The sequence below is a fragment of the Erinaceus europaeus genome, chromosome 16 (assembly GCF_950295315.1).
Source record: "Erinaceus europaeus chromosome 16, mEriEur2.1, whole genome shotgun sequence".
Lineage (NCBI taxonomy): Eukaryota > Metazoa > Chordata > Mammalia > Eulipotyphla > Erinaceidae > Erinaceus > Erinaceus europaeus.
Window position 1 is genome coordinate 8180052 of NC_080177.1, and position 127063 is coordinate 8307114.

The window sequence follows — 127063 nt, forward strand, 5'->3', positions numbered from 1 at the left end:
CAGGGAATAGAAACACCGGCTATCAGTTTACCTTCAAGACAGCTGGTGATGTCAGGTGCCAAAGCAGCAAAGAGAAGCAAAGAAGCAATGAAGAAATAGCAAAGTGTATGAGACAGGGTCCAGGGTGAGAAACGTTTGGATGAGATCCCAGCTTCGGTACTTGACCAGCTGGGCAGCCTCTCTGAGTGTTAGCGTCCATTCTGGGACAATGTCCTTGTGCACATGGAATGAGACAAGGGTGCCGGAAAGGGCTTAGCTCTCTCCAGGTGTGCAGTAAATGTTCCTGCATCTCCTGTACCATATACACACACACATACACACACACACACACACACACACACACACACACCAGGTAAATAAATCAATGTGCAATTCCCCTGGAGTCAAATAACCACATAGAAGGTCCAACTTTGAAATATGGGGTGATCTCATTCACAGACAGAAGTTGAGAAATAAAAACGAAAGGGGAAACACAGAGCAGACCTCAGACTGGCTTTGGTGTATAGCACCAAAGTAAAGGACTCTGGGAAACGAGGAGGGGGCTGCTTTCAGGTCCTGGTGCATCATGATAGAGGAAGACCTGGGCTGAGGGTGAGAGTGTTTTGCAGAAAAGTAAGAAATTTTACACATGTACCAACGACTGTATTTACTGTTGACTATAAACCATTAATCCCCCCCAATATTTTTTTAAATTTTTTATTAGTGATTTAGTAATGATTAACAATATTTGTAAGGTAGCAGGCGTACAATTCCACACAGTTCCCACCACCAGAGTTCTGTGTCCCAGCCCTCCATTGTCCCAGCCCTCTATTCTTTATCCCTCTGGGAATCTGGATCAAAGATCTTTATGGGGTGCAGAAAGTGGAAGGTCTGGCTTCTCTAAATGCTTCTCTGTTGGACATGGGCATTAGCAGGTTAAAAACTTTTTTTGTTGTTTGTTATTTTAAAAAGGAGAAGATCCTATTTTGCTTTTCTTTGTGACCCAGAGCTAAAGCCCTGGCATGAATTTATTATCCTGTCTCTTGTTTTTATCTTTTCACTACTTATATGCTCACAACATCACTCGACACCCTGTCTTTGTCATCCAAAATGAAAAAGAGAAACTAGCGATAAGGAAAAAAGTTGGAAGCGAATGTGGTAACCCCAAGTATCTTTGTAAATTGACAAACCAACCGCTGACACACACACACACACACACACACACACACAGACACACACACACACACACACACACCAATCCTCTAGTCTTTTAAAAATTCAGTTCCAAAGAAGAAAAGTGGTAACCCCAAGTATCTTTATAAATTTACAAACCACACACACACACACACCAATTTTCTAGTCTTTTAAAAAATCAGTTCCAAAGAAGGGTGTTTGGAAAAATCAAGACAGGTTTGAACCAAGCAGGCTAAGACCTTGCATAACTGTGTGCCTGGTTTTGTCTCTCACCTTGACAGCAGCGGGAAGTAATGTGGCAGTTGTGTGCCATCAAGATCACAGAAGCTATCCAGTACGTGGTGGAGTTTGCCAAACGCATTGATGGATTTATGGAACTGTGTCAAAACGATCAGATTGTGCTTCTCAAAGCAGGTAGGTGCTTTTTGCAAGTTAAGTGGGAGATCTCTTCCTAACCCGCTTCCACATGCTTATTAAGGAAATGCTGGCTAAGGAAGTGTCGTCGGGAACAGTTTTTTCTCCAATGATAACAGCTCAGGTTTCTTCGTGTTTAAGTTTTCTGAGCCATCAGCAAGGAACATTCCCTCGATCTTGCTTTTCCTCTGGTTAAAAGAGATGACTTTGAAGGATATGTACATTTTTTCAGTTTTGCCATCATTTGTGGTGTTTTTTTATTATTACTTATTTTATCAGAGCACTGATCAGCTCTGGCTTATAGTGGTGTCGGGGGACTGAACCTGGGACTTTGGAGCCTCAGGCATGAGAGTCTCTTTGCATAAATACTACACTATCTAACCCCACTCATGTTTTATTTTCTATACCCCAGCTTCTCAGAAGGTTACAGAAAGTTGTTAGGGAGGGAGGATAAAAAAGACTATTTGCAAAACTCAGAAATATAGCCTTTTTTAAAATGAATATGAGTGTTTTCCCAGCAGATCTGAGGCTCTGAATTACCACCAGAATATCAAATAAGTCATCTGCTAACTCTTTTTTCTTTTTTTTTAATATTTATTTTATTTATTTATTCCCTTTTGTTGCCCTTGTTGTTTTATTGTTGTAGTTATTATTGTTGTTGTCGTTGTTGGATAGGACAGAGAGAAATGGAGAGAGGAGGGGAAGACAGAAAGGGGGAGAGAAAGACAGACACCTGCAGACCTGCTTCACCGCCTGTGAAGCGACTCCCCTGCAGGTGGGGAGCCGGGGTTCGAACCGGGATCCTTATGCCGGTCCTTGTGCTTTGCGCCACCTACGCTTAACCCGCTGTGCTACAGCCCGACTCCCTTCTTTTTTTTTTTTTAATTGACACCAAGGTTACCAATGGGACTTGGTGATGGCCCTATGAATCCACTGTTCCTGGTGGATTTAAAAATTAAATAATTTTAGTTTTTTAATTTTTTTTTAATTTGACAGGACAGAAATTGAGAGGAAAGGGGAGTGAGACAAAAAGACACATGCTTCACTGCAGGTGGGGCCGGGGGCTTGAACCCGGACCCTTGTGCATGGTAACACGTGCACTTAACTGGGAACACCACTGCCTGCCACTCCCCCCCCCCCCAAATCGTCAATAGTACAGACCTCAGCTTTACCCGTCTTTTATTATGCTAGTGTACCTGACCTTTCTGAATACAGACTCTTGTGATAGAAGGCTCAGGGGCCCAGCTCCCATCAGGGAACTCTGCATTTTCATGTTGGAAAGGGACTCCCCAAGAAGGAGTAATCCAAACCATTTCCTGTCTTTGGTTAGGTTCTCTGGAAGTGGTGTTTATCAGAATGTGCCGTGCCTTTGATTCTCAGAACAACACCGTGTACTTTGATGGGAAATATGCTAGCCCTGATGTCTTCAAATCCTTAGGTAAGGAGCCCTGTGCTTTCATCTGGCTTTCAAACAGGGGTGTAGCAAGAGAGGGGAACATAGTGAAGGGTGTTGTTGAAACTAGTTGGAACTGGTTATTTTGGAGACAGAAAGTAAGAAACCGTCACACTCTCATGTACTGTACTGAAGAAAATTCACATAGCTTAGATGCTCTGTGTGTGTGTATCACATGGAAAGCTGGTCATTGAAGAGTTTTATATCCTATATCCTTCCAGATCTTAAGAACCAGATTAGTAGGATTTATGTTCCTCATGTCAAGCAGAGAATGTGATTAGATACAAAAGTCAGAGTTAGAAGTCTGCCCTTCTCTGTTCCTTCAGTAGCAGCCATTAATGAGGCTTAAGCGTAGACATCAAAGAAAGAAAACACAGGAAGATGAGACTGTGACATGTACTTTTTTATATATAATTTTTATTTATAAAAAGGAAATACTGACAAAAACCATAGCATAAGAGGACTACAACTCCACACAATTCCCACCACCAGAACTCCGTATCCCATCCCCTCCCCTGATAGCTTTCCTATTCTTTAACCCTCTGGGAGTATGGACCCAAAGTCATTGTGGGATGCAGAAGGTGGAAGGTCTGGCTTCTGTAATTGCTTCCCCGCTGAACATGGGCGTTGACAGGTCAGTCCATACTCCCAGCCTGTCTCTCTCTTTCCCTAGTGGGGTGGGGTTCTGGGGAAGCGGGGCTCCAGGACACATTGGTGGGGTTGTCTGTCCAGGGAAGTCTGGTTGGCGTCATGTTAGCCTCTGGAACCTGATGGCTGAATAGTTAACATATAAGACCAATCAAATTGTTGACCAATCATGAACCTAAAGGCTGGAACAGTTCATATGAAGAGTTGGAGATAGTTAGTAGTCCTGGTTTAGTTATATTGCAAAGAGTGTGGCATGTACTTTTAAAATACATTATTTTGGATGTCTGTAAGTAACGTGGAATACACTCTTTGTGAAGAATGGGGCAACCACCATGATAAGTTAAGTGCTTTTTAAAACACTTAAATGATAGAAGGTTTTGATATTTGAGTATATCCCTTTGGCACTTGAAGGATACACTTAGCATGCAGAGATTAGACACCAACCGAAGAAACATAATCTTGGGTATGGTGTATCATTTAATGAAAGTTTTAATTCTGCATCATTTACAATTTTGCCACTGAGAGTGTCATTGGTTAGTTATTGTTTCTCTCCAAGTCTGTTTTCTTGCCTTTGGTGTGGAAATAATAATAATAATAATAACAACATACCTCCCTCATAGAGTTATTGTGATATAGTAGGGAACTCAAAGAACTCTTGTTCAGCAATGCCTAACAAAGGAAGCAGGAGCTGTAAATCCTTGTTATTCTAAATTATGCTGATGGTAAAGTAAGCTGAACAGATTGTTTGTTTAATATTTCAAACTCCTACTCTTTACAAGTGTCATTACTGTCCCCAAAGATTTTCAGGTACTAGATCCTTCTCTGCACCTGCTAATACACTTTCCTCCTACAAAAAATAACCAAAAGCCTACACTGTCTTTGTTTTAATCTTTGGCAGGTTGTGAAGACTTTATTAGCTTTGTATTCGAATTTGGAAAAAGTTTATGTTCTATGCACCTAACTGAAGATGAGATTGCATTGTTTTCTGCATTTGTACTAATGTCAGCAGGTAAGATGATCAAATCAAAACACACAGGTTTTAAAACTGTGCAGATGAAGGATTCCATGGGAGAGTTATCAAAAGAGGCTTACCAGAGAGAAATTGAGAGGGAGACAGACAGACAAACACCTGTAGCTCTGCTTCACCACTCATAAAGCTTTCCTCTGGAGGTGGGGACCAAGGGCTTGAACCCAGGTCCTTCCACCCTGTAGTGTATGTGCTTAATCAGATCCACAGCCGCCTGGCCCCAAGTTGAAGGTTTTCAGCTAGCAACCTTCTCACACTCACTTAAGAAGTCCGCATCTGTTCTGCTGAAGTCCTAATTAAGGAGAATCAAACAAAATCTCATTGACCATTGGCTTCCTGATCTCAAGAGAAATATTCTACTAGAGTCACCCTCCTTGAAAATTGTCTCCGAAAGACTGCTTTTAAGACGTCCTGCTTCTCCTTAAGATCAATTTAAATGTTATCCACAGGTTTACCTAATTTAGATCACCTTTTCAACTCATACTTCTTCCTAGGAATCACAGCTTTTGCAAATTGACTACCTTCTATTTGGAATTCTGGCATGTATAGACTTCATCCTCAATGGCCAGCCCTTAAGTCCTGTAGAATTCTGTTGTTGATTATAGTTGCCTTGAATTGACAAGGATGGTTTTGTATGTGCCGGAAAGGCTAGAGGGGCTGAAATGTAGTTGTGAGAAAGGCTTGATGGGTCATGGTGATTTCATTTGTGCTCATATGAATATGATATAAGGTCTGAATGACTTTTTTTAAATTATGTATTTATTTATTTATTGTTGAACAGAGTCAGGGAAATTGAAAGGGGAGGGGGAGATAGAGAGGGAAATAGAGAGAGAGAGGGAGAGAGAGAGAGAGAGATCTACAGCCCTGCTTCACCACTTGTGAAGCTTTCCCCTACAAGTGAGGACCAGGGACCAGGGACTTGAACCCAGGTCCTTCTGCACTATAATGTGTGCGCTCAACCAAGTGTGCCAGCACGTGGCCTCGACTTTTTTTTCTTTTTAGAGTTGTTTATTTTTTTAATGAGAGAGGGAGAAACCAGAGCAACTACTCTGACCATGTGCACCACTGGGAATGTGACCCAAGGTCTCATGTCTGCAAAATAATCTGCTTTCCCCATTGATCCCATCTCCCCAGTCTCCAGAATGGTCGTTCCTCTGGTGGAAGATGAACCTCTGCCCTGTCTTGAAGGACCTGTCCAAACATAGAGGCTTCACTCTGCCTGATAAACTATCGTTAGTCTGCTCTCTTTTTTTCCAGCTTTATTTTATTTGATAGAACAGTGAGAAATATAGAGGGAAGAGTAAAATAGAGAGGGAAAGAGAAACAGAAAGACACCCGCAGACCTGCTTCACTTGTAAAGCTTTCCCCCTGCACTTAGGAAACATGGTCTTGAACCTAGGTCCTCATGCACTGTAATGTGTGTGCTCAACCAGGTGTGTCACCACCTAGCCCCCTTTGTTAGCCTGTTCTCTGCCCCTATGAGAGCAGATTTTGTGGGGGGGGGGGGGTAAATGAAGGGGTGCTAGCACTCCCCAAATCTGCATGAGGGTGTATTGATTAATCTGTATCTAAAAGGCAAGAGAAATTGGGGTGTTCACAAACCAGCTTAGGGTGGGGACAGTCAAGACTAAGGAGTCTTGTTTCCCTGTTTTAGACCGTTCATGGCTACAGGAAAAAGTAAAGATTGAAAAACTGCAACAGAAAATCCAGCTGGCTCTACAGCATGTTCTACAGAAGAATCACCGAGAAGACGGAATTCTAACAAAGGTGAGAGCCAGAGGGTTCCAGCTGACATTCTCTGAAGGCTCATCTGAGCCGGCTGCTCTTATACAGCCTCTGGCCTGTGCCCACAAAACAGGAGACGGCAGGCTACTGAAAAGAAAGAAAGAAAGAAAGAAAGGAAGGAAGGAAGGAAGGAAGGAAGGAAGGAAGGAAGGAAGGAAGAAAGAAAGAAAGAAAGAAAGAAAGAAAGAAAGAAAGAAAGAAAGAAAGAAAGAAAGAAAGAAAGAGGGGGTCGAGCAGTGGCGCAGTGGGTTAAGCGCAGGTGGCGCAAAGCGCAGGGACCGGCGTAAGGATCCCGGTTCGAGCCCCCGGCTCCCCACCTGCAGGGGAGTCACTTCACAGGCGGTGAAGCAGGTCTGCAGGTGTCTTTCTCTCCCCTTCTCTGTCTTCCCCTCCTCTCTCCATTTCTCTCTGTCCTATCCAACAACAAATTGCGTCAACAAGGGCAATAATAATAACCACAACGAAGCTACAACGAGGGCAACAAAAGGGGGAAAAAAATGGCCTCCAGGAGCGGTGGATTCATGGTGCAGGCACCGAGCCCAGCAATAACCCTGGAGGAGGAAAAAAAAAAGAAAGAAAGGAAGAAAGGAAGGGAGAGAGAGAGAGAAAGAAAGAAAGAATATCATTGCAAAAAAAAAACAAAAAACACTGGTGGGCCAGCATTCTGGCATTACATTCTCTGTGACATTGATTGTAGTGTGTCCTCCACTACTGTAAAGTGTCCTGTGTATATACGAAAGAAATACAAGTTTAGCATTAATACATTCTAAAAAATCATCCCTATTTTATTCACATTTTAGCATAAAGCAGACATTATGTTCCACATAGCTATAAATTAGGGCAACGATCTGTGAATTAAGGGAGAGGAAGTTATGAGGAGCAAAAACAGTTAGCTAGTAACTGACTGTCCTAGTTTTTAGTAACTGACTGTCCTAGTTTTTCTTGGTTTTTTGTTTGTTTGTTTGTTTGTTTTTTACATCCAGGGGCTCGGTACGTGCTCCTGGCAGCCATCTTTATTCCTTGTTGTTGTTGTTGGATAGCACAGAGAGACATTGAGAGAGGAGGGGGAAGACAGACAGGAGTAGAGAAAGACGGACACCTGCAGAACTGCTTCATCACTTGTGAAGCGACTCCTCTGCAGGTGGGGAGCCAGGGGGGCTCGAATCCAGTGCCTACCCCCCAATAACTGTCTGTTCTAATGCTGGTTCTTTTCTCACTAAATTCATGAATAACCAACAGGAAATGGCTTCTGCATTTTCTTCCTCGCTTGCTCATTATGACCCTGTATTCAAAGCACAAGGGTTTTTTTCTTTTTTTTTTTTTGCTAATTATTATCTTTCACAATAAAAATATGAGGATGTCAATTTATAATATGCTTCTAGCCTTTCAATCCTAATGCCAGAGCAGAGAAATGCATTGTGTTCTCTCTCTCTCTCTCTCTCTCTCTCTCTCTCTCTTCCTCTCTCTTCTTCTCTCTCTCTGTCATGAAAGCAAATAAATAAAATTTTTTTTGGAGAAAAAGAGAGACACCTCAGCACTATACTGCAAACCATAGTAGCTCCTCCTTTGGTGCTGTCCATGGTGCAGTCTTGTGGTGCTGGGACTCAAACCCGGAGCCTCACTCCATAAGGTGCACATTCAGCCAGCTCAGCTATCTCCCTGTTATATTTTCAATTTAGGATGAGTTTACCTTGTAGTAGGCAAAATCTGTATGCTGAGTTGAAATAGCAAGTATCTTGCTGGAACAAGAGTAGATAGCATAATGGTTATGCAAAGAGACTTTCATGCCTGAGGCTCCAAAGTCCCAGGTTCAGTCCCCTGGCACCATCATAAACCTGAGCTGAGCAGTGCTCTGGTTTAAAAAGAAAAAAAAAAAAAGCATCTTGGCCTTGTGTAGTACTTTTCGAGTTTGAAAACATTTTTTTTTTATTGTTGCAAATCATGTTAGCAAATGGTTATCAAAGTCTCAGAGCTATTTTCAGCAGATAGCTGGTCCCTGCTGAGTGAAACCTTACTATTGGACAGAGCAGAAAGAGGTGAAAACTTGGGTCTCACCTCCGTTCTGCCTCTCCTGCTGACCGTCAACTTGTTAGGCTATTAAATTACCTTCAAAATCATATTGAACAGCTGCCTGGTGTTCTCTGACTTGTGTTTCTCTGCTGTGCAGATGTCCCCTCAGGTTAGTGCCAGTTCCTGCGAGAGTTAATACGATATTGTCGAAATGCCCTTCCCAACCAATCCTGTCTTGGCTCGTCACTCCCTGTTTTTGCCCTATAAAGCCCTTCTTCTTTCGCCCCTCTTCTCTTGCCCGGTTTTCACCCCAGTGGTTAGACACAGCAAAGGGTGCTGTGCGAGGCGGCCATTTTGGCTAGCTCCACGTGGCCCGAACCACTGTGCTCTCACCCAACTCTGAGGTGCCGTGCGAATAAAGAATTGTGTTCCCTCTCCGCTCCTCGCTCTGCTCCGCCTCGCAGCACATTTCTCCATCATTTCTTTTTAACTTTTTTTTTCTGTATTTTTGTTTTATTGGGTAGAGACAGAGAACTTGAGGAGAGAAAGAAAGATACCTGCAGCACAGCTTCATCCCTTGTGAACCATCCTCCCCTGCTGGTGGGGACCCGGGACGTGAACCCAGGTCCTTGCACATGTCAACATGTCAGCTCAACCAGGTGCCAGCCACCATTTGGTCCCTTCTCTTTGATTTTCAAGAGATTTACTGATTTATTTACTGATGAGTGAGAGAAAGGAGAGAGAAGGGAAGAGAAACCCAGAGCATCACTCAGGCAGCTGTAATTCCAGGAATGGATGCCAGGGACCTAGAGCTTCAAAACCCACGCTCTAACCATTGTGCCACCTCCAAGACCACTGTCCATCTTTTCTATTTTTCTTTCTTTCTTTCTTTTTTTTTTTTTTTTGTGCTAACCCACCCCCTCCATCTGAAAACATCTCACATGTCTGCTATCTCGCCATATTGTAAAGGTTACCCTGACTTAGTTTTTTTATTGTTAATCTATTTCTTTTTTATATTTTTTTAAATCGTTGTTCACAGTCTCCTACACTTTTTGGGTAATACTAACTTTATTTGTATTTTTTTTTAAGTTTTTATCTTTTATTTATTTATTGGATAGATACAGCCAGAAATGGAGAGAAAGGGGAGATAGAGAGGGAGAGAGACACAGAGACACCTGCAGCAGCTCTGCTTCACCACTTGTGAAGTTTTCCTCCTGCAGGTGGGGACCAGGGACTTGAACCTGGGTCCATGTGTACTCAACTAGGTTCACCACCACCCAGCCTCCTAACTTTATTCTTATATTGTATTAATTAATTTAGTGAACGCAAGATACAGAAGGAGAGAGATCAGAGCACTGTTTCAGCCCAGGCCTGTGGTGGTGCTGGGGAATTGAATCTGGGATCTCAGAGTCTCAGGCATGCAAGACCTTTGCAGAACCATTATGCCGTCTCCCCAGCCCTATCCTGACTTTGGATTCCTCTTGCCTGGTGTCTTTTTTTTTTTTTCCTGACAACATGTCCTTTCTTCTCCTTACAGTTGATATGCAAGGTGTCTACACTAAGAGCCTTATGCGGACGGCACACAGAAAAGCTCATGGCATTTAAAGCAATATACCCAGACATTATACGACTTCATTTTCCTCCCTTATACAAGGAGTTGTTCACTTCAGAATTTGAGCCAGCGATGCAAATCGATGGGTAGACGGGAGGGGAGATCGCCACCCGGAGACACTTCCAGAAGGTCTGAAGTCACACACGAGGAGAAAAATAATAGTAAATGATAATAATAATAATAATAACCACCACCACGACGACACAAATTAACCGAGACACTTTCTGAGGCCCTGCGTGGCCCTGGAGCGCCAACACACTGCACATCTCTTGGTGATGGGGTCAGGCAATGGAGGGGAGAACCCTGAAAACCAGTCCAGAGTTGAACTTGTTTTTCTCACGCATATGATTTCCATTCTGCCTACAGCTATGGACCCTTTTCTGTCTTCATGGCTCGACGGCTGGCCTCTGTTTACAGCAGGAGGAGGGGACGCGGAATCAGTCAGTTGGAGGCTCGCCTTGTCTCAGAGCTCACTGCCCACGGACTTTCTGCAGGGTCTCTGATGGGTCTTTTGCTCACAGCAGAGAGTCCAGCAATAATCGGTGACTGGTGTGTGCAGTGCAGGGGTGGGGGGAGGGCGGCGGCATGACTTTGCACAACTGGCTCTTGGTCTCATGAAGGAAGTTTGTTTTTTTTGTTGTTGTTTGTTTTTTTTTTTTCATTTTTGTTTGATTTAATTTTTTTTTTCCTACCGATTATTGCCCGTCGGCATGACAGAACAGGGAAAGGGTCCCTATCACTCGCAACAAATAGCATTATAATATATTACAGGGTACATGGGCATGGAGACTATAGATAGCTAAAAAGAGATATTGTTTATATATTGTTTTAATTAATATAAACTGTAGTGACTGGTGTAGCTCTTCCTGTTGAATTGATAAGGCACTTTTCATTTTGCACCTTTGTTTTTTGTTTCGTTTTCCGTTCTCCCTTTAAATTAAACGCTCGGCGTGTGCACCAGAAACACAAGTTTAACTGAGGAGGCTTGGAAGGTACGTCAGGAGGTGTCGATGCTGCTGTTTACAAAAAATGTCTCTGAAACGATTTTTTTTTTTTTTTTTTTTTTGGCTGGTCATATTCTAGAAATCACACCGTTGGATTATCATGGTTTGTTTTGACTCGACACATGTATTTGGAATTCAAAACAGAACTCTTCCTAAGTTATCCTTGGGCTTTTGTGGGTGGGTGGGGTAGGGGAAGGGAGAGAACGTCAGAGCCGATGATGTGTTTACGCTTCATATACAAAGGTGAAAGATGGATGGGGGCTGTGGACTTAGACCTCGATGGTATATTGCTAAATTAACTTTCTTTTTTTTTTTGGTACTGACTTTGAAAACACCACCTGCCAGAGGTAGAAGAAATGAGACACACTTTATACAGTTAGTTCATTACTTGACAGACTCAGTCTCCACCCGAATTCTTCTTTCTTTGATAACCATTCAATAACCAGAATCTTTCTTAGACTCTAGCTTGGAATGACAAGCAGGACCCAAAGACAAACATGAGGTGTTTACTGTGTGAATGTTTATATTCTTGGTAGAATCCAGAAGTCCGAAGAGTTTATCTCAGAGTGAACTAGTTCTCCTGGAGCTGTGGTTCTAGAAAAGTCTCTAGGTTTCATAGACAATGAGTAGATATTCTTGGTAGAATCCAGAAGTCCGAAGAGTTTATCTCAGAGTGAACTAGTTCTCCTGGAGCTGTGGTTCTAGAAAAGTCTCTAGGTTTCATAGACAATGAGTAGAAAAAGATGAGGGGAGCAGAGAGTACTGAACCAGTTTTTCTTCCTTTTCTCAGAAATACATTCAGCCTCTAAAGTTAAGTGGATCCTAGCTGCAGTTTCTTTTACATTTTATCATCACTAGAAAACTGTGGACTGTAATTTATTTTTATGAAATGTCTAGAAGATTGTTTGGGCTTTTGTGTTCAGGTCAGAAATGACTGAGTTGTTTCCTGTTGGATTTTGTGTTTCCTTTTGTTTTGCTTTGCTTTTTAAAGATTTTTCCCAGTGTGGGGGTAGAGGGCTGGAAGGATCTAAGGAGCAGTCAGTATACAAGTGTTAGGTTTTTTATTTTTCTTTTAAGGAGTGAATTTAGAGGATGAAGGCATTTGGAGGGTGATTTTTTAGTACCCCCTTGAGTGGGATTCAGACTCTTGAGATGACATCACAGAATGTGCTTCTTCAGAAGCATTCTTTGGGGGAGGGGGGTGTTGTTCAGATGCTCTAAATTTGGGGTGGTTTTATTAAAGCTTCCTTTCGCTGAGGGGAGAGTATCTGCTGCTACCAGCTCCTTCCTGAATGCCCTGCCCGATTTGCCAGGTGGGCTTGCCAGAGCCCTGCACTCCTGCTTTTCGCTCCATTGCCTGACTTGTTTCCTGAGAGACTTGGAAAAGGGGCAAGATGTGTGTATGAAGCCTAAATAGCATCTAAAGATCTGTTCTTCGTTTTATCATTTTTTTATTCAAAACTATAGTAAGGATTTAACCATAAATAGAAGATGAAAGTAATATTTACTTAAATTTGTTACAAGAGTGTAAGATTTTATTTGAGTGTTTATATATGAGAGAAGTTAGCAATCAGCATATAGTATTTATACTTGGGTAAGAAGGGTTCATTCAAAAGTTTAATTTAAATAAGTATAGTTCCTTTAAAGGTCAATAGTATTTATGCTCTGAGAGGAGCACCAAGCTTAGTTCAGTTTATTTATTTGTTCATTTTTCCCCTCCATGTTTGTGGGTGGTTTTTTTTTTCCCCCTTTAGGGGAAATGGTGTGTTTTGATTTTGTTTTGTCATGTCTTTCTTTCGGGGAGGGGGGTGTTCAGATTCTCTAAATTTGGGGTGGTTTTATTAAAGTCTATTAACTTCTCTTTTAACCAAAGCTTTCTGAATATGACCAGCCTCAGGTGCTAGTTAAAGAGTGACTAAACTGAATTCCAGTGTCCGCTTGTGAAAGGCGAGTCTGAAGCGTCTCTAAGGGTGAGAGAGAAAACAGTGTCAGACTTAAAATAATAATAATATTAATTAATTAATTCAAAAAGAAACAAATCCTTCTTTCCAGCAAGGGTTCTGCATGGACCTCATGCAAGGAAAACAAACATACAAACAAACAAAAAGAATGATGTACCTATCTGGGTCTCAGTCACACCTCAGTGACATTGTTTTTTTGAGTAAACGGAGAGGCATTGGCATGATGCTGCTAGGAGGTCTTTCTGAAAGAACAGCAGGAAGTGAGCTTTCAGGGTCATGTACATTGACACCCCCCCCCCAAGGTGAAATGAGGGAACAGCTATTATTTGGATCAAAGTTGAGATCTGAAATCAAATGCAATTGCAATCTGAAGTCCAGAAAAGGGTATGGGGGAGGGGTTGGGAGGGGAGCCACTTGCACCTTTATTTTCTTCCTTATTCTAGAAACACCTGTTTAATAACACAAAATAATGAGTAATGCCAGAACAATAATTCTTAATAGTTTTTATAGTGAGTTTCCTAATCTTTAGTGTCCAATATTTTTTTGATGATTGGAATCACATCATTGGTGCCCTAGCTGCTATAATACCTTATATGCCTTTTTTTTTTTTAACCTAGGGCAAATATGGCTTTTCTGTAAAAGAATACTTTTAGTGACAATGATGTCCAAATGTCATATGGTGAAGAAACTGGCCTTGGTCACAGTGAAAACAAAAGTACAGATGAAAGTGTTTTGGAGGGAGGGGACCGTTTGCAAATTGTGTTAAAGCTATGTATTTAAAAAAAAATGTTTTCGTCATCCTAATTTCACCTTTCCTAACTTATGACACTGCTTCTAAGTTTGGTTGTTCTTTATAGTGGTAATATCTAGATTTCTGTGAGCATAGGGGGTGGGCAGAGGGTCAGGTGAGGAGAGAGAGAGAGAGAGAGAGAGTGTGTGTGTGTGTGTGTGAGAGAGAGAGAGAGACAAAGAGAAAGAGAGAGCTTCATGTGTGTGAGGTATGTGTATCTGACCGCTTCTAAGCTACTAAGTGTCAATGGAAAACAAAAATGTATTCAAAATCAAAACTAAAAGATGGAAAAAAAATTTATTCTATACAAAGCCTTGTCTGGACCACTTTAGAGAGACTTCTATTTTTTTAACCCTTCTATAAATATTTGATGGCACTTGAACTATTCCTGCAATAAAATGTGATTTGTGTAAAGATTTAAAAAAAAAAAGATTTTGTAATGTGAAACAAAGAAAGAAAAGTAATGTAATTTTTCTAAAAAAGCAAATACAAACAAACAAACTTTGTATTATTTTCTTGATGGAATTTGTCTACCTGTCTTTGGAAAACTTTTTATTTCATTGAATGTGCCATAGTCGAAATCCGTGTCTTTTTTTAGTTGTAGGATAAGGAATAGCTGTTTGTGTTCCGACATTCCAAAATGCAAACCAACCTAATAGACTCTTGTAATGAAAAAAGGTTGACAACGTAGGACATAGGACGTAAGCGTCTCTCATTGTTGCTTTTTTTTGCACATGTTTCTTCATCCTCTCTAGTGCAATATGTACATAGACACTTGCAGGTGTACCTTAATCCCTCAGGGAAAAAAATACATATTTCTACAGTTGTGTTTTGTTGTTGTTGTTGTTGTTGTTGCTGCTGTTGTTCTTGTTGTTTGCCTTTTGTTTTTGGCTAAGGAATGTCGATTGAATCACTCTTTATTGTTGAGGGGCAGCCAGATAATCCTCCTAAAGCCACTGTTTCAAATACTGATTGTCTAAATCATGTGTCCTTCCAGTGCTATTATTTTAAGGTGATGATGATAATAATAATAATAAAGGTTATTTTCTGACAGTTCTTTGTGCTGATTGGTGAAAAAAAAAAGGGGTGAATAAGCACCTTATGATTGACTTACTGTGAATGACAATCCATCTTGATTATCAACAATAGAAGCCCTATCATTTTGGAGTTGGGGTTAAGAGTCAGAATCAATGTGCTCAGGGATCTTCTAAAACTCTTAAAACAGGGTGGCCAGTACTACTGGGACAAAATTGTGTTGTTGTTTTTTTTATCATTAATAATAATACTATCTCTCCAAGGCACAAGTGAGCTGCAAAGCTGTGTGTGTATGTGTGTGTATGTAAACTCTCAACTATCATCTCACTGTGTTCAGTTTTGAAATTTAAGTGCTCATCTGTCTTATGTGCTTAAGAACAAAATAGATCATTGTGTTGACTTTCCAAAGCAGGGCTAAATTATCCCAGTGTGTTCAAAAGACCAGTCAATAGGCAAAATGCCAACCAAGAACATCAAAGTGCTACGGACACTTCTTTTACCATTTTCATCTATCACTAGAGTATCCACGATAGAGTTAAATAATAATTTTTTAAAAGCTCTGTCAGCCTGGCTTATCACTGTTAGTGAGAGAGGTAAAAGTTTAAAAAAAAAAAACATAATGCCAACTGATAACTTATTTTCACTATATTGACCTCTCAAACCAAACCACGAGAAAAAAAAATCTTGTTGTAAAAACAATTGTTTGATTTCCACATTTGTAGTTCATATCTTGAACAAAAGCTAATGGTTTTTAGAGGGTTTTGTTTGTTTGTTTGATTTTTGTTTTGTTTTGTTTTTTGTGCTATGAATCCACTGCTCCTCCTGGCCATGTTTTCCATTTTATTTATTGGATAAGACAGAGAGAAATTGAGACAGGAGGGAGAAACAGAAAGAGAGCAAGAAAGACCTGCTTTGCCGCTTGTGACGCATCCCCCCTACAGGTCGGGAATAGTGGCTCAAACCTCGATCCTTGCATAGGTTCTTGCACTCAGTACTACGTCCTCTTAACCAGGTGTGCCACCACCCAGTCCCCCTAATGTTTAAAGATGGACAAAGCCCACCTGTGTAACAGCAGTGTGGTCTAGCTTCTGGGGTGACATCTTACATTTTTTAGTTCCCCTATTTCGAAACCAGTGGACCTTAATATAATAGTTGGCTTTGATTGTTTCACACTTGGAAAACACTTTCAGAAGAAGCTATAGTATTTTTCTTATTCCATAGAAGAGCATGCTTTCCATTTTTACTAAGTGAAAAAAAGAAGAAACCTTCGCCCTGTTGCTTCTTCATACACACAGAGACACACACAGATGTTATTGGCCTTTCTACAATACATGTGATTGCCACTTGTTTCTTAAAGAAGATAGGACATAGAATCCCCTGAAAACAACTCCATTCTGTGGATCCGATTATATGACTAGATAAGCAATTGGCAACAGGCAGCCTTAGTCTGCTGTTGATCATCTATGAAACATGTCTTCATCCTATTCCTAGACACCAGTATTACTAAAGACAGTCCACCTGATTTGATTAAAAAGATCTTCTTATCATTTATTTCTAAGAGATGAGAAGGCTGTGAGAGATAATCAATTTTTTTTTTTTAAAGCAATCGGTCTCACTTCTGGGTCTGCTTGCTTGTTTGTCAGTTTTCAGTGAGATCATTGTTGTCAGGCCCTGGGGACAATTCTAGAATGCATCCAGATCCCTGACTTCATAGCAGGGAAACACTGTAGATAGGAAAGAGCTCCATGTTTATTGACCAGACCCTTAGAATTATAGAGCAATAACTATATTCAGTCATTCGCTTATTCCTAAATGAATGACAGAATACTCAACCCAAATAGAAACATTTCTTTAGCAATGCAACAGAACATGGAGTCTTGTGTTCAGAAAGTGAGTATGAGTACTTAAAATAGATGCTAAGTGAACCCACCTTTGCTGTTTATATGTTGTGTGTTTGCCACATTAGCACGATGACACTTCTTTTTCTCTTTCTCCTTTGAAGAATTAATGGAAGACAGCTTGCTAATCGCTCCGGCATGCTGCACATGCCATTACGTTGTTCTTTAAGAACAACTAACTTCTCTCCTGTGTTTGTGTGTGATTCTTCTGTCACTTATTGCTTTCATGTGTTTGAGAACTATTTCTAGAAACGTAGTGATCATTGAACAGACTGCATATGTGAGTGCATATTCTGCTTGAGCAATATAGTGAATACAATTTCACACATGCACACACATGAATGAATCTCTGTGTACTATACACATCTTCCCAAATCCAAAAGTCTCTTATCCACAATAGTTTGAAATCTCATCAACAACAGTGGTGACTTTTTTTTTAAAACATTAGGACATTAGCTGGCTGCTGCTTCAAATGTACCTGTTGTGTCTGCCTGCTCCTTTTGTGGAGACGTGTTTTTGTATTGGATGTTTGGGCCAATGGGAGGCTTCAAGCTACAACATATTTTCCCAGTTTAAATGTATTTAACATATGACGAACCCCAGACAAGGCTTTTAATATGTATAAAGAACTGCAGTGTGAGGTGGTTTACTTGCAAACTGTTTTCAATGTTGTCCATTTTTATGGCACCTTTAACAATATTCTTGTTTCCAAAGTACAAATGAAATAGGTTAAATAATCTAGCCATAACTGAATGTCAAGCAATAAAACAAATGACTTTTGTGCATAGACTTAAAAAAAAAAGATACAAATTTTAGACATCTGCATGTAAATGCAATCTCTTGTTTACTGCTTTCTTCAACTTGAGCAATTGATTCCTTATTTACTATTAACTTAAGAACTTGTAATGGCCTGTAAACATTTTTCTCTCTTACTCTTCTTTCAAACTTAACCTTCGTCCCTGCTTTTGAGTCATAATACTTAATGTTGTTCTGCACATCTCTATACAGTTAACTTTTTGGCTTTCATTCTGTATAGATAAGAAAAATGTTATATTATAAACAGCCTACTCAGTGCAAATATTTATCTGTTTATCAACTCCACAATATGCTGTATAATACTGGTTTTACTATATAATCTATTTTAGACATAGCTGTTTAGAACTAGAGTGTGCTATTTTTGTGTTTTTCTGATGTGTGGTGCTAGATAAGTTACTTTTGTGAACAACAACAAAAAAAAAAGAATTCCCTTTTATTCCTAGACAATACCACCTTTGGGTCTTGTTAATTTCACTGAGTATAAATATATATTTGTATATATATACATATATATCTATCTATCTATCAATGCCCGACTGGCAGCTGTATCAGAGTGCTAGATTTGGGACATGCTTTTCTCTTTAAATACATAAAGTCATTATATAAATTATTCTAGAGCATATTTAATTAGGATAAAATTACGTCCTTAGTATGGATATTTGACATCTGTAGGGTCAATTTGTTCATAAATAAATGTGGAGTCATGAAAACTTATTAGCATTTACTTTATATTTGCTATCTGGCTCTATACCAAATCTCCTGAACTACAAAAAGCCTCCAAGGTTCTAAAGAAAGCAAAATAAAGAAAGAAAACTCTAGCTTAGTGAAGTATTTCTTTTTTTCTTCTCCTCCTTCTCCCCCTCCTCCTCCTCCTCCTCCTCCTCCTCCTTCCCCACAAAGGAATAAAATGATTGGCATCTGACAGAGTGTTGTACCTAGTTCCTATTACAGAAAATGGGCATTTTGATAAGACACCTTTGGTGGCTAGAGAGCAGAATTACCTTCTCCCCTCTTACCTGAGTCATGAAAAGTATGGATGTCTCCACTGTCATGGTAAAATTGTAGCCATAAAGCAAATATGAGAAGGGTTCTCCCGTTTCAATATGGCCTCCACCAGTTCTATGAACTGAGTATAGAGCCTTCATTTAAAAAAAAAAAATTAGTCATGAACTTAGCCAAACTCATCTTTCTTCCCAAGACCTATTGTCATTCATAAAAGCAGAAGAATATCAAATATCTAACTAAGGGTGTAGTTAACCTTATTAAATATTGATTAGAATTGTTCTGTAACATTACTGAATTTATAAGATCTTTAGCAAAGATTTTTTGAACGATTTATAAATATAGAGCAAATGTTTCTGTTTATTGCACTTTTTGTAATAGAAGGTGATAAAATTCTCAAGCCATGGCTCTTGGCTTCCATGCACTGCATAGTCACCCACAATCCTAGACATTTTCCATATTTATGGAAGAGTTGCTGTTCCCTTAACTACAAATGCAATGGCGTGGCTCACAGAGAGCCAGTCTAATTGTTAACCCTCTAGAGTCATTGGCTACCTTTTAAGGAGAAGTTGCATCACTCCTTATTAGTTTGCTTAGCACCATTCAATATCCTGAGCTTCCTAAGGGCAGAGATTGTATCTCTTCTGCATCCACACAATGACCTGCACATACCAGTGTTTGATCATTTTGTGGAATGACAAGTGTCCCAAATCAAAACTTTTCTCCTGGGTTGTTTATGGTAAATTGAAAAAGGGAATGCCAAGCCTTATGGTTAACACTTTATCCTACCACCAACCAACTATTAAAGTCTTTAAGAAGATCCCATGAAATGTTGATTCTGTGTGTAGGTCTTGAAGATTAAGCACACAAATTTAAAAAACAAACAAACAAAAAACTCTTGTGAGTAACAAGCTCAGCCTTCTGTAAATAAACATGCAAGTTTGGAAACAGTAATACTGTACCTATAAATATTTGCTGTCTGTGTACAGTATGTAAAAAAGAAAAAAAAAACTACTTTTCTGTCACACTAAAAAAAAAATGCAAGCCATTTACAAGAAGCCTAAAAAAAAAAAAAGAGTATTGTACTAAAACTTTGCTAATGATCTTTATTAGCAGATCACCCAACTTTTCACTTACATTGGATTTTCTTTTCAATTCTCTCTTAACAGTAGTCTGCTTATCTCCAGCTGTTTGTTATTTTACCGAGTCCTGAATTAAAAAAAAAATATTTTGATTCATTTTGTAAATACAAACTGTAAAAAAGAGAGATTTAATGTTGTCTTTTAAATACTCCAATTTTCATTCTAATATGAATGTTGTTATATTGTACTTAGCAATTGTACCTTTAATATTACATTACCTTTATTAAAAGTGCATCGAACACATCAATTTTAGATGTGCTTTATGTGCTGTTATCCTATAATAAAACTTCAGCTTCTAATCGAACACTGGCCTTGTTTTCCCTTCTTTTTGCTTGGTTACTGAGTTTGTAGTTTCTTTCTTTTTTTAATATTTATTTATTATTGGATAGAGACAGAGAAATGGAGAGGGGGAGATAGAAAGGGAGAGACAGAGAGACACCTACATCCCTGCTTCACCACTTGTGAAGCTTTCCCCCTGCAGGTGGAGACCTGGGGCTTGAACCCATGTCCTTGGGCACTGTGAGCGATTAACCAGGTGCACCACTGCCAGGCCCCGAGTTTGTAGTTTTTAACTTACATCTGGCCTTCAGAGAACTGTGTATTTTTACCTTCTATCCTTATGGTACACACCCTCAACAATGATGTCACCTGTGACCCTGGCCTTGAGAAAAATGGGGAATCTATATGCAGAGCCTCCAACCTACTAGATCAGAATCTGCATCTTTGCAAGATTCCCCCAGATGACTGGTTTGCATATTAAAGTCTGACAAGCACTAATCTATAGTAGAGAACTTTAAAAAAAAATCCATTTCTATTTTGCAAAAGGGAAAAAAGAACATGCAAGGATTAATTACACTGCTCTTTTGATCACAAAAATGTAAAGGAATTTTAACTTGTAAGATAGTCTATTGATCGGTAGCAGGCTCCAAAAATACAGAATTAAAGATTCCGGGAGTCGGGAGGTCGTGCAGCGGGTTAAGCGCACGTGGCGCAAAGCGTAAGGACCGGCATAAGAATCCCGTTGAAGCCCCTGGCTCCCCACCTGCAGGGGAGTCGCTTCACAGGTGGTGAAGCAGGTCTGCAGATGTCTTTCTCTCCCCCTCTCTGTCTTCCCCTCCTCTCTCCATTTCTCTCTGTCCTATCCAACGACAGCAACAACAACAACAATAATGATAACCACAGCAATGCTAAAACAACAAGGGCAAAAAAAAGAAGAAAAAATGGTCTCCAGGAGTAGTGGATTTGTGATGCAGGCACCGAGCCCCGGCAATAACCCTGGAGGCAAAAAAAAAAAAAAAGAATTAAAGATTCCGCTTCCTCTAAGAAGGGTGCCATAACTAATCATGATTACTTATGTCTGTTCTGAAAGTAAAATCAGAGAAAGCCTGAATGCACATCGTACTTTTATGTCTTTGCTTTAGAAATCACTAAAACACGTGGTCTGGGAGGTGGCACAGCGGATAAAAGCATCGGACTCTCAAGCATGAGGTCCTGAGTTCAGTCCCCGGCAGCACATGTACCAGAGTGATGTCTGGATCTTTCTCTCTCCTCCTATGTTTCTCATAAATAAATAAATAAATAAATAAAATCTTTAAAAAAAAATCACTAAAACAATGTTAAATGATGCCAAAGACTAAAAATCAGGCTTTGCCTAGACTGTCCTTACCTACCCAGTGCCAGCACTCTTCTTGAGTAGACTATTTAGAGTAAGCCAATGAATTCATCAGCAGCTAAGTGTCACACTAATCTGACCATGCAAGACAACACCATAAAATATACTGAAGTCATTTCAACGGCACTCAAGATAGTCTGAAGTCAGGATAATAACAGCCATGTTGATATGTTCACACACACACACTAGAATACTTAAGCATCCCTTGCATTAAGTACAATAAATATGGGAATAAGTCTGTCAAGCGATGGTTTGTGATAGTCCCCAATTCCATCTCTGTTCCATCTCAGACTAGCTTGGGAAAGAGGAAGGATGATGTTGTGCATGTGATATAAAATGTAAAGTCGGGGTCAGGCCACCTGGTTAAGCCCACACATTACACTGTACAAGGACCAGGGTTCGAGCCTCTGGTCCCCACCTGCTGGAGGAAAGCTTCACAGGTGGTGAAGCAGGGCTGCAGGCATTTCTCTGTCTCCTTCCCTTTCTATCTCCCCTTCCTTCTCAATTCCTTTCTGTCTCTATCCAATAATAAGATAAATAAATATTTTAAAAATATTTATTTTTAAAATATAATGAGTGAATAAATAAATATTTTATAAGATTCCTTTGACAAAAGAGAGAGAGAAAGGAGGAAAGAAAGAAGAAACATATATTCTACTAAAGATCTCACATGCATAATACTATCTGGTATCTCGGGAAACTGAACTAATGGAAATAACAGTTCAAAATATAACATCCATCCATCTTTGGCCAAACCCGTAAGTTCCTTCTGATAAAAAAAAAAACAACGGTTCCCACTCACCTCTTTTTTTGTTCCACCTCTAGAAGAGTACTTCAGTGAAAGAAGGATTTCTCCAGTTCTTTTTTTTCTCTCTCCCATGTCATTTATATCCAATGTTGGGAAGAGAAAATAAAATGAGTCTTTGTGCATTTGCCTTGATTCCAGATATTTATTTCCTCCTTGGTGGGAGAAATTTTGACTGCAGTAACATTCTAGTGATGTTTCAGCAATCCACTGGTTGCTTCTCTGTTGGATGGGTTTCTTCAGCCATATCTTCAATTCCATCATGGCCTCTTTTATTTTGGGGTGGGGGCGGGGGGGGGTGTAAGAAGCTGCTTTGTCTGTCCATTGTATCGTTTTTAAAAAACAAAATTAATTTTAATATTAGCTTCATCCAAAATTAATCAGTGGTAACTCCTTTAAAAAAAATCCGGGAGTTGGGCGGTAGCGCAGTGGGTTAAGCGCACGTGGGGCAAAGCGCAAGGACCGGCTTAAGGATTCCAGTTCCAGTCCCTGGCTCCCCACCTGCAGGGGGGTCGCTTCACAAGCGGTGAAGCAAATCTACAGGTGTCTGTCTTTCTCTTTTCTCCTCTGTCTTCTTCTCCTCTCTCAATTTCTCTTTCCTATCCATAACAACAGCTATAACAACAATAGCAACTACAACAAGGACAAGAAAATGGGAAAAATGTTCTCCAGGAACAATGGGTTCGTAGTACAGGCACTGAGCCCCAGTGATAACCCTGGAGACAAAAAAAATAATAATAATAAAAAAGAGGAGTCGGGCGGTAGCACAGCGGGTTAAGCGCACATGGCACAAAGCACAAGGACCAGCATAAGGATTCCGGTTCGAGCTCCTGGCACCCCACTTGCAGGTCTGCAGGTGTCTATGTTTCTCTCCCCCTCTCTGTCTTCTCCTTCTCTCTCCAGTTCTCTCTGTCCTATCTAACAATGATGACATCAATAACAAGAACAATAACTACAACAACAAGAAAAGCAACAAGGGCCACAAAAGGGAAAATAAATCTCAATGTAACTCTCTATTAGAAGAAGAAAAAAGAAGAAGGGGAAGCAAGAGGAGGAGGAGGAAGAAGTATGCTTACCAGTAGTAGTGTGTTTATTGTGCAGGCAGTGAGCCCTAGCAGTAACTCTGGCGGCAGTTAAAAAAACATTTAAGGATGTATATATTTAATATAGTGGCAAATGCTATGAAATCTGCTATCTGGTTTATCAATGATGGTGGAATGATCACTGTTTTATCATGTTGGAAAATCTGAGCCCTGGTTTTATCAGGAAAACTAGAGGGTTGGTTGGACTAGCTAATCACCAAAGTTTCTTCTGGCTCTAAAGATTCTGATTCTGGGTGTTCTCTTGCAACAGCTGGAATTCAGTTACCCCGGAGAATATAGTCTGATAGCAATCTGGCATCTCAACAAGGGCCCTGTCTCATGGGCTAGTGCAGCACACCAGCCAGCAGCCCAAGTACCTGAATAGTTCTCAAGTAGTTGTTGAAGACTAGTGTACTCATTCTCTCTCTCTCTCTCTCTGTTGTATGCTCTGTGAGATGCTCCCTAACACGTGATATTCTACACTGCCTTGATGCCCATCTCTCTTCCTGGCACAAGTTATGGACGCCACTCGCCTAATACCACAGGCACCCTAAACAGTGCCACCCTAGCACTGTGCCACTTGATTTGCAAGCATTCACAACAACTCTTTCCTAACCAGCCTCTTGCCTACAGCTTGCCTGGCAAGCTCTCCCGGAATATAAAAGCTGTCATTCCTCTGCTTACAAGCTCCCTTCTCCCCTCAACACTCCATTTCTTATACAAGATAATCAAAAATCCCATAGTCCTCCTTCTAAGGTTTTCCTGTGGTCTGGTCCCAATTAACTTTTTCCAAATCCTTTTCCTCTACTCTTCCTCATAGACTTTGCATTCCAGACAAAAGAAAGTACCAAAAGGCCCCTATACTGGCAAAAGATTTTTGACCTCTGCAGATTTCTTATGTAATTGACGCTGAAATCATTATGAATCACTGCACAACATGCTTCCCTGCGTGCACACAAACTCATCTCTTCACGAGTAGCTCTCTGCAGCACATCTTGCTGGTCTCCGTCTGGAAAGCTTTTTCCTGTCACCCACATACTTCACATTCTTCAAATGAGATGACATGTCAAGTGCCCCGTCTGGTAACTGACATATAAGTACTTAATATATGTCTTTAGCTACTCAGCGCTGCTTTCTGTTCCTCACATAGTAATTTCTCTCCTGGGAATTCATTCTTTCGTAGATGCTTCTCTTTAAGTAGGGTGTTTAGCTTAGTTAGCTCACTTCCTATTTTGATTTATGGATGTGAGGAAGAATATATCACAGTTTCAACAATCATAACCTCTGGGTGAGGACAAAAGTAGTTTTTAAAAATTATTTATTTATTTATTTATTTATTATTATTACTATTGGATAGAGACAGAGAAAACTTACGAGGGGGGAGGGGAGACAGGCAGGGAGAGAGACAGAGAGACACCTGCAGCACTGCTTCACCACTTGTGAAGTTTTCTTCCTGCAGGTGGGGACCAGGGGCTTGAACCTGGGTCCTTGTGCACTTTAATGTGTATGCTTAACTAGGTGTGCCACTGCCTGGCGCTGGAAGTAGTATTTCTTACTCTACATACTAACAGTATCATATGAACAGTATTCTTAGCCCTGCGTGTTCCCAGCACTACGTATAAATTATAAGTGCTGAATCAAGAAATCTTGATTATAAATAAAATCAGTCTGAGTGATCGCTGATGGAAACAGACATGGGAAAGGGATGAGGACAGAGTGGAAAAGCTACTACATGCTGGATACTGTGCAGAACACAACTTTGGTCTTAATTTTACTGAGTAGATTTTTTTTTTTTAATGATTTACAGCCAAGAGTAAATTCTCATCAACAACAGTTGGCACATGTGTAAAATTTCTCAGTGTCCTGCAAAACACTCTAAGCTGCCCTACTTTAGAACAACACCCAGCCAGCACATCCTTTGACCCACCAAAGAGTGGAGAGGAGGCGGGCAAGTGGGGGAAAGGCAGGCTCCGAGGCTCCGCCCACCTCGCGCCAGTAGCGTCATCACGCAGGGCCTAGATGACGTGACCACGTCCTTTAAATACCGTCGTCCGCCCGGAAGTGCGACAGTGTGAGCAGTGGGGTGAACGCGAGCCGCTTAGGGCTGCGACCGGCGGACCACGAGGTGGGCGGAAAGGCGGCGGGGCGGCCGAGTCGCGTCGGGACGGGGACAGCGTGACCCCGCGGGCGGACACGCTCGCGAGCGGCGGGAGGGGGGCAACATGGCGGCGTCCAGGAGCGGCCCGGGGCTCAGCTGCTGCCTCTCCTTGTCCCGGGGGGGAGCTTGATTCTCTCCTCTTTGGGGGGTCCTTCCTGCTCCTCCACCCCCATCCCCCACACACACCTGGGTTATTCCTTTTCCCTTTTTCTACGCTGCCTCCTTCAGCCTCTTAGCGAGTTCATTGTAGCTGGTGAGGCCCTTCTCGTGTGCAGAATCCGGATCCTGAATGCACCTGGCTGGTTGATCCCCTGCGCTCCATTGAATCCGCCCGGGGGTGGGTGGGGGGGGGGATGGTGGAAGGGGCACCATGGTGGTGGTCAAACCAGATGTGTCGTCTTGGTAACAGACCCCCCCCCAAAAAAAAAAAAGTGAAGTCCCCACTGGGATATCCTGGCTCTCTGGCTGTGCAAATGAAAGCTTCTGTTTGAAGGACCCTGGGAAGCCAGGATGGGGGGAGGAGGGCTTCTGTCCCGTGCTGTGATTGTGGATAGTTGCAGAAACGGAAGCACAGACTTTTCTTCGTGCATTTAGGAATTGGAAGCGAGCTGAATTTAAAAAAAAAACAAAAACAAAAAACAGACCCGTCACAAGCAGATCTATCAGCCCCGGGGACACCGTTCTGTTCGGGCTCGTAATTTCCTCTTGTGAGTGTGTCCTGAGAGTGACACTGCGGGCGTAAATGGAGTGCAGGAAGGCTCCTCTGGCATCAGTGTTCTGCTGCTCAGCGCCTTGCATCTGTCTTGTCTCGGCCTTCCTCTTAGTTGAGAAGTGGTGTCAGAACAGATTTCTTCATGATCTGAGTTAATAGCTCCTGACCCAGCCAATCACTTGCTTCTGATATTGACTTCTTCTTTTTTTTTTTTTTTTTTTCTTTCTTCCCCTCCACACTCATGTTTTGAGTGTAGATTCTGGAGAAAGCCTGCGCTGAAACTAGATACCAGAATTGTGAGCTAGAGTGAAGCAGAGATCTAGGAATATGAGTTCCATGGTGACCATGGGTGAATCAAGGCTGAACTGGTGAGTTAACATCTGTTTATAAACCACCACCACCCCCAGGGAGGCTTGAAATAGAGCGGCTGGCTGCATTAGGAGAGTTTTTTTTGACCCAAAGAAACTTGGGGGGCAGGGGTAGATGGCATAATGCAAACAAGCTCTCCTGCCTGTGGCTTTCAAGTCCCAGGTTCAATCCCCTGTACCACCATAAGCCAGAGCTGAGCAGTGCTCTGATTTAAAAAAAGAAAGAAAGAAAGAAAGAAAGAAAGAAAGAAAGAAAGAAAGAAAGAAAACTTGGGAGAAATTGAAGATAAATTCAAGGTCTCAGAACGTACCCCATTTTGATATCCCGAGCACTTGTGCATTATAACTGACAGCACTTTTCTCTCCTGAAGTGGCACCAATTGAATACTCGGATCGTTGTTAGTTAGATATGAGTCCATCGTGTGTTTATTGTTGATCTCTTCGTGAAGGAAAAATGCTGGAATTAATGTCCAAGAACATTTCTGAACAGGTGCTAAAAAGGACCCTAGGGTAGGGACAGACAAGCTTCTTTTTGCTACAGTGGAGTCAAGTAATGTAAACGTGCAGACTATTGAAGAAGTGTATGGGAGCTTCACAGATAGAGACCTTCCTTAAGTAGCAGTGACCTTGTAAAGAGCTCACGCTCATGCTGGCTCAGGTTCACACACAGTCACCCAGCATCTGCCCTCTGCTATCACAGGGAGGAGACAGACGTTTCAAGAGATTGCAAAGATTGTTCAAATAGTGTCAGACTCAAAGAGTCAGCCCATAAATATGTAATTATTGCCAGCAAGGCCCCTTGAACATCTTCCCCTTGAGACCCGTGACTTTCTGTATGATAATCAAAATCCCTAGAAATTAATGAGATGTCACAAACAGCACTGTAACAAGTAATAAGAAACTATACTGGTGCAGAGCACATCAGATATTCTAACTTTACTATTTATACCTTAATCATAGGTGCTTTTTGTTTGTTTTTTTTTTTAATGCAGGCACCTTAAAAAGAAAAAAAAAAAAAAACGAGTAAGACTCAAATAAGCTAGAATTCCCCATTTGGGAAATGGGCCAGCCAGAAGTTATTATTTCTAGAATGTTCTGTTTGTAAAATTTCAGAAGTAATCACATTAATGCTTCTTGCCATAAAGTATATGTTCCGATGTGGTACATTTGCTCTTATGCCATTTGAAACCAGATGTGGTTTAAAGCATTTTTTTAAATACTGATTTTATTTATTTATTCCTTTGTTGTTGCCCTTGTTGTTTTATTGTTGTAGTTATTGTTGTCATTGTTGTTGGCTAGGACAGAGAGAAATGAAGAGATGAGGGGAAGACAGAGAGGGGGAGAGAAAGACAGACACCTGCAGACCTGCCTCACCGCTTGAGGGGGAGAGAAAGACAGACACCTGCAGACCTGCCTCACCGCTTGTGAAGCGACTCCCTGCAGGTGGGGAGCCGGGGTCTCGAACTGGGATCCTTACAGTGGTCCTTGTGCTTTCCGCCACCTCCCGCTTCCGGCTTAAAGCATTTTAATGACTTTTGTGGCCTTGGGATAATCCTTTTTCACAGCCCTAATGAGCTTTGTCCTGAATTCATGGTTAATAGTGTTTAAAAATGTTTGAGTTCATTCAGCTGGCATTTATTGGATACTTATCTAGATGGAAAATATTGAGTGCTGCTCTCTAAATGGGGGTGGGGTTATGAGGAATTATCTGTGTGAAGGGGGTTACACAAAGGAACACACATCTTCCTCACATTTGTCAGCTTAAGTTTTTTGTTTTTATTTTTGGAGTGGGGGAGGATTGAACCTTGGACTTTGGAGCCTCAGGCATGAGAGTCTCTTTATATAGCCATTATGCTATCTACTTCCACCCAATACTCAGTTTTTATATAATGTCTTTTGACCCAACATAATAGTACATGAAACAACAGTAAGTTGAGAAACATTTTCTTTTAATAACCATACATTGTAATTCTTTTTTTTTTTTTTTTTTTGCCTCCAGGGTTATTGCTGGGGCTCAGTGCATGCACCATGAACCCACTGCTCCTGGAGGCCACTTTTTTCCCCTTTTGTTGCCTTGTTGTGGTTATTATTATAGTTGTTGATGTCATCCGTTGTTGGATAGGACAGAGAGAAATGGAGAGAGGAGGGGAAAACGGGGAGAGACAGACACCTGCAGACCTGCTTTACTGCCTGTGAAGTGGCCCCCCTGCAGGTGGGGAGCCATGAGCTTAAACCCCGGGATCCTTCTGCGGGTCATTGAGCTTTGCACCACGTGCGCTTAACCCATTGTGCTACCGCCTGACCCCCTACCATACATTGTAATTTTTTTTTATTTATTCCCTTTTGTTGCCCTTGTAGCTTTTATTGTTGTAGTTACTGTTGTTATTGATGTCGTTGTTGGATAGGACAAAGAGAAATGGAGAGAGATGGGGAAGACAGAGAGGGGGAAAGAAGGACAGACACCTGCAGACCTGCTTCACCGCCTGTGAAGCGACTCCCCTGCAGGTGGGGAGCCGGGGGCTCAAACCGGAATCCTTACACCGGTCCCTGCGCTTTGCGCCACAGGCGCTTAACCCACTGTGCTACCGCCAGAGCCCCTGCCATACTTTGTAATTCTATGTACAGAGCCTGCCCGAGACAAAACCCTTTTATGCTACAATCTGTTCTCAGTGTCTCTGACATTAAATTGGGTCTTAAGGGGAAATGTGGGAAATTTCAGAATAGGCAGAGGCTAAAAAACATCCGAAAAATAGAACAGCTGACCTCATACATCTGGTGCATGATATAGTTATTAAGGAGTGATTATCTGAGATAGGGGATGTGGAAGTCATATATTTATAAATTACAGTTGTATCATGCTGCTTAATCTAGCATGAGATTACGAGTTGTCAAATAAAAGTAAATCACTTTGTTTCACAGGGACATTACTCCCAAAAATGGCCTTCAGACATACTTCTCTCGAGAAAATTACAAGGATCATTCCATGGCTCTGAGTTTAAAAGAGCTGCACATTCTATCTAGCAGGTACTGTGTTTATTTGGTTGTTTTTACACTCAACTGTTGTTTTTTCTGAGAGTTGTAATTTGGTATCTATTTTCACTGTTAGACAATGTCTTTTCACACATAAACATATATATATATATATATATAAAACATATATATAACATAACATATATATAATGTTTTAAACTGAAGTGAGATCACACTGTAATTCTGTAAAGATGTTTTCTATACTTGCTTTTACAGTAAAAATAATATTTTGCATGTCTAATATCTATATTTATTATTGGATAGAGATTGAGAGGGAGGGGAGATAGAAAGGGAGAGAGACAGAGAGACACCTGCAGCCCTGCTTCACCACTCGTGGTGAAGCTTTCCCCCTGCAGGTGGGGACCAGGGGCTTGAACCTGGGTCCTTGTGCCCTGTAATGTGTGCGCTCAACCAGGTACGCCACTGCCTGGCGCCTGTATGTCTTTACATACTCATGCATTTGTCTTGGTTTTCTTGATGCTTATATGTTTGTTGTGTAAATAAACTTTTGATTCATCTTGCTGGTCCCATTATTGCAAAGTGTTTTGTAAATAACATGTTCAACCTTTTGTAATAATTTTTCAAAGATAAAGTCACAGATATTGAATTAATTGGCTCGACGGTGTATATATTTGCTATTTTAATAAATAATTTCTGAACTGCCAGAGATTTTTCTGCCACTTATGTTAAGATCACTAATATCTTCCCTTCTCATTGTTTGGCTTTCTAGAGAAACTTTTCTTTCCTTTGTGATTGGCAATATCTATTCTATTATAGCTATTATTTTATGGTGATTCCTTTTTATTTTTTATCAACTTGCGTTTCATTTTTTAAGATGGCTCCATTTATTTTTTTTAAAAAAGTAAATAACGACAGAGACTTGAGTGCTGCCCTTGCTTCTACAGTGTAGGACATCAAACCTGGGGGCATCATGTTTGCAGGTCTGCACTCTTAGCGCTGAGCCATGCCTCTCGGATGGCCTGTGCTTTCTCAGACCCTTTTGCCACATATGTCTTCAGAATTACTGTACTCGTTCACCAATCAATTCTTTGGAGCTTTTAAGAAATACTTTTTTTTTTTGCACTTTGAGCATAGACTTTTCTTTTTTAATTTTTAAAATATTTATTCATTTCCCCTTTTGTTGCCCTTGTTTTTTTTTTTATTGTTGTTGTAATTATTGTTGTTATTGATGTTGTCGTTGTTGGATAGGACAGAGAGAAATGGAGAGAGATGGGGAAGACAGAGAGGGGGAGAGAAAGATAGACACCTGCAGACCTGCTTCACCGCCTGTGAAGCGACTCCCCTGCAGGTGGGGAGCCGGGGGCTTGAACTGGGATCCTTAAGCCGGGCTTTGTGCTTTGCACCACGTGCGCTTAACCTGCTGCGCCACCACCCGACTCCCGAGCATAAACTTTTGTATCTGATTATTTTTTTTTTAAGATTTTATTTATTTATTAATGAGAAATATAGGAGAGAGAAAGAACCAAACATCACTCTGATACATGTGCTGCTGGGAATCGAACTCAGGACCTCATACCTGGGAGTCCAGTGCCCTAGCCCCTGTGCCACCTCCCGGACCACTGTATCTGATTCTTTTGAGAATCTGTGGAACCTATTCAGCCTGTAACTTGTATGTGCACGTTATAATACACATGCACATTAAATATCCCTCTTTACATACCACGAGAGCAGAGTGGACATTATTTTCACTTTTTTCTTTCCCCGTGCCTTCTAACTTATCTTGGTTATCTTTCCTAATTATTGTGTATGCACTGATCTCATTCTTTTCCATAACTTTCTATCATTGGATACTTTTTTTTTTATTGCCTCCAGGGTTATTGCTGGGGCTTGGTGACTGCACCATGAATGACCCTGCTCCTGGAGGCTGTTTTTTCCCTTTTGATACCCTGGTGGTTTTACCGTTGTTGTGGTTATTATTATTGTTGATTCTATTGTTGTTGGATAGGACAGAGAGAAATGGAGAGAGGGGGAGAGAAAGACAGACACCTGCAGACCTTTACCGCCTGTGAAGCGACTCCCCTGCAGGTGGGGAGCCAGGGCTTGAACCAGGATCCTTCCTCCTTGCGCTTTGCACCACGTGTGCTTAACCCACTGCGCTACCACCCAACCCCCCCCCCTTTTTTTTTTTTTTTTGCCAGCAGGGCAGGGCTGTTACTGGGGTTCTGTGCCTGCATAGTTCCACCACTCCGAATGGCCTTTCTTCTCCCATTTGTTATTCCTTTATTCTGATAGAGACAGCAAGAAAAAAGACACCTGCAGTACTGCTCCACCACTTTTTAAGCTTCCTCTGAACCCTCCTACCCCACACACACACACACACACACACACACACACACACACTGGTGGAAACTGGGGGAGACTCTAAACTTGGGTCCTCCTCACACATGATAACGTGCTCCTCTGGATGCACACATGCTCCTCTGGATGCACCACCACTGTGTGTGTGTGTGCGCGCGCGCGCGCGTGTGCGTGTGTGTGTGTGTGTGTGTGTGTGTGTTTAACCAGAGCACTGCTCAGCTCTGGCCTGTGGTGGTGGTGGGAGGGATTGAACCTGGGACTTCTGGGATCTTAGGCATGAGTGTTTCTTTGCATAACCATTATGCTATCTACCCCCCACCCTAGCCTTCTTTCCTTATGTAAAGAGGAGACAGAGAAAGAAGAGTGTCCCCAGCACTTACTCGCCACCCTTGGAGCACTGGACTCAAGTTCAGGGCCTCCTACACAGTAAGGCACAGGAGTACAGGTGGGGGAGGGGGAGGGAGAGCTGTCTGCACCTGATCCCCTGAGCATCCTTCTAGCCCTGAGCTTTGAGAAATTTCTATTAAGTGAAAGGTAGGTATGCATGTATTCTTTTCTTGACAGATCCAGTGATGTTCTGTTTGTCAGTGGAGATACATTTGGAGGAATGCACGACTAGGTAATGCTACTTTAGTGTGAATGTCAGTGTAGCTAGGTGGACCTAAAGATACAGCGTAGTACACTCCTAGACTACGTGGTCTAAATTATTAGGGCCACTGTAATGTACACAGGCTTTTGTGGACTGAAATGCTGTTAAGTGGCACATCACGATATTGTCAGATTGCCAGTAACATGTTAAATAAGACCCTTTGTTGATTCCACCAAATGATAGTGACATAAAAGCAAACAGAACTGGTAGTTAGTAGACAGTTCCAAACGTTCTTTTCCAGTCAGTTTCACAAGAAAACATTCTCCTTGCCAAAAGTGTGTCATTTTGTTTCGATAAAGTCAGCTAATGAAGGTTAAACAATATTGGGGAGAGGGGCCGGCGGTAGCACAGTGAGCTGTGCGCATGTGGCACAGAGCGCAAGGACGGGCAGGAGGATCCCGGTTAGATCCCCCGGCTCCCCACCTGCAAGGGTGTTGCTTCACAGGCCGTGAAGCAGGTCTGCAGGTGTCTTTCTCTCCCCCTCTGTCTTCCCTTCCTCTCTCCATATCTGTCTTATTCAACAACAATAATAATAATAACAACACCAATAAACAAGGGCAACAAAAGGGAAAAAATGGCCTCCAGGAGCAGTAGATTCGTTGTGCAGGCACTGAGCCCAGCAATAACCCTGGAGGCAAAAAAAAAAAAGTTGTTACCAGTTTGGATAAGTGTCTCAACTGATAGAGTGCTTGACTTAAAATGCATAAGGTCCTAATTTCTAGGGCTGGGTAGATAGCATAATGGTTATGCAAAGAGATTCTCATGCCTGAGGCTCCAAAGTCCCAGGTTCAATCCTCCATACCACCATAAGCCAGAGCTGAACAATGTTCTGCTTAAAAAAAGAAGAGGGAATAGGGTGGTAGAGCCCAGGTTAAGCACACATGGTGTGAAGCACAAAGGCCTGCATAAGGATCCCTGCTCCTCATCCGCACAGGGACCGTCTCACAAGCAGTGAAGCAGGTCGGCAGGTGTCTTTCTCTCCCCCTCTCTGTCTTCCCTTCCACTCTCCATTTCTCTCTGTCCTATCTAACAACACCGACATCAACAATAACAGTAATAACCACAACAGTAAAACAACAAGGGCAACAAAAGGGAATAAATCAATAAAAATACATAAAAATTTAAAGAAAAGAAGAAGGTTCTACTTTCAGTCCCTAACCCTGCAAATGTCAGTTTTATCAATTAATTAAAGACTTGTTTTTATTTATTTGAAAGAAATTTTAAAAGTCTACCAATTCTACTGTCCTGGGACTTAGTCTATTTACTTTACCAAAAAAAAAACAAAAAAAAACTTTGACTTTCATTTCAGCTTGCATTTTTTTAAACACAAACTTTCTATTAATTTTCATCGTACCTCAGCTTCTTAATCATTTTAGTAATTCTTCTCACACCTGGCTGTATTCAGCATCGTCAAAGTGTGTCTGACAGCCTCGGCTGTGTGAGGAGCTGAGATTCTGCTGGACACTGGATATACTTAAAAGCCCAAACTTGTTTTCCTTAGAATATGTTTGGTTTTCTTTAAGTATCTACTTAGTACAAAATAATGGTACTGTTACAGAAAAAAAAAAAAAAAGATAAAAAATATTGTTACATTGTGTCTTTTGTGCTGATCTTAGGTTTTATTAAGTTTTATTACAGTAAGGAATGGATTTTCAGGTTGTATTATTGGCAGTTATTTTCTTGATAGAAAAACTCAGAAGAGTATAAATTTTTGTATCCCAATTTTGTGTTCTTTTTAGGAAATTTTGACACTTTATTGTTTATTTTTTATCCAGAGCACTGCTCAACTCTGGCTTATGGTGGTGCAGGGGATTGAATCTGGGACTTTGGAGAGTCTCTTTGCATAACCATTATGCTGTCTACCCATAAGGTGGGCCTAATACCTCTGAGAATGCTTTTGACAAGGTAGAGCTTTCATTCACTTCTTCTCTGTCTACTAAATGTAAGCATTTGCCTGTTATTCAAGTTATGCTACACACACATACACACATTCTATTTTAATGAAGAGAGGTAGACAGAAAGATAGAAAGACCTGAGCACTCTCAACTCTGACTAATGGTAGTGCTGGGGATTGAACCTAGGGCCCAGAGTCTTGGTGTATTTTTTTTTCTTTCTTTTTTAATTTTTTACTTATTGAGTTTTTGGAGACAGCCAAAAATTCAAGAGGGAAGGGCAAGGTAAGAGGGCAAGAGATGGAGGCACTTGCGACACTGCTTGACTACTTATGAAGCTTACCCCTTCCAGGAGGGGATTAGGGGCTTGAACCCTGGTCCTTACACATTGTAATGTGCACTCAACCAGGTGCGCCACCTCCTGCCCGTCCCCCCCCCCCCATGTCAGGGAATAAACCCAGCGTCTTGTGCACACCATGGAATACCACCAAGTTGCCTCCCAAACTCTTTTCATTTAAAGACATAGGAGAGAAGGAGAAACAGGAGAAATACCATAGCACCACTCTACCATGTGTGGAGCTCCACTCATGCCATCCATGCTGCTCCCATGTTGCACTGGGGCCTGAGTCTCCTGCCTAGGAAAGCTCTGCCAAATGAAGCTGAGGCTCCAAAGTTCCGGGTTCAATCCCCTGCATCACCATAAACCTAAGCTGGGTAGTGCTCTGGTAAAAAAAAGTATCGGTCCCCACCTGCAGGGAAGTCGCTTCATAGGCAGTGAAGCAGGTCTGCAGGTGTCTATCTTTCTCTCCCCCTCTCTGTCTTTCCCTCCCCTCTCCATTTCTCTGTCCTATCCAACAACAACATCAATAATAACTTCAACAATAAAACAACAAGGGCAACAAAAAGAAATAAATATTTTTTTAAAAGAAAGAAAAAAGTATCGGTAATTCTAAAAAGTACATTAAAGAACACAATCAATACAAAATAGGGATACAGTGGTCAGGGAGGTGGCACAGTGATAAAGCTTTGGACTCTCAAGCATGAGGTCCCGAGTTCAGTCCCTGGCAGCACATGTACCAGAGTGATGTCTGGTTGTTTCTCTCTCCTCCTATCTTTCTCATAAATAAATAAAATCTTTTAAAAAAATAGGGGTACAAAAATTTACACTCTTCCTGATTTTTCTATCAAGAAAATAACTGCCAATAGTATAATCTGCAAATCCACTCCTTAGTATAATAGCACTGGCCCCTTTGCCAATACACCTGGAACTGAGCTTTAAATCAACAGGGCTAATACTACTTGAGAATGAAATGTATACGTACATATGACTCTTAATATGTCTAATGCAAAGTAACTCGTGGTCCAGGAGGTGGTTCAGTGGACAAAGCACTGGACTCTCAAGCGTGAGGTTCCCCACTTCAGTCCTCGGTAACGCATGTACCAGAGTGATGGTCTGGTTCTTTCTCTCTCTCCTCCTCTTTCTCATGAGTAAATAAATAAAATCTTAAACAAAACAAAACAAAAATAACTCAAGTTCAGAGGTGGGACAAGTAAATATTACATGGAGACTAGCAGCTGCATTTCCAAATATTACTTCAAGATGCTAGTTAAGGCACAGGAGACTAAAAGTTTGAATTCTGCCCTGTCCCCCCCCCCCCCCATGGCAGCTTGAAGTGCAAGGGGAGAAAAGTGTGGTCGACAAAATGAAGGGGAAAAGCTTCAAACCATCAGCTGAAATAAAATATAATGCTGTAAATGTGGATAGAGAAACCCTGTCAGATGCTTTTGGCTCCTACCCAGATGAAGATTTTTGTCAGCACTGCACAGAGAGATGATCTTGATGTGCTGCCATCTCACTCTTTGCTGAACGTAGCCAATTTCAACTGCTCGGATTTCTTGACACTCCTGCGCTGACATATCTGAGTCAGCATCTTGTTGCTACAGCAGCTTAATTAAATTTGCCAGCTTGTGCCACCAGGACAGACACATCCTCATATTCAGAGAGACAGCTGTGAAGCAGTATTGGTAAGAGTCGAGGACACAATACCGTGAGGTTTGAATAGCTCTCAAGACAGTTTCTAGTGAGGAATCAATTTGCCGGAATACATTTCTCCCAAGATCAGCAGTTAATATTCATTTTGTTAACCTAAAATATGCTTATTTTTATATAGTCACCGAAGAAACTTTTGTCACTAAGTGTGTCTTCTTTTGCCCGTTTTATTATCCGTGTCAACCTAAGCATCCTAATTTAAACCTCCAAAATATTTTTCTCTCTCGCTTGATTTTTATCTCTCCCTCCTTCCCTCCCTTCGTTCCTTCCTCTCTCTTTCTTTCTTGCTAGGCTAACATGGGGGTGCCTCTTCCCAGGCACGTACTCTCTGGGTTGGAGAGAACTCGACCAGAGCCAGCCTGTGCTGCTACTCCCTCAGCGATGCGAGGGAGATGACTCAGAAACAGACTCGTGGCGGTGAGGCAGTGCAATTCCTTATTGACCAGAGAGCCAAGGCTTTTAAAGGGCAGACCCTGTAGTGGCAAGCCCGAAACAGAAATGGCTAGGAAAGGGACAGAGAAAGGCAAAAAGAGATAGAAAGGTAGGAACTTCCTTAGCAAGTGTTGCGAGGGTTTTAACTGGTAAGACTAATAATATCCTGTGGGCAGGGAGGGTCTTGAGGGTAGAAAGAAGATAGATCAAAGGAATGGAATGGGTGGGGATCTTTCAGGCCCAACAATGATTATGTAGATAGGCCATAGTATCAGGAATGCAGGGTGGAGCAGGGTAGCTGGCTTAATGTTTTAAGGAATGCCAGGCTCCTGGAGGCAGAAAAATGCAGGGTGCTTTGTGAGGCTCCTCACAATTTCCCGACATCTCTCCCTTTTTATCTAATGGCCATAGTGTCAGGAATGCGGGGTGCTTTGTGAGGCAGGGAGTCTGATAAGATGGGGCAAACCTTTGGGGCTGTCCCTCCTTGCTCAGCCTCTCGGTGGTAGAGAGACAGAATGACAGGATAGACACACTCCTCAGGTCAAGCCCTTGCAGGCTCTACCACATCCTCACAATTTCCCAGCTCACTCCTTCCTTCCTCCCTCCCTCCCTCCCTCCCTTCCTCCCTCCCTCCCTCCCTCCCTCCCTTCCTTTCTCTTTAGCTCTGCATAATTTAAACCTCCAAAATATTTTTCTCTCACGCTTGATTTTTATCCCTTCCTTCCTTCCTTCCTTCCTTCCTTCCTTCCTTCCACCCCCTCTCTCTTTCTTTCTCTTTAGCTCTGCATAGTCTTGAGCACTTTGTTTTACTTTGGGCCCCTGAATCTTTTTCTAATGATTTGGGGGCGGGGTGAGGGGGACAACAGTTGTCATATTTAGTACAGTATTATAAAGCTGACTTAAATTCATAATTGGTGGGGGAGAACTAGCTCAGCCAGTAGAGCTCATTTGACACCTAGCACTGCATGTGTCACAGGGATGCTCTGGCTTCTTACACACACATACTCTCACACACACACTTTTCCTCTGGGGTGGGGGATTCTATCTGATACGGAATGAATAAATAAAATAAATATCTTCCAAAATATCAGAGGTAGTTTTAGATGGGGCTTAGCTCATCCCTTGTCCACACACAGATCTAGCTGAACTGTTCTCAACCTCACTGGGCCAGAACCCTTCCACTTTTCATAACAGACACTTATTTTAAACACACACACACACAAGGCGCCTCCATTACCCACCTGATTGAAATTAATTGACCAAATACTTAAAAACACTGTTGGGGGGGAGGCGGTTGGGCGATAGAATTCTTAGTAACAAGCCAAGAATTCTATTTTAGGTATATTCCTAGGGGCTTATGACTTCAGTAATTTTTACTTGAGCTTAATACTTAACATAGAGGTGGACCAAGGGATTGTCTGGGAAGATGTCGTCAGTTGAGAATAAAACTAGCACTATTTTCCCTTTTGTTGCCCTTATTTTTTTATTGTTGTTGTAGTTATTATTGTTATTGATGTCATTGTTGGATAGGACAGAGAGGAGGGGAAGATGGGGAGAGAAAGATAGACACCTGCAGACCTATTTCACCACCTGTGAAGTGACTCCCCTGCAGGTGGGGAGCTGGGGGCTCGAACCAGGATCCTTACTCTGGTCCTTGCACTTTGCGCCATGTGCTTAACCCGCTGCGCTACCGCCTGACTCCCAGCTGCTACTTTCTTGCCTACCATATTACATCATTGATATGCCAAGATTTCTCTTTTGCACCCATACAAATTACAGAAATGTCCATCAGCTCAGCAGTGCACATGAAAACTACTTTTTGAAAACTACTCTTGTTTCCATAAAGTTTGATACACAGAGGTAGAATTCTTGGGATAACTGAAGCAGAGAAAACCAGACTTGTAGAAGCTTAGTGGATGTATTAACTTCCAGTTTGAGGCCTCACTCATATCCTACTTTCAGAAATTCCTTTTCACCATGTTAACTGAAATATCTTACTTAAGAATTTAAAGTTTAAATGACAACTTGAGTTATAATAACATATAAATGACCAAGTGCTTACACATATAGTTGGCAGGAGTGGTTTACCCCTCTTTAATGAAGAGGAAAAGTTTTCAAATCGAATAACTTGTCTACATATAATAACACAGCATGCTCTCGATCAGATAATGGAAGGTAAGCTTATAGTGTGATCGTACCCTGCATAATACTTAATTTACACCAAATGACTAAACATCAAAATGCAGGTGGCAGAGTTAGATAATAATCCCAGAATTCACTGTGTTAATCATGCTATATTCTCCCTGGTGATTGAGAATCATGAAATCCCATGATGGTAATCTTCATGTGAAAAGCATATATTTGTAAATTGTATTTTTTTTTTCCAGACGTATAGGAGAAAATTTGAATGCCTCAGCAAGTTCTGTAGAAAATGAGCCACCAGTTAATCCAGCAACTCAAGCAAAGGAAAAAGTTAAGACCACAGTCGGAATGGTTCTTCTTCCAAAACCAAGAGTGCCTTATCCTCGTTTCTCTCATTTCTCACAGAGAGAGCAGAGGAGTTATGTGGACTTGTTGGTTAAATATGCAAAGATTCCTGCAAATTCCAAAGCCACTGGGATAAATAAAAATGAATACTTGCAATATCTGGTATGTAATCTGTTTTTCAGCTTCAGTAATATATATATATATATAAAAAACGAGTGAGGAAATACTTTAAATTTTCTTTAATCTTTTTAGGAACAATCATATTAAAAATGGGAACTTTAAGGAACTTAATTAATAACATTGCATTCATTGTGTAATTACTTTACTGTGTTACAGTTCAGGCATTGCACCCTGGTTCTAACTAGTTTCACTCCTGTTCTTTAAATATTAGCACTAGAACTTTACACAGCTGGGGCCGGGTGGTAGTGCAGCGGGTTAAGCCCACATAGCACAAGGACGGGCATGAGGATCCCTGTGTGTATGGTGTAGGGGGCATTTCGTAAGCAGTGAAGCAGGTCTGCAGGTGTCTGTCTTTCTCTCCCCCTCACTGTCTTCCCTTCTCCCGATTTCTCTCTGTCCTAAGCAACAACAAGGAAGGGCAACTAAAAGTGGGTAAAAGCCTCCAGGAGCTGAGAATTCTTAGTGCAGTTACCAAGCCCCAGTGATAACCCTGGAGGCAAAAACAAACAAACAAACAAACAAAAAAAAACTTAGCTCACTGAAACAATTTTAGATAATTGTTTACTATTACATTAATTGATTATATAAATGATGCTAGGCCAAATACTTTTGCTACAAGCTCTTATTTATACTTACAGTTCACTCCTTAAGATACATCTTTTGAAGTGATTATTAGGGGAGAAAAAACTATATGCTTTTAAGGCTTGGCTCTGTAGTTATATGGGTCATTTATTGTATAAGAAGTTTAGACCAGCTTGTTTATAGCAGTATTATATGAGATGTATGCATATACTGTCTTTACTAACACTAGGTTTTGCCTTAAAACAGATTTTTTAAAGTATTTATTCATGAGAGAGAGGAGGAGAGAGAGAACCAGACATCACTCTGGTACATGTGCTGCCAGGGATCGAACTCAGGACCTCATGGTTGAGTATCCAGTGCTTTATCCATTGCACCACATCCCAGAACAAAACAGACTTTAATGAGAGACACCAGAGCACTGCTCCCTCAAGTTGTGTTAGAGATTCAAGCCATGGCCTCACGCTTTCCATACATGATCTCTTTATCACACAGCTACCTCGCAGCCCTTAGACATTACCCTTTTCATCTCTACAATGATAGGGAGAAAATGAGGGGCCAGGTGGGGGCGCCCCTGCTTGACACACATGCTACAATGCGCCAAGGACCCAGCTTCCAGCCCCCAGTCCCTGCAGGGGGAAAGCTTCACAAGTGGCGAAGCCGTGTTGCGGGTGTCTCTCTGACTTTCCCTCTCTGTCACCCCCTTCCCTCTTGATTTCTGGTTGTGTCTGTCCAATAAATAAATAAGGATAATTAATTTAAATTTTTTAAAAGAATATGATGAACTCCCGTTTACATTAGTTTAATTTGTAGTGCTTAGTAAGGGAAGTAAGTATTTTTCATATATTTATAAGCCATATTCTGTTGGTGGCTCATTTTCCCACTGCTGAAGTGTATGTCTGTATGTTTTATATAGGATATGCTCTTTAACTATTTATTTATTATTTTTTATTTATAAAAAGAAACCATTGACAAAACCATAGGTTAAGAGGGGTACGACTCCGCACAGTTACCCCCACCAGAACTCCGTATCTCATCCCCTCCCCTGAGAGCTTTCCTACTCTTTTTTTTTTGTTTTTTTCTCCAGGGTTATTGCTGGGCTCGGTGCCCGCACCATGAATCCACCGCTCCTGGAGGCCATTTTTTGCCCTTTTTTGTTGCCCTAGTTGTTGCAGCCTTGTTGCGGTTATTATTGCCATTGTTGACGTTGCTTTGTTGTTGGATAGGACAGAGAGAAATGGAGAGAGGAGGGGAAGACAGAGAGAGAGGGGAGAGAAAGACACCTGCAGACCTGCTTCACCGCCCGTGAAGCGACTCCCCTGCAGGTGGGGAGCCAGGGGCTCGAACCGGGATCCTTACGCCGGTCCCTGCGCTTTGCACCATGTGCGCTTAACCCACTGCGCCACCGCCCAACTCCCAGCTTTCCTATTCTTTAACTCTCTGGGAGTATGGACCCAAGGTCATTGTGGGATGCAGAAGGTGGAAAATCTGGCTTCTGTAATTGCTTCCCCGCTGAACATGGGAGTTGACAGGTTGACCCATACTCCCAGCCTGTCTCTCTCTTTCCCTAGTAGGGTGGGGCTCTGGGGAAGTGGAGCTCCAGGACACATTGGTGGGGTTGTCTGTCCAGGGAAGTCTGGTCGGCATTATGGTAGCATCTGGAACCTGCTGGCTGAAAAGAGAGTTACCATCTAAAGCCAATCAAATTGTTGACCAGTCATGAACCTAAAGGCTGGAATAGTGCAGATGAAGAGTTGGGGGGAGATAGCTAGTAGGCATATTTTAGTTATGTTCTTATTCTAAACTATGTCCATATATATATATTTTTAAATAGGATATGAAAAAGCATGTGAACAAAGAAGTTACTGAATTCCTCAAGTTTTTGCAGAATTCTGCTAAGAAATGCGCACAGGATTATAATATGCTTACTGACGAGTCTCGTCTCTTTGCAGAGGTAAGAGAAAAGAAGCTGCAGTACCATGGTTTCTTTCACTTTCTTTCTGCCTCTCTTTCTCTTAACACAGCTGAGCCATCATACACAGACACACATACACGCGCACGCGCACGAACGATTCCCAGGCCAGGCAGTGAAACACCTAGTTACCACGTACATAGAAGGACTTGGATTCAAACCCCAGGCCACCACCTTCAGGCAGGAAGCTTCACTAGTGGTTAAGCAGTGCTGCAGATGTCTCTCTCTCTCGTCCTCCCCACCCTTAATTTCCCTGCTATCAAACTTGCAAAAGTCTTTCATGCCTGAGACCCCAAGTTTCAAGTTCAATCCCCAGCACTACCATAAGCCAGAGCTGAGCAGTCCTCTGGTAATAAAACAAATAAGCAATAACAACAGAAGAATTCCTATAAACTGCCAAGTCAAAAGCAGTCTTAGTATTGTATTTATTTTATTTTATTTTATTTTATTTTATTTTATTTTATTTTATTTTATTTTATTTTATTTTATTTGTTTTTGCCTCCGGGATTATTGCTGGGACTCGGTACCCGCACTACGAATCCACTGCTCCTGGAGTCTGTTTTTTCCCTTTTGTTGCACTTGTTGTCATAGTAGTAATTGTAGTTGTTGTTGTTATTGCTGTCATCGTTGGATAGGACAGAGAGAAATGGAGAGAGGAGGGGAAGACAGGGAGAGACCTGGGTTTGAGCCCCCTGTCCCCACCTGTAGGTAGAAAGCTTTGTGCGTGGTGAAGCAGTGCTGCTGGTGTCTCTCTGTCTCTCTCCCTCTCTGTCTCCCCCTTCCCTCTCGATTTCTGGCTGTCTCTATCCTATAAACACAAAGTATAGGGAAAAAAGTCAGAGAACTACCCTTTGGAAAATAAGCATAAAAATTTAAAACAGGACAGGGATTTTTTTTCTTCTTCTTCTTCAAGGAGGGAGATGCTATTATTCAGGAGGAATACTCAGAGGTCTCCTGGGTCACAGGTAACGTCTTATTTCTTGAGTGAGAATGTAGTCGGTGTTCACTACATGGTTATATGTTAAGATGAGCAAACTTGTTCATATTTGTGTCCTTAAATGTATTTCTTGACATAAAATTCAGATCTCGCCCCAGCAGCATTGCTTCACCACTCACAAAGCTTTCACCTGCAGGTGGGGACAGGGGGCTCAAACCCTGGTCTTTGTGCAGTGTAACATGTGCGCTCAACCAGGTGCACCACCACCTGGCCTGGTTCTTTGACTTCTTTAGCCTTGGTTTGAATTTTATGCAAACCAATGTCTTTTGACTTCGTCTCTTGAGATTATTATGTTTGTAGGATTCCCATATTATGTCCAGCTGTAGTTCCTTCATTATCATCTCTCTGGGCACTCTTCTACTGTAGATGTATACCGTTGAGTTTATTCTGTTGACTGAAATTTGGGGATTCTAGTTTGGAACTATCCCGGGGAAAAGTCCCTGTGAAAATTCTCATACGTGTTTCTTGCTGCCACATGTACATGTTTCTGTTGGGTGTCGCGGAATTGCTTCATGGAAGCTGTCTTCAACTTCAGCTGATTGATGCCAGCCTGCTATTCGGGATGGTTGTGCCAATTCATATTCCAACTGCAATTCAAAAATGCAGAATTGGAGAGTTGCATTGTTTCTTATCTTCAGAAGTTGATGTTTATACTCAGTTTAGTTTTAACTAGCCTAGAAAACACAGTGCTGTGTGAACAGTAAGTTCAGGCACCATTCTATCATTTCTATCAATAGCACCATTACTGATCATTTCTTGTGACTTTTTCTAGTTTCGCTTTTTTTTTCTATTGGATTTTCCATCTGCTGATTAACATAGTGGTTCCTCTGCATTTTTAATACAGAAAAGATACTGAGTTATATAGGTAATGATTTTTTATTTTACTTGATAAATAGTAGCTTTTATCTCCATCCCTTTTACTTCAATTTTTATCAGTTCAAAAACCTGCCAGTCTAGATTTGGGAGTTTACATATTTATGATGATGTTTTCAGCATGCCCTTCTTTCCTAAGTATACCTTGCAAATTGTCAGTGGGATCCAGACGTCTGATCAGCACTAATGCTGCCAAAGGGATTGAACACTGAGACGGTGATGTATTCTTTTCGTTAGTCGGCACACGTCTGCTTGTCTTTTTTCTGTGACTTCAGCAAATACTGATGTTCAGTGCCTGGATTTTTTTTTTCCCTTTTGCTACGTTTGCAAAATTTCAAGATTTGCACAAGTCCCTTAATTTTATTTATTAGTTAGAATAGTTTTATTAAGATAGGCTTTCCCACATTGACTTTTTCCCCTCAGTTCATGAAACAGAAAGATACTAGATGCTTTCTTTTTATATACCAGTTTGAAAATGACTACTTCCTTTTTTATTCTTCAGCTGTAGGCATTCATTGTTTGAAACACTGTTACATCATGAAATTAAGCACGTGTGATGGGTTTCATTCCACTGTTGTTCTTTTTGAAGATCAAGTAACGTCAAGTTTGGTATCAGCTTTTTGAGTCTTGTTGTGTTGTCCTATTATACTTGGAGGATCGTTTTGTCCATTTCTGGTCTCAGTCCTAGTTTCTTTTCATGGAAAATGGTATTTCGGGACTACGATCTAGGCACTACACCTGCTCACTGCTTCTGGATTGGTTATTGTCTCTGAGAATGTTTCAATGTGAAGTGGAAAAGAGACCATGCAGGCAAAAAAAGAGTTAAGTAACCAAACCGTAGAAAGGAAAAGAAACCCCAGATAACAGGAGGTCTGGAGACAGCCCCCCTTCTCCCTAACCCCCTGAATGGTACATCCCTTCCTGACAGATCATAAAACCTCTAAATCCGTAACGATCCTGGGTCAGTATTCCCAGAGGGATAAAGAATAAGAAAGCTTCCAATGGAGGCGATGGGATGCAGAAATCTGGTGGTGGGAATTGTGTGGAATTACACCCCTCTTGTTATCCAGTGGACTTGTCATTCATAATTAAATCATTTAAAAAACAGAAATCAATCAAACAAAAAAACTTCTCAGTCCTAAGGCTAAACTTTGCCCAGACACCAGGAAAAGATAACAACTGAGGCAAACAGACCCAGAGCAATGGGTTCAAGTCCTACCCTCTCTCTCTTTTTTTTTTTTTTTAATTTATGTTCCCTTTTGTTGCCCTTGTTTTTCATTGTTGTTGTAGTTATTATTGTTGTTGATGTTGTCGTTGTTAGATAAGACAGACAGAAATGGAGAGAGGAGGGGAAGACAGAGAGGAGGAGAGAAAGACGCCTGCAGATCTGCTTCACCGCCTGTGAAGCGACTCCCCTGCAGGTGGGGAGCCAGGATTCAAACCGGGATCCTTATGCCGGTCCCACCCTCTTAACCTCGGAGTTCCTGCTATGACACTTTCTGCTCTCAGCCTTAGGCCCCTATGTAAACTGTAGAGTCACTTTGTTTGGGGCCCAGACTTCTTAAAGACCACCAGCTTTCTGTGGCCCATTAAAGCTAATCAAGTTCCTCCTTGTTGACTCCCTTGGCTGGCTCTGATTATTGAACCCGCAACAAATGAATGTAGGCAGGAAGTATATATTTAGAGCATACCATATATGTCTTAGAAGCTTTAATCCCACATTACACTCCCAACAGCCAAGACCAATGAATACAGAATTACTGAAAAACAGCTTGATTTTTTTTTCCCCAGATGTTTCCTCATTCTTTTCTACTTAAACAAAAGCCGTACTCTCTTTTGTTAGAGCAGAGCAGATAGCCACTACACGCTAAAGTCTCTCTATTTAAATCACTTGTAGTGTTTAAATCAGTTTTATTAAGGTATAATCTTAGATAAAAGCTGTCATCTGAAATGAATTTCATTAAGCCTTGACAAATGTGTGTTTGTGATCATGGTCCACTGTAATGATAAGGAGTATTCACAGGACACCAAAAAGTTGCTCTCTGTCTCACCACCAAGGAAACTACCCATGTGCTTTCCACCGCCCGGGGGTTAGAGCTGCCTTTTCATAAACGTTGAATGCTGCAGGCACAAGCTTTGGTGTCTTCCTTCTTTCACTCAGCAGCCCTTCAGCTTCATCCACACGAGGCTAGCACCCATATTTGCCGATTTTTGCTTGTTTGTATCTGTGACTTTCCCTCCCCTTCTCCCCTCTTTACTGATTTGAGATTTGGGTTTCTGTTTGCTTCCTGTTTATTCTTGAATTTTTGCAATGAGTTTTCTCCCCAGTTGAATTCCTTTGTCACACACTGACAAATTTCTTGACCCCTTTTCTACTCTGTTTGAAAAGAGTGCATTGGGTGGGGGTATAGCATAATGGTTATGCAAAGAGACTTTCATGCCTGAGGCTCTCAAGTCCCAGGTTCAGTCCCTCACACCAAGGTAAGCCAGAGCTGAACAGTACTTTGGTAAAAAAAAAAAAAAAGAAAAGAAAAAGAAAGAAAAGAGTTTATTTTTGAATCTTAATCACATTCCTCTTGATGCTTTAATACTCTCTCTCTTTTAAAACCAAATCACATTTTGTTTTATATGGTGAATGTTTTAATTTACCTATAAAATCACTTTTTAAAAATATCTATTTCTCCTCCAGTCTATGAGACTCTCTTCATTACTCCTGAGATCTTCTATGACCTAGCTGTTACTTTGATAGTCTCTTGTGATAATGTCCTCCTTTTTATAAAATGTATACCTGGGAATATTTTTATTAATTTTTAATGAGATGTAGAATCACATATATGATGCCAGGGATTGAACTCGGGATACTTTGTTTGTGACTCCACAGCTCTACCACTACACAAGCAGCCTAGCACAGAAATAGTTTGATTTTTTTTTTTTTTTTGCCTCCAGGGTTATCGCTGGGGTTTGGTGCCTGAACCATGAATCTACTGCTCCTGGAGGCCATTTGTTTTTCCCTTTTGCTGCTTTTGTTTTATCGTTGTGGTTATTATTATTGTTGTCATTGATGATGTTGTTGTGGGACAGGACAGAGAGAAATGGAGAGAGGAGGGGAAGACAGAGGGGGAGAGAAAAATAGACACCTGCAGACCTGCTTCTCCGCCTGTGAAGTGACTCCCCTGCAGGTGGGGAGCTGAGGGCTGGAACCTGGATCCTTCCATCGGTCCTTGCGCGCTTCATGCCACGTGCGCTTAACCCACTGCACTACCGCCCAACCCCTTAATTTGTTTTTATTCTAGAAAGATTGCTTTATGCAGTTTTAAGTTGATAGTTAGTTGTTCTCTCTTTTTAGTTTTTTTAAGGTAATAGTCTTACCCTTATTTGGCTTATACTATAAAAAATATTTTGCTTATTTGTTATTTCTTCATCTCTGAATTTGCCTTTATCTCTGATTACTCTTTTAGGATGAAGAGGGTGGCTTATACTAGTGGATTCATTACAGCGTGCTTTTTTAAAAATTAATTTGTTTTTATTAGTCATTTACAAAATTACAAAATAACGGGGACAATTTCACACCGTTCCCACCACCAGAGTTCTGTGTTCCCATTCCCTCCACTGGAAACTTCAGTGGCCCTCCCATGGTCACAGATAGGGGTTGACTATCATATACACATTATCCATTTTTTTCCTATGATCCTGAGTTCTCTTCTTTTCTATGTTACGCCTTCACCTATTACTGCTTCTGAATGTCTTTCCTTTTTTCCTCTTCAATCTCTTGGTCCTGATGGAATTGGGTTTCAGAGCCCTCTGGTCATCTTCCCTTAGCATCGCTCTCCCTTTGGAAGTATGGACAAAAAAATAATAATAATTTTTTTGCCTCTAGTGTTATTACTGCACTACCAACCCACTGCTTCTGGAGGCTTTTTCCCCCCCTGTAGCCCTTGTTGTTTATCCTTGTTGTTGTTGTTTATCCTTGTTGTTGTTGTTATTATTGTTGCTGCTGTTGTTGGATGGGACAGAGAGAAATGGAGAGAGGAAGGGAAGACAGAGAGGAGGAGTGAAAGACAGACACCTGCAGACCTGCTTCACCGCCTGTGAAGTGATCATCTTACAGGTGGGGAGCCGAGGGCTGAAACCCAGATCCTTATGCCAGTCCTTGGGCTTTGCACCATGTACACTTAACCCGCTGCATTACCTGACCACCCAAAATTCTTTTTAGGGTGCAGATGGTGGGAGTTCCGATTTCTGTAATTGCTTCTCCAATGGGACATGGGCATTGGCAAGCTGATTTATATTTCCCTAGTGCTCTGGAGAGGTGAGGTTCTAGGACATATTGTTGAGGAAGTTCAAGATAGAATCATAGTACACCTGCAGCTTGGTGTCTTCTTCTTCTTCTAGCGTTTGCCCTTCTTCCGCAGCCAGTCAACAGCGTCAGGTTGAGCCTGATGTCAAGTTTCGAGACCTCCTTTGAATCTGGAGAGGTGGCAGTCGTTGACTATGTGGGTCATAATCTGTCTGGAGCCGCAGGGGCAGTTCGGGTCGTCTCTGGCTCCCCAGCGATGGAACATAGTGGCGCACCGGCCTTGGCCTGTTCCATAGCGATTGAGGAGGGCCCCATCATAACGTGCTAGGTCAAAGCCGCTGACGCTTGCAGGGGTCTGTGATGAGGTGTTTGTTCTTTACCTCAGCTGACTGCCAGTTCTGTTTCCAAGAGTCTGGAACAGAGAAGTTCAGTGTAGGCATAGGGGACCAGATTGGGTGATGAGATGTCAAGCGTTGGACAGGGTGGGCGAAGATATCCGTGTATATTGGCAGGTCCGGTCGAGCGTGGGAAATGAACTGAGATGATGCTGCATCCCGACGAATATCTGGCAGGGCGATGTTGCTAAGAACTGGCAGCCATGGAACCGGGGTGGAACTGATGGTGTCTGAAAGGCAGTAAGTTACAAGGCAGGACAAAATGTTTAATAATAGGAACCAGAAAGTAGAAATAGAGCAGGTGAGAATAGGCGAAGATAGGAAGTCCATTTAAGGTGTGTTCCAAAGGAGGCTAAGTCATCCTACACTGCCACTCAAGGAAGACTGTCCTGAAATGAGTGCAGCCTGGAATGTCCCCAGCTGTTCCCGTGGTGAGCGCAGACTCACGGGGACTTGGAGGTTATGCAGGCTCCTGTGCCAAATAGGAATATATGTGGGCCCTAGGGCAGAGTACCGCTTATGGTGGTGTCAGGGATTGAACCTAGGACTTTGGGCCTTGGCATGGAAAGTCTTTTTGTGTAACCATTATACTCTGCCAGACCTCTTCCATTTTAATGGTTTAGTGGTTTTAAATGGATTTGCTTCACCTTGAGACCATTCCCACGGCCCATCCCCAGAACTCATTAAAGTTTAATCTTCCCAAGCCAAAATGAGGTCCACTAACTAAGAATTGCTCGTCCTCTCCTCCTCTACTTCATGATCGGAGCCATCCTACTTTCTGTGTAAGTGAAACCGTATATGTCTTGTCTGTCCTTGTGTGATTTTCTCCTTTATCGTAGCATAATGTCTTCCACATTGAGTGCTTATCTATTCACCCATTGCATGCGGGTTGCTTCTGCCTCTTGGCCATTATGAACAGTGCTGCTGTGACTATGGGTTCAGGAATATCTCATCAAACCTCTCCTTTTCGGGATCTAAGAACAGGGGTCTTCAGCTCCCTGCCTCTTGTAGGACTCACTGAGACATCGTCCTCAAGCCACCTGCTTCTCATAGGTGATTTTCACTGCTCATTACTCCTGTTTCTCCTCATCATTGGTGCTCAGCAGCAAATAAAGAGTATTAACTTGTGATTTGTCCAGGATCTAATGTAATTTTGATTGGTGTGCCTGGCCTTCTGGGTATCTGCCGTTATGCCACAAGGAATATCTGTTAATTTTTTTTTTTAATTTCTAAATACATATGATAGCTTTATTTCCCATTTTGTCCCAAAGTATATACTTGTTACTGAGAATTATGTCATCTAAAAGGTTAGCTGAAAGGTCGCGAATGTGTATCTTAGAAGGTGGTGTTTATGTGTTTTGATTAACCCCCCCACCCCTACCCAAAACTGCACTGTTTCTCTGAGTTATTTTCATGTTATCACAATATGTTCTGCTTGGGTAGAGCTGTGAATTTTATTTTCTTCTAAGTAACATTTCCTTGTAAGATTAATATTTTGGAAGCAATCAGAAAGAAGAAAATAACAACAATAAAACCCTCACTATAATTTGAAACAATTATAACACTTCTCATTTATTTTTTTTCTAATATTGCTGATAACAGTGGTCTGTAAGATAAGTACATCATTAATTCATTGTATTTAAGAGTCTAGGGTATCAAGCTTATTTATTGCTAATCATTCAGGTTACTTTTATTGCAGTAAAATATGTTGAAAATTATGTGACATTCTTTCTTTGACAGTTTCTTAAATAGCATAAAATGTGTCTTCACTGTATAATTTAACATTTTAATACAATTGCTAATTTTAGTATTGTGAAATATCAATATTTTAAGAAATTGGGTTAAATAGAATTGCTACAACAACAAAGCAATTAAATAAAGGCTGTATGACATCCGTGAATCATTAGCAGTTTGAATAAAGAAATGAGGCTGGTATTTGGAATAAATAACCATCGAGTCACATGTACCTAAGTTATTTTTGTCACCTTATTAGAAAGATGTCACTGAAATGAATTTCTCTGCTTTTATTTCCTAGCAAATTTTAAAAGCTTGTGTTGATCAAGTGAAAAAGTACCCAGAATTCTATACTCTCCATGAAGTCACCAGTTTAATGGGATTCTTCCCATTCAGGATAGAGATGGGGTTAAAGTTAGAAAAGACCCTACTTGCATTGGTAAGGTTTCCTGGATAGACAGGTACCATTTATTTTTGTCTAATGTATCCTGTACATTTCACATAGATGTTATTCTGTGTTCAAATTAGATTTAAGGAATAATGTGGTATGACTTGTAAAGTATGCAGTCCTAGTCCATATGTTTAGTTCAGAAGCAGCAGAGCTTCGTGTTTGTACAAGTGCCAACTTGATGTGTTGATTTATTGTTTCTTTTCCCATCTTTTTCAATGTCCCTGAATACAAGCAGAAAGCCCTTTGTCATTTAAGGGATTTTATTTCCAACCATACTGGAAGCAAGTGTGTGTAGAGAGAGGCTACTTCAGAGTTGTTACCGTGCCCTGCTGTGTGATCCGTACCTCATGAAATGAGAGCTTTAGAGTTGATAAAGTGACAGGGAAAAATCCCATGTCATTTTTATCTTAGATCTTTCCTCACACATCCTGTCTGGTGGCAAAATCCAGGAGGTGGCGCAGTAGCTAGAGCAGGGAACTTGCAAGCATGGGGCCTACTGTTCAGCTGCCAGCATTGTGTGTCAGCTTTCCACTAGGGTGGTACTCTAGTACGCTTTCTCACTCGCTCATTGATACTATAAATAGATCTTTTTTAAAAAAAAAAATCATACATGGTATTTGTCAAACAAAAACTTGAAAGTCTTCAGGAAACTCTGATATTTACCTTTAATAAAATGAAAAAAACTTTTTTTTTTTTCCTCCAGGGTCATTGCTGGACTTGGTGCCTGCACCATGAATCCACTGCTCCTGCAGGCCATTTTTCCCCCTTTTTGTTGCCCTTGTTGTAGCCTCATTGTGGTTATTATTATTGCCATTGTTGATGTTGTTTGTTGTTGAATAGGACAGAGAGAAATGGAGAGAGGAGGGGAAGACAGAGGGAGAGAGAAAGACAGACACCTGCAGACCTGCTTCACCACCCGTGAAGCGACTCCCCTGCAGGTGGGGAGCCAAGGGCTCGAACCAAGATCCTTGTGCAGGTCCTTGTGCTTCGTACTATGTTGGCTTAACCCTGTGTGCCACCTCCCGACCCCCGCCCCAAATACTTTTCTGAAAGAGAGAAGCATCCAAATTTTTTGTGTGTAAAACAGTCATTTTGTTGTTTTTCTTCTTCTTTAGGGCAGTGTAAAATTTGTAAAAACAGTATTCCCCTCAATGCCAGCAAAGTTACAGATCTCAAAAGACAGCACATCGCCCACTGAAACAGCAGAGCGAATAGCCGCAGCGCTGCATGACGTAAGTAGGAAGCTTCCTTTCTTCCCCTCTCTCTCTCTTTCTTGTTTTTTTTTTTTATTTAATTTTTTATTTATAAGGAGAAAACATTAACCAAACCATAGGATAAGAGGGGTACAACTCCACACAATTCCCACCACCAGAACTCTGTATCCCATCCCCTCCCCTCCTCTGATAACCTTCCTGTTCTTTATCCCTCTGGGAGCATGGACCCAGGGTCATTGTGGGATACAGAAGGTAGAAGGTCTGGCTTCTGTAACTGCTTCCCCGCTGAACATGGGCATTGACAGGTGGATCCATACTCCCAGCCTGTCTCTCTCTTTCCCTAGTGGGGAAGGGCTCTGGGGGAAGTGGAGCTCCAGGACACATTGGTGGGGTTGTCTGTCCAGGGAAGTCTGGTTGGCATCATGCTAGCATCTGGCACCTGGTGGTTGAAAAGAGAGTTAACATACAAAGCCAAACAAATTGTTGACTAATCATGGACCTAAAGGCTGGACTAGTGTAGATGAAGGGTTGGGGGGTCCTCCGTTTTGTAGATAGCTAGTAGGCATATTTTAGTTATATTCCAAAGGGTCTGTGGCCATACTAGTTTTTTTTTTTCTTTTCTTTTTTTCCCTTGAGCCTGAAATCTGATATGTATGTGGATCCAAGTTATTGACTGGGGAGATGATGTCATGGCTGGAGAAAGGAGCAGAAAGCTGGATCAGGGGAGAGAATAGCTCCCTAATATGGGAAAGGTGTATAAATATTGTTGACTGTAAATCCCATCGATTTGATGTGATCTGGGGCCCATATTCAGCTTAGGAGCCTATGTGACCTCTGCATCCCTGTAGATCTGAGCTCACATTCTGTGGTCATGAGTAGGAACATTCCAAGCTGCCCCAATATCAGGACCCATCTTCCTCACGTGTAGCATAGAGTATGTTGTCCAGCCTCCCTTCCTAGGATAGGATAGTCTCTACCATTGTTGATCTAAGTTTCTTGTTTTGTTTTATACCAGAGCACTGCTCAGCTCTGAAGCTCTGGCTTATGATGGTTGGAGGGGATTGAACCTGGGACTTGAGGGGCTCAGGCATGAGAGAGTCTCTTTGCATAACTATTATGCAATCTACCCCTACCCAGAAGGTTACTTTCTGTGCTCCTTACAAAGTACCTGTAAGCTGATTGCTTCAAAGCAGTTTCTACTTTTTTTTTTTACTGCTTTATCAAAGACATTTTTCAGACGTATAATCAAGCAGCAAGTTGTATGTTGTTTTTCAGGATATCAGTAACGATCCCAATGCAGAGAAGCTTGTTTCAAGATACCACCCTCACATTGCTCTCACTAGTCAATCACTATTTACCTTGTTAAATAACCATGGACCAAACTACAAGGAACAGTGGGAAATTCCAGTGTGCGTTCAAGTAATACCCGTTGCAGGTTTGTGATTTGCTTGTCAAATAACGCTCTCAACAGAGAAGTGAGAAAGGTCTCCTTGCAGCTGTTTAAACCCAGGTGTTGTTTATCAGACATAAATACCTTAAAGTTTTGATGGAAGGGACTGCAGATTTGAAATTTGCAGTCAAGAGAACTTAACCAATCTATGGGGCTATGACAGAATTGACACAAAGGGCTGTTAGCTCTCCCAAGTCTGTACTCAATTGGAGGGTGGGAAGTAGGGAAATTATTATGGTTTGGGGTAGCTATGAGTACATGAAATGGTGAGGTTCATCTGTCTTTCACGAAAATGAAAGAAATGCAACATTAGACAACCCCCAGTAGGTGAGTTTCAGGACAGACTTACTTGGCTGTTGTTGGGATCTATAATTTAAGTCAGTGAATAATTAATTACAAGTCTGAAATGGTCTCTGTGGACAATAAAATTAGTACATGCATATACATTTCTCTGTGCAAGATATTTTTCCCTTACTGCTTCTAAGGGAATATAGTTATATATATATATGTGTGTGTGTGTGTGTGTGTGTGTGTGTGTGTGTGTGTGTGTGTGTTTATTTATTATCTTTATTTATTGGATAGACACAGCCAGAAATGGAGAAGGTGAGGAGATAGGGAGACAGACACGCCTCCAGCACTGCTTCACTGTCTCTTATGAAGAAAAACTATATGTTAACTGTATATTATTCTCTAGTAAAAATGTTAGTACTCTGAAAGCATGACCCCCCCTGTAGAAATTGAATAATAGTATATAACACTATGCTTTTTAAAAATTTATTAGACAACACATTTTTCGTGACAGTCAGACATGTTTGTCCTCAGATCTCTAAGGAACTTGAGAGACCTTCAAGTTCAAGATTGTCAAATATATAGAATGTTTGCTGCCATTCCCTTACCCTCTGTCTCTTTATTTAGTGATCTTTTTGTGTTACTTCTGTTGTTGTTTTTTTCCCCCCTAAGTATAACTAGTAGAAATTAATCATCCCCCCCTTTTTGTTTATATTTTAAGGTTCAAAACCCGTTAAAGTGATTTATATTAATTCACCACTTCCCCCAAAGAAAATAACAACGAGAAAGAAAAGCCAGATCTTCCATGACGTCCCGTTAAGATCCATGATGTCCAAAAGCACCTCTGTCCCCGTCTCTGCAGTGTTTATGGACAAGCCTGAAGATCAGATCACCGACATGGAGGTATGTCGTCACCCCCTTCCGTCTTACGGGGACGTGTCTGTCTGTATTCTTGAAGCATCCAATTTTATCTGCAAATTGCCAACTCTAGTAGTTGTTAGATCCAGACTTAAAACTGAGCTCCACGTTGAGCTAGATTTAAGGCAACTGGTCAATTTTCCTCAGTCTCAGTTTCCTCTTTATATAAATGAAAGCTACTTCTCAAGAATACTGTAAGGGTTACTTTTGATACTATATTTAAAATGACATCTATTACTATGTACTCAAGTAAGGATGGTGGCAGTTGCAGTAGTGGTGTAATTAAAGTCTCTTTCATAACAAGGAATTTACAAGTATGATAAGGAAATGATATGAAAAAGTGATCAGTCGATGGTAGACTGAGTAGCTAAAGTGGCCAGTCTCTCTGTGTCTAGTTGTCTCATCAGTAAAATGTATATGGTTATATTACCTTGCTCACAGGACTCTCTTTTTATTTTCGTTTTTTAAAATTTACTTATTTATTGGCTATTGGGAGGAAGAGAGAGAGACCTGAAGCACTGCTTTACCACCCGCAGAGCTTTCCCCCTGAAGTTGGGGACCAGCGGCTCAAACCTGGGTCCTTGCACATTGTAACATGTGCGCTCAACCAGGTGTGCCACCACCTGGCCCCAGGATTCTCTAAGATTAAATGAATTAATACGTGTAGAGCACTTAGAACACTAATGTTTGGCCTTTCGTTAAGTATTGTTAATGCATTTTAAAATATTTTTCTCAAGAGTATGAAGGTAAGATGTTCTTTTTATGCAAAACTTCAAGAAATACTGATTAAGTTGATAACGGTCTACTTACTGAGAGTATAACACTAAATAAAGTCAAATTCTCTTTTATCTTGGAACTTGCATTAATGGAGAGTGCAGCAGAAGCAATAGCAAGAAAGCAGATGGATTTAAACTGTGTAGAAGAATGTAGCTCCTTAAAGTCAAGAAGATGAGCATGGGGGCAGGGGTAGATTGCATAATGGTTATGCAAACAGACTCTGATGCCTGAGGCTTCAAAGTCCCAGGTTCAGTCCCCCATACCACCATAAGCTGGAGCTGAGTAAAAGAAGTCAGGGCTGGCACTGGTTTAGACTCATGACCAAGAGGTCTCTTTCCTGTAAAAAGGATCATCAACAGAAACTTGAATAAAGTGAGAGAAAAACAAGATTTAATTTATATCTAAGAACTCCTACTGTTTTAAGGATAAAGATCTTATTTATTTCTATTGCGACCAGAGTTATCATCGCGTCTCAGTGCCTACATGATGAATCCACTGTTTTCTGGTGGCCTTTTTTTTTTTTTTTTGGATAGAATAGAGAGGAAGAGAGACACCTGCTTCACTGCTCGTGAAGCTTCTTTTCCCCGCTGGGGGAAGCAGGGACTTGAACCCTGCTTCTTGCTCAGGTGCACCACCACCCAGCCCCACCTTTCACATTTGTTTATTTATTTGTTTTTCTGTCCTTGCCAATTGCTTTTTATGATGTCTGTGTCATCAAGACTTGCAAATTAAGTTTTCTTTTTTCTCCTTCCTTTTCTCCTCCTCCATTTACATTTTTTACATTAATCTAAAACCAACATTTGGTGGAAGGTGAATGTCAGAAGGCAGCAGGTGCTATGAAGAAACATACAGAAGTTAGATAAGAATGAAAAAAAAAATTACTTCTAGTAATGGCAAGTCCGGTGATTTGAACCTTCCCCATTCACTACAGACAACTAAACATGGGAGAAAATATGAAAGTTCCTTTCCTAAATCCATCAAAAAGCTAACAACATAGTGAGCAGGCGATAGTAGAGGAGACAGGAATCCAGAAGGTAAACCAGCCAGCCTTTTAGGCTCACTTTTGCCCAGGATGACATTTTGCTCATTCCAAAGAAGCAGTCATGAGAAACGGTTGGTGCATCATGGGACTTAGATGGAGACAAGCCAGTGAGTTAAGCTGTCCACCAAGGGTACAGGTGACCAGAGACAAGTTTTCTTGGAAGTTGCAGTCTGTTTTCAGACCTCAAACTGAGTTTCAGATGTTTTTAGAATGCTGTTGTAACTGAACCCTTCAAAACAACAAATAAAAGAAAAAAAAAATTTTTTTTTTTTTCAGAGAAGCATGATTGTCATTTTGAAACATTATTTCTAAAGGCTGGGGAGATAGCTCAACTTGCTAGATCACAGAAATTGTATCCCCTGAGGTTTGCAGTTGTTCTTACCTGTTTACCTTTTTCTTAATGACTTCTGGACTTATTTCCTTCTAAACAGAAAGCAAGACCGTGGCAGCTTCTGTTTTGCGCGATGTTGATTTTTTTTTTCTTTGTATATTAATTTGTAGTCTGTCTTTGGAAATGCTTCTTGGACTCTTGGGAGGGCAAAGGTATATCTTTGTAATTTCCCTGTGTGTTTTCAATCACCTGTGTGTCCTTGTGTTGATTACTTTGTGCTACCTCAGACTTTCTATGTCGCTATTTACTTTTTTACCTATAGACACTGCATCCTTGACCAGATGTGGTAGTTTTCCTGTCAAGATGCCCTTCATTTTTCAGTCTTGACTGCATTTTGATGGTGTCGTTTGGCATGCCATACTTCAAGACTAGACCATTACTTATACATCATCGGTTTCATCTGTTTTCAATTCAAGATTCCTTTTCTAGTTAATGTTTAAATTTCCCTTTGTCTAACATTGACGCTGCTATCATTTTCTCTACCTCCTTGTATGACATTGTTTTGTCCATAATAGTCTGTGTAAGAATGCCTCACGCATGCAACATTTAGTTTAGTTCTATTTTATTTATTGACTGAATTCAGTGGTCTTGTTTTTGTTTTGGTCAAAGCAACCACTTCCTGAGAAGCTCCATCCACATTTTCCACAGAAGATTTCTCATTTAATTTCTAGGACACATTCAAGAAAGTGACCCTTCCATCACTGTTTTAGGAGTGAGGTTCACAGAGGATAAAGAATGTGTACAAGTCGGTCTTACCCACCACCTCATTGCTCTTATACTATTTCTCTCTCTCTCTCAAATCCTAGTCACACAACCATAACCAAATTCCCCCCTTTTCCCTACCAGATTAGAGAGAAACTAGAACTGTCGGTAGCTCCACTGCCTCAACAGTATGTGGAAAAATTAGCCTTCAGTGTCTCCATGTTCCAGGATAGAAAAACAAAAACAAAACAAAAAAACCGCCCCTGTCTCCTCATGATAGTGAGAGTGCTTTGCTACCCAGATGTGGAAAGTGGCTGATTAATGTTAGAGGTGCTTCAGAAGCTGGTGACGCTTCCTGGGCAACTTCCTCACTGGCATAGAGGCTCTCCTCCTGGTCTGCTAGGTCCACATGTCCACAAGTATGTGGAGCGGATGTGAAAAAAAATTCTCTGCCTTCCTCCCGGCCCAACATTTCTTCTTTATCTTCCTTTTAAATCTTTTAAAATTATATTTATTTATTTATTGGATAGAGACAGCCAGAAATCGAGAGGGGAGGGGGTGATAAAGAGGGAGAGAGAGAGACACACCTGCAGCACTGCTTCGCTGCTCATGAAGCTTTCCTCCTGCAGGTGGGGACTGGGGGCTCAAACCCAGATCCTTGTGCGCTGTAACATGTGCACTAACCAGGTGCGCCACCCCCCACCCCAAACATTTCTTCTTCACGGTCCTGTTTTGACCTCCCAAATGTGGTAGTTCCATGTGTCCCATTTTCTTGTACTATTACACTAAAGTTGATAAGTCTGCTTCATCAGCATTCCAGCATGGGAGCATGAGGTTAAACATAATAGTTGCTGGTGATTTATCATCTTAAACGAGCCAGAAACCTTCCAAAGCCGTTAGACTTTTGAGTGAGTTGTCGGAAAAGTCACAACGCATGGTTGTTTTTTTTTTTTTTTTGCGTAGAAAAACATGGACAAATACGTCGTGACTTTTCCGACAGCCCCATGCTTCTGCATTTGAAGAACAGGAATTATGTGTATAAAGGGTACAGGTGCCCTGGAAGTTTTCACTGACGAGCTGCCACCCCATCTTTTCCTAAGATAAATTACGAAGTGAACGAGACCCGGAAAATCGAGACCCTTGAAAGCATGGATCTGGATTTTGATGACGACGTCACTGAACTTGAAACCTTTGGAGTAACCAGCGCCAAACCATCGAAGTCACCATGTCCCGGCAACACGTCGGCATCCACGGGGCCCAACACGGCGGACACCTGCGCCGCCCCCAGAGCAGCCGCCACACCGGCGGCACCAGCTGCGCCTGATCCCTCTGCCCACTCCAGGAGCTTATCTCAGATCCTGATGGAACAGCTGCAGAAGGAGAAACAGCTGGTGACTGGTGCGGACGGTGACCCCGAAGAGTGCCAAAACAAAGACAGACAGGGATCTGGACCGAGCGGCGAAAGGGTACCGAGCTCTGAGAAACCCCTGAGGCAGGACAGTGACTCGAAGGCCTGTCACACCTCCCAGTTAGAAAGCACCGTGGTCATCAAAACCTCCAGTGAAAACGAGCTGACCGGCGAGAGACCAAAGGAGGCCGAGAACACAGACCACTCAAAGGAGAAGGCCTCGGCGTCCGAAGCGGCGAACCCTTCTGAAGGCGGAAACTGCAGCAGTGACACAGACGAAGACTGTCTGATCATTGATGCCGAGTGTCAGAATACCACGAGCAGACAGGCGGCCCATGTCAACCCTAAGCCCCTCAGCCCACACTCTTCCTCGGGACAGACTCCCACGGCAGGAAACCAGGCGACTGCCCCCCTAGGTTGCAACGAAGACCCTTGCGTTTTAAAGAAACCTATCAAACGCGTGTATAAGAAGTTCGACCCAGTGGGCGAAATCTTAAAGATGCAGGATGAACTCTTAAAGCCCATTTCCAGGAAAGCGCCTGAGCTGCCCCCAGCGAGTTTAGAGAACGCGAAGCAACCTCCCGCCGGGGAGCCGTGCGCCGCTCCTGCAGACCCTTGTAGCTGGCCCAAGCCAGGATGGGCATCCACCTTCCAGAAGCCCAAAGGACGTGAGTGCAGGTTCACAGAGACTCTCCTCTTGATGGCTTCCTCTTCTGCTCTGTGCTTCTTCTCTTTCCTCCCCTCTCCTTCCTTTTCTTCGTTATAAGCAGCTCTATAACCTTTCCATGGTCACCCGTATTTCTGTGATCTACCAGTCAGTGTTTCAGCTTCCAAAAGTCTTTCTGAATATGCACAGAAGGCATAATAGATTGCGCTGCCTATGATTATTCCTTTCTTTTTCTTTTTTTTAGTACTTTTTTTTTTTTTTGCCTCCAGGGTTATTGCTGGGGCTCAGTACCTGCACCACAAATCCACTGCTTCTGGAGCCTGTTTTTTTTTCCCCTTTTTTGTTTCCCTTGCTGTCGTTATTGTTGTTGTTGTTGTTGTTGTTGGATAGGACAGAGGTAAATTGAGAGAGGAAGGAAACAGAGAGGGGGAGAGAAAGATAGACACCTGCAGACCTGCTTCACTCACCATAAGACCACCCCCCTGCAGGTGGGGAGCCGGGGGCTCGAACTGGGATCCTTTTGCCAGTCGTTGTGTTTTGTGCCATGTGCGCTTAACCCGCAGCGCTACCGCCCAATCCCCTTTAAACTTTGCTTATTAGTAAATTGGATAGAGACAGAAATTGAGGGGAGGTGGAGAGAGATAGGGAGCAAGACACTGCAGCTCTACTTCACCACTCATGCCACTCGTGAAGCTTTCCCCGCACAGGTGGGGACCAGGGACTTGAACCCAGGTCCTTTTGCACTGTAGTGTGTGTGCTTAACCAGGTGTCGCCATCACCTGGCTCCCTATTCTTATTTATTTTTATTGCCATTAGTAGTATTGGTGGGGCTCAGTGCTGGCACTACAAGTCTGCTCCCCACTTGCGGCCCTTTTTTTCACCGCCTGTGAAGCGACTCCCCTGCAGGTGGGGAGCTGGGGGCTCGAACCAGGATCCTTATACCAGTCCTTACGCTTTGCACCACGTATGCTTAACCTGCTGCACTACCGCCCAACCCCCCAGTTGTGTATATTTTTCATTTTCTGAAATAGAGTTGCACCTCAGCTCTGCCTAGATTAGAAATAATAACTATTTTAAGACTTTTTTTTTTCCTTCTTGTAAGAAGACTCGTTAGTTTTATTTATTATGTATTTTTGGATAGAGGCAGAGAAATCAAGATATGGAGGGAGGAAGAAAGAAGGGGAGAGAGAGAGAAACACCTGTAGCCCTGCTTCACTGCTTGTAACGCTCCCTTCCCTACAAATGGAGGCCAGGGTCTTGAACCTAGGTCCTTGTGCACTGTAATGTGTGCTCTGCTCAGTCTGTCACTGCCTGACCCCAGTGACTCATCACATCAAACTTTCTCTAATGACATTGAAGGTAGAAGCTTAAAGGAAAGCTTTGGTTCAGGCTCTGGGTACAGATTGCGATGTAAGTAAACAAATGGTAATAAGGGCCAACTTGGATAGAAGATTGAACATGGATCATGGAATTTTTTTTTTTTCTTCTTCTTGGTTTGTGGAAGGGCTAATGTGCTTTACAATACAAATGAGAAATATCATTTTCCAAGGCTTGCCGTATGAGCTTCAGGACTATGTCGAAGATACTTCAGAATATACGGCTCCTCAGGAAGGAAATCTTGTCTACAAATTGTTCAGCCTGCAAGACCTGTTGCTCCTTGTGCGGTGCAGTGTCCAGAGGGTAGAGACCAGACCTCGTTCCAAAAAGCGGAAGAAAATCAGAAGAGTAAGTTGTTACTCGGGGGAACGAGGCTATGTGAGGGGGTGAGCAGATAATCAGATAATTAAAATGCCATTATTATGGGGCTGGGTGGTGGCGCACCTGGTTGAGCACCCATGTTGCAATGCTCAGGGCCCACGGTTCAAGCCCCCTGCCCCCCACCCACAGGGTGAAAGCTTTTCACCACTCGGGTGAAGCAGTGCTGCGAGTGGCTCTCTGTCTGTCTATATCGCCCCCCTTCCCTCTTGATTTCTGGCTGTCTCTGTACAGTAAATAAAGGTCATAAAAGTTTTTTTAAAAATGCCATTATTGTGAAGTTTAATTTTTCTTTTTTTTAATATTTATTTATTTATTCTCTTTTGTTGCCCTTGTTGCTTTTATTGTTGTAGTTATTATTGTTGTTATTGATGTCATCATTGTTATTGGATAGGACAGAGAGAAATGGAGAGAGGAGGAGAAGACAGAGAGGGCGAGAGAAAAACAGACACCTGTAGACCTGCTTCACCGCCTGTGAAGCGACTCCCCTGCAGCCGGGGAGCCGGGGCCTCGAACCGGGATCCATACACTGCTGGTCCTTGCACTTTGTGCCGCCACGTGCACTTAACCCGCTCTGCTACCGCCTGACTCCCAGAAGTTTAGTTTGCTAATATTGATCGCTTGTATAAAAGTATTTCTGGGATGAGTCTTTTTTCTCTCAGTAAAATATCAAAAGCATTCTTTAATAGAGGAAAACTGTTCAGCAGTAACATTATAATAAGGTTCTTGCGTGGTGCATGTGACCTTTATGAAAACAAGACCATCCAGAATTTGGACTTGACTGACACACAGTCTTGAGTTCTCTGTGTGACGTTAAATCTCCATTATGACTTTTGAACTCTCTCTCTGTTTTTTTGGGGGGGGTTCTTCTTGACTCATTTTAGAAGTTCAAGTTTTAAGAGGTGGGTTTTAACATCTGTGTGAAAAAATCTTTCCAGGATGATCAGAAAGCCAGATTGCTTCCCTTCTCCCATCCCCCCCCCAACTCTCTTACTTTATTTAGGGTTTGATACTGATTATTTTCTGTTCAAAAAGTTTTTGTCAGCCAGTTAAAGAGCTTACTTGGATAGCGTGCTGCTTCTCCATGCTCACTACTCAGGCTTGAGCCTGGCCCCTACTGCACTGAGGGGAAATTTGGTCTCTTTCTCTCTCTGCCTCTCTCCTCTCTACCTTTAAAAAAGGAGGGGGGTGGAGCAGTGGCGCACATGGTTGAGCCCCTCTCCATTTCTCTCTCTCTTATCAAATGAATAAACAATTAAAAATTAGGAATAAGTTTGTTATACTACACACTCGTTAACAAGTAAAAAATAAATAAATAAATAAATAAAATGGTCGACACTTTCTGGCATCCAAGAACCTCATCTCCCCTTTCTTTTCCCTTGCTTCTTCTATAACTCTGTCATCCTAGTTAAGATTTGAGTTCTTAAGATCAGTCACTTTCCCTCAACAAAGCTCTGCTTTATTAGAGTAGAACTTAAAACAGGACAACTCAAAGCAGCAGCTGATCTCAGGCGGTGAAGTAAGAGGGTTAATCTGAGCCAGCAGCTGAAGCTGGCGCCCACTGAGTTTTGTGAGATCCAGACCAAGTCGCCGAATGATCTGCTAGCCTGTCTTAGTTCACTACATTTCCTAAGAACTGTATATTCAAGTATTATTCCAAAATTTTAACTCCGTTATTTAAATATTTGTGCTTTGGATGTTAGGAAAAAATAGAATGTACCTCGTAGGATACTAGTTGGTTATTATTTTCATTATTTGTTTCAAGTAATATATAGTGTTGGGGGCCAGGTGGTGGCACACTGGTTGAGCGCACATGTTACAATGCACAAGGACCCAGGTTTGAGCCCCTGGGCCTCAGTTGCAGGGAGAAAGCTTCATGAGTGGTAAATCAGTGTTGGAAGTGTCTCTCTGTCTCCTCTCTCTGTGTCACCCCCTTTCCTCTACATTTCTGGCTGTCTCTATCAAATAAATAAATAATAAATAAAAATTTAAAAAACATTAATTGTTTTTTTAAAAATTGTAATATATATATTACATATATATATGTAAAAGGCTTGAATTTCAGTGTTCATTTTACTTTTGGAACAGTAAGGTAAACATTTTAGACTCCTTTCCCCTGGCTTCCTGGAGATGGTAGTAGAATATGTATAGAAGTTAGAACCAGGGTTTCGGGCAGTGGCGCAGCGGGTTAGGCGCATGTGGGGCTAAGCACAAGGACCAGCGTAAGGATCCCGGTTCAAGCCCCCAGCTCCCCACCTGCAGGGGAGTCACTTCACGGGTGGTGAAGCAGGTTTGCAGGTGTCTTTCTCTCGTCCTCTCTGTCTTCCCCTCCTCTATCCATTTGTCTCTGTCCTATCCAACAATGACATCTATAACAACAATAGTAAAAATAACCATAACAACAATTAAAAAAAAAAGGGGGCAACAAAAAAGGGAAAAAAAAATGGCCTCCAGGAGCAGTGCATTCATGGTGCAGGCACCGAGCCCCAGCAATAACCCTGGAGGCCAAAAAAAAAAAAATGTTAGAACCAGACTTAAGACTTGGTTTTGTTGATAGGGCAATACCATCAAAGAAAAATCCCCAAAGTCTTTTTGTCCAGAAATAATATCTTAAACTTTTAAAATAGGTACTCTCCACTCAGGATTCAATATAAAGGGATCTTTCTATCAATTTTTTTTCTCCAACTCTGCTCTAAACTGACTGTGTCTCTTAGCAGATGCCCTAGTCCTCTAAGACATTTATCTCTTGATTTCTCTCTGCGCTAAAGGTATAGGTGACTATAAATCACGTGGAGGCTATAAGTTGCTGGAAATTAACCGTGCAGTAAATAAATACCTGTAGCAATAGCATTCTAACTTGAACTGTTAAGATCGTGTAGGGCCCTTCTTATCCAAAGTTCTGAACCTAGAACAGCTTGTTAAAAATCCCAAGCCAGGGTCAGGGGGTGGTGCACCTGGTTGAGTGCACATGTTACAGTGCACAAGGACCCAGGTTCAAGTCCCCAGTCCTCACCTGCTGTGCAGGTGTCTCTCTGTCTCTCTCCCTAACTCCTCCTTCCCTCTCGATTTCTAGCTGTCCCTATCAAATAAAAAGAATAAAAAATTTTTTAAAAAGCCAAGCCCTGCTTGGGCGAAATAACTCAGCCTTGCATGTGTGCAGTTTTGATCCCCCCCCCCCCATCCCCGTCCTGTCTCTGTTTTCTATCTGAAAAAGTCAACCTGAAGCTCCAGTCATGAGAAGAATAAATAAATAAAATGCAGAACTAATCTTCAACTGAAATTCTGCCTGTTAACAAGATCACCAGGTTCACGTGCGCATTGAGATTTAAGGAACGTAGCTTTGGGCTTAGGTTTACAACATTTTGATGTAGACATGTGAGCCGCCCATTACTGTTTTTTAAAATAGTCACTTATTTTAATGCAGAGAGAGAGAGACAGATGCTCAGCTCTAGCTTATGGTAGTGCTGGAGAGTGAACCTGTGAGACCTCAGAGCCTCAGGCGCCAAAGTCTTTTTTTGCAGAGCCATTATGCTGTTTCTCTAGCCCTGATTATTTATTTATTTATTTTCCCTTCTGTTGCCCTTGTTTTCCATTGTTGTTGTAGTTACTGTTGTTGTTACTGATGTCATTGTTAGCACAGAGAGAAATGGAGAGGAGGAAAAGACAGGGGGAGAGAAAGAGAGACACCCGCATACCTGCTTCACTGCCTGTGAAGCGACCCCCACCTGCATGCAGGTGGCTCCTGGGGGTTCCAACCGGTTATCCTTATGCTTTGCACCTCATGCGCTTAATCCTCTGCGCTGCCGCCTGAATCCCTGAACCACCCATTATTAACAGAAATGTTACCGGTTTTGAATTGTTCTTACCGCCCACCACAGTGTTCCTATAACCCATTCAATTTGTAAAAACCAGGAATTCTGAAACACTTAAGAAGCATTCTCAAATACAGCATGATAGCATCGTGTAATTTCAAAAATCTTTAACTGGATCCATTTACGTTCTTTAAACCGTGTATTTCTCCTGTTGCAGCTGGAATTGAAGACACTGCTGTTAAGAGCAGAATTTTCACTGACAGAAATGAGATAACATGAGCACAGTGAACACAGGTAGCAAAGTATTTCTCAGTCATGAAATCCGTACATAGCCGCCTTCAGACAAGTCATGGATATGGCTGTTTGACTTAGTCTGCTTCGTATCCTGACTATAAACGCTAAACGGACAGTCAGTCAATTACTCCGTGTCTGGAATGAAGCTTTTGTATTCTTGAAGATAATGACACTCCCAGGTGTTAATGTAGTACTAAGGCTCATAATTTAGACTGGAAACAAAACAAGAGTACTTAAGCCAGAGACAGTCTCATCAGTGCTTTAAAAGGGCAAAGTGGCTTTAACGTTTTTCAGTCTATATTTGTGGCTCTACTATTAAAACTAGAAATATTAGTAGATTCTATAGTCATTACTTCCCAGCATCTAGCTTTAAACCTTTTGGCTAGTAAATCTGATAAGCTTAGATCCCAGGATCTGTCACGTTCCCTGATAGATAAGACGTGTGCATATGTGGAGAGAGGTCTGTTGATTTGGGCTGGAGGTGGTGGTGAAGAGGCATTTGGCTTAATACCTCTTATCCCTGACCAAATTACTCATCTACTAAGACTTCTTTTCATCGGGCTCAAATGTCTACCCTCCTGTCTGCATCCCACTGAATCTGAACGTGTGAGATAAAGTTACCTGAAAGCATTCTGAATGAGAAAATTTAGCAGTAAATTAAAAGCATCCCCATTGCATTACAGCAATTCCCCGTGTCCGTGCTCCCCAAAGTGGAATATCAAGCTTGTTACGGAGTGGAAGCCCTGACAGAAAGTGAACTTTGCTGCTTATGGACTGAAAGTTTACTGCATTCCAACTGCGCGTTTTATGTCGGTAAGTTTACTCGAGAATATCATCTTTCTTATCCATTTCAACTCCTTCTAAATACATACTACCATAGTTCCACATACATTTAACTCTACGTGAGCGGTGAACATCATCACTACATTTAAAAGCCAGTTTGATTAACAAAAAATATAGATATTCTGTTAACAAGCTTCTTTTTAAATGTGTTTTAATTGGCTAATGGATTAATTTGAGCACTTGCTTAAAATATTTTCTTAAAATCATAACTCAGGGACTTAGTGGTAGTACACCCAGATGAACACACATGCTGTCATGTGCAGGGGCCAGGGTTCAGGCTCCCCAGCCTCAGCTGCGGGAGGGAAGCTTTAGGAGTGGTGAAGCAGGGCTACAGGTGTGTCTGTCTCTCTGTCTGCCACTTCCCTCTCTATTTTTATCCACCCTATCAAATACAAGGGGAGAAAAGGAGATGGGGTGGACGGGCCCAGAAGTGGGTTAACTGGAACCTGGGTTCGAGCATCCACTCTCCACCTGCAGGGGGAAGCTCTTCACAAGTTCAGAAGCAGGTCTGCTGGTGTCCCTCTTTCTCTCTCCCTCTCTATCTTCTCTTCCCCTGTCAGTTTCTCTCTGTCCTATCCAATTAAAAAAAAATGGAGTGGGGGGAGTCGAGTGGTAGCGCAGCAGGTTAAGCGCACGTGGCACCAAGCGCAAGGACCGGCATAAGGATCCCAGTTCGAGCCCCCGGCTCCCACCTGCAGGGGAGTCCCTTCACAGGCGGTGAGCAGGTCTGTAGGTGTCTCTCTTTCTCTCCCCCTTTTTGTCTTCCCCACCTCTCTCCATTTCTCTCTGTCCTACCCAACAATGACATCAATAACCACAACAATAAAACAACAAGGGCAACAGAAGGGAATAAGTAAATAAATATATAAAAATGGAGGGAAAAGAGAGAGAGAGAAGGGGAAAAAAAAAAAAAGGCTACCAGGAGCAGTGGTTTTGTAGTGCAATAAATAAAAAATATGACTGCCCTGGATAGTGTGCCTGCATTACCAAGGTCACAACCCAAATTTAAATCCAGGTCCTGCCACACTAGAAAAAAGCTTTGGCGCACAAATGCCCCTCTCCTCTGAAAAAGTAACCTTCAGTGGTAAGATCACATAAGCATAAAGCCCCATTTTCTCACACACACACACACACACACACACACACAATATATATATATATCTTGTCCAATGTCCTATTCACTAATAAGTCATTGATTTGTTTTTGCCACCAGGTTATTGCTGGGATTAGTGCCTACACTATGAATCCGCTGTTCCTGGCAGCCATATTTATTTATTTATTTATTTCTGAACAGAGAATTTGAGAAAGGAGCAGGAGAGAGAGACATCTGCAGAGCTGTTTCACAGTTCTTGAAGCTTCCTGTCTAGAGGTGGGGAGCGGGGGCTCCAACTCACAGCCTTGGGTGTGGTGAAGTGCACTGACCCAGCTCCTCACTCATTCAGTTTAATTTAGTAGTGTGACTGTTTGGTTTCTCTGATAACTATTGAGTGAGAGAAACTTTTTCTTTCTTTCTTTCTCTCTTTTTTTTTAATATAGAGACAGATAAATAGGGAAGAGAGTGAGAGTGAGAGCGCCCTTCAGCACGAGTTCTGTGTGCACGGAGCTTCCTCCATACAGCCGGGCCTGTGGCCTGGGGTCTTGAACCCACAGCCTCATGAATGCACCACTACCCTGCTGTAGAAACTTAAATCTTTTATAGTTGTGGGGAGTGTGTGTGTGTGTGTGTGTGTGTGTGTGTGTGTGTAGTTGAGAGGGTAGTTTTTATTTTGTGTGGATGAGAATGAGTGAGGTCAGATGTTTTGAAATGCTATCTTAATGGCATCTGTTTGGGTTTAGGAAGTTTCTTCAGGGTTAAGTGATTCTTTCAAGGAAAATGTTGCAACAGGAGGAAGTACAGGAGAAAATGACTCCTAGTTAGTTTTTATTACAATTGCTCTCCAGAAATAGAATAGAAAACAGCACAGTTTGTCATTATAGTGTATGCAGTACTGGCAGTAATTAAAATAAATTATATGTCAGGTGGGACCATAAAGTGGCTCATTACGTGGTTTCTTTATTTTATAGTTACACCTGCCTTAATTCAGACTTAACGATTTTACCTCGAAAGGAGAATGTCTACAGATGGGCAAGAATTCAAGGGGATATTGGTAAATTACTTAGCAATAAAAAAAATTCATTATTGCCATTTCATAGCTAAATCACAGGTCCAACAGAAGTTACTTGTCCCTGTGTGACACTTTGCTAGATGTGGGTTTAAATGTACACTTAGAATCAGTCCTGCCTCCCTTTCATTCTGTTCCTCTCTCATTCAGTCTTTCTCTCTATACTCCTCCCCTCCTTCCAGTTTCTTCTATTTTTCTGATTCTCGAGGTAAAACCCGCAGGATATTGTTTAGTGTTTTGTTCCCTTCGGCTCGTGACGTTGCTACAGGTCACAAAGCAGATCATTTGTTCTGTCTTAACGTGCTTCAAATGTTCCACAGTTTTTGTCAGAAATTGTCTACCCTCTTCCTTTCTGGTAACCTCATTTGGCCTTTAGCCTAAAATCTTATGTGATTTATTATCTTATTTATTTTCTGTTGTATTAAGCGGGAGCCCACCCTTTACCTCAGGGCCTCAAGCGTACATGAAACAGCTGAGTAGTCTCCTGGACCCTTTTTATTTATTTATTTCATTCACACACAGTGAGAGGGAGAGCCCAGCACTGCTCTGCCATCCCTGGAACCTCCTGAGTGCTTCCATGATGCTCCCACGGGCTCCTGAGGTGCCACCCAGAGATCTCATGCCTGATAAGACTTGTACTCTATACCAGGTACAAAGCTATCTCCTGGTCCCCTCTGGTTTATTTTAGTTCAGTAGTTCGATATTTTTTTTCTTTAAAAATATTTACTTACTTATTGGGTCGAGACAGAGAGAAATTAAGAGGGAGAGAGAACGAGAAATAGAGAGACACACAGACCTGCAGCAACCCCTCGTTGCTTGTGAAGCTTCCCCCCTGCAGGTGGGGGCTGGGGGCTTAAACCCTGGTCCCTGTGCACTGGAGTGTGTGCGCTCTACCAGGTGTGCAACCCCCCAGTCCCACTTTGATTCCCCTCCTTTATGTACCACATATGAATCAAATCATGCAGTTTTTTGTTTGTTTGTTTGTTTTCTTCCCTGGCTTTCAGTAGTTTTTCTCAAATTCCTTAGCTAGTTATTTCTTTGCAGATATTCCTGTGGGAGCTCCCTTTGCTCTTTGTCTATATGACTTGATGTCTTTTAAATATTGATTGATTGACTCATTTATTTGATAGAGTCAGAGAAGTCAAGAGGGAAGTGGAAGATAGAAAGGGAGAGAGAGAGAGAGAGATCCTTCCGCAGCACTGCTTCACCACTTGCGAAGCTCCCCCCTCCCCCCCCGCAGGTGGTGACCGGGCCTTTGAACCCAGGTCCTTGCGCATTTTGTAGCATGTGCACTCAACCAGGTGCGCCACCATGCAGCCCCCCTTTTTATATGTATTTATTGGATAGAGGCAGAAATCGAGAGGAAAGGGAGAGATCTGGTGTCTTTTTAATAGTGGAGGACTTAATATTATTTATAATGAAATTGTCATGGTAGTAAAGTGTAAGCAGCAACATTTACCAGCTTAACCACCGTGTAAACACTCCACAGCTCAGTGGCCTCCCACACGTCACAGCTGTGCACAGCTGTCGCCAGTGTCCATTGCCACATTATTTTTGTCTTTCCCAAACAAGCTCGTTGAGGACTCTCATAGCTTGCACCTGCTTTCCTCCTGAATTCTTTTTTTAAATTTTTTTTTATTTAAGAAAGGATTAATTAACAAAACCATAAGGTAGGAGGGGTACAACTGCACACAATTCCCACCACCCAATCTCCACATCCTCCTGAATTCTAACCTACCCCCAGGCCCTTGCCTTTTCCTGATTTCCTTTTCTTTCCTTTTTTTTTTTTTTTGCATTTGTAAGTTTTATTGTTAAATCTGCCACAGCTTTGCTAATAAAATAGGGATTTTTTTTTTTCTTTTTTACTTTTTTTTTTTGCCTCCACAGTTATTGCTGGGACTCAGTGCCTGCACTACGAATCCACTGCTTCTGGGGCTATTTTTCCCATTTTGTTGCCCTTGTTGTTTACAGTTGAATGTTGTTATTATTATTGTCATGGCTGTCCTTGTTGTTGGATAGGACAGAGAGAAATGGAAAGAGGAGGGGAAGACAGAGGAGGAGAGAAAGATAGACACCTGCAGACCTGCTTCACCACTTATGAAGTGACTCCCCTGCAGGTGGGGAGCCGGGGTCTTGAACCAGGACCCTTAGGCCAATCCTTGTGCTTCACACCATGTGCGCTTAACCCTCTGCACTACTGCCCAGCCCCGCCCTTTTTTTCTTTTTAAATTGTGGGGTTAATGGTTTCCAGTGTTGTCCTTAACACAAACACATCCCTCATCTCCCCTTGATTGGTGTGTAGGAGACACACCAGGACCCCCAATGTCCCTTCCTCCTGTCCCTCTCCCTCCTTCCCCAGAGTCCTTTGCTTTGGTGTAATACGCCGCACCCAGTCCAAGTCTCAGTGTGTGTCCTCCCTCACTGCCCTTTATTCTGAAGTTCCATCTCTGAGTGAGATCATTTCATATTGGTCTTTCTCTTTCTGGCTTGTCTTGACATGAGGTTTCAAGATCTTTTTTTTTAATTATCTTTCTTTATTGTATAGAGACAGCCAGAAATTGAGAGGGAAGGGGGTGACAGAGAGGAAGAGAGAGACACCTGCATCCCTGCTTTACCACTTGCAAAGCTTTCCCCCTGCAGGTGGGGACCAGGGGCTTAAAACTTCCGCATTGTAACGCGTGGACTCAACCAGGTGCGCCACCACCTGGCCCCAGTGCGTTCAAGTTCTGACCTTGATGTCGCAAAAAGAGTTAGTTGATCTCATTGTTTCTAACTCTGTTGTGTATGTGTACCGCAACTTTCTTAGCCGTGCATCTACTGCTGGCATCTGAGTTGCTTTCCAATCTGGGACCATGGCAAACTGCTATGTGCTGTTATGAGCACTGGTGTGCTGCATAAGTCTTTTTGGAGAGGTGTCTTTGCTTTCCCTGGTCCCTTTCTAGAGAGTCCTCAGACTGGTTTCCATAGCGGGTGATCCAGTTTACAGCCCCGTCAGCAACATGGGCAAGTCCCTTTCTCCCGGCAGCCTCTCTAGCAGTCGGTGTTTCTGGCTTTTCTTTTTTCTTTCTTCATTGGGGAGTTAGTGTTTTACAGTCCACAGTAAATACAATAGTTTGTACATGCCTAGCATTTCTTCTTTTTCCATATAATAATACAACCCCCACTGGGTCCTCTGTCATCCTTTTTGGACCTGTACTCTTCCCCCCTCCCCACACCCCAGGATCTCTCCTGTGGTGAATATTCTGTCTATGTCCTCTCCCCATTTTTGGATGGGGTTATTTGTTTTCTTGTTGAGTTTGGTAAACTCTTTATATATTTTGGTTATTAGCCTCTTGTCTGGTGTATGGCATGTAAAGATCTTCTCCCATTCTGTGAGGGGTCTCTTGGTTTGGGTAGTGGTTTCTTTAGCTGTGCAGAAGCTTTTTAATTTGATGTAGTCCCATAGTTTTATATTTGCAGAAGCTTTTTAATTTGATGTAGTCCCATAGTTTTATACTTGCCTAAGTCTTCTTTGTAATTGGATTCATTGCATTGAAGATGTCTTTTGCTTGGGTGCGATACGCCAACTCCAGTTCAGGTTCTCCTTGTGTTCTCTCTTCTGATCTTGTTTTTCAGCTTCGGCCTGAGCGTGAGATCATCCCATATTCATCCTTCTGTTTCTGACTTACTTCACTTAACATGAATTTTTCAAGGTCCATCCAAGATCGGCTGAACACGGTGAAGTCACCGTTTTTTACAGCCGAGTAGTATTCCATTGTGTATATAGACCACAACTTGCTCAGCCACTCATCTGTTGTTGGACACCTGGGTTGCTTCCAGGCTTTGGCGATTACAACTTGTGCTGCTATGAACATATGTGTACACAGATCTTTTTGGATGGGTGTGTTGGGTTCCTTAGGATATAGCCCCAGGAGAGGAATTGCAGGGTCATAGGGTAGGTCCATTTTTAGCCTTCTGAGAGTTCTCCAGACTGTTCTCCACAGAGGATGGACCAATTGACATTCCCACCAGCAGTGTAGGAGGGTTCCTTTGACCCCACACCCTCTCCAGCATTTGCTGCTGTTACCTTTTCTGATGCATGACATTCTTACAGGAGTGGAGTGATATCACGTCTTTATTTGCATTTCTCTGACAATCAAAGACTTGGAACATTTTTTCATGTGTTTCTCAGCCTTTTGGATCTCTCCTGTGGTGAATATTCTGTCTATGTCCTCTCCCCATTTTTGGATGGGGTTATTTGTTTTCATGTTGAGTTTGGTAAACTCTTTATATATTTTGGTTATTAGCCTCTTGTCTGGTGTATGGCATGTAAAGATCTTCTCCCATTCTGTGAGGGGTCTCTTGGTTTGGGTAGTGGTTTCTTTAGCTGTGCAGAAGCTTTTTAATTTGATGTAGTCCCATAGTTTTATACTTGCCTAAGTCTTCTTTGTAATTGGATTCATTGCATTGAAGATGTCTTTAAAATTTATGTGGAAAAAAGTTCTGCCAATATTTTTCCTCTAAGTATCTGATAGTTTGTGGTCTAACATCCAAGTCCTTGATCCACTTGGAATGTACTTTTGCATTTGGTGAAATACAGTGGTTCAGTTTCATTCTTCCACATGTTTCAACCCATTTTTTTCAACACCATTTGTCAAAGAGACTCTGCTTTCCCCATTGAATAGTCTGGGCACCTTTGTCAAAGATTAGATGTCCATAGGTATGTGGGCTTACTTACAGGCTCTCAGTTCTATTCCACTGGTCAGTGTGTCTATTCATGTTCCGGTACCAAGCAATTTTGACCCAGAAGTGGAGAGGAGAGGAGAGAAACACAGTTGCTGCTGCTCCGTAGCCCCGCCCTTTCTGACTTTTCAAATTTGTGCCATTCTCACATATGTAACGTCGCCTTTATTTGTGTTTCTCTGATCATTGGTGACTTGGAGCATTTTTTTTTTTTAACGTTTGTTGGCCCTTTGGATCTTTGGTGAAGATTCTGCCCCACCCCACCCCACTAATGACTGTTGGCCTTTTTGTTGTTGGTGAGCTCTTTATGTATTCTGGCTCTCATTCCTCTGCGTGATGTATAGAGTGTTGGATAGTATGCCAGCTCCCCCTGGCTTCTGCTTCTTCTTCTTCTAGCGTTTGCCCTTCTTCCGAAGCCAGTCAACAGCATCAGGTTGAGCCTGATGTAAAGTTTCCAGACCTCCTTTGAATCTGGAGAGGTGGCAGTCGTTGACTATGTGGGTCATAGTCTGTCTGTAGCCGCAGGGGCAGTTCGGGTCGTCTCTGGCTCCCCAGCGATGGAACATAGCGGTGCACCGGCCATGGCCTGTTCGATAGCGATTGAGGAGGGCCCGATCATAACGTGCTAGGTCAAAGCTGGGTTGACGCTTGCAGGGGTCTGTGATGAGGTGTTTGTTCTTTACCTCAGCTGACTGCCAGCTCTGTTTCCAAGAGACTGGAACAGAGAAGTTCAGTGTAGGCGTAGGGGACCAGATTGGGTGACGAGACGTCAAGCGTTGGACAGGGTGGGCGAAGATATCCGCGTATATTGGCAGGTCCGGTCGAGCGTAGACGTGGGAAATGAACTTAGATGATGCTGCATCCCGACGAATCTGGCGGGGCAATGTTGCTAAGAACTGGCAGCCATGGAACTGGGGTGGAACGGATGGTTCCAGAAATTATCCTCATGGAGGAATATAATTTGGAATCGACCAAGTGGACATGGGGGCTACGGAACCATACTGGGGCACAGTATTCTGCAGTGGAATAGCATAATGCCAGAGATGATGATCGTAGTGTGGAAGCGCTCGCGCCCCATGAGGAGCTGGCCAGTCTTGCAATGATGTGATTCCTCGCGCCCACCTTTGCTGCAGTTTTTATGAGATGTTCGTGAAATGACAGAGTGCGATCGAGAGTAACACCAAGATAGACTGGCTGGGCTTCATGCCGGATTCTCGTATCGCCAAGCTGCACATTAAGCTCACGCGAGGCCGAGGCATGGTGTAGATGGAAAACAGATGATGTCATTTTTGCAGTGCTAGGGATTAGTCGCCATTTTTTACAGTAATCAGATCTCAGAGACATGTCTTTCGTGAGTGTTTCCTCGAGGATGTCGAACTTGGATGCCTGAGTTGCACAGCAGATGTCATCGGCGTAGATGAACTTCCTTGAAGAAGTTTCTCGGAGGTCATTGATGTAAATATTAAATAGCGTAGGAGCCAGAACAGAGCCCTGAGGGAGGCCACTTGAGACAAGTCTCCATCTGAGGCCATCTTGAGACAAGTCTCCACCCAGAATCTTCTGTTTTGGAGAAGAAACGATATAGTGTTGGCCACCCATGGAGGCAGGCATCTTGAGATCTTGATCAGGAGACCAAGGTGCCAGACCGTGTCATAGGCTGCTGTGAGATCAACAAAGACAGCACCCGTCTTTAAATTCTTCTGGAATCCATTTTCAATGTAAGTTGAGAGGGCCAGGGCTTGTTCGTAGGTAGATCTTCCTGCGCGGAAACTAGCCTGGGCGGGTGATAGGAATTTCTCTGTAAGATGAGAAATACGTGACAGAAGCAGCCTCTCAAGGAGTTTGTAACACATGGAGAGGAGAGAAATTGGTCTATAGCTGGCGGCCAGTGTTGGGTCTTTCTTTGGTTTCAAAACCGCTATAATCTTCGCACAACGCCAAACTTTGGGCATAGACTCAGATTCCAGGATGTGGGACAGGAATGAAGCGAGCCACTTCTTTGCCGCGGGACCCAGGTTAAGAATGAGTTCTGGGGTGATGTTATCATAGCCAGCAGCTGTTCCCGGTTTAACCCTCTTCAAAGCGTCTTCCAGTTCAGACAGTGTAAAGAGAGAGATTTTTGGAGATGGACAAGATAACCGGAAGTGGGATGACCACTCATGGGAAATTTCTCTTTTCCAGACTGGGTCGATCTTAGCACGTCCAACTTGAGTTAGGTGACTGGCCACTGAGTTTGGAGATACGGGAGGATGGGAGACGGGAGGGGTTTGGCTACCGGCACCCAGTCTGTGAAGAAGCTTCCAGGCCTTCCTACCTGAGTGGGTGAAGTTCAGACTTTCCGTGAGTTGTTGCCAGCGGGCTTGGCGTGCTGCATCCAGGGAGGCAATGAGATGGTCAGCCACATCTGGGTCGCCCGACTCATCATACTGCTTTAGTAGTTGCTCGCATTCAGCATCAAGACCAGACGTGTAGTTAGCACGTCTCCCACGAGGAATGGCTTGGGAAGCTGCTTTGAAGATGGCTTGGCGGAAGCGCCTGTAGGAATCTTCAGAGGGGATAGAGTTAATTGGAATTACAGGAATAGATTTGTTGGTAAGATCACTGAACAGACGCCAGTTTGCTTTCCGAAAGTTCCATCTTAGTTTCTCCGAGCACAGAATCAGTGGGAGCTGGAGACCAATGTGGATGATAGCTGGGCGGTGATGACTGTGCGGGAAGATCTTGAGAACTTGTCTCGTAGCGGGAAAGGCTTGGCCGTTGACTGTGCTAATCCAGCAAGGATCGGGTGACGAGTCTTTATTCCATCTAGCACTGTGAAAAGAGCCTGGCTGTTTGGGATCATATAATAGGGAGTGGTCATTCGCTGAAGCCCAGTCGGCTAAGATAGAGCCGTCAGCACGAGTGGAGGAATATCCCCAGTCTTGGTGATGACTGGCTTCTGCTTAACACTATTCTATTTACATAACCACTGTTAACAAGGACCACCCTCCCTCCAGGGCATTGGTGGTTCAGTGATAGGATTCTCACCTGCTCCGCCCCCTCCTTGTCACACTCTGATTTTCACCAGTCACTTTTCTCTCCACCCTCTCTATATCACATCCTGTTTCCACCCTACTTTGGAGAGTATAAAAACAGCTGCTCTTCTGATTAAAGACACTTGGAAATTGCTTTCCGGCTCCGAGAGTTTCAGAGTGTATCTCCTGCGAAGTTGGTGCGGCATGAGTTCCTGATCCCTCTCCCACGCAGCAGCCTAGATCAGCTCCAGTTGAGTTCTCTCCAACCCAGAGAGCACTAGCTCCGGAAGAAGCACCCTCAGGCTATCCCGGCAATAGAGATTTTCTTATCAATACCCTTTCCATTGTAATGAATGTTCTCACTGAGGACAGCTGTATAAGGAGTCCTTCCAGGGACTCACCACACCTGGGGACTCCCTCACAGGGGTCAGATTCAGTGCTGCCACGTCTCTCTCATTGGTGAACCCTGATTTAGCTCCTGCAATTCTCCCTTTTTGTCCTCTAACATACAACACTTACCAGTGTTCCTTACCTGGCTTTTTTTTTTTTTTTATAAAATGGAAATACTGACAAGACCATAGGATAAGAGGGGTACAATTCCTACCACCAGAACTCCGTATCCCATCTCTTCCCCTAATAACTTTCCTATTCTTTATCCCTCTGGGAATATGGACCCAGGGTCATTGTGGGGTGCAGAAGGTGGAAGGTCTGGCTTCTGTAATTGCTTCCCAGCTGAACATGGGCATTGACAGGTCGATCCATACTCCAAGCCTATCTTTCTTTATCCCTAGTGGGGCAGGGCTCTGGGGAAGCAGAGCTCCAAAACACATTGGTGGGCTCATCTGTCCAGGGAAGTTTGATTGGTATCACAGTAGCATCTGGAACCTGGTGGCTGAAAAAGAGAGTTAACATACACAGCAAAGGAAGTGTGTACCTGCTCCCTCCTGTTTTCACAGCAGCAAATCCTTGACGTTTTATTCAGCGCCTAGTCTAGAGAAGGAAGTGAAGCACAGCAAAGAAACAAAAGCGGTAAGACGGGAAGTGAAGTCAGTAGGCATATCGGAGCAGTTGTCCCTAAGACTGCAGCTGGCCTCCAGAGCGACGTGGGAAGGGCAGGCTCACCGTATAAACGAGCGAAGCGAAGTGGCATTGACATTTGCACTGAAGCAACTCTTCAGAGAGATTGAATGACACTAAAACTGCAGAGGCCGATCCTAATGCAGAAGAGTGAACGAGGCTTTAACAGGGCAGAGAAAAGGGCCTTGCATCCTGTCATAAGCAGTTCCCAAAGAAGGACCAAAGACTGTCCAGACTGCTTTTGATAAACTTTCTATAATCAAGTAAGGGGTGGGCTAGATAGCATAATGGTTATATAAAGAGATTGTCATTCCTGAGGCTCCAAAGTCCCAGGTTCGATTCCCTGCACCACCATAAGCCAGAGACAAACAGTGCTCTGGTTAAAAAAGAAAAAGTTATGAATTATAATATAAGCAAGTAAGATACTTTAATTCTCACTACATTCATGTTTCAATCATAGTGCACTAAATAACTGTGATGTTTTGCTGTTTGTCTTTACACATTTCTAACAGAGAATTTGTAATATTTAAAAAATTTTTTTATATTTACTTATTTTCCTTTTTGTTGCCCTTGTTTTTTTTTTATTGTTGTTGTAGTTATTGTTGTTATTTATGTTGTTGTTAGACAGGACAGAGAGAAATGGAAAGAGGAGGGGAAGACAGAGATGGGGAGAGAAAGACAGACACCTGCAGACCTGCTTCACCACCTGTAAAGCCACTCTCCTGCAGGTGGGGAGCCGGGGCTTGAACCGGGATCCTTGAGCCAGTCCTTGCGCTTTGCGCCACGTGCGCTTAATCCACTGTGCTACCACCTGACTCCCGAATTTGTAATATTTTTATGAAACACTTTAGAGAGAGTGCAACAGTCTAATCGCCCTCTCCCCCCCCCCCACACACACAATTAATTGTTGAAGATCCTTGTATAGTTCCTGCTAACTTTTCATCATCATCACCAAACAGTTTAAAGCAAGGCCTGACTGTCTGTCTGCATGTAGGCATGTGCGTGTGTGAAAGGGTGCTTTCTACTATATAAAGCGTTGCTCTCCAGCCTTGGCTCACATGAAAAAACAAATTGTATAGCTCATGATGACATGCAAAAAAAAAAAAAAAAAAGACTTGCTTGTGGCTGAAAGGCAGTTTCTGGGAAGCTCTTACCAATCCAGCCTTGGGCAGCCTCCCCAAGGACCGAAGCAAAAAATACCTCAAGCAACATATAACTGAGTGGAGGCCCAAAGGCTAAAATGCTCCAACGTTGAGAGATTTAGAAACTCTTCGTGAAGGCACTTAGAAAGGGATAGAGATATTTTTAACTGGCCTTATTTTATGTAAGCTTTAATGCTTTTCATTGAGACGTCTATAAAAAGGTAAGAGCCAGGAGGTTCTTCAAAGGGATAGTTAGTAAATGTCTAAAAATATTTTATTGTATTCAATATTCCCCTTCTACCCTCACTGAATCATTAAAGTATATCTTTGTTACTGGAAACACAGTGAGCAGTAGAACTGCAGAGATGAAACTCCGAGTTGGCATAGGAAATGAGAAATAGGCTTAGGAAAACCGGGCTTGTAGTGTCAGAGGAATGTCATCTGGTCAAGTGTGTGTGGCTCTTCGTACGGGCGCAAAAACAGATGACCTGCAAAGGGGCTAGGCAAGAGAATGAGGTAGTCAGCTGCGTGTGTTTCTGTTGCCCCAGGATTGACATCCGTACTCTAGGTAATAGGTTCCAGTAACTGAACACCAGAAGTTATTTTAAAATAGCCTTTTAACAGTGGTGAGTCACTAGCTGGGCTTTAAACCATGGCACAATTGCATGGCTTTTTTTTTTTTCTTCGTTTCTTTTTAATTTTTATTTAAAAAAGGAAACATTGACAAAACCATAGGATAAGAGGGGTACAACTCCACACAGTTCCCACCATCAGAACTCCCTATCCCATCCCCGCCCCTGATAGCTTTCCTATTCTTTATCCCTCTGGGAGTGTGGACCCAGGATCATTATGGTCATTGGGTTTCCTCTCAGCTCAGCTCACCAGGACAGTGTGTCTGCTTTGCCATTGGCACCACCCAGAATTGAGCCTGGCCCACACTGTGTCAGAGAGCTTTGATGCTGTCTGTCGGCCTGTCTTTCTGTCTGAAAGTGTCATTCAGGAACAGAGACATCTGATGATGGCCAATACATAAGATACTAATACTTAACTCAAGACTGCCCTTTCTCCTTTCTTTCTTTCCTTATTTATTTATTTTTGGATAGAGTCAGAGAAATTGAGAGGGAAGTGGGGGGGAGAGAGAGGAAGAGAGAGGCCCATAGTACTGGTTCACCACTCCTGAAATATCCCTTGTGTAGGTAGGTCCTTAGGTGTGCCACTGCCCCACCCCCAGGACTGTCTGTCACTTTTCCTGACACTATCTCAAGACCCCGGTGTTGCATTGTGACCTGTTCTGTTGTAGGACAAGGCTCGTCACTTTTTAAAATAGCAAATTATTTTGTGATTTTTGTTTTCCTGGGATTCTAGAATTATGTCATATTTTTAAGAAAGCAAACCCTTTAGCGGACGGATCTCTTTTTTTTTTTTCCCTTAAGATTTTATTTATTTATTTATTCATGAAGACTATAGGAGGAAAGAGAGGGAAAGAACCAGACATCACTCTGGTACATGTGCTGCTGGGGATTGAACTCAAGAACCTCATGCTTGAGAGTCCAGTGCTTTAGCCACTGTACCACCTCCCAGACCACTGGGCAGATATCTTTTTAACAGTAGGAAAGATCGGAATTTGTGTTAATTAAAAGTAAGCCGGGAGCCAGATGATATTGCACTCCATAGCAGTCACGTGTTACCATGTGAGACCTGGGTTCAAACCCCTGTCCCCGACAGAGAGAAAGTTTCGTGAGGGTAAAGCAGTACTGCTCCCCCTCCCTCCCAGTTTCTCTGGCTCTTTCCTCCCCAGAAAAATATAATATAAAATATCATTTAAAAGAGTGATGTTTAGAGGGCCAGGCAGTCGCACACCAGGTTGTGTGCACACATTACAGAGCTCAAGGACCTGGGTTCAGGCCCCCAGTCCCCACCTACAGGAGGGAAGCTTCACAAGGGGAGAAGCAGGGCTGCAGGTCTCTCTTGTTCTCTCTCTCTCTCCCTCCCTCCTCCTCCTCTCTACTCTCTCGGTTTCTCTCTGTCTCTGTACAGTATAAACAAACAGATAAAATGTTTATTTTATTTTATTTTATTGCCTCCAGGGTTATTGCCGGGGCTCAGTGCCTGCACTACGAATCCACTGCTCCTGGAGGCCATTTTTTCCCATTTTGTTACCTTTGTTATTGTCGTCGTTATTGTTATTGTTGCCGTTGTTGTTGTTATTGGATAGGACAGAGAGAAATGGAGAGAGGAGGGGAATTCAGAGATGGGGAGAGAAAGACAGACACCTGCAGACCTGCTTCACCGCCTGTGAAGTGACACCCCCCCCCCCCCACACACACACACACGTGGGGAACCAGTGGCTCCAACGGAGATCCTTATGCTGGTCCTTGTGCTTTGTACTATGTGCACTTAACCTGGTGCGATACTGCCTGGCCCCCATAAAATTTTTTTTTTCTTTAATGATGCTTCTGTAGCTTTACTTAGGTATAACTGAAAAAAAATTCAAATTTGTTGAATTTTTCAAATATGCCTCACAATGATATCTGCTGTGAAAAAAAATATTTCCATCTTGTTAATTAAGGCATTTGTCACCTCACATATGTTATTTTTCTTCTTTTTTCGTTGGGAGGGGAGAGGAGGATGAGAACTTTAAGAAAAAGATTTTGTGCAAGGATCTCAGTTCGAGCCCCCAATTCCCCACCTGCAAAGGGGTTGCTTCAGAAGCGGTGAAGCAGGTCTGCAGGTGACTATCTTTCTCTTTCTCTGTATTCTCCTCCTCTCTCAATTTCTCTCTGTCCTACACCCCCCCCCCCAAAAAAAAGGAAAAAAATTGAAATAAATGGCCACAGGAACAGTGGATTTATAGAGTAGGCACCAAGCCCCAGCGATAAAACCCTAGAAGCAAGAAAAGAAAATAAAATCGGGGGGGGCCAGGCAGTAACACACCAGGTTAAGCACACATAATGCAAGCACAAAGATCCCGGTTCGAGCCCCCGGCTCCCCAACACAAGCGAAGCAGGTCTGCAGGTGTCTGTCTTTCTCTCTCCCTCTCTGTCTTCCCCATCTCTCTCATTTTCTCTCTGTCCTATCCAACAACAACAAAAATGGAAAAAAATGACCTTCGTAGTGTTGGCACCGAGCCCCAGCAATAACCCTGCAGGCAAAAGAAAAGAATAAAATTTGTTTCCATTTTATTGGGGGGGGTCCATAGTTTGCAGTACAGTTGTTGGCACATGGGTCCAATTTTTCTTGGTAGATGCCTGTAAAACACTCAGCCCCAACTGCCTGCCTTTTCCACCTCAGGATGTCGGGCTCTAGATCCCTCTCTGGCCCTCCCCTCCCCCCAGAGGCCTTTGCTGTGGTGCCACACACCACACCCACTCCATTCTCATCTCATGGTTTCCCCCCCTTCCCTTTGCTTCTTAAGTGTCACAGGTAAGTGAGATCGTCTGGTATCCAAGAACATTTAAAATCGACTCTCCTCAGATTTTAGTTGTACAGTTCGGTGTCATCAACACTAGTATCCAATCACACATCAGATCTTCTTCATTCTATAGCGGAAATTTACACCCTCTCACCTACCTCTCCCCACTTCTCCCAGCCCCACTTCTTGATAATCACTTTCCTACTCTATTTCTGTGAGTCTGGCTTTGCCATAATGTAAGTGACACCATGCTATAGTTACCTGGCTTGGCTTAACTCACTGCATAATTCCTCAAAGTCCATCCGTGTTGTCAGAAATGCATAGGTGCCTTTCTTATCCATGACCAAGCAGATATAATTTCCTTCATTTATCCACTTATAAACGCTTAAGTTGTTTCCATATGTCGATGGTTGTAAATTTAGCTGGATTTTGTCTGTTTTGTTGCAACAGCCAAGATATGTAGAGTATGCCCTATATATATATTTACATAATCTACCTAGATACATACTTCTCTAAATATTTAATCCCTGTTGAAATGCAACTTTTGTAAGAATTAGAAACACAAATGTCTTAATAATCCTTAAATTTGGGGCTCAGATCATCTGTGTGTGTATGTATAAGCACAGAAACAACTCTAGATCCATCAAATACTTTAGAAATAGTACATATCTTTTATAATCAGACTTTTAGCATCCTTTTAAAATATTTTACTTAATAAGTGTAACAAAAGGCATTTCTCTTTTTTATAATAAAATTATCAGTGTTGATTATCAGTTTTGCTGACATTACCTTTAGAGTGACTGGATAAACCTGCCTACTCTCTCTCTCTTTCTTTTTTCTTTTTTTTTTTTTTAATATTGCAGTTATCCTTTTCAAGTTTGCCATTTTATTTTAGGACATATTGATGCATTTACTTCAAAACTTTTCCTGCTAGAAGAAATTACATCGGAGGAAGTAAAAGAGAAGCTTCCGGCACTCAAGTAAGAAAGCTTGCTTCGTGGTCGGAATTTTAAAGCATGCCAACGCAATCACTCATTTACTCTATTCCTAAATGTGGGTTTGCTTAACTCATTTATTTTGAATATATATATATATATATATATATATATATATATATATATATATATATATATATATATATATATATATATTGATGGGAAGTATATGTTCCACCACTGCCTTTGTTTTTGATGTACTGCCTTTGTTTTTGATGTCATTTTGCTCTTTTGTACATTAAGACTCTCCCCTACCCCTACCCCCCCCCTTTTTTTTTGTCTCCAGGGTTATTGCTGGGGCTCAGTGCCTGCACTACAAATCCACTGCTCCTAGAGGCTGTTTTTTCCCTTTTGTTGCCCTTGTTGTTTATTGTTGTTGTTGTTGTTGTTGCTGCCATTGTTGCTGGATAGGACAGAGAGCAATGGAGAGAGGAGGGGCAGACAGAGAGGAAGAGAGAAAGACACTTGCAGACTTGCTCACTGAGAAGAAAAGAGAAAGACAGACCCCTACAGACCTGTTTCACCACTTGTGAAGCCTTTCCCCCCTGCAGGTGAAGAGCTGGGGGCTCAGCATGTTATAAGTATGTACGTATTTATTTTCCCTTTTGTTGCCCTTGTTGTTTTTTATTGTTGTTGTTATTGATGTCGTCATTGTTAGAGAGGGGGAGAGAGAGAGATAGACACCTGCAGACCTGCTTCACCACTTGACTCCCCTGCCGGTGGCGATCTGGGGGCTCGAACCCGGATCCTTAACGCCAGTCTGTGTGCTTTGCACCATGTGCGCTTAACCCACTGCGCTACCGGCTGGCCCCAGCCACCCAATTTGTGACTCATCCTTGTCAAACATTTCTATCCTGAGATTGGAACTAATGCCAGCACCTCCAGCCTTTCGACTTAAGACAGAGGTGGCTAGAACAAGAGAATGGGCTTGGAGGTTCGCCCAGGACCATCCACTGTTCTCCTTCACAAGGATGGCAGGGAACAGGACAGACAGACGCACAGACTCAGCTCTGAGAGTTCTAGTGCTCATTTAGATCCGCTGACTTCTAAGTTTGTTCTTCTGCCAGGTGCAGCACCTCAGAATGAAATGAATCCATTGTATTCAAGCTCCAGCTGCCCCCGAAGCAAGGGGAGGTGACTGATGAATGTTTTCTAACTTGCACCTCACAGCTTTCTGGGGACAGCTGAGGGAACCGTAGATACTGGGCTGTCAGAATGGTCATGATGCGTTTATGCAGAGAAAACACGGGGTTCGGGCACGTGGCGCAAAGCACAAGGACCCGTGAAAGGATCCAGGTTCAAGCCCCCGGCTTCCCACCAGCAGGGGAGTCAAGTGGTGAAGCAGGTCCTGCTCTCTCCCCCTATCTCTCTCTCCCCCTCTCTAACAATGACAACATCAATAACAACAACAATAATAACTACAACGACAATAAAAACAAGGGCAACAAAAGGGAAAATACATACATACGTACATACATATATACGTACATACATACGTACATACATACTTATATAACACGCTGAGCCCCCAGCTCCCCACCTGCAGGGAATGCTTCACAAGTGGCGAAACAGGTCTGCAGGGGTCTGTCTGTCTCCTTCTCTCTCTCCCCCTGCCCTCTCAGTTTCTCTCTTTCCTGTCCAATAAAGTGGGGAAATGGCCAGAAAAAAAAGAAAAGAAAAGAAAAACACATCATGATTTTCCAACAGCCCAGTATCATCACCAGCTTATATATGAGGGAAAGCCCAGCGTGCAGAGCTGAGCTAGATTGAGCAGCTCTGGCAGTTAATGTTTTACTTGCCATATAGGATGAGAAGCCATCCTCTTATTCTGGTTGTTTAACTACTTAGCGTGCCAGCTTTAGGGCTTACTGGTTTTGGAAGTGTCCCAGATTCAGACTAGAACTCTTTGCTTGTACGTTACAACCTCGACTTCTCTTATGAGGTTTGCCTCTGGGGAGGGGCATGTGGAAACGATCGACCCTGCAACATACTACTCTTGGCATCTCACATTTAAAAGGTTCCTTACTTTCTCTGAAAGTGGATTCTCCCATTTATGTAAAAGACAAAAGTCTTCTGCAGGTTAGTTCTGTGAAAGACCTCTTGACACTTGGAAAGCTTTATAATTTGAGTATGCATTGGTGATAACGTTATACTGCTCTAATGCACACTAGGGAAATAGTTGATGATTCTGAAGATGAATCAGAAAAAGCAAAAGTTAAGTAAACAGTCTGGTTAAATCCAGCTGGAGATAAGCAGATGTTTTATTTTACATTGTTGTTTTTGTTGTTAAGAACGTCTTGCTGAAGAGCTAGAATTGTTAAAAGCAAGGGTTTTTTTCCTCATTTAACTGTGAATTTCTTGTATGTAACAGGATTGCAAGTTTATTTAACATCCTCCAACATGTTCTAAAGAAATTAATCAGGTAAGCCGTATTTGGACAGCTTATATTGATCTGTCTGATTTTCTTGTATGAATATTCAGAGAGACTGAATACATCCTGCTATGGATAGATAGAAAAACAACGAACACCTGAGTATGTAGATTTTTCTATTGTGTCAAAGTTAGTAGCTTCTCACTTTAATGAGCTGTGACTACACTTTCTTTTTTCTTTTTCTTGTCTTTCTTTTTTCTTTCTTTCTTTTTTTTTTTTTTTTTTACCAGAGCACTACTCAGCTCTGGCTTATGGTGATGAACAGGATTGAACCTGGGACCTTGGAGCCTCAAGCATGAGAGTCTCTTTGCATAACCGTTATGCTCTCTACCCCCACCCCTGTGACTGTAATTTTCTATAATACCGTGTTGACTTCTTACTGCCACGGTGGAAAATTACCATAAACTTAATGACTGAAAACAACACAAGCTTACATTTCTAGAAGTCAGAAACCTGAAATCATTTTCACTGTGGCTTCAGCCTGACTGGTTCTTTCTGGAGGCTGTGAAGGGGACAGTTGTTACCTTCTCAACGTTTTCCACTTCCGATGGCCTCGCTTAACCCTCCGCATCCCCTGCTGCACTGCGTCCTTACACTTGCTAAGCTGTTAAAGGTTAACACGGTCAGACGTTCTGGAAATCAGATGTGGACATCCGGGAAGAGTATTAGTGTGTCCTCCCATAGCTCTGCTTACAGTTTCTGTACAAAGAAGCCACATAAAACTGGGGATGAAAACTCCCTAGGTCCCTCACAGATCTTCAAACATGAGTTCTTCAGGTACTCATTTGTCACAGTGATTTGATATATGGACCTCGGCTTCTCGGCTTTCTTTCTGTTACACTTTTACCTAAAGATAAACTCAATATTAATTCAGGAGTGAGCTAAAATAGAAATAAAACATCTCAGAGTGCATAGGGCAGGGTTCGATAGCCTAATGGTTATGCAAAGAAACTCTCATACCTGAGGCTCCAAAGTCCCAGGTTCAAGCCCCCACACCACTGTAAGCCAGAGCTGAGCAGTGCTCTGGTTTAAAAAAAAAAAAAAGTTGGGGTCAGGCGGTGGCTCATCTGGTTGAGCACACACACTACAGTGTACAAGGACCCGAGTTCAAGCCCCTGGTCCCCACCTGCAAGGGGAACGCTTCACAAGTGGTGAAGCAGGGCTGTAGGTGACCCTTTGTTTCTCTTCCTCTCTATCACTCCCTCCCCTCTCAATTTCTCTGGGTTTCTATCCAATCATAGATAAGTAAATAAAAGATTTTTTAAAAATCTCAAAGTTTACTATAACAGTATAACAACAAGGGCAACAAAAGGGAATAAATAAATATTTTAAAAAAGAAAAAAATCTCAAAGTTCAACTCTTCTACTTTTTTTTTTTTTTAAGATTTTATTTATTTATTCATGAGAAAGGAGGAGAGAGAAAGAACCAGACATCACTCTGGTACATGTGCTGCCGGGAATTAAACTCAGGACCTCATGCTTAAGAGTCCAATGCTTTTATCCACTGCGCCACCTCCCGGACCACCAACTCTTCTGCTTTGATTTGAAGACAACTTGATTTCATTTGTCTTCATTTACAAACTAGTAATACTGACTTTAGTAACTTTCTGCTATGTATTTGCAGTTCCATCATCCTGTGATAAGATTTTTATTTTGCATTCTCACCTTCCTGGCACAAAGCCATTTGTTGTTTTATTTCCTTAGGGGAAAGTTGAAAGTGATTGGAAATAATTCCTCAGGTCTCCTCTGTCAATGCCAATTACTTTTCTGTTTGGAAAAAAAAATAATAATGAATGAAAACCTGACTTACCAGGCTTGTAGGCAGGTCTGTTATAATTAAACTTTGATCAATCCTATTTAAATGATATATTGTGAGAAAGAACTAATCTCCTTAACATTTTTGGTCTAAAGAAACATAAAATCCCAAGAAAGTGTAGTGTATTCATCATGTGCCTTTCATTCTTTATATTAGGACGCTGTATTTATTTATTTACTTATTTATTTATTGGGAGGGGGTTAATGGTTTACAGTAAATACACTTGATCCATTTGTAAAATCTCTCAGTTTTCTGCAAAACACTCTCACCCCCAGCCTAGGTCCTCCTCCACCATCTTGCCCTAGGGCCTGACAGCCCCTCCCCCCCCCTTCCCAGAGTCCTTGACTTCAGTGCAACACACCAAACCAGTCCAAGTTCTGCTTTGTGTTTTCCCCTCTCGGCTCTTATTTCTCAACTTCTGTCCACGGACACTGAATTTCTTAAAGCCTCTCTAGGGAAAAGTGCAGACTGGGTCTTTGACAGAACTGATGGTTGTGAGGGTGGTAGATCAGCATGTTCTGTGAAATGTGACTGAGTTTATATCCAGACCTTTGCACTCAGCCCTTTGGGGAAGTCGGTTGGCATGTTTCCTTTCGGCTCATCTGTAGCACAGGGCTGAAAATATTCTGACCTGAAGGATTGGGGTGGAGTGCTTACTGGCAGAATGGTGTAGGCAGTGCGACAGCCATGAGCCCATGTCACACATTTCCTACCTGTCAGATGCTTGTCACTGCTGTTCTGTTATCACATCTGGTTGTATTGTGATGGCTCCACTATGTCTACAACTTTATTTGTATTTATTTGTTTACTCTTATTATCACTAGGGCTTCAGTACTCCAGGCTGACTCACTTCAAATAGAGACAGACAGAGGGTACCTGGCTACATTTTTTTTTTAATTTTCACCAAGGTTATCACTGAGGCTTCACACTAACATAATTCCACCCGTCCCTGCAGAATTATGTTTTTGTTTGTTTGTTTGGGGTTTTGTATGCAAAGGATGAGAGAGAGGAGAGAGACACCACTGTAATGCCCCACCATTCATGAAGCTTCCTCACGCTGTTCCCATGTGGAGACCAGGATCTGCAACTAGGGTCCTCACCCTCACCCAGTAGAGTGCTGTCTCCCAGCCTCCTATTAACTGGACTATTAACTGGAGCCAAGAACAACACTCTGACTTGTATCTCTGTTCACCAGTATATTGCTAGACACCAAGCAGATGCAGTGTTCAATGAGTTGAAATACTAGGTTTGTACTTAGAAGATGTTTTTGGATACCTTTGGGCTGTAGATTAGAAAATGAGGCAGGCGAGAGTCGGGGGTAGCGCAGCGGGTTGAGCGCAAGTGGCGCAAAGCCCAAGGACTGACGTAAGGATCCCCAGGATCCCGGTTTGAGCCCCCGGTGGTGAAGCAGGTCTGCAGGTGTCTATCTTTCTCTCCCCCTCTCTATCTTCCCCTCCTCTCTTCATTTCTCTCTGTCCTATCCAATAACGACATCAGTAACAACAACAATAAAACAACTGGGGCAACAAAAGGGAATGAATAAATAAATATTAAAAAATAAAAATAAAATGAGGCAGATTTTTTTCTCCCCCATTAGATCATTAGAAGCTTGAAAGGTGTGAAACTAGAAGACTTCTTAAATCTTCTTCGGTGATAAATGTATTTGCAGAGATGAGAGTTTCATTCCCATAATGGTTTTCACTCGTACTGATAAGAGAGTCAGGGTTAAGAGAGTGCTGTAGACATTGTCGCAGTGAGCCAGTGAATCGATCTCATTGTGCGACGTCAGCTTGCAGGAGGGCTCCTATCTGTTGTCTCATGCAGCGGACGATTCTTCACTCCTGATCTACAAGACCTCTGACGGGAAAGTCACCAGAACAACATACAACTTACACAAGACACATTGCAGCCTTCCCGGCGCACCTGCCAGTCTCTCAGTTCCATGGGTCCCGCTAGATCCCAGCCTCCTGTTACCATATCACATCCATCATGGGAGAATACCTTGTACCTTTCCACCTAAATCACAAGATCCCACAGCACAACAAAAGGTAAGTTCTTTTGTCTGAAATCCGGTTTTCCAGGGCACTATTTATTACTCTATGTCGCTCACTGTCGTCCACATTGGCTGTATTAACTCCCAGCCCCGTCCTATAAACCATATCCACATGAGGGGTGGATAAAGTTGTTCATGCTGTTGTGTCAGTGGAACTTTCTAGTTTTTTTTTTTTTCTTTAGTAAACCTACTTTTTTCTGTATTTTATTTTATTTATTTTTAGGTAGAAGCAGGGAGAAATCAAAAGGGGAAGGGAAGATAGAGAAGGAGAGAGGAAGAGAGACACCTGCTTCACGAAGCTGCCACTGCTCATGAAGCTTTCCCCCTGCAGAGGAGGAGTGAGGCTTGAACCCTGGTCCCACCGCACTGTAACAATGTGTGCGCTCAACCAGGTGCGCCACCACTTGGCCCGATTTTTTTTTTTTTTTCTTTAATAAGGTTTATAACTCTAAAGAACTTAAAAAAGAAAACTCCGTTAGCTTGCCTGGTGGATGCTTGGATGAGGCGTTCTCTTAGTTAAAAGTCTCTGTTCCTATAGAAGCAAAGTTCGATTTTTAATTTTTAATTTTTTATTTATTTTCCCTTTTGTTGCCTTTGTTGTTTTTCATTGTTGTTATTGTTGTTATTGACGTTGTTGTTAGCTAGGACAGAGAAATGGAAAGAGATGGGAAAGATAGAGAGGGGGGAGAGAAAGACACCCGCAGACCTGCTTCACCGCCTGTGAAGTGACTCCCCCTGCAGGTGGGGAGCTGGGGGCTCAAACCAGGATCTTTACATGGGTCCTTGCGCTTTGCGCCATGTTCACTTAACCTGCTGTGCTACCGCCCAACTCCCAAAAAGTTCAATTTATTTGTTTCATTTATTTATTTCTACCATAGCACTACTCAGCTCTGGTTTGTGGGATAGATTTTATTACTTATGTGTAGTGTTTCATTTTATTAAATATTTAATGCAATTTACATGAGAATATATACAATAGGGGGTCGGGCGGTGGCGCAGTGGGTTAAGCGCATGTGGCGCAAAGCGCAGGGACCGGCGTAAGGATCCCGGTTCAAGCCCCCGGCTCCCCACCTGCAGGGGAGTCGCTTCACAGGCGGTGAAGCAGGTCTGCAGGTGTCTGTCTTTCTCTCCCCCTCTCTGTCTTCCCCTCCTCTCTCCATTTCTCTCTGTCCTATCCAACAACGAATTGCATCAACAAGGGCAATAATAATAACCACAACGAAGCTACATCAAGGGCAACAAAAGGGGGGGAAAAATGGCCTCCAGGAGCGGTGGATTCATGGTGCAGGCACCGAGCCCAGCAATAACCCTGGAGGAGGGAAAAAAAAAAAAAAAAGAATATATACAATAAAATGATGGTACAATTAAAATCTGGTAAGGTATAGAAAAATACAAAAGCAAGTAAGTATATAAAGTCTATATAACTCAGGGTGTTAACTTTCTTTATAGAATCCTTCCCAGAAATTCCAGCCGATTGGTATTTATCTCTCTGGAACTTTTGCAAAGCCATAGCCAGAAATATTCTTTACCACACCACTCTTTATATAATCCAAGAAATTCCTGTTTAATTGTAGGAAAAGTTTTATAAATGAACAAAAATATCCAGGAAACGTTAAAGTTATTGTTCTGGTTCTATAATCATCTCAATATGTTTGCCCTAGAATATTTGCAGCTTACATATCGGAACTTTCTGTTCCTTTCTTCTTCCTCCTCCTCTTCCTCCCCTTCCTCCCCTTCCTCCTCCTCCTAAATAAAAATAATAATAATAATAATAATAAAATAGCTTCTCTCGTCCAAAGACTGTGAGCTTGAAAGTGACAGTGAGTAGTACTCGGACTGACCAGAGAGGTGCGGTTAGCAACCCTACAGAATTTCTTTCTCTTTCCATTCCTCCTCTTCTCCATCCTCTGTAGTCTCCTCCCGTTTTTCCTCCTTTATTTCTTGCTATTCTCTTTCAGGCCTTCAATTTTCTTTGCAACTTGGATTTTTTGCTCTCTCTTTCTCCCCCTCTCCCTCTCTCCCTCTCTCTCTCTCTCTCTCCCTCTCCCTCTCTCTCTCTCTCTCTCCCTCTCTCTCTCTCTGTTATGGACTTTCCTGTTTTACTTCCTCATTGTCTCTTCCTCCATTTTGTAATTTCTCCCTCTTTACCTCTGCCTGTCTCCCTGCCTTTTCCCACTCCTCCCCTTTATATGTTTCACCCTCTGCTAGACTTCAGCTCCCTTGTTGCAGACTGATGCCCCACAAGCCTTTCATTTCTCCTCAAACTCCCTCACATTTAGCGCAGTCATTTCCCCCACCCGCCACCACCCCTCTTCACTTCTCAGTATCAGCCCCAATCTGTCTTACCCTCTAGTGATTTTCCTAAAAGTTTTGTGCTTCTGAACTGTCAGGATAAAACTCGAACAGAAGCTGCTAGGAGGCTGGAGATTAAAAATATATCAGGGACTGTTCTCAGGGTCACGAACGTATCCGACAATAACGAGTTGTACCGTATCTACGTGTGTTGGAGACATGCTCAGCTAGTCTGTTCTCTGCTTCCCAGGGCGGTGGAACAAGAATGCCTACCCAGAGCCACAGGAATCTGGTTTCCATGGAAACCAAAAGCCTGCCTGCTCAGCAGGTTGAGAATGAAGGAGGGGCTCCCAGTAAAAGAAAACTCACTTAACTGCGCCACGGAAAATGAAGAAAAACCTGGTTAGCACAGTGTTCAACTGAGAAACGTCTGGGGAGAAGAAATATGCCGAAGAGATCCGCCAGTAAGAGAAACATTTTACCGCAGTGTCTTCTTAAAGACTTCTTGAAGTGCCTTGAAGAAAACTTGTTGGCCGTGTGAAGGGACGTTTCAGCTGAATGGAATGTTACGTTCTGCACACTCGACATCTGAGGAGAATCTCCATAGACTTTTATGTAACATGACCATGGCAGGAGAATATACAAAGAAGAAGATATTTTTCTAGTGGGTCTTTTCCAAAAAATAAATAAATAAATAATCACTCATAGGAATATCATTTATTTATTTATTTTCAGAAGCAGTATTTATCATCTCTACGTGTTAATCCTCTTGAGTCATGCGGTTGTTCTGCAGAGATAGGCCAAAAAGGTTGACTCTTAACCACTGTCCGAGATCATTTCAAGCAATACAAACCTTGCTTCCAGCCCACCGTGCTAGCGTTCATACACTGCTTTACAATAACTACGGCCGGTCGGGTCAGTCAAGTTAACACCCTGAAGAGCTTGGTGAGGTGACATTGCAGAAGCCGGACTAGAGAGAACTTGCCGCCTGTCATCCAGCAGGGGGCGCAGTGGGAACGACGCTCCTGCCATTGCAGGAGCCAGAGTGCACTGGTTCTCTCCCTCTCGCTTGCTTCTCTGGTGTTAATGAATAAAAAAACCTTTTCAAAAAAGATTTTAGAAGCTTTTAGCCCCATATACTTACGTCCTTTTCTTGATTTTTTTTTTTAGAACTGAGGGAAAACACCAGCAACAAAGCTGACAATCTGAGCAAAGATGTTCTTAAAAACAAAAACAAACAAACACAAACAAACAAACACCTTCAGTTTGTGATCCACCTTATTGGTGAAGGTTTAATTTATCCGTAGCTCCGGGAAGAACATTTCAGAGCATCTCAAGATAGTGCCCACGTCTATACTAATTAATCACTTTACTTACTGTTTCCCTTTGTGAATAGTCTCTACACCATTCAAGGGCCGATGGATCGATTGATTTGTCCTGTTGGCCAGTACGTAACTAACACCTGGCATAATGTTTCACCTGCTTCCTTGGTAAACCCAAGTTGGACAATCTGAATAAATGAATATGCAGATATCAAAAAAGAGTTGTGTCCCCCCTCCCCCCCCCCGCCCCTCCAGAAACTCACACGCCAAGGAAAAGCACGTTCCTGGTCTCTGTGATAACGTGCTCTGAGAGAGTAACTTGAGAAGGTCACCTGGCCTGGTTCTAGTAGCTAAGGAAGGAGAAAGATTGAGCCACGTCCTTAAAGTGAGGACAAGTTAGAAGGGGGAAATGAAAGTGCTGCCTGGCCGGGTGGTGGCACACCTGGTTAAGTGCACATAGCACAAAGCACAAGGATCCGGGTTCAATCCCCCCCCCCCCCGTTCCCCACCTGCAGGGGGAGGGGGGAAGCTTTGCAAGCAATGAAGCAGGTCTGCAGGCGTGTTGTCTTCCTTCCTCTCTAGCTCCTCTCTCGGTTTCTCTCTGTTCTTTCAAATAAAAACGGAACAAAATGGATGCCGGGAGCAGTGATTTCATAGCGCTGGCACTGCGCCCCAAGCGATAACTGTGGAGGCAGAAAAAAAAAAATGAAACAATAAATACAGAGTAACATGAAGGAGCTTCATTTTATTTCAGGCAGAAGTAAATCAACATGTACAGACATGAAAGATGGTAAGATGGGAGGAAAAAGCTTGAGGACAGGGACAAACTTGTCAGGCTATAACATTTGAATTTTCGTCTTACACAATATGGAAGCTTGTGACATTTAATAATGAGATATTTATTTGAAAAAACATTGGAGGCAAAATCATAATAAACACATCCTCCTGCAGCCTAGTTACTTCAAACAACACACTTCCTTTCCTAGAGTTCTGGTGAATCAGGATTCCAGATGCAGTTCTGGCTCGAGACCTCTCAAGTAGTTGAGGGAAACTCTGGGTGGGACCTGCAGCCCTCTGAAGGCTTCAGGAGAGCCGCAGTATCTGCTTCCATCAAGGCTCACTTGTGTTGGGAGGCCTTCATCACTCACGCGCATCAAGTCTGTGTACGTGTCCCCAGGATAGAGCTGTTTTGCCTCAGAGAACAAGGAGGAAGCCATATTGACTTTCCTGGCCTTAGAATCTAGTCATAAGAATATAGTCACTCCTCTCACCTTTCTTTTCTTTTCTTTTTTTTTTTTTAGACATAAGTCAATAAGCCAGGCAGTGATGCACCTGGTTAAGCACACAAATTACAGCACACAAGGACACAGGTTCAAGCCCCTGGTCTTCACCTGCAGGGAGAAAGCTTCACAAGAGGTGAAGCAGGGCTGCAGGTTTCTGGCTTTCCCTTTTTATCTCTCCCTTCTCAATTTTTTTTTTTTAAGATAGAACAGAAAGGGAGAGAGGAGGGGAAGACATAGAGGGGGAGAGAAAGACAGACACCTGCAGACCTGCTTCACCGCCTGTGAGGCGACTCCCCTGCAGGTGGGGAGCCGGGGGCTTGAACCGGGATCCTTACGCCGGTCCTTGCGCTTTGTGCCACGTGCGCTTAGACTGCTGCGCTACTGCCCAGCCCCCTCCCTTCTCAATTTCTGTCTATTCAATAATAAATAGTTTTTTTAAAAGTTACTAAGTTCACATTCATGCTTCACCTTTTAAAGGAGGGAATATAAAAAAAATATGTGGGGAGTTGGGTGGTAGCACAGCGGGTTAAGCGCAGGTGGCGCAAAGTGCAAGGACCGGCTTACAGATCCTGGTTCAGCGCAAGGAACTGGCTTAAGGTTGCCGGGCTCCCCACCTGCAGGGGGAGTCACTTCACAGGTGGTGAAGCAGGTCTGCAGGTGTCTGTCTTTCTCTCCCCCTCTCTGTCTTCCCCTCCTCTCTCCATTTCTGTCCTATCCAATAAAACACAAAACATATATAGATGTTTAAGAAATCATTTAAATAATCCAGCAAGCTGTTGGGAAAGATTTGCTGCTTTAATGGCTACACAAGCTGGTTAATTCTCTAAGGAATATGGAAGATGAGGATGGGGGGTAACCCTGATGGTATAAAAAGAAAAAGACTGGTGGCACACCTGGGTGAGCGCACAAGCTACAATGCACAAGGACCCAGGTTCAAGCCCCTGGTCCTCACCTGCAGAGGGGAAGCTTCACAAGTGGTGAAGTAGGGCTGCAGGTGCCTCTCTATTTCTTTCCCTCTCTAATCCCCCTTCCTCTCGATTTCTGGCTGTCTCTATCAAATAAATAAAGATAATTAGAAAAAAAAATTTTTAAGCCTATTTTTAAACATGAAAATACCCAAAGAGTATCTGGTGGATAGATGGAATTCCTCCTTCCATTTTCCTGAGAACCTGCTTTTTCTCAGGAGGAAACAAGAGTTCTTTTCTACACTCTGTCCTAGGTTTTGCTTTTGAGAAAATACATCAGAGATCAGTATGTGCGCGTGCATCTTCAGAGTCCCCCTCTGGTGATTCCATGATGCCGGGAGGTCCCAGTCTCTGCCAAGCACTGCATTCACGTGCCAGCTGCCTCCGCCAGCCTTCACCACCACACAGGTGAGCCCTTCTTGTCCCTGCTTGTATGTCTGTACCCAGAAAGCTACATCGGTTTGGATTCACTGTCATCTATCAAAGCTTTGCCTGTGCTGTGCTGAACTGATTATGCATTTTTCTGGGCTTCTGTTGGGTGTAATACTTTACGCCATTCTCTTTGGGATTGAAAGATAAAGACTAGTTTCTACCTGAGAGCTATCTCCTAATCTAGCTAGGAAGAGAGCTAGGCACAATGAGCTAGAGTCGAGAGCATGATATCCAAGTGATATTCTAGTACATAGGAATAAGAGAAAGGTTTTTGTTTGTTTTGTCTCCAGGGTTGTTGCTGGGGCTCAGTGCTAGCACTATGAATCTACTTGCTCCTGGCAGCCACTTTTTCCTCTTTTTTTATTTCCTTATTGGGAAATTAATGGTTTATAGTCAACAGTAAAATAAAATATAATAGTTTGTATATGTGTAACATTTCTCAGTTTTCCACGTAACAATTCAAACTCTTTGCCCTCATGTTACAGGACCTGAGCCCTCCCCCACCCCCACCCCAGAGTCTTTTACTTTGGTGCAACACACCAACTCCAGTCCAAGTTTTGCTTAGTGTTCTTCATTCTGATCTTGCTTTTCAATTTCTGTCTGAGTGAGATCATCCCATATTCATCCTTTGGTCTCTGACTTCTCACACTTAGCATGATTTCTTCAAGCTCCATCCAAGATGGGGTGAAGAAAGTGAATTCACCATTTTTAAAAAATTTCTTTATTGGGGAATTAATGTTTTACATTCAACAGTAAATATAATAGTTTGTACATGCATAACATTTCCCAGTTTTCCACATAACAATACAACCCCCACTAGGTCCTCTGTCATCCTTCTTGGACCTGTATTCTCCCCACCCACCCACCCCAGAGTCTTTTACTTTGGTGCGATACGCCAATTCCAGTTCAGGTTCTACTTGTGTTTTCTTTTCTGATCTTGTTTTTCAACTTCTGCCTGAGAGTGAGATCATCCCATGTTCATCCTTCTATTTCTACTTATTTCACTTAACATGAATTTTTCAAGGTCCATTCAAGATCAGTTGAAAATGGTGACTTGACCATTTTTAATAGCTGAGTACTATTCCATTATGTATTAGACCACAACTTACTCAGCCACTCATTGTTGGACACCTAGGCTGCTTCCAAGTTTGGCTATTATAAACTGTGCTGCTATCAACATAGGTATATACACATCTTTTTGTATGGGTGTGTTTGGTTCCTTAGGATCTATCCCCAGGAGAGGAATTGCAGGATCATAGGGTAGGTCCATTTCTAGCCTTCTGAGAGTTCTCCAGACTGCTCTCCACAGGGGTTGGACCCATTTATATTCCCACCAGCAGTGCAGGAGGGTTCCTTTGACCCCACAACCTCTCCAGCTTTGTTGCTGCTACCTTTTCTGATGTATGACATTCTCACAGGAATGAAGTGGTATCTCATTGTTGTCTTTATTTGCATTTCTCTGACAATTAATGACTTGGAGCATTTTTTCCATGTTTGTTGGCCTTTTGGGTCTCTTCTATGGAGAATATTCTTTTTTTTTTTTTTTCCTCCAGGGTTATTGCTGGGCTACACCATGAATCCACTGCTCCTGGAGGCCATTTTTTCCCCCTTTTTGTTGTAGCCTCATTGTGGTTATTATTATTGCCATTGTTGATGTTGTTCATTGTTGGATAGGACAGAGAGAAATGGAGAGAGGAGGGGAAGACAGAGGGGGAGAGAAAGATAGACACCTGCAGACCTGCTTCACTGCCTGTGAAGCGACTCCCCTGCTGGTGGGGAGCCGGGGGCTCGAACCGGGATCCTTACGCCGGTCCCTGTGCTTTGCGCCACACTGCGCCACTGCCCGACCCCCATGGAGAATATTCTGTTCACAACCTCTCTCCATTTTTGGATGGGGTCATTTGTTGTTGTTGTTGTTGGGTTTGGTGAGTTCTTTATATACTTTGGTTATTACACTCTTGTCGGATGGATGGTGTATAAAGATCTATTCTGTAAGAGGTCTCTTTGTTTAGGTGATGGTTTCTTTTGTTGTGCAGAAGCTTTTTAATTTGATATAGTCCTACCAGTTTATTTTTTTTTGTCTTCCTTGTATTGGATATGTATCATTGAAGATGTCTATAAAACTTAGACGGAAATGAGTTCTGCCAGTATTTTCCTCTAAGTATTTGATAGTTGATAATTTCTGGTCTAACATCCGAGTCCTGATTCATTTGGGATTTTCTTGTGTCTGGTGAAATCCAGTGGTTCAGTTTCCTTCTTTCTGTTTCATCACAGTTTTTCCAACACCATTTGCTGAAGAGGCTTACCTGTCCCCATTGAATAGTCTGGACACCTTTCTCAAAGATTAGATGGCCGTAGGTGTGGGGGCTTACTTCTGGGCTCTCAGTTCTACCCCACTGGTCAGCGTGTCTATTTTTGTTTTAGTATCAGGCAGTTTTGATGAACAATGGCCCAGCTTTGAGTTGGAATGGGAAGAATCCGGTTGAACTCACCATAGTTAATGTATTAATATTGAGAAAAGAATGGAGAAACACAGCTCTGTGTGCATGGGTGCAAAGATAGTTCCTAATTGTCCTGCTTGGGCTAGAAGCAATAACACTAGCTCAGTAGTAAGTACGCTGAATGCCAGGACCATGTGTTTAAGATCTTATTCAAAAAGAAGTCAAGGATCCTTGGGGTAGGGAGTGGGGTGGAATTATTAATTCTAAGACCAGGGCAGGGAAAATAGGAGATGTACCTGGAACATAATCTTATAGCAGAAAGAAAGGAAAAAGATGATGGATGCCAGAGAGATACAAGTTAGCTTAAAGGAGTTCCCAACTCTGAGAAAATAGGGATATCAAATCGTGATACCCACCCACACAGATGGTAACCCTTTGAGTAAAATAGTACATCAGAAGCCCAGGCTGATACAAAGAAGCGAATGAGAGATGAGTGGGAAATTACCAGTTTGCAGAGCTAGTAGTGAATACTAAGCCATGTCTCATCAAATAACGTTGATGTGGAGGTTGGGGTGACCATTTAGTGGCAAGTGGGAATATTTACAAATCCCTTAGCTGTCTACAAGGGCTGGTGTTTGCCGTGTGTGTGGTAACCCAGGTGCCAGTCTGGCCCTCATTGTACTGAAGGAAGCTTCACAGCTGTAGAGTCTCCCTCTCCCCCTTCCTCTCTCTCCAAAAAGTTGACTACAAGAAATGTAGCAAGGGGCCTCGTGATGTTGCACCTGGATAAGCACTCACATTACAGTGCACAAGGACCCAGGTTCAAGCCCCTGGTCCCCACCTGCAGCGGGAAGCTTCACAAGTGGTGAAACAGGGCTGCAGGTGTCTCTCTGTCTCGTCCTCTCTATCTCTTCCTCCCCTCTCTAAAGAAAGAAAGAATGAAAGAAAGAAAGAAAATGTATCAAGGGACTGGGTGGTGGCACAACTGGTTGGGCACACATGTTACAATATGCAAGGACCTGGGTTCAAGCCTCCTGGTCCCCACCTGCAGGGGGAAAGCTTCACAAGGGGTGAAGCTAGTCTGCAGTTGTCTGTCTCTCTCTTTCTTTCTCTGTCTCCCCCTTTCCTCTTGATATCTGGCTGTCTCTATCAATAAAAAAAAGAAATGTACTAATCAGTCTATTTTTGATACATGTAACACCCTTAGTTTATGTAGCTCTGAAGAAACCTAACAAGCTATCTTGACTAAGTAGTTAAAATCAATATCGCCAGTGCTAAGACCAGCACTATGTGTTTCTAGGCATGCACCGAGAAGAGCATACCATCACTTTGTGGTGTGTTCCTGCCAAATCTGCATAAACTCTTGAGAAGATATCAGAGAAAACCAAATGGAGGAATCCATCCTGATACAATGATTGGTCAATAGTTAAGAATGGCAAGGTCATGAAAGACAGGAACTCTGTGTCACTGAAAAACTGAGTGTGTGACTCACTGGATTGGATTCTAGTGCAGCAGGGGGCATTATTGGCACAGCTGACAAGATATGAATGGAATTTGTGGGTTGGGGTTGTATGCTAGTGGCTTATCAGTGTCAATTTCCTGATTTCTCTCCTCCTCCTCCTCCTCCTCCTCCTTCTTCTCTGTCTCCGTCTCCTTCTTCTTCTCCTTCTCCTTCTTCTTCTCACCCCAGCTTCACTGCTCTAAACTAATTTCTCCAGATAGAAGAAAAAAGATAGAGGGTGCAAGGGAAAGATACCACAGCATCAGCCCCCTCCCCAATTGCCATAGGGACTGGGCTCAAACTGTGCATCATGCTCGGTAAAGCAAGCACACACACTCTCGGGGGTGGGGGGTGGTTTTGCCAACCCTCAGTTTCCTGATTTTGATATGGTCGTGTCCTCTGTATTTAGGAAATAATGAAGTATAAAATTGAGAACAGAGTGTCTTGTCTGAAATTCATTCTCACATAAAAAGACAGGGGTGGCTGGGCTGTGGCACACCTAACTGTCCGCTCACGTTACCATGCTCAAAGACCCAGGTTCAAGCCCCCACCAGTGTGCCCTTTCCTTCTGATTTAGAGCATTGAGCCTGCTCAGCCCCCCCAAACCCCGATCCCATCTTAGTGACCTCAGATCTGCAGCAGAAGCCAGGGGCTGATCCTTGTTCTACGCTGTCTATTCCCACAGTCCTAAATCCTACACACGAACAAGGTCAGCTGGTACTTGTCTTTTTTTTCTGATTCACTTCACTGATCATGGCCCCTTCCAGTTCCATCCCTGGAAATCTAAAGTCAAGACTTCATCTTTTTAATTTTAATTTTATTAGTGATTTAATACTGATTTACAAAATTACAAGATAACAGGAGTACAACTCTACACTGTTCCCACCGACAGAACTTTATGTCTCCATCCCCTCCATTGGAAGCTACAGCAGTTCTGCCAAGGTCACACAGATAAGCACTGACTATTTCTACAGCTGTCTGTATTTGTATATGTTTGTCCATTATTTGTGTGTGTGTGTGTGTGTGTGTGTGTGTGGGGAGGGCCATCTTCCTTTCCAAATCACACATATACCTATTGCTACATCCACATGTCTCTCCCTTTTTCCTCTCCTTTTTCTGGGTTCTTTTTTTTTCTGGGTCCTGATGGAGTTGGAGTTCAAAGCTCTCTGGTCATCTTTCCCTAACATTTCTCCCCAACTGGGAGTATGGATCAAAATTATTTATGGGATGTAGAAGGTGGGAGGTCTAGCTTCTGTAATTGCTTCTCCACTGGACATGGCTGTCGGCAGATCAGTCTATACCCTCAGTGCGTCTCAGTCTTTCCCTAGTGGGGTAGAGCTCCGGAGAGGTGAGGTTCTGGGATGCATAGGTGAGGTCGTCTGCCCAGGGACAGACTTCATATGTCCTTACAACTGAGTGGTATTCCATAAGTGGTTAGAGACCAAAACTTCCTTACCCACTCATCTCTGACATTTGGATGTTTGGGTTGTTTCTAAGTTGGGTTGTGAATGTAGGTGTGCATAATACTTTTCAAGTCTGTAAATCTATCATTTGGATACAGACTGAGAAGTAAAACTGCTGGATCAAGTGGTAGATCTGCTCTGATTTAGTTTTCCATCATTTTACTGGGGAGTTGTGTATAGTAAGTACAGTTGTTAACACATGGGTCCAGTGTGCTATCTCCCTAGAAGAGATGTCTACAAACATTCTCACCCCCAACTTACTTCCTGATGTTTTGTTTTGTTTAGAAATCTTCACACTGCTTTCCATTTTCTGCCCATCTGAGTGAGCCAACCTTTGTTGCTCTCAGTGGGCCACTCACAGAAGTGAAGTGATATCTCCTTTCTTCGCTGGCCTTTTATGTATTTATCTGATAGTAATCCATAATAAGCATTTCTTTCACATGTCTGTTGGCCTTTTTTTTTTTTTTTTTGCCTCCAGGGTTATCACTGGGGCTCTTGATGCCTGCACTACAAACCCACTTACTCCTGTGGCTACTTTTTCGACTTTTTGGATCAGACAGAGAGAAATTGAGAGGAGAGGGGGAAGATAAAGAGGGAGAGAAAAAGATAGACACCTGCAGATCTGCCTCACCACTTGTGAAGCGACCCCTCTGCAGGTGGGGAGCCAGGGGCTCGAACCGGGATCCTTGAGCAGGTCCTTGCGCTTCATACTATGTGTGCTTAGCCCAGTGTGCCGCCTCCGGGCTCCCTCTGTTGGCCTTCTTTAAGTTCTCTTTGGTTCAGTATGTGTTCAGCTCTTCTTTCCTTTTTTTTTTTATAAAGTCACTTCGTCTTAGCTGTTGAATTCAGTGAGTTCTTTGTAGATCTTAGCTGTCGGTCCTTTATCGGATGTAGTTTGTGTAATTGTTTTCTCCCTTTTGGTGGTGGGATATCTAATTAAAACTCTTTCCGTTTGGTGTAATCCCATCTTTATTTTTCCCCTTGTTTCCTTCGCTGTTGGAGTTGCATCTTGTATCCCTTTATAAACCAATTGTACGCTTCTTGCCGGCACTAGCTGTACCTTTACACACTTTTGCATGTCAAACCTGAGACCAAGCACAGGGCTGGGACTCAGACAGTATATATTCAATTGTGCTGAATTCCCAGCACCTCCATAAACCAGTGCTGAGCAGTGCTCTGGGGAAAGAAAAAAGCAAATGTGCTGATAGCTTAAAGCTCTCCATACTATAACATGTAGCTACGTGTCTTCACCTCAGCCTTGCACCTCTACTCAGAAGAGCAGGACTCTGAGCCATGATGAGCTCTGCACTTGAAAAGAACTTTCACAACTTGTGTTTATTAAAGGCCATGTCAACTACCCGTTTAAAACATATTCACAAACACTGTCTGAATTCTGTTAATGTTACTCTGCCTCACTGAGGAGCAACAAAAGCAGTTCCATGTTCCAGATATATAACCATTTAGAAAAGACTGTATTTCACAGCCTCTTAAAACATTCCACTTTCTGGGAGTCAGGAGGTAGCGCAGCGGGTTAAGCGCAGGTGGCACAAAGCGCAGGGACCGGCAGAAGAATCCCGGTTCAAGCCCCCAGCTCCCCACCTGCAGGGGAGTCGATTCACAGGCGGTGAAGCAGGTCTGCAGGTGTCAATCTTTCTCTCCTCCTCTCTATCCTCCCCTCCTCTCTCCATTTCTGTCTGTCCTATCCAACAACAATGACAACAATAATAACTACAACAACAACAAAAACAAAAAGGGCAACAAGAGGGAATAAATAAATACATATTTTTTTAAAATTTCACTTTCTGAGAAAGCTGTGGTCTATATACACAATGGAATACTACTCCGCTATTAATAATGGTGAATTCATCTTCTTTACCTCATATTAGATGGAGCTTGAAGAAATCATGTTGAGATAAGTCAGAAATAGAAAGATGAATATGGGATGATCTCACTCAGAAGTTGAAAAACAAGAACTGCAGGGAAAATACTAAGCCAAACTTAGACTGGAGTTGGTGTATTGCACCAAAGTAAAAGACACTGTTGGGGGAGGGGGATTCAGGTTCTGGAACATGATGGCAGAGGAGGGGCTAGTGGGAATTGAATTGTTATGTGGAAAACTGAGAAATGTTACACATGTACAAACTATTGTGTTTTACTATCGACTGTAAACCATTAGTCCCCCAATAAATTAAAAGAAAAAAAAAACATTCCACTTGGCAGTCAGAACCTGTCTGAACGTGACTATGTAGTCTGTGGATCTTGCTTGGGCAGAATAGCTTCTCTTATCAAAGAGAGTTGCGCATGAGGATGCTGAAAAGAAGTAAAGCAGAGAGGTAATTTACCTGGAAAGGGCACCTGGGTCATGGCCAGATTTAAGCCCTGGAACCGCGTTGGAGATGCAGTAACAATACAGAGACTCTGGTGCTGTGGTATCTCTCTCTCTAGAGATCTGAATGAAAAACAAATGGCCTGAAGCTATAAAACTGCCTCTCCAAGGCTACATCCACACTTCACAAAAAGAAAAAAGAAAGAAGCCTGTTTTTTTCTTTTTTTGGTATTAAATTGTAAAAATATTTTTGCTAGGGTGATTAATGGTTCCCAGTAAATACAGTGGTCGGTGCATGCGTAAAATCTCTCAGTTTTCTGTAAAACACACTCACCCCCAGCCTAGCTCCTCCTCCACTGTCCTGCACCGGCATGTGATGGCCCCCAGCCCCAGAGTCCTTTGCTTTGGTGCAATACACCAGACCCAGTCCAAGTTCTGCTTTGTTTCTCCTTTTTCTGTTCTGTTTCTCTGTTCATGAGTGATATCATCTCATATTTATCCTTCTCTTTCTGGCTTGTCTCACTTAACATGATTTCTTCAAGCTCCATCCAAGAAGAAGGTGAAGTCATCATTCTTAATAGCTGAGGAGTATTCCATGGTGTATATAGACCACAACTTGCTCAGCCACTCATCTGTTGTTGGACACCTGGGTTCCTTCCAGGTTTTGGCGATTGCAAATTGTGCTGCTATGGAAATAGACATACCATAAAGCCTGCTTTTTTTTTTTTTAAACCATTTTATGGGGAGAGGTAGTGTTTTTCAGTGGAGTTGTTGACACATGGATTTTTTTTTTTTTTTTTTTTTTTTTGCCTCTGGGGCTCAGTGCTGCCAACATGAATCCTCTGCTTCTGGCAGGCATTTTTCCCCATTTTATTTGACAGGGCAGAGAGAAATTAAGAGAGAGAGAGAGAGGGAGAGAGAGAGAGGGAGGAAGATAGACATCAAAAGACCTACTTCACCACTTGTGAACTGTCCCCCCTGCAGGTGGGGAGGCAGGGGCCTGAACCTGGATTCTTGAGCAGGTACTTGCGCTTAGTACCCTATGTGCTTAACTGGGTGTGCCCCCCCCCCACCCCACCCCCCACCACCACCGTGGATAAAATTTCTCATCTTCCCATGCAAAACACTCTCACCTCCAATTTAGATGCTTTCCCACTGTCAGGCAACAGGACCCCAAAGTGCCCCCCCAACCCTCTCCGGGCCCTCTTTCCCCAGGCTCCTTTGCTTCAGTGCAATACGCCAAACCCAGTCCAAGTTTTACTTTCTTGTTGTTCTCCTCTGTCATACTACTCTGGAGGCCTCAGCAACTGCAGGTAACACACTCCAGTGCCAAGGAAACCACAATGCAGCCACAGTTTTGCAAACTGGTCTTTCAAGAAACCTCTTTCCAAATAAGCTCCTGAGACTACACTATGAGGTTGCTTTGGGAGTTAGCCTGTTAGCTGGTACTCTCAATAAATAAAGAGGACGTTGTGACCAGGAACTTTCTACCAGACAACAAATATTTAAGCTTGCTCTGGAAGTTTTTGACTGAACATAAGAGGTAAGTGTAGAATAGGAACAAGTGATGAAGATCTAATTGAAGGTCTAACTGAATTCGAAAGAGAAATTAGGTATTTCTCTACAAGGAAGAAATAGAATGTGTTTTAATGGGGTTTTGTGTTTTACCTTGAACCCACTCAGTCCTGAATCCTAGCAGTTTTACTAATGTGGAGGGAAAAATAATTGAATTCATTTTCTAAGTATAAAATGCCTGCCCTCTGCCCCATCTAAAGGGATGCAAATTATAATTCCCCAAGTGCCACAGTGGGCAGCCAGAAATAGTCACTGCCCAAGTCCAATAGGAGGTCTGGCAGAATTGCACAAGGAGGCCCTTTGAGTTCAGGAACAGGGGGAAGGGAACTGGAATCACTGTGCGTTAGGCCGGAGTCTCTAGGCACACACATGCACGTTGAGAGGCTAATAAAGTGGTAGATCAGCCCCTGATTCAGTCTGGCTTTTTTTTTTTTTTTTATGCTACACTCTGGTGCCTGAAAATTTTTACTCTTAAGGAGGAAGGACTACGGAGCTTAGTAACTGCCTAGGGCCAAGATGTCATTTTGCATCCTGGAGAGTGCTGACTTGGCTGTCAGCTGAGTCTTCTGCGTCCCTGGAGCCCATGCTAGAGTTAATTCACATCCAGCAGTTGGGCAAATCTTCAGAATGTTAAGGCTGTCAGCTGCAACTTAGAGCAGAGAAGTGTGAGAGGTTGAGTCTTAGAAGTGGCCAGCCCTGTTGTTAAAATTTCGGAATGGCTCCAGCTAGCTTCACGGGCGGGTAACAGAGACGCGGAGACAACGGCTGGGCAGGGCAGCTGTATTTCTTTATTCAGGAACAACGATTCATAAACTAAACCAAACTAATCACCAAACAGAACTCTGCTGTCTCTTTGCGGCGGCGCAAGCACTCTCTCTTACTCTGCAACTCAGGAACCCCTCTCTAAAGCACTCTCTCTAACTCTCGAACTCAGAAACTCTCGCACCCTCGCACTCTCGAACTCCGGAACTCAGGAACTCTGTCTAACTCAGGAACTCAGGAACTCTGGCTAACTCTGGCACTCTCGAACTCAGGAACCCTCTCCCTTACTCTGGAACTCAGAAACTCTCGCACCCTCGCACTCTCGAACTCCGGAACTCAGGAACTCTGTCACTGGGGAACTCAGGAACTCTCGGACTCCGGAACCCTCTCCCAGGGTCCCTTGGGGCGGGGCCAAGCAGGCCCGCGAAATTAACAGGACTCATCCAATTCTCTTGGAGGGGGAGGGCTAGAACAAGCCAATGTAAAGCATACGACACAGCCCAGAGTTGGAGCTGGTACACCTCTCTCCCCTTTAAGCTTTGGCTCTCTCACCAGTAAAAGATCCAGGTATTTACGCCTTCCTAGCATGTTCTGTAGGCTCTAGCTGTCTTTCTTTCTTTCTTTTTTAGGGTTTATTTACTTATTGGAGGAATGACGGTAGTGCACTGGGTTCAGCGCATACAGTATTAAATGCAAGGACCCACGCAAGATCCCAGTTTGAGCCCCTGGCTCCTCACCTGCATGGGTGACGCTTCATGAGCAGTGAAGCAGGTCTGCAGGTGTCTTATCTTTCTCTCTTCCTCTCTATCCTCCCTTCCCCTCTCAATTTCTCTCCATCCTATCCAATAAAATGGGGAAAAAAAATAGCCACCAGGAGCAGTGGATTCATAGTGCTGGCACCAAGCCCCAGTGATAACCCTGGAGGCAAAAAGGATTTATTTAGTTATCAACATGAAAGAGAGAAGGAGAAGGAGAGAGAGAACTGGAACAGCACTTTGCCACATGGGATGCCAAGGATCAAACTCGAGAGCCCTGTGCTTTATTAAACCCTTGCACCACCTCCATGGTCGAAATGAATTTCTTTCAACTGCAAGTGGCGTGATAGATGTGACATATTATCAGGTCAAGTCAGTGAGAGACATCATCTGGATGAAAAACTTAAACTTGCCAGACTGACAAAGGAAAATTTCCAGCCGAGGGACAAAGTGTGCTGACTGGGAGCCTCTGGGGAAGGAGATAAGGAGCCTCAGAAAGTGTGCTGAGGGTGGCCGAAGGAATAGCTCAACTGGTGGAGAGAGCATAGATTTTCATGCCAGAGGCTCCAGGTTTAATCTCTGGCCTCTGGGGGGGGGGGGGGCGTGGATTCATTGTGTAGGCACTGAGCCCTAGTGCTAACCATGGTGGCAGGAAAGAGGAAGGCAAAGAAGCAGAAGAAAGCAGCAGGAGGAGGAGGAGGAGAAGAATAAGGAGGAGGATTAACCATGCTTTTAAAAGTGCCTTTCAGGAGTTGGGTGGTAGCACAGTGGGTTAAGTGCACATGGTGCAAAGCTCAAGGACCGGCATGAGGATCCCGGTTCAAGCCCCAGCTCCCCACCTGCAGGGGAGTCGCTTCACAAGCGATGAAGCAGGTCTGCAGGTGTCTGTCTTTCTCTCCCCCTCTCTGTCTTCCCCTCCTCTCTCCATTTCTCTCTGTCCTACCCAACAACAACGACATCAATAATAACTACAACAATAAAACAACAAGGGCAACTAAAGGGAATAAATAAATTAAAAGAATAAAGAATTGTATTACCATGCCGCCACGAGTTCCTGGTCTCTCTCCCGCGAAGCTAGCCTGGCAACTCAGCACTGAATGGGCCAACGGTTCTTTTGTAAAACACTAGCCTCGGGATGAGATTCCATATATGTCATTTAGAAGTCACTCTTAATCTGGAAAAATGGCTTGTGTCCTAACAAGAAAGTCACCTTTAAAAGTACAGTGATGGGAGTCAGGTGGAAGTGCAGCGGGTTAAGTGCAGGTGGCGCACAGCGCGCAAGGACCGACCGACGTAAGGGTCCTGGTTCGAGCCCCCGGCTCCCCACCTGCAGGGGAGTCACTTCACAAGTGGTGAAGCAGGTCTGCAGGGGTCTGTCTTTCTCTCCCCCTCTCTCTCTTCCCCTCCTCTCTCCATTTCTCTCTGTCCAACAACAATGACATCAATAAAAACAACAATAATAACCACAAGAAGGCTACAACAAGGGCAACAAAAGGGAATAAATAAATATTTAAAAGCATAGTTACTTTTATTGTTATTATTATTTAATTTTTCTTATTGTCACTAGGATTAGTGCCGGGGCTTGGTGTCTGTGATAAATCCACTGTTCTTGGTGGCCATTTCTTCCCCTTCTTTCCTTTTTTCTTTTTTGACAGGACAGAGAGACATTGAAAAGGATGGGGTAGGGAGGGGGCAGGTGGTGGCACCTGGTTAAACACATACACTACAGTGCACAAGGACCCAGGCTCAAGCCCGTGGGCCCCCCTTCCTGCATGGGGGAAGCTTCACGAGTGGTGAAGCAGGGCTGCAGGTGTCAGTGTCTCTTTCCCTCTCCCTCTCTTTTTTTTTTAACTTTTCTTTCTTTCTCTCTTCCTTTCTTATGCCAGTCCTTGTGCTTTGCGCTGCCTGCACTTAACCCGCTGCACTACTGCCCGATTCCTCCTTCCTTCCTTCCTTCCTTCCTTCCTTCCTTCCTTCCTTCCTTTTTTTCTTTCTTTTTTGCCTCCAGGGTTATCACGGCTTGATGCCTGCACTGTGAATCCACTGCTCCTCGTGGCCTTTTATTTTTTTCCTTTTGCTGCCCTTGTTGTTTATCATTGCTGCATAGGACAGAGAGAAATCAAGAGAGGAAGGGAAGACAGAGAGGGGGAGAGAAAGACAGATATGTGCAGACCTGCTTCACCGCTTCTGAAGTGACCCCCTGCAAGTGAGGAGCTGGGGGCTCGAACCAGGACCCTTAACGCCGGTCCTTGTGCCTTGGACCATGTGCACTTAACCCACTGTGCTACCACCCGCTCCCTTTTTCCCTCTCTATCTCCCCCTTTCCTTTCAGTTTCTCTCTCTCTCTCTAATGATTAATTAAAAAGAGAGATACCTGCAGTACTTGCTTCACTGCTTGCTTCTGAAGTTTCTCTTCAGGCGAGGAGAGTAGGCTCTGCAGGCGAGGAGAGTAGGCTCTGCAGGCGAGGAGAGTAGGCTCTGCAGGCGAGGAGAGTAGGCTCCAATCCGGGTCCTTGTGCATGTCCAGGTGTGCCACTGCACGCTCCGCCTTTTTTTTTTAAAAAAGATTTATTCATTTAATCAGTAAGAGAGAATTAGAGCATCACTCTGGCACCTGTGGTGCTGGGAATTAAACTCAGGACTTCGTGTTTAAGGGCCCAGCGTTCTATCCACTGCATCACCTCCCAGGCTACAAAATAGAGAGTAATTCATTCTTTAGGAAAAAAACATTTTTTTCCCTGATTTACATGTTCTTTCACCTAACCTTTATAAAGTCCTGGGCTACAGAAAAGCAAAGTATTTAAATGCTGAATTTAAATGCCCCGAGAGAAAGCAAAACTACTCTGCCCCACCCCCGCCACACCCCCGCCACACCCCCGCCCCAGTCCCCCCCCCCCCCCCCCACACACACACACTGACACGTTTGGGGATCAAGGTAGACAGATGTTCTATGAGTTCCTCCCCAGAATTTTTTTCCTTTATTGGGGGATTAATGTTTTACATTTGACAGTAAATACAATAGTTTGTACATGCATAACATTTCTCAGTTTTTTGCACAATACAACCCCCACTATGTCCTCTGCCATCCTGTTCCAGGACCTTTGCCCCCACTCGCCCCAGAGTCTTTTGCTTTGGTGCAACACACCAACTCCAGCCCAGTTTCTGCTTAGTATTTTCTCTTCTGATCTTGTTTTTCAACTTCTGCCTGTGAGTGAGATCCTCCCCAGAATGTTTCAATTGTGCTAACTTGCAAAACTGATACTATGACCTGGAAAGAGAACACTAGGATCAGACTGCAACTGTGGAAATGAAACAGTATTACAGAGACCAACCTTTCCGGGCTGTGCGGGAACCAGGCCACGATCCAGCCCTGTATTCCTCGTTCTGTGCTATCAAAGACAGCAACTCTTCCTGTCTGTTTTAACAACACACAGCAGATGCTGTTACTATGAACATGCTTAATTAACAGGCTGATTTTGTGAAAAGACTAAGAGAAGTAAATATCCTTGATTGACTGTGCAGAGGTAAGGTGGTACCTTCCGCGACTCATACTCTTAACTTCTGTGTGTTTGGTTTATTTATTTATTTATTAATTTTTAAAAAATTTTTTTAGATTTTTAAAAAATATTTATTTTATTTATTTATTCCCTTTTGTTGCCCTTGTTGTTTTATTGTTGTAGTTGTTATTGTTGTTGTCGTTGTTGGATAGGACAGAGAGAAATGGAGAGAGGAGGGGAAGACAGAGAGGAGGAGAGAAAGACAGACACCTGCAGACCTGCTTCACCGACTGTGAAGCGACTCCCCTGCAGGTGGGGAGCCGGGGTTCGAACCGGGATCCTTATGCCGGTCCTTGTGCTTTGTGCCACCTGCGCTTAACCCGCTGTGCTACAGCCCGACTCCCTATTTATTTATTTATTTTTATTGGATGGTGGCAGCCAGAAATCAAGAGGGGAGAGAGAGAAGGAGAGGGAGAGGGAGAGGGAGAGGGAGAAAAGGAGAGAGAGAGACACACAGAGAGAGAGAGACCTGCAACACTGCTTTACCACTCACAGTTTTCCCCTGCATGTGGGAACTGGGGGCTTGAACCTGGATCTTTGCACACTGTAGCATGTGTGCTCAGCCAGGAACGCCAGCCACCACCGGCCCCTCTGTGTGCTTGGTTTCAGTCCTGCACCTCTGCTCACCCCATCCATGTGCGAGCATGGTTTGTTAAGTTTGATAGTTGTGGGTTTTTATTCATTGGGGGGAGAGTTTGTGCTGATCCTTATCACTCCATAGCCATGCCTCCCAGAAAGTTCTGAGAAGCAGATACATATACGAATATGAATACATTGTGTTTGTAGCGCCAATAGTACATGTATTAACTAATTGAATTAATTACTTGTTTAATTTGATAGGACAGAAATTGACAGGGGAGGGAGAGGCAGAGAGAAAGAGAGAGACACCTGCAGCACTGCTTCACCACTTGCGAAGCGGTGTCCTCGCAGATTCCCGTCTGGGGGCTTGAGCCTGTCCCTTGCACATGGCAACGCCTGCACTCTACCAGGTGTGCCAATGCCTGGCTCTTTGTTTTGTTGTTGTTGTTGTTTGTTTTGTTTTGATTTTAGTGTATTTACCAAGGGATGAACCCCAAAGCCTTGTGCATGTGTGGCTCCTCTGAGGGGATCCCTGGGTCCAAGTCCTTCATACTTTTTACTCAGGGAAAAACAGCGAAGAGGAGGTACACCTCAGCATTGCCCCACTATCTATGGTCATCTCCCAGATCCCTAACAGAGGCAATGCTGAGGATGCTGGGAAGGGATTTCAAATAAGAAGCTTTCTGCATCTCAGTGGTTGTTTTTTTTTTTTTTTTTTTCTTTTCATCTGTCTGGAAGTCTTAAGTTTGTTTCAACCTTCCATAGCCAGGCGGTGGTGTACCTACACCTGCTTAAGCGCTCACACTACAGTGAGCAAGAACCCAGGTTCAAACTCCTGGCTCCCCCCAGCTGTAGAGAGAAAGCTTCACAAGTGGTGAAGTAGAGTACTGCAGGTGTCTGTGTCTCTCCCTCTCCCCTCTCAATTTCTCTCTGTCTCTCTGCAATAACTAATAAATTAAAAACAGAGAGATACCTGAAATACTTGCTTCACTTACCAATTGTAAGTCTTCTCCCTGCAGGTGGGGAGTGCGGGGTGGAGTGGGGGCCTCGAACATGGGTCCTTATGTTTAGTACTATGTGTGTTTAATTGGGTGTGTCACTGTCCAGCCCCCCACATTTTTAACTTATTTTCCCTTTTGTTGCCCTTTTTTTTATTGTTGTTGTAGTTATTGCTATTGATGTTGTTGTTGTTAGATAGGACAGAGAGAAATGGAAGAGAGGAGGGGAAGACAGAGGGGGAGAGAAAGATAGACACCTGCAGACCTGCTTCACCACTTGTGAAGTGACTCCCCTGCAGGTGGGGACCACATTTTCTTAACACTGGAAAATTAACATTGCTGAGCCCTTTAAGCAATGTAATCACACGAGAGTCTACTCTCCGGTGTCATGTATTTTTAACCCCAGTTATTCTGTTTCCTTTCCTCCCACTACCCTTTGCTCTCTTAGTCATAAATCTTGGCTCAGAATAACTTTTAGCTAAGCCTCAAAACTACTCTCAAGTAAGCGGGGTTTGCCTTAGGCTCAGGGTAACATTTCAAGTCAAGAAGCTCCAAAAATACTTTCACAGTGGTGACATTTAAATTTTGCCTTCATTTTTTAAAAATCTTTTTTATTGTTGTGGTTGATATTGTTGTTATTGATGTCTTCATTGTTGGATAGGATAGAGAGAAATGGAGAGAGGAGGGGGAAGACAGAGAGGGGGAGAGAAAGACAGACACCTGCAGACCTGCTTCACCGCCTGTGAAGCAACTCCCCTGCAGGTGGGGAGCCGGGGTCTTGAACCGGGATCCTTACACTGGTCCTTGCACTTTGCGCCACATGCGCTTAACCTGCTGCGCCACCACCTGGCTCCCTGATGGTGACATTTAATACAAATATACCTTCTCCGGTGACTAATCCTCCTTTACCTGATGCACACTGAAATGGTTTGTCTAAAAACTAACAGTCCCAACTCCCTCCTTCTGGCAGATAAAGAATACATTAATATAGGTTACGCTTCCTGCTTTGTGATTGTGCAATGACTTCAAACAGCTATGAGTAACTGAATGAACTGGCCAAAATGGAATGTCTTCCTTTCTCTGGTGGTTAAAACCCCTGACACAAGTAGTTAGTCTCTCCTCTCTATCTGTCTGTCTGCTGTCTATCTCCCTTGCCCTTTTAATTGCCACCAGAGTTACCACTGGGGCTCAGTGCCAGCACTACAAATCCAACTCTTCAGAAGGCCATTTTTTCCACGCCCCCCCCCAATTTTTATTAGGATAGAGATAAATTGAGAGGAAGTGGGGAAATAAGAAAAGGAGAGAAAAAGAGACACACCTGCAGACCTGCTTCACCTCTCGTGAAGTGGATCCCCTGCAGGTATGGAGCTGAGGCTCCAACCTAGGTCCTTGTGCTTGATAATATGTGCACCTAACTGGGTGTGCCACTGCCCATCCCCAAGTAGTTGTCTCTTAGTGGACTCCCCCAGTGTTTCAGTTTTATTTCTGATATACTGGCCAAGTTAAAATGACTTCCTTACCTCTGCTAGACTGCTAGGAGTGGGTCTCCATGTTTTTCTCTATTAAGCATCTGCAATACTGCCCAGTCCTAGTCCCTGGTATCCTGTGAATATTAGGTGTTTGCTGACTGAATGAATCAATCTTGTGAGTTCCTTGATTTTTATACTCAAAGAGATGCTGCCAGCTTTTGGGGGCTCATGAGTGATCAAAATGAGTGAGGCTTCCATCTCTCCTAGAATAGGCATTCTACTATTTTCATAGAACAGATACTTGTGAAACGCTTGATAAACAGAAAATTGTATGCAGTTAGTAATTAAAGAGAAAACGGGTGCTAGATAAAGAAAGACCTACTAGAAGATACTTCTGAGTTAGGAGTGCTATGAATTTATACAGTTGCTTTTTAAAAAAAAAACTAAGTAATTCTATTAAGATTATTTCCTTTTGGGCAGTGATAAGCCTGGAGACTAGAGTTTTGTGTGTGTGTATTTTTTTTAACCCCACCCTAGTTACTGTAGCTGATGAATCATGGAAACGAGAGACTGGAAAGACCTGTGAAATCATCTAGTTCCTCTCCAAATTAGGGAGTGGAGCATTGGGATTTGGGGAAGACTAGCCTCTCATTTTAAGAGAGAGGGGAGAAGGAGAAGAAGAAAAAAGGCAGCTGCAGCTGGTTTGAATAGCTTCCCCCATCTGCTTGCCAGTTGCTTCTAACGTAGTCCAGAGATCTACCCTATTAGAAAGCAATCAGGAATTCTTATCAAGGGCCCCAGATGACAAAGTGTGAAGGAGCTGAACTGAATGAAATTCTGCTGCCTGAGTAATGAAGTTGGCACCCGAGTTTCTCAGTGATGGTTTGGACCGAGTCATGTAGAATCTGAGACTGTCTCAGCGCAAGGCCTTATAACATTTAAGAACTGTCAAGGGCTTACAAATGATTCACACTAGCATATTCAGTCCCCAGGCCCAGAAACGAAACATGGAGATTTGAAGAGATTACAGGGGGCTGGTGAAAGAGCTACTTGGATTGTGTTGTCACCCAGGTTCGAGCCTGGCCCCCCACTACATTGAAGAAGCTTTGGTGCTGTTTCTTTCATTCTGTCTCTCTGTTTGCTTCTCTGTCTCTAGTCTCTATCTGGAAATATATATAGTTATGTGACCCTGCTCTCACTTAGGGGTAGTGAGCTTTATAAGTTTGATCCCCTGCATAAACTATCACTGAAGAATGTCCTGGATTCTCTCTTGGTCTTTGGACTCTTTGACTCTCTTGGCTTCTTCCTTGATACATAGCTCTCTCTCCCTAGACATCTCATGCCCCTCTTTGAGGCCCTGCACCAACCTGAGTCTCAGGCCCCACCCATACTGCTTGGTTTTGTTTCTACAAAGCCTGAATTAAAAATGACAACTGTACATGGAGGATGTAGGTTTGAGTCCCAGTATCACCAGTAGGCAGAGCTGAACAGTGCCCTGGTTGAAATGTGTGAAGTGTGTGTGTGTGTGTGTGTGTGTGTGTGTGTGTGTGTGTGTGTACACATACACACAGCCATTTGCTAAAGTTGAAGGCATTCTGGGCTGGGGAGGTAGCATAATGGTTATGCAAAAACCTTTCATGCCCGAGGCACCAAAGTCTAATGGTCCGTCTTCAGCACCACCATATACCAAAGCTGAGCAGTGCTCTAGTAATTTGTTAGAAGACAGGATGAAAGAAGGAAAAAAGAGAGAGAAAGCATTCATAGTATAGCCATTTTTTTCATGCATTTTCACACTTGCTAAATGTATCTTATTTTGGGGTAAACACATGTCTTAAGAGAGATGTATTTGATTGCAAGAACTCACATTCCACTAGTGGCAGATATTTAACATGGATGTTGGTACAGATTTTGTGCAAAATTATAAGGAAAATGCTGCTTAATGAAATAAGGCTGACAGTTTGGAAATATTCGTCCTGTGACTTGTACAGTAAAATGTGCTGAGGTAAGAGCCAAGATGCTTTGTTTCAGGAAGCATCTCAGGATCCCAGCGAGTTAATTCACGAATGAACAGTATGAGGTGGACATTTGTAGTCAGAGTTGGTCTTCATGACGTCTTGCATGTCAGTACTATAACCTGACGTGACAGACAGCAAGGCACAGTTTTCCTTCCATCTGCATTCTGTCTGGTCTGTCAGTGGACACTGGATTTTGAGAAGCTGTCCATGTCAGAAAAGAGCGATCTCTTCCATTCTCTTTAGCAGTCTCATTCTCTAATAGGTTGATTCTAGAATCCATTTACTGGCTCACTGATGAACACTAAGGGGATTCCAACCCTGAAATACTACAGTCAGTGTCGCCGATGCCCCTGTACACAAATTGTGATAGCCATTCTCCTTCTCCTTCTCCTTCTCCTTCTCCTTCTCCTTCTCCTTCTTCTTCTTCTTCTTCTTCCTTTTCCTCTTCTCCCTCCTCCTCTCCACCACCACCACCACCTCCTCCTCTTCTTCCTTTTCCTCCTCCTGCTCCTTCTCTGCCTCCAAGGTTATCACTGAGGCTTGGTGCCAGCACTATGAATCCGTGCTTCTGGAAGCCATTTTTTTCCCATTTTATCCTTTATGACAGAGAGAAATTGAGAGGGGAGGGGAAATAGAGTGGGAGAGAGAAAGACCTGTAGACATGCTTCACCACTTCTCAAGTGGCCCCCCACCCCCGCAGGTGGGGAGCCAGGGACTCGCACCTGAATCCTTGTGTGGATCCTAGTGCTTAGTACTATGTACACTTAACTGGGTAAGCCACCTCCAGCCCTATTTGGTCATGTGTACGATTCTCTCTTCAGGATATTTTGTAGAAGCAAAAAAAAAAATTAAAAAAAATTGATAAAAGAGGCCAGGTGGTAGCAAGCCTGGTAGAGCTCACATAACTATGTGCAAGGACCTGGGTTCAAGCCCCAGCTTTCCACCCGCAGAGAGGACGCTTTATGCACAGTGAAGCAGTGCTGCAGGTATCTCTCTTTTCTCTCTCTGTCTCTCTCTCCTGCTTGCTTCTTGATTTTACTCTGTCTCTACCCACTAAATAAACATATATATAGATATAACTTTTTATTTTTTATATTTTTATTTTACAGAATTACATGTTGACAGGAGTTTGAATCCACACCATTCCCACCACCAGAGTTCTGAATCTTCATGGTCCCCACTGCAACCCACCACAGTTCCCCTAAAGTTGTAGACATGGGCCGACCATCTCCTCTACAACTATCTGTTCACATTTATACAAAGTTACCCCTTCTTTTCCTGATTCCCTCCTCTCTTTCCCTTTAAGCCACTCATGACATCCTGACTACATCATAACCACCATAAGTCCCTCTCCTTTTCCCTCTCTCTCTCCGGGTACTGATGGAGCTGAGTGCAGAGTCCTCTTATCTTCATCCTATCACTTCTCCCCCGCTGGGAGTATGGATCAAAGTTGCTTATGGGGAGCAGAAGGTAGGAGTTCTGGCTTCTGGAGCTGTTTCTCTGCTGAGCGTGGGCGTTGACAGGTCGATCCATTTTCCCTAGTGGACCTGAGCTCTGGAGATGTGAGGTCCAGCACTCAATGGTGAGGTCATCTGCCCAGAGAAGTCGGGGTGGAGTCACGGTAGCATCTGCAGCCTGGTGTCTGGAAGGTGGCATGACCTGCGACTATGGATTTTTTAGCTGTAGATTCTGTGTCCAGTTTGATCTCTTGTTGTGCACAGTAGTTGTATGGGGGGAGTGAAGGTCTGACTGCAACTACTCCATAAGCCACGCCTCCCGGAAGTGCAACATATATATATATATATTTTAAAAGACTTGATAGATATGGCCAAATTGCCTTCCCACCAAGAACATGAGAGTTTACATTCACCACCCCACTGGACACTGGCAGCCTTTTCATTTTTGCTAGGTGAGTTCAAGGATGAGTCAGGGCCAGGCCATGTGCTCGGAGAGAATTGTCTCCTCAAGAGGGGATGGGGCAGACAGTGCCAGAGAGCAGGAAGCCACCAAAAGCCTGCCCTCTAGTTTCCCCTGCCTAGTTGTGGAGACCAAGGAAAAGAAACTAACAGCACAAGGTGACAGCTGAGAAGGGAGAAGTGTATAAAAAGGCCAACAAAAAGCAGATGAGAAGCAGACCTGCCTTGAGGAGTTGGGAAAGGTTTTCCTTCCTGAGACTGATAGGCGCTCCTCTGAGGCTTGAAGGATGTTCCTCGCTAAGGGAAATGGGAACGGACATTCCAAGCAGGGTGTGGCATGGGGGAAAGGCGTGCCCTGTCAACGAGTGGATTTGCCTTGAGGTGGAAGTGGAGGGAAGTAATGTGAGAGAGAAAAACTGTCAAGGCAGTTTTTTTGGGTGGTAGCACAGAGAGTTAAGCACACGTGGCATGAAGCACAAGGACCGGCATAAGGATCCCCATTCAAGCCAGCATAAAGATCCTGGTTTGAGCCCCTGGCTCCCCACCTGCTGGGGAGTCGATTCACAAGGGGTGAAGCAGGTCTGCAGGTGGCTATCTTTCTCTCCCCCTCTCTGTCTTCCCCTCCACTTGAGATTTCTCTCTGTCCTATCCAACAATGACGACATCAACAACAATAATAATTACGATAATAAAACAACAAAGGCAACAAAAATAAATATTTAAAAAATTTTTTTAACAAAAGGGGGAGGAGGAGGCAGAGGCAGATTGAGTGATGCTGCTTCATAATCAACCAGGATACCGGATATCAGAGAAGCAAGGAAGGAGGCTGCAGGAGTATGGCTTTGTGGCATCCTCCGGAACTCTGAGAGAAAACATTTCTGTTATTTTCAGTCACCTCTTTTGTGGTGATTTGTGATGGTAACTAACATAACCCCAGGAAACTAACACAGTTGCATGAGCAGATGCAGGGCTTGGGGAAAGTGTAGATTATGCGTGCAGCCCCAGTTGATGGTTTTGTTGGTTATGAAATTCTAGTAGGAAAATGATGGCTTTTCTGCTCCTGGAGGCTATTTTTTCCCATCTTGTTGCCCTTCTTGTTGTGCTTGTTGTAGTTGTTATTGTTGTCAAAGCTGTCATCGTTGTTGGCTAGGACAGAGAGAAATGGAGAGAGGAGGGGAAGACAGAGAGGGGGAGAGAAAGACAGACACCTGCAGACCTGCTTCACCGCCTGTGAAGCGACTCCCCTGCAGGTGGGGAGCCAGGGGCTCAAACCGGGATCCTTCCACCGGTCCCTGCGCTTTGCACCATGGGCGCTCAACCCTCTGCGCTACCGCCCGATCCCCCAAAGAATTCAATTCTAAGCCTCCACTCTGCTACTTGTTAGTTTGAGGATCATAGTAGGTTGTTTGTAAATGTTTTTGCCAGCAGGTCCCCCGCCCACGGAAACAGATGTCACAGCCATTGTGCGGAAGAGGCTTCCGTGTCCCCCCCCCCCCCATCTGGGTTAGATGAGATGCTCTGACCAAAGGGAAACGGTAGACATAGCAGCGTTCCAGTCCTGAGCCTGAAAGTTTATCCTTTTACCCCTTAAAAATCAAGAAGTGGGCTGAGGATACAGCATCATGGCTATGCAAAAGATTTTCGTGCTTGAGACTCTGACATTCCAGGCTCAGTCCCCAGCACCACCAGAAGCCAGAGCTGAGGAGTGCTCTGGTTTCTCTCAGTAAAGCCTTCAGTTCCCACCTGCAAGGGAGAGGCTCCATGATTGGTGAAGTCTCTCTCAGGGCCAGGTGGTGGTGCAGCTGGTTGATCCATAAGCATGTTATAATGCTTAAGGACCTGGGTTAGAGCCCCTAACCCAGGGAAAAAGCTTCACAAATGGTGAAGCAAAGCAGCAGGTGTCTCTCTTTCTCTCGTCCTCTCTATCTCCCGCTTTCCTCTCAATTTCTGACTGTATCCAATAAATAAAGGTAAAAAATTAAAAATTAAAAAATAAAATGTTTCTCTCTCTCTCTCTTCCTCTCTACCTCCCCTTTCCCTCTCCATGTCTCTCTGTCCTATCAATAAAATAAGTGAATAAATATATATATTTTTCCTCCAGGGTTATTGCTGGGCTGGGTGCCTGCACCATGAATCCACTGCTCCTGGAGGCCATTTTTTCCCCCTGTTGTTGCCCTTGTTGTTGTAGCCTCGTTGTGGTTATTATTATTGCCATTGTTGATGTTGTTTGTTGTTGGCTAGGACAGAGAGACATGGAGAGAGGAGGGGAAGACACAGAGGGGAGAGAAAGATAGACACCTGCAGACCTGCTTCACCGCCTGTGAAGTGACTCCCCTGCAGGTGGGGAGCCGGGGGCTCGAACTGGGATCCTTACGCCAGTCCTTGCGCTTTGTGCCACATGCACTTAACCCACTGTGCCACCGCCCGACCCCCGTGAATAAATATTTTTTAATGTTTTATTTTCCCCCAGGGTTATTGCTGGGGATTGGTGCCAACACACAAATCCACTGCTCCTGGAGGTCATTTTTTCCATTCTATTGGATAGAACAGAGAGAAATGGAGAGAGGAGGGGAAGACAGAGAGGGGGAGAGAAAGACAGACACCTGTAGACGTGCTTCACCGCTTGTGAAGTGACCTCACTGCAGGTGGGGAGCCGGGGGCTCGAACCTGGATCCTTGCAAGGGTCCTTATGCTTCATACTATGTGCTCTTTTTCAATTTTTATTTATTCCCTTTTGTTGCCCTTGTTGGTTTATTGTTGTAGTTATTGTTGTTGTTATTGATGTTGTTGTTGGATGAGACAGAGAGAAATGGAGAGAGGAGGGGAAGACAGAGAGGGGGAGAGACAGACACCTACAGACCTGCTTCACCGCTTATGAAGCAACTCCCCTGCAGGTGGGGAGCCAGGGGCCTGAACTGGGATCTTTCCGCCAGTCCTTGAGCTTCACACCACATGCATTTAACCTGCTGTGCTACCGCCGGACTCCCATACAATGCTCTTAACCCAGTGTGCTACTTACTACCCAACTCCCCATAAATATTTTTTTTAAAGCGAAAAATAAAACATTTTAAAAATCAGCAACTATCCTGCAAGGCAAATACCCTTTGAGGTATCTGAGGCAGTGGCACACCTGGTTAAGCACACACACTGTAGTGCACAAGGACCCCAGCTCAAACCTTGGTCCCTACCTACAGGGGGAATGCTTCATGAACAGTGAAATAGAGTTGCAAGTGTCTCCCTCTCTATCTTCCCCTCTCCTCTCAATACCTCTCTGTCTTTATTCTCTCTGTCTGTATCCAATAATAAAGAGAGAGAGAGAGAGACCCTTTGAATCTTCCAACCTCGTTTGGATCTGCTCACCCAATACAAACTAATCCAAAAGCACACCAGCCCCCTGCACTCTAACCTTTGCAGAATCCCAAGCATGTAAATGGTGGTGGTTATTTTAAGCCTGCACAATTTGGAGGAGATTTATTTTCCAACAAAGGGCTGTTGAAACAGAAATGAGTACCTGGAGGTGGAATATTGCAGAGACATAAAACTCCAGTATTTGACACTGACCTTCTGCCAGGCGGTAACCAGGTTGTTAGTGGAGGCGGGAAGAGAAAGGTTAAGGTGAGGCTGGAGAGACAGTGACGTTGTGTATTGGCAGAGCAGTTCATATACTGTGGTCTCAGGAATGATAGGATATATGCCCAGTGCATTTGTAGAGTTAGCCAAGGAGATTTCCAAGTAGAATGCTAAAAATGCCAGTGTTTTTTAATTTTTTAATTAATGATTTAAAAATGATTAACAAGATTGTAAGATAACAGGAGTACAATTCCATACAGTTCTTACCCCCAGAGTTCCGTGTCCCATCCCCTCCACTGGAAGCTTTCCTATTCTTTATCCCTCTGGGAGTATGGACCAGAATTCTTTATGGGGTGCAGAAGGTGGAAGGCCTAGCTTCTGTAATTGCTTCTTTGCTGGACATGGACTTTGGCAGGTTGATCCATACTCCTAGCCTGTTTCTGTCTTTCCCTAGTGGGGCAGAGCTCTGGGGAGGGGAGGTTCCAGGACATATTAGTGGGGTCATCTGCCCAGGGAAGTCAGGATGGAATCATAGTAGCATCTGCAACTTGGTGGCTGAAAGGTGGTAAGATATGAAACAGGACAAAATGATAAATAAACAGGAACCAAAAAAAGTAGGCATAGAAGGTTTGTTGTTGCTGTTGTTGCTTATGATAAAGTTTAAGAAAGAAAGAAAAACAAACACATGACTGAGAAGATAGTTCAACTGGTAGAATGATGAACATGAGTACCTGGGGTTTCTGGTTATGTCCTCAGCAGTACATGTGCATCCAGTGCTTTGGTCTCTGTCTCTGTCTCTCTCTTTCTCCACCTGTCTCAGGTAAAACTCTCGCACATGTAATAAATATGAATAAATCTTTAATTTTTTTCAGAGGAAAGAATGAACTAAAGAATGATCTGGGGAGCTGGGCGGTGGCACACCTGGTTAAACACACTTAGTACTATGCACACAAAGACCCAGATTCAAGTCCCCACTCTCACCCTGCAGGGGCAATGCTTCTCACCCTGCAGGGGCAATGTCTCTATCTTTCTCCCCTCCCCTCTAAAAATTTCTCTCTGTCCTATCAAATAAAATAGAAAATTTTTTTTAAAAAAAGGAAAAAAAAGGGTCTCCAGGAACAATGGATTCTTAGTACTGGCACTGAGCCCCAGCCATAACCCTGGTGACAAAAATAAAATGAAATAATAAAAAAAAAAATTTCTAAGCAGTAATCTAGCTAGTGAAAGAGTTGAAATGTAAAGGTATGACATCCAGACAAAGAGTAATGTAGTTGGAAAACATTTAAAAATCCCAGAGAGATTTGATGCGGTACTTTAAAGACCATCCGGAGACTTCTAAGAATGTCAAATGCAAAGTAGGGAGGGAGGTGTGTGTGTGTGTGTGTGTGTGTGTGTGTGTGTGTGTGTGTGTGTGTGTGTTTTAGAGGGAATTGTAAATGTAAATTTTGGAGCATGGAGTTAGACCTCAACAACATTTTTAGAAAATCCATTTAGTTTTTGAGGAAATTGTGTCGGACAGATATTTTCAAACATGAAGTGAACCTCAATAAGGCTTATAGAAAAGCCACATGGTCTTTTTTTTAAAGTTTATTTATAAATTAAAAAATCAAAAATATTGACAAGACCAGAGGATAAGAGGGCTACAATTCCACACAATTCCCACCACTAGAGTTCTGTATCCCATCCCCTCCCTTGAAAGCTTTCCTATTCTTTATCCCCCTGGGGGTATGGATCCAGGATTATTATTCAGTACAGAAGATGGAAGGTCTGGCTTCTGTTATTGCTTCTCCGCTGGACATGTACAGTTGGCAGGTGGATCATACCCCCAGCCTGTTTCTGTCTTTCCCTAGTGGGGCAAGGCTCTGGGGAGGTGGGGTTCCAATATACATTGGTGAGGTCATCTGCCCAGGGAAGTCAGATTGGTAGCAAGGTAGCACCTGCAACTTTGTGGCTAAAAAAGCATTAAGATATAAAGCAGAACAAATTGTTTCTTCTTCTTCTAGCGTTTGCCCTTCTTCCGTAGCCAGTCAACAGCGTCAGGTTGAGCCTGATGTAAAGTTTCGAGACCTCCTTTGAATCTGGAGAGGTGGCAGTTGTTGACTATGTGGGTCATAGTCTGTCTGGAGCCGCAGGGGCAGTTCGGGTCATCTCTGGCCCCCCAGCGATGGAACATAGCAGCGCACCGGCCATGGCCTGTTCGATAGCGATTGAGGAGGGCCCAATCATAACATGCTAGGTCAAAGCCGGGTTGACGCTTGTTTGATAGTCAGGAACAGAAAGGCAAGAATATAGCTGATAAGATTTGGGGTCTCCATTTTGGAAAAAGCTAGTAGGTCTATTTTAGGTATATTCCCAGGGGCCCATGTCTTTACTAATTTTTGCCTGAGCAGGACAGCTAACATGTAGGTGGACCAAAGGTATTGTCTAGAGAGATGTTGTCTGAGTTGGAAATAGAACTAGAAAGCTGGATTAGGGAAGAGAGTAGCTCCCAAATACAGGAAAATTATATAAATACCATTAACTGCAAATCCCATCCATTTGATCTGGAAAAAGCCACATAAAGTCTTAAAGGTCATTGTATTTCTGAAAGAACTGCCAGCTTGTACTCTGATTCCATCCTGACTTCCTTGGACAGGCAACCTCATCAATGTGTCCCAGAACCTCACCTCTCCAGAGCCCTGCCCCACTAGGGAAAGATAGAAACAGGCTGGGGGTCTGGATCCACCTGCCAACATCCATGTCCAGTGGAGAAGCAATTACAGCAGCCAGAACTCCAAATGACAAAAAGAATTCTAGTTCCTACTCTCAGAGAGGAAAATGTTAGGGGAAGATGACCAAAGGCCTCTGAACCTCTCACTTCCACAGGGACACAGAACTTTTGTGACAAGGAACTTTTGTTTTTGCACCCTCACTGAGAGGGAAGAGAATCTGAAGAACACCTGAGGAAGATAAGCGCTGTTTCTCTTATCTGAGAGGGAAGAGAAAAGAAAGGAGAGAGCTGGGAGTGGGAGACACATTACTTTAGCGGTGGGAATGGTGTTCCCCTATTGTTTTGTAATCTTGTAAATCACTAATAATATATCTCTATATATGCATATAAATAAAAAGAGGGGGCTGGGCGGTGGTGCACCTAGTTAAGCATGTATAGTACTAAGCACAGAGACCCACACAAAGATCTGGGTTTGAGCCCCTGGCTCCCCACCTGCAGGGGGTTGCTTTGCAAGTGGTGAAGCAGGTCTGCAGGTGTCTACGTTTCTTTCTTCCTCTCCATCTTCCCCTCCTCTCTCAGTTTCTGTCTGACCCAATAAACTGAAAAGAAAAAAAAGGCTTCCAGGAGCAGTATATTTGTAGTGCCAGCATTGAGCCCCAGCAATAACCCTAGAGGCAAAACAAACAAACAAACAAACAAACAAACTGCCAGCTTGGATAAATGGTTCCCAGAGGTAGAGAGGTTTCTAGATCTTGTATTACCAACTTTAGGTTCTTATTAGGGGCCTGTTTCCAACATCGAGGTGCCTGTTCCTGACAGCAGAATCACAGGACTCTCTCCAAGGGGGGGGGGAATCCCGCATTACATGACAAAGCATGCAGTCAGCATGTGGTCAATAGTCTTTCCCAGCAACACACAGTCACTGTGTGTGGCGTTCAGATAAAGCTCTCCAGTCTGCACACAGAGGGCTCATGAGCTGCTTGGAGCTGCGGTCAGGATGCCAGCTGTGCACACAGAGAGAAGGACCTTCCTTTAGGAGCGGTCACTCCTCTCCTCTCTCCTTCTTGAGGTGGATGGAGTCTTAGCAGTTGCATTGTCTTGGCAGCATGTTCAAACGGCTGGGTTGTGGGGGTGACTTACTGCTATCTGGGGGTGAACTGAGGAAGGGCCCCCAGAAAGGTTTGTAAATTGACTTCTTGCAGGGAAGAGCTTTGAATTCAGTTGAAAGGGAAAGAGGCAGCTGGACTTTTTTTTTTTTTTTTTTTTGTCTTGATTTACAGGATGGAGGCAGTTAGGAGGGAGGGGTTCAAGCCCTGTTTCTGTTCTGTTTCACTTCTGGTTTCTCTTGCCCTCAAGTTTATTGAGAGCTACAAATATGGTCATGCTTAAGGAAAACGGAAAGCCAGCTCAAGATGTGAAGTCAAGAGGTCAGTGGACAAAGCCAAAAATCGGCCAGACAATAGATTACAAGAATCGGCCAACAATAGCCCTTGTGTTTGTGTTAAGCACCCTGGCGGCTTCAGCTTTTACTTCTAGAATGGTAGCTGCCATCACCACCCCGATGTAAAGAACAGGAGTCCTGGGGGCTGGACACTGGCACATCTGGTTAAATAACTATATTACCATGTGTAAAGACCCAGGTTCAAGCCCCCACTCCCCACCTTTAGGGAAGATGCTTCATGAGCGGTGAAGCAGGCCTGCAGATGTTTATCTTTCAACCTTCCTCACTACCTTCTCCAGCAATAACTCTGATGGCAAGAAAGAAAGGAAAGAAGGAAAGAAGGAGGGAGGGGAGGAAGGAAGATAGGTAAAGGAGTCCTTGAAGGATGTGAGACCACGGGATGAAGAGGCCTGCATGCTCTTCGCTCTTCTAGAAACCCCGGAGGAGGCGCCAGATACAGGCATGGAGCCACATTTGAGACTGAACTCCTGCGGAGTTGTTCCCGTAGCCACCAAGCAGACCCACATTTTCCCACTGAGTTCAGCCTACATTGCAGAAGAAGCATGTGTCAGGACACACCCACTGATGTTTTAACCACTAAGTTTTGGTGGTAATTACATTGTAATAAGTAACTTGAATGCTTGATCTCTATGCTGGGCAGGAGACTGTATTTGTCTCCAGTTTCCCATAGAAAAATCAAGAATTAGAGGGCAGAGGGTAGATAACATAATGGTTATTCAAACAGACTCTCATGCCTGAGGCTCCAAAGTCCCAGGTTCAATCCTCCTCACCATCATAAGCCAGAGCTGAACAACGCTCTAGTAAAAAAATAAATAAATAAATAAAAATTAGACAAGTTCATCTCTTAAGACCTTTCTGCTCTCACACTGTTACTCTGTGAATAACTATAGTCTCTTGTCCTTTTTTAAAAAATAGTAAAACACCAGAACCTCCAACATGCACGCTACTACCAACAATTGTATTGTAGACACACACACACACACACACACACACACACACCACCACCACCACCACCACCACCACCCATGGAGCTATCTCGTGTGCTGTTCATGGCTCTCCTGCCTGATGCTAGGACTTGGACCTAGGACATTACACATGCTGAGGAACACACACTATCCAGTGAGCTATCTCCTGGCCCGTCTCAGGCAATACTGTTTTGCTTTTGTTGTAGCATAGCTGTAGCCATGAAAGGGGGGGAGAAGAAGAAAGAGAATCATTGAACTGGAATTCTAAAGTTCTTTCCTACCGTGTGTGTGTGTGTGTGTGTGTGTGTGTGTGTGTGTGTTGGAGAGAGATTTTAAGAGGGAGAGCTAAATGGTGGTGCACAGGGTTGAGTGCACATTACAATGTGCAAGGACCTGGCTTCCAGCCCCACCCCCCTCCAACCCCCGGTCTCCATCTGCCAAGGGAAAATTTCACAAGTGGTGATGCAGGGCTGCAGGTGTCTCTGTCTCTCTCCCTCCCTCTCTCCCCCTTCTTTCTTAATTTCTGGATGTCTCTATCCAATAAATAAAGATTTAAAAAAAGTTAAAAATAATCAAGAAGGAAGGGACAGATGAGAGAATGAGAGAGAGAGAGAGATGGAGAGAGAGGAGTCTGTAGCACTGTTTCACCACTCATGAAGCTTCCTCCCCCTGCAGGTGGGGACTAGAGGCTTGAACCCCGGTCCTTGTGTACTATACTGTGTGCACTCATCCTGGTGCACCACCACCTGGCCCCTAGTGCTTTCCTACTTGGCAATCTGTTTGCCCCAAACTGCAGTCCCTCTGGCTAGTGAGAGGTAACGCAGGGTATAGGAGTACAGGATTTACATGAATGAGGCCTGCTGCAGGTGCCAGATGAGAACAGTGCTTTGGCCTTTCTCATGAAATAAATATTTTTTTAAAAAAAATGATTAAAATGTAATAGTGGACTGGGGAGACAGCACAGTGGTTATGCACATGACTTTATTATTATTATTTTTTTGCCTCCAGGGTTATTGCTGGGGCTCAGTGCCTGCACCATGAATCCACTGCTCCTGGAGGCCATTTTTTCCCCTTTTGTTGCCCTTGTTGTTGTAGCCTTGTGGTTATTATTGTTCTTGATGTCGTTGTTGTTGGATAGGACAGAAAGAAATCTCAAGAGGAGGGGAAGACAGAGAGGGGGGAGAAAGATAGACACCTGCAGACCTGCTTCACCGCCTGTGAAGCAACTCCTCTGCAGGTGGGGAGCCGGGGCTCGAGCCGGGATCCTTATGCCGGTCCTCACGCTTTGCACCATGTGCACTTAACCCACTGCGTTACCGCCCGACCCCCTGCACATGACATTCATACCTAAGGCTCTGAGCTGCACAGTGTTCTGATAAACCAATGTAATAAGTAAATTAATTAAATATGTAACACT

General features: G+C 43.1%; 2 protein-coding genes across 10 annotated transcripts in view; both read left to right on the plus strand.

Moving 5' to 3' along the window:
* The window catches only part of RORA (RAR related orphan receptor A), a 933557-nt gene extending 913483 nt beyond the window's left edge, over window positions 1–20074 (plus strand). For 4 of the 5 annotated variants that reach the window (XM_060174402.1, XM_060174405.1, XM_060174404.1 and 1 more), the window contains 6 exons: window positions 1455–1587; window positions 2918–3025; window positions 4587–4697; window positions 6370–6482; window positions 10048–11765; window positions 11875–20074. In XM_060174402.1, coding sequence (XP_060030385.1) covers window positions 1455–1587; window positions 2918–3025; window positions 4587–4697; window positions 6370–6482; window positions 10048–10212 — 630 coding nt within the window. In that variant the 3' untranslated portion in view covers window positions 10213–11765; window positions 11875–20074. The remainder of the gene's footprint in view (window positions 1–1454; window positions 1588–2917; window positions 3026–4586; window positions 4698–6369; window positions 6483–10047; window positions 11766–11874) is intronic. The other variant, XM_060174403.1, reaches the window with a different exon arrangement.
* Window positions 20075–25384: 5310 nt separating this feature from the next.
* Window positions 25385–93534, plus strand: ICE2 (interactor of little elongation complex ELL subunit 2). Of its 5 annotated transcripts, XM_007533863.3 has the most exons (17): window positions 25385–25454; window positions 26456–26567; window positions 29487–29591; window positions 39327–39588; window positions 42020–42139; window positions 50755–50892; window positions 52020–52136; window positions 53394–53553; window positions 54578–54759; window positions 57095–57136; window positions 58787–59762; window positions 61311–61486; window positions 66306–66435; window positions 82890–82974; window positions 85361–85411; window positions 89025–89283; window positions 91831–93534. In XM_007533863.3, the coding sequence occupies exons 2-17, from the start codon at window positions 26527–26529 to the stop codon at window positions 91951–91953; spliced, it is 2967 nt and encodes a 988-aa protein (XP_007533925.3). In that variant the 5' UTR covers window positions 25385–25454; window positions 26456–26526; the 3' UTR covers window positions 91954–93534. The 5 variants fall into 5 exon arrangements, with proteins under 5 accessions (XP_007533925.3, XP_060030391.1, XP_016048340.1 ...); XM_060174408.1 differs by lacking the exon at window positions 91831–93534 and having other exon boundaries at window positions 25399–25454; window positions 89060–89230; XM_060174407.1 differs by lacking the exon at window positions 57095–57136 and having other exon boundaries at window positions 25400–25454.
* Window positions 93535–127063: the final 33529 nt, after the last annotated feature.

Bases quoted from the DNA above. Each gene is read 5' to 3' on its own strand.
- ICE2 (XM_007533863.3), top strand. From the start codon at position 26,527: ATGAGTTCCATGGTGACCATGGGTGAATCAAGGCTGAACTG. The intron at 50,893-52,019 runs GTAAGGTTTCCT...CTTCTTCTTTAG, and splicing joins AAAAGACCCTACTTGCATTG to GGCAGTGTAAAATTTGTAAA. The intron at 89,284-91,830 runs GTAAGTTCTTTT...TCTGCTTCCCAG, and splicing joins ATCCCACAGCACAACAAAAG to GGCGGTGGAACAAGAATGCC.